The sequence below is a fragment of the Ambystoma mexicanum genome, chromosome 1q (genome assembly GCF_040938575.1).
Source record: "Ambystoma mexicanum isolate Mex_15411 chromosome 1q, UKY_AmexF1_1, whole genome shotgun sequence".
NCBI classification, from domain to species: Eukaryota; Metazoa; Chordata; class Amphibia; order Caudata; family Ambystomatidae; genus Ambystoma; species Ambystoma mexicanum.
The window spans coordinates 480,544,439-480,688,617 of NC_090922.1; the positions used below are offsets into that span (position 1 = coordinate 480,544,439).

At 45.0% G+C, this 144,179-nt stretch overlaps 1 protein-coding gene across 1 annotated transcript; it reads right to left on the reverse strand.

The window, feature by feature from the left end:
* Window positions 1-1,847: 1,847 nt before the first annotated feature.
* LOC138529189 (phospholipase A2 inhibitor and Ly6/PLAUR domain-containing protein-like) lies at window positions 1,848-68,004 on the reverse strand. Its single transcript, XM_069640819.1, has 5 exons — window positions 67,870-68,004; window positions 62,811-62,930; window positions 37,073-37,228; window positions 21,842-21,991; window positions 1,848-3,443 (listed from the first exon to the last, which is right to left on the reverse strand). The coding sequence occupies exons 1-5, from the start codon at window positions 67,919-67,921 to the stop codon at window positions 3,313-3,315; spliced, it is 609 nt and encodes a 202-aa protein (XP_069496920.1). The 5' UTR covers window positions 67,922-68,004; the 3' UTR covers window positions 1,848-3,312.
* Between the last annotated feature and the right edge of the window lie 76,175 nt (window positions 68,005-144,179).

Below are 144,179 nucleotides of genomic sequence, written 5' to 3' on the forward strand. Positions count from 1 at the left end.
TATGTTTTACGATTATTTTAAGATTCTGTTTTTTTCTTTGATTACCCTATATGCTTCCTTGAAAAAGATCCTAGAAGGATTATAAAACGTGAAACGTGTTGGCACAAAGGAATTAAAGTGAATAGAATCAGTTTTTTTTTTATTATTCAAACCGTTGTTTCTTAGTTCGATCAACAAACTTTTACAACTTTAGTGATGATAATAATTTCCTTGTTTTTACACTTAATATTTACAATACTTCCATCTATTATATTACAATTCTATTCTCTTTTCATTTTTTATACAAATTAATATAATTTAGAAATGTTAACAACTTAGAACTTTTCCATCAACTATGCATCATAAAGCAAGTTGTTAATAAGCATGACTACATGCTTCTCACCAAGGATAGACCATTGCTTCTTTTGTTAATGTTTCAATATCACATTAAGATAGAATCAGTTATTGAAAAATTAAATGACATCACGGGCTTAAAGTAAAAGGAATTACTGTAGATGAATAAGTGATTGTTTGAAAATATTGTGTTAAACCAAGTCATTTATTTGATTTCTCATAAAATTGGCTGTGAATCAGGTCTTTCAATGAATCTGAAAAGTGGGAAGTGTCTTTGCTCTGTGGTTGTTCTTAAAAAATGTATACCTTTCTGTTATCATGGAAACATAATAGAAAATTAGGAACCCCCACAATAGAGGTAAATCCAGTTAATGTTTGAAAGCGAAAATGCTTAGGTCGTTTAGCACTAGTCTGAGGTTAGGTTGCCCTCATGCAAAAATCCTCGTTACTAGGGAGTAGCCATTTGAAGTTCCTCCAAAAATACTAGCAGTTTTTGTTTTGGCCTTTTGCAACCGAATACCCAAAAATTATTTTGAGAAATTTGTAATAAATAATAATTGTTACACTGACCTGAAGGCTTTTTGGCTTATGTCTGGCCACAAAGGTTCTTCTAACACATTTTATTCTAAGAGTGTGAACCATTGTCCTTTTGAATTCAAAATATTTTTCATAGCTAGACTCAGTTCCTTCTCAGTGCACAGATGTACCTCATGCAGAATATCCTGAAAGCTTCTGACCTTTAATAGTAAATTGGTTTCTCGTATTGTCTTATTCAAAATCTGCATAGAGACCAACATATTTAAGCAATGAACCCCCATGGGTGGGGGGACTTTACTGGGCCATGTATTGCCCAGGCAATTACAAGCCTGAGTAAAGGAAGGGCTTAATTGGAGACCGGGCATCACCTACGCATGTAAGGTCCCCCCGCCCGTAGGGGTTTATTCTATTAGTATCTCAGAATGTTTTACCAGGGTGCTTATATGTTTTGAAACAGAGTGTTTGCCATTTCTCAACTTGGAAAAAACTACAAATCAAGATGTCCACCAGGTAGTCCCTTCTCCCTGTCCATGGTGGCCATTGCGACGTCAGGGAGGTGCCGGGAACACTGAGCCTTCCTGGCGCTGGCAAAGGACAAGGGAGCACCAGGTAAGTATGGCATTGGTAGGGGAGAGGGGGATGCAGAAACTCATGTTAGGGGTCCCAGAAAGGGGGAGAAGGGGACCACAGCATGCTTTTACCTGCTGTCCCGCTGGGGAAGCTCAGATTACTGGCTTTACAATGAGATGAAGACCCCGTTTTGAGCTTTCTGATTGGCTAAGAGACCGCCACACCCCCACCGGGTTGCCAATAGTCCTCATGGCGATGTTTTGCATTCTGTGACTGTTCTCTTGAACGTTTACCATGGGCTTTTATGTCTATCCAAAATCAGCAGGGACAAATTGCATTCAATGTTTTTATTGTAGTCCCTTCTGTAACCATTTCCTTTAATTCTGTATGAAAGACACATTCACATATTTGCAGTAGCTGAAAACAAAATATATCTATTTTTCAAACACAATGTCATGTAAGTTATTTGCTGTTTTAATTATGGAATTTGTCATAGTGTGGTATATCCTTTGTTGAATACTGGGACTCTGACAATTTTCTGTTAATGGACAAGTTGCCCCATATGCTTACATTTTCTCTTTTTCAACACAACTGTCGCAGAAAGCCTACATAATTTCATAGCAAGGAAGTTTTACCTCCAAAACAATACGAAAAGAGATTAGGGAGGTGGGTTGTTCCTGTGTACAGGTTAAAAGTACCTGGGTCCTGGGTACTTATCTAGTTCAGCAGATTTGAAAGAGACACTTGGGGATATATTACCCGAAGGGAAGAGGAACATTTCTAATAGGTTGAAGTGCTTTGAGTGTGGTGCACTCAATGCTGTGGGAGAGTTTAATATGACTAATGAGGAGGGCTTAGTAACAGTTCAATTAGAGTTGCTCTGCCAACTGCCAGGACTGTGGCGGCCGTCTGACGGGGATTTGTGTGTGTATAGTGTAAGGTAGTAGAGGGGGTGCTTCTTCCATGCTGGAGAAGTCTGAGCAATCAGAATCAACATTCTTCTGAGTCTTGCTAATGGCTTGACCATGACATAAGGCAGATAGGAGAAGAAGAGGAGGGCAACCCCAACGTGTGTTTATTTGGATCTTCTACTCATAGTCATATTTCAGAAGATGCAATGGATCTGTTCTACGTGGCCCTGGGAAAAGGAATTTCAAGTTGGAGCTGGCAAGGAGAGGGTATTATGGATTCCGGTGCAGAAATGAAACGGGAGAGGACCAAGCATAGTATGATATGGTTTTCACATGAAGGAGGGTGTTTCAGTAGTTCTGTATATCATAAGACCATACACCACCTTAAGATGCACTCTTATGTATGAAGCAGCTTTATTTTAATTTTTTAAATGTCCCCTGTGCCAATCCAAACCTCACTGATTAAAGAAATATTTATTGGACACAGCCCTGGAATGAAAGAATCGTTACATGCTGCTTGAATATCGCTTTGTTCACAAAAGTGGTCTCCTTCATGGCTCTTTGTGGATTCAGCAGTTGATGCTCATCAGAAGGGTTCAATAGAAACAATTTATTTTTCTCAAACATTCCAGTCAGCCTGGACATCAGGCCTCAAGCTCGTCGGCAGATGCTCGAAGTGGAGGAGACAAGTTTGGTTGCCCATGGAACTAAGATGGCCACTTGTGACTTCAGTGTCCCACAAATAACATGATTGCCTCTATGACAGACTTCCACAGTGTGACCAATACATGCAGAAAGGAGGTCAGGCAGGGTCACATATACAATGGTCCTCTTCATGAAAGCAGACTCTCCTCGTTCGTGATTCAGGTCCTGCAAGCTTCTTTCACACAAGCAGCAATACTACTCCTAATTACTATGCTAAGGATGGGAAATTGACTCTTTGTCGGTGGAAGCAACACATTTAAACTTTAATTGCATCTGAACACTTTAAGTCAAACTGGAACGCTTTGATCTTTTCCATGCTGAGAATTCCTACATCACAGGCATCTTTTGTAGCACACATTCTTAGGCTGTATGCTTTCACAATATCACCTGCAATGTAAGAACAACACACAGTGAGTTAGTGAGTGAGTGAAAGCTTTATCTATCGCACACTCTACAGTTTTAACTATCTCCAGACACAGTATAAACGCAAAAGCAAGTCACCAAACATAATGTTATACATTTGATTTATCCCTTGAGTGTGGAATTAAACTCCCATCCTCCTCCTGTGATTCCTGAAAGAGAAAGTCTTGCCACTGATGCACATGATAGAGTTGTTTCTGCAACAGAATCCGAATGAATTTGCTGTTTCAACCCATGGAGAAGGTTTTCTGTTCTTGTTATGGAGAAGAACTGCTTCCAGTTAATTAGACAAGTAGTTTAACTGATGGAATATAGCAGAGATATAATAAACAACAATATTGTAACCGATATATCCTGCTGACCTGTGTGCATAGGGGAAACACCTGGGGCCAGATTCCAGAAGCTTTGCACCAGAGCAATTGCAAAGTTGCACCATATTAGCAGTAGGTCGAAGTTTGCCCTAGTGCAAAAATATTGTGGACATATTAGAAATCATTTTCACCATGACAAGTGCACTTTTTTCATGGTATAAGCACTAGGGCAAAAACTGCCCTATTGCAAAAAACATGCACTTTGAATGTGCACCAAGTTATAACTGCCAATACAGTGACACTTTGCACTTTCAACAGTGCAAAGCTTCTGTAATATGGCCCCAGGGGTTTTTATAATCGTTACACAGGGGTATCATATTTGCCAGCATATGTTAGGGGTTGGGGGAATTATCCAGAGGGGAGAGGTAGTGTTGAGTGGCACAATCATTGATTGGCAAGATGTCCTTTAAAGAATAAGTTATTCAGGTCAATTGTAGGTGTAGGATTAAGGAGGCCTACCTGATCTACACAGGTAACCTATTCCAGAGACAATGCACAGATAAGGCCTTCCCTGTTGCACAGATAAGGTTTTTCCCTCTTGCAGTTCTTTGTTTCCAGTCAGAAAATGTTATGGCTTCTGGTGGCCTGTTGGTCTCCAAAGACAGTGAATTACATGGCAATAGAATCAAATGACACAATGGCAGATGCAATGTTTTCTTTCTAATAAGTGTTCAAGGAGTGGAGGGGCCTCATGACTTACTCAAGGTTCCACATCACATGATTTGACCACCTGATGTTCAAGAAAACTGCAGTCCATAAAGACCACAAAATGTGCGTACATTTCTTTCAAGTACATCAGTTTACACAATATATAGTGTAATGCAGTTTGTTTATTTTAAATTAAGTGTCCTTTGCATAGCCATGATTGGTTTTCAAGGTAATCACATGAGATACTTCAATGTATATTGTGACAGTGCCAGGCGGGATAGTAATCATAGGACCTGTCCAACTGGGAAGTTCCATCTCGACGTTCACCATCAGCAGCCCTTTCAGCTTCTCCTATTGTCTATTGTGATATCTAAGTTCTAGAGGATGATACATGTGCAAATTATTATGGTACCTACATGCATCATAAAAGTGAAAATGTGTTTGTTTGTGGCAGCATTTGTGGTGAAGCGTTGTTCCTTATACAATTCCACACCGTTTTAGCAATCTGAACCACATTTTACATAGTTACCCGTTAGGACCTTTCAAACATTACTAGCTACATGACATTTGGACACCCCACCTCTTTCCCTGGATTTCAGCACCTTCACACATGAGATGGATGCCTGAAATCGGCGAAACATCAATGTAGTCGTAGAAGTTCCAGTCCCGACACGGGGAACACAACTCGAGGTCCAGGCTTTAGGATGCATGTTTTCCAAGATATTTGCACCGCAATGCACCACTCCCGGATGAGGTGTGTGGAGAGAGAGCAAAGAAGGTCCCAGTATGCAGCAGCACACCAATTCTCGCCACTTCCTAACCTCTGCACCGGGGTATGGCAGCCAGTCACACATGTCCATTTTCATTGCAGTTTACTTCACGGTGCAAAGCACATCAAACAATAAGCGAATCGGAACAGGGACCTACAGGATCAGTGTTATCATGTCTGTCTACAGTACCCATTCGGAGAACGAGTACTTCTGCTAGTAGTCTAATAAAGTTACTTGAAAGATAGGTCCAATAGGGAAACACAGACAACGCCAGCCTCTACACTATGTACCTTTTATAGGAATGTTGGCTACTTTGCTGCCTTAGCCTACAGAATTAATATTATGTGATAATGACCCTCTGTCTATAGTCTATTTAATGCATTAAAGATAGCCAAGGAAGGATGTCAATATTGAATGCAATCAGTTATTTTAGAAGCTTGCTTGCCTTTAGAAACATCCAGTATGTCCTGGAAGGACATGATCACCACAGTGACATTTTTTGCATTTCCTGACATACTGATTATATAGTACAGGGGGTACTTACCAACAGGTCCCATGCTATGCCAATGCACACTAGTTTGCCAAGCCCAGCGATTTAAAGGGGTTAATAGGATTGAACCAAGTTTGATCCAAACCAAGTGTTTTCAGAGCATTCTATCTCATTCTTCATTTGTGTCCTCGCTCTATATATGCAAATTCTAGAGAAACAACCCCTGTTGGAGATACCACCTTAGAGCAAGCCACCCTCTATCTTCATGTCTCTTATATAACGTTAACTGAGATGAGGTTGTATGAAGACTGTATAGGTAGTAAGGTGAGAACAGGTGGAGATAGATGGAGAGTGAGACCGAGGGTCGAACATGAGCAAGAGTTAGAAGCATTGAAAAATGTAAAAAAGCAAATGAGGGAAGGGTGACAAAATGAAAAGTAATAAAAGAAGCAAGCAAATTATTTCAGATCAGTCAGATACTCTGTTAATTATCTTAGAGATTTCTTTCTAGCTGCCTGAAAGAACATCTCTGTAGGTTACCATAAATTGATTTAGCTGGGTCTGAAGTCTGCATGAAGCCACACCTGCAGCTCCCTATCATTTGACTCCCAGTGCTGAGGAGCCAGACATCTTGCAAGCACAGAAGCACTAACCCCATACTGCAACATGGTGACAGGGAAGCACAATGAACCCTTATATTGTGCCTGTAAGGTGAGTCCCTTCCAATGCAGCCACTGCTGCTTTACAACATTTGCACTGGCCTCCCTACCTCCCCCACCTCCCTTCTGCAAGTCTGCAGTCTTACCCGTAAGCCAGCAGCAATTTGGCAATGATTCAAAACATCAAACACGAAGCATTCTTGGTAAGTGAAGATACATACTGACCCTCTTAAGAGTCAATAGATTATTCACTGTGTACTGAAGTTTTTGATGGAAAAATATGTGTTGCTATTACTTGGCACGGAGTAAAGGGATTCAGATTGATAGGAATCTGTCAGGTTTTAATCGTTAAAATGTTGGTGGTGTGGAATGCTTTGTCTTTTACATCATTAGAAAATTGGAAACTTTTGACTGCAGAAGTTAACAAGAGTAATAATGAACATGGTTATTTTTATGGAGAAAATTGCATGACACCCTGGACTCTCACTTAAAAAAAGCATTGGCAAAGCCAAAAGACCTTGCATCTTAAATTTAGTATTCCTGGGTCCAGGGGTGCAGGGTAGCTTTTAGGAAAAGAACAACAGGAGTAACAACAACATGTAGTGTATAACAAAAGTGAAGAATACATCAATGTACCAAGCAGCTCGGACACAAACCATGCTTTTAAAGGTATCATTCACAAATCTATCCCCAACTTACAAAGTTCCACTTGTTCCAACAAAATGGCAGGGTAGGGAGGTTTCATCATAGGAGATTTGCTCGAAGCCAAATCCATCAAATTAATTCTGCCAAATTTGGCCGCAAATATATGTGGAGGTGTGTAACGGTAATAATTAAGGTGGGGGAGGCAACGCAGGGCTGCACAGTGGTCTCTCCCGCATACATTTGCATATAATCTCCTCGATGAAATCACATAGAACCAATATGGCCACTGCTGTAACAGAGCTTTCACTAAGATGTGCATGTTCTGCACCATGGAGTGGTTGACTGGCTCTGGGCCACGCTTTACTTTGTATCGTCGAAAGCTGAGGAAGAGAATTAAAACTCTCTTTAGCCTCTGATAAAGCTGAAAGAAAAAGTCATTGGCATATGCATGTAAAATAAGCGCGATACAGGCCTTCTGATTGAGAAGGGCACCAACGTTTGCATCTGCCTGCTCTATATGTACACAAATACCTGCCACAAATAAGAAAAAGTGCAAAAGGTGCACCCACCTCAACTCTTAACTCATAACATATAGGTAATCGATGGGAAAACTCATTGCTCATATTGATCCTTTGAGTTCCTATATGCCACCTAGCGCGAATTGCTCTAGACCGTCCAGGATTTGGAGACTGGGAGACACCAGCTATGTTGCCCGCTTTTGTTAACAAGTATTGGCAAAGCCAATAGGTCTGGCTTTGTTATAGTAGAGAGTAATACTTTCCCCCACCCCTGTGGGAGCTAATACAAAACATATTACCCTGTACATTTACAAATCCTGATCCTTGCACATTGTTGAAACATTTTTGTGAGAATTGTCTTAATTGAACGCAATAGTGTGACAGGGGCCTGGATACAAACCATACATACACAATAATCCCTCACTGGCAGATTCCTGATGAAGATAGGTGAAAATGGAGAACATGACGATTAAAAAGTAATTTTTGTGCCTCCAAAAAGATTTTGGGCGTGAGAAAATGTGCCCAGTGCATCTTGAATGAGTATAGCAGCACGAACATGGGCACAGTGCCCACAAGCGAGAGATCTGAAGTGATTTGGTATGTTTTTGTCCCACCTCCACACGTGAACAAAAGAAAAGGTATATTGAGTGCCTGTTGGACAAGCAGTAGAGGAGGATTCTAAGGGGTGATTGTTGGGATCTGCAATGGGATCATAACCCAGCCCACTCCAGAAACTTCTGTGGTCCATCAATGGGCACTGGAGCCGGCCCATAGAGCAGGGATGGGTCGTGCCTGGTCCTTTTATGATGCAGCCCATTGTAAGATACTAGTGTCATTGCATGTGAGCTGAATCTAGTGCTGCCACCAGTGCTGCTGATGTCAACAGACATTTAATCCCTAATCAGTCGAGGCTATTGGTGATGAATTATTATCATATTTCGGACACTACAAAATCATTGGTATCTTGGCTCTTAAATCGTAGGTGCTATCTAACATTGAATATGTTTAATATTGAAGATATTTAATATCAAAGCACTCCTCCTCGAGGCATGTCACTTTCAAAAGCAAGGGCGCATTAAGTAGCCCCAAATTCGGTGAACATTAGCGACTGCTGGCCATCTTTGTCACATTTAAATTGGCACACCTTTGGGATTCCGATGTCCTTAGATTGAGAAAGTATATATGCCCACAAAATTGCTGGACAAGTAGCGTCAGAGTGCAACGTCTAGATACCATTGCAAGACCAATGGTGAGCATTATGCTGTTTCTTTTTTTAATGACATTTTTATTGATTTGATAAGACAACAAAATACAAACAAAAGGGCATTTCATACATTACATGAAAGCAAGATGCCGGGACGTCATTTGGGGACACCAAGGCTTGCAGCTGTGACCCCCCATGGTTACAGACTCAGAGCTGCTCCCCCTGACATCTCCTCTGCTACTCCTCTACTGGAGATTGTATTTTCTTTAAATAGATTGTTGTTTTCAACCAGCCCATGCTCCATGATGCCTCCCTTTGAGTGGTGGGTGCAGCGCAACGTTATCTGGACTGTACTGAGTGCTTAAGCTCATGGTTGCTAATCAAGCAACTGATCCCCCGACATCATTGCAGACAGCCAAGCACCATCAATGAATCAATGTAACCTTCACTTCCTTTGTCATCCACAATCCTTCCCTGACTCCATAACTAAAGCGGCCTTCACTCTTTCCCATCTGAGTGGCATCGCCGCCGCCTGGGCCAACCCGTTATTGAAGGACAACATCCCTACATTGTACGATTTCGATCTGCTAGTGGCAGAAATGACCAGGGTGTTCGATACTCGTACAAAGCACAAACCAAAGACCTAGAGCTTTTAGATTTTGCCCAAGGAAAAAACAAATTGGTTGAGTACATCACCCGATTTAACCAGCTGTCACTAGAAACTGCCTGGCCCGAAAACAAAAAGGCAGTTGTATTCTACAGAGGGTTAAATGACACCATGAAGGATGCCCTGGCAGTGCTACCCACGTTGTTTGCCCAGTACCCTGAACTGGTGGATTTAACACTCCAAGTAGACGCTCGAATAGCCGAATGCAAGACCGAAACAGGAAGGACACCCTAGTATTTCAATCCTTCCAGCCCACTTCCAGTGATCCTTAGGGAGAACCTATGCAAATAGGGGGAATACGTAGTCCTATTTCCGCCACCGAAAGGGAACAATGTAGGAACTCCAATGCCTGTTTCTATTGCGGTCTGAACGGGCACTTTGTTAAAGAATGTCTGCGGCCTCCAAAACGTCCCATAGGTTTTCAGAAGGCTCGTCCCTACATCTGGGGGCACGGATAAGCCTATACTCAACCCCCTCCATACTAGTCCAGCCATACAGTCTCACATGACCCATGATGGTAAATGCTTTATTGTTCTCTACTGATGACACTAGACACCAGACCCAGTTATTAATAGACTCCCGGGCCACAGGCAACTATATAGATATATCACTTGCCGCGTCCTTGAATCTACCAATACAGAACAAACTCTGCCTGAACCTGTACAACCCGTAGATGGCTCTCTACTGGTTTCAGGTCCCATTAGGCAACAAACCGCTCTTCTGACACTAGCCATTCATGATACTCACCGAGAGGTTATAACCTTTGATTTGATCACCACTCCACAGTTCGGTATAATCCTCGGAATACCATGGTAACGGGTTCACAACCCAGTAATTGACTGGACCCAGGGCCAGGTGTTCTTCGAGTCACCTCATTGTCAGGAACACTGTTTATCTTCACCTACAAACATGGATTCCCCTTCCCAAGCTCTGGTGGCCATGCTCAGTTGTCCCTTGACGATTCCCTATCAATGGCTCCAGACCCTCCTAATCACGCCGTAGGTGCAATCATGCCTGGCATCCCCTGAGACTACCATGACTTCCTTGATGTGTTCAACAAAGGTTGCGCGGAGCATCTAACCCCACATCGCCCATACGACTGTCCCATCGACCTTGTCTCTAAGGCTGTCATACCATGCAGTCGTAATTATTCCCTATCCCCATCCGAAGACCAAGCCCTGAAGGAGTATATTCAGACCTCACTCCGGTTGGGACACATTAGATCTTCCCAATCCCCCATGGCCAGTCCCATTTTCTTTGTACTGAAGAGGGAAGGTGATCTTCGGCCCTGTGTAGATTACAGGCGACTCAATGACATTACCATAAAGAACCAGTATCCCATACCACTGATTAACCTTTTGCTTGACCAACTAACCCGTGCCACACTGTTTACCAAGCTTGATCTCAGGGGGGCCTTCAATCTGGTCTGGGCGAGACAGGGCGACAAAATGGAAAACTGCCTTCTTTACCCGGCACGGGCTGTATGAATATACCGTCACGCCCTGGTTTATGTAACGCCCCAGCTACGTTCCAAAGGTTCATGAATGAACTATTACCCGATATCATTGTCATCTATGTGATTATCTACTTAAATGATGTCTTGATCTTCACCCCATCCATGCAAGTACACATCGAACATGTCCGAGAGGTTCTTGCTCGTCTGAAGGCAAATTCATTATACGCTCTTACACCACTTATTGGGGGCTAGACAGCCCATCTCTGTTTATTCCAACCATCGTAATTTGCAGGACCTTGCTACACTGAATTCGTGTCAATAGCCGCCAGGTCCGTTGGCACATAATCTTTTCGGCCTTTGATTTCGTTATTCACCACCGCCAGGGTTTGTACATGGTAAGGTAGATGCCCTGTCATGCCTGCCTGGCGGTGATTCCCTTCTTAGTCTTTCCTGATACCCTGTTGGACAAAAAACATTTAATCTGCCTCTGTACCCACCCCCATGCTTACTGAAGTCTGTTTGTCAATGGGTGTCTGACAACCCGGATGGGGTACACAACTGGGACCCAGTGTTTCAGGATGGTCTACCCTTCGTAAAGAAGAGACTCTATCTACCCATGCAGGAAACGCATACCCAAGCTCTGGAGTGGTCCCATGATGCGATTATCAACCGTCATCCAGTCCAAAAACGCACCTTCGCCCTTCTCCAACGCTGGTGCTGATGGCCCACTATGAGTAGGGACACCTACGAATACGTCACCAATTGTTCCATTTGTGGCCAGTGCTAAAATCGTAGCGGACGTCCCCTGGGCCTGCTCCAATCTATTCCCCTTCCGCCTAAACCATGGCACACGGTAACCATGGATTATATCACGGACATGTCACGAATAAAGGGGTACGACACAATCTGGGTGGTTGTAGACTCCTTCTCCAAAATGGCACACTTTATTCCTTGTTCGGGTATCCATTCGGCTCCTGTCTTGGCTGGTCTCTTCTTTCGTTCAGTGTTCTGTCCCTTTGGCCTTCCCTCTATACTAGTCACAGATCGGGCCTCTCAGTTTACCTGACGCTTCTGGAGGGCACGCACAAACTTATTGGGTATTGACGCATGATTCCCTTCATCCTATCACCCCGAGACGGATGGGCAGACAAAACGGGTTAACCAAACTCTCGAGCAGTAGTTGCGCTGCTTGTCCCTCCAGTACCAACACTCATGGCATCAGGTTCTGCACATCGCTGAGTTTGCCTATAACAATGCTGCACACTCTTCCACTGGCTTCTCACCGTTTTACACTTTATATGATCAACATCCCCGTGTTCTGCCTATTCCTGACTTTCCTGTCTCACACACACCTGCGGTGGACATCTGCCTTAGGGACTTAAAAGCCCTACAGACTCAGGCCCTCGCTAATCTCAATGAAGCCCAGGTTGCTATGCGTCGTGCGGAAGACAGGAAACACGTAAGAGCACCCTCTTATGTGGCAGGCGACAGGCTGTGGCTGTTCACCAAGCACCTCTGTATTCCTGGTTGTCGGAAATTGCTACCTCAGTACGTAGGGCCCTACAGGATTACCAGAGTCATCATTCTGTTGCGTATCGCCTCTCCTTGCCGGCCGCCTGCCACCTGACGCATTCACCCTGTTTTTCATACCTCCCTTTTGAAGCTCTGTCCTGTCAACTCCTGGGTTGTTCTGCCTCCTTCACCTGTCCTGCAGGGTTCCTTGGGCGAGTATGAGGTCCATGAGATCCTCGATTCCAGATTCATTAGGGGACGTTTGTATTACCTAGTGGATTGGGTGGGGTTCGGCCCTGATGAAAGGTCCTGGGAACCCGGGGATGATGTCCATGCCCCTCTCCTGGTGTCTCAGTTCCACAAGTCTCACCCTTCTTGCCCACAGGGACGTGGGTCTTTGGGGGGGCTCTGTCACACATTCCATCATGCATCATGTACGCCCGATGCTACTATTTCACGTCATGAAACCTCCAATATTCACACACTATAATCACGTAGTACTCAGGTTGATCCTCCCAGGTTGCAACCTGGGGGCCGAGTTGCACGCTATCTCCCCGGTATTCTAAAACAGAAGCATACTTCATTGCGGCCACACTATGCCTGGTGGCTGCGGTCGCACTGTGATTGGAGGTTGCCTGGGAGACTGAACCACGTCCAGGAGACACGATTGCACGATCACGTGAAAAGGACATGGTCACATGATTGCTTTACCAAGGTTATGTTATAAAGTAATGCCGGAAGCACCGTACGGTGCTTCACAGCTGCGTTCTCACACCAGTTTACGGCATTTACTCAAGTTGCTACGAACTTCTATTAATTCTGGATTTTGACCACGGCTTTCGTTCTAAGGACCCGCTCTTGTTTCCTCCACTGCTACGACACTTCTGTTTTGGTTCGACTCTTAATTGCTATGGACTCAGCGAGGCTATACGGACTGCTCTGCTCTTACGTTTGGTTTTGGCACTTTGGATTTGCAGATGTTTCCCACGCTCCTGACCTCGGTCTGTGTAACTGGACCGCTTTGGAATTTCCCTGTTCTGTACTGCGCTCAACATACTCAGATTCCTACCTGAGCTTTCATCTGGTTCCACGTCAAGTGCCTTCCAGTCACAGGTGTTACAACAGCTGGTCAAACACCTTTTCCTTCACTTGCACCACTCTAGTGGGGATCTGTCAGGTATCCTGTACACCCTTTCCAATTACAAGTATTCCCCAGTATACCCATTGGTAGGTGGCATTGCCTTTATTTGTGATTGAATTTCTGTACATATTGTCCCGTGATTACTTCACTTAACCCTTGTTTCCATGGCAGCTACATGGGGACCCAGTGCATCGTTCCAGCCACCTGTGGCCTCAATGACTGGTCAGTGAGTTATTTATATCTCTCTGATCGGTACTTGGGGACGGAGGTATTCATAATCTTCGCAAGAACAAGTTTTGACAACCAGCTTGTCATGGCCCCCACTCATGGTAATAGCCTTCACATCACTGGGCTCATTGCTTCAGTTTGAAATGCCATTACCAGCCAGTACAAAAGAGCCAGCAAGTCATTAGCACCGTCAAAAAGTTAAAGTATGTGGAATTCTTGGATTGTCTGTGAGAAGTATGCCAACATCCAGCAATTAGGGATGAAGATGACATGTCAGAAGGATATGGAGCCAATGAAAGGGTTTGCGTAGCCATTTATGAGATCTATAGAAAGTACTAACTCATGTGGGACCATACCGGTCATATTGTTGTTCTGTGAGTTGGTTTCCTATGCGCACTTGAGAGAATATCTTTAAAAGTGAAGGAGCTACTTTTTTTGGTAGGTGCCATTGGTAGGTGCCAAACGTGCCAAAAGATGTCAAACATGCACATTAATTCAACGTCTAATATAATTAATTGAGTTGTGCATCTGCTACCACAGTATGTGTGCAACCTAAAGGTGACTGGTTCAAAAACCATTTGGTTGATTTGGTTTACTAATAGTATCACACAAGCTGTATTTGGCATTTCATTCTCACGCTCCCTCTCGCTCTTTCTCTCTCTCATTCCCTCTCTTTTTCTCTTCCTCTCTCTCTATGAATGTGTCTCGCTATGCCTCTGTCTCTTTCTATGTGCAGCCAGAGAATCAAAAGCATGTTGTTTTTTGCAAAAGCAGCTATTAAGAAAAACAAAAAAAGAAATAATGTAATTGTATTATCATTGTAAACTGCCTCTTTTAAAATTCTACAATGTTCCTTTCTATTAATCAGTTCCCATGTATATTTTAGTCATAATTAGAAGGTTACAGATGTCTTAATTTGGCAAACACATTTTCAAAACATAGAACAGCCATATATCCTAATTTCTGAGAGAGGAATCCAAGATCGACAGTCTGGTACACTCCTGTTGTAATATTCTGAAGCACACATATGAGAACGGACAGGGAGACAAATAGCTCCATTGACAGTGCCCATCTGCTTTGCATAAAATCAAAGAGCCTTTTGGAAATATAAGAATCACTACAGATCTTTATGTTTGACAAAAATGTATGTAGAAGAGCATTGTATGCTTCATTCACTAATTAAGTGTCTTCTACCTTCACCCACTCTACTCCACCTGTTGAGAAGTGCAGCGGAGTGAGGTTCCTTATAGGTAAGGGCCTCCTCCTCTTTTGAGTATGCCCCTACTCAACTTCTCTCTGCTACTCCTATCGCTGTTCTGATACTCTATCAAGCTGTGGCCCTCTCAACTCCTTCTTCGCTGACCTCAATGTTCTCCTTAAGTCACACCCCACTGACTCCCATTGTAAATATGAGTGACTGTCACCTTCCACACCCATCTTAAATGTATCTCCCCCCTATCTGGCTACTCTCTATTTCCTGAAGGACCAGCCTACATACTCTGGTGGACACTCTTGTTACCTTGTCTTTCTCTATAATTTGCATTCGCCCTCTGACCTCTCCATTGATCCATCCCCCTCTAATCATGTCATTGTTCACATCAACGTCTCAGTCCCATCACCCTGCACTCCTCCTCTCTCATCTTAAATGACCAAGAGGAAATTCAAGCAAGACTTTCTTGACCCTTAACATCATGTGAGGACATCTCTCCTGTCTTTCCCCCTATTCATGCCTTGTTCATTGACCGTGCCTTCACTCACTTTCACTACACACTTATGACTCCCTACAAACACCATCCTTCATGCAGATTCCCATCTTCCTGCCCCCATCCACGGCCCTGGACCACCTCTGAGATCCAGACCATAAAAACAAACATATGCCATCACTTGTGAAGCTGGTGCAAATTTTGAGGGGTCGGATATGTGAGGCGGACAACTTTGTCAAGGTTTTTCTACGAATGCCATTTTGTTAAATCAGAAGGTTGGATTAATGCCTCACTACCCCTACCCTGATGAGGATATACCTGCCTAAAATAAACTAAAGGAAACACTGTAACAAAAGATATTTGTCCCTCACACGTATGCATACAACAAATAAATTAAGTAATTGATGGCAGTTCAAAGAGAACATAATTATTATAAGAATTGAGTTTGTAATGTTGCAACAGTCTCTCCTTATAACCTGGGTTAATTCCCCTTCCCCAGGTTTTATCAGGATTATTCTCCACAGTTCCAAAAATAAATAATGAAATCCTGGGTTGCACCAATGTTCCAACACAGTTCTTTGCAACTTCAACTTGTCAACAGAATGTTCCAACACTGTTCTTTGCAATTTCAACTTGTCAACAGAAAGTCTTAACACTTCAATAAGTCAACAAAGAAATGAAGAAGGTTATTTTTCTCCCCATAGAACCAGAGATAGATGTATGATCTTCTGAAGAATGATAACTCCTTTACAGCAGTTTTAGCAAAGTTCCTTTTTCAGCACCTTAAACAACATAGAGTGTCTCCAACAGCACCACTGTATTCTACTTCGCCAAATTCTACCTGGTTTACTTCCATGTCAGGCCTACTACTACATTTCACACCTGGTCTACTCCCATGCCAGGCCTACTCCTCATAACATGTGCAATCCGGGTATACTCCCCTACCCGAACAGCGTTTCAAAATAATAAGAGGTTTAGATCAACTTACAAGAGGTTTGCAACCACTCTTGAATGAAGGATAGCACAAGGGCAATGTGCTGGTCTTGGAAGCAAGACCACAAAGAGCAACAGATGTTCAAATCCTGGATCTGTGCTTAGAAACCAAACTGTGCATTATAAAAAACCAATAAAATAAAATAAATAAAACTTCACAGTACTCATAATTTTGCAGCTTCAAAATTTTAACAACTCTTCGGGGAAAACAAGATTCTCATTGGTGCTCTTTAATATTCCTCTGCAAATCATGCTCCTCTCCTTCTGAATAACCTTTTCCAGAAGGGCACCCCTTTTGCCACTCTTGTTTCCCCACTGCACCAGTAACCAAATACTGGCAAGGATATGGTCTTATTCCGCTTCTCCCTTGGCATAGGCAATGTGAGTTTATACCAAAATTTGCTATAGTCACAAGCATTAGTTATTGCATTAATCTTTATTAATATTGCCCCCTTGGTTTGCTTGATACTCCACAAACTCACACACTTAAAGTTACAGTCATTTGGTTTTGTAAAATGCAACTTTCTCTGCTTTTTAATAGTTTGGTATCCAAATTTACTTCTAAGACCATTTTCACTCATACGCGGGTGCTGCTTTCTAATATTTCGGCATTCCGAATCACTTCTAGGATAGTTTCCACTCACGCATGAGTGCTGCTTATTTGATGAACTCCTGCCTTGAGCATGCAAGCGGGTCCAGAGCACTACAGGGTCACTACCAACTTGGGAACTCACCAGGTAAATCGTGCACCTCCAATCACCTCGCTGTTCGCAGGATGTATGCTTTTGTGGCTGCTTGCAACTCGGCAAACTGCTTCTCCTGGTCCGCCATTGCCCGCACCACCTGCAACGGGAGCTTCTCCAGCTCCCGTGGTCCTCTGGTGCATGCCAGCCATCGGAGATAGCCCCCTGGGAAGGAAAGTTTCCCTCGCTTTCGTTTTCAGCTGTGCATCCTCTGGAGAACAGGTCCTCAGAGGGAAAGCTTCCCTCCTGCACGCTTCCTGATGCGCAACCCCTGAACTTCAAGCTAGTGGAGACACAGACCCTCTTAGGACCGGCAACTGTCTTCTGCCGAACAGTGGTCCCGGCCTTTTCTTCCTCCACTAGCCTCTGCCTCGGCTGCACAACAGCTTCCTGCTCACTCTGCTTGTGCTTCTTGCTCTCCCTACTGCTCTTTCTCATGGCCTGCACCTGAGGGGGCCTTTTAAGCCTCGCAGTCTCTCGCAGGTGTGGGTAATCTGAATTAACAATCTACCCACTCCAGCAGCATTGTACCTTTTTAGCCCTCTTATTTGTCCCAGTACTTATGGTATTATGGGACTTCAAGTCCCTAAAGGCAAAATAAGTTTTTATTATTTCTTCTGTTTTGCAATATGCCATTAGGGGGTTGGTGTTTCAGGGAAAGTTGAATAAGGGGGTGTCCCATTCCTCCTGACCCACTTCTCCCGTCATGTGATCCCCCTGCAGAACACTCCCCCCAGAGTCGTGATCAGAAGTGTCTGCCTTTCCCTGGTCACCTGAGAAGGGTCCCATGACAGGTTTTCTGGGTAACTCATTACTGATTCATCAGAAAATTCAGGACATCCATCCCATTCCCAACCTACAAATATGTCCTGGCTGTTCTCTCTTCTGCAATTGACTCGGGACTATGACAAATCCTACTATTTCACAAACCTAATTTTCTCCATTTGAATTACCAATACAAACTTTCATCTACCCTTCAATCTTTGCTCACACTCCCAAGCCAATCTCCATTGCCTCCTCGCTTTCTGCTAATGACTTTGCTCTCTACTTTGTCAATAAAACCTCTAAAATGCTTGAAGCTGTCTTGCTCCCCCACCTTCCTTGTGTCCTCTATCTCCTCTGCTCCTCCTTCTATGCTAGAATCCCTCTTCACTACCTCTCCTACTGTATTAGCACACATCCGTTGCATCACCAAGACATCTTGCGCTCCTATTGACCCATTTGCTCATCAAACGGTCAAAGACTTAGCCGTAATGACATGCCTTTATCTCTCTGAGCTCTTTGACCTGTCTCCGCTGAACTCTTCCTTGCCTCCTTCAAATCTGCAACTGCCCAGCTCCTTTTTAAAAAAAACCCTCTGCAGAACGATTTTCCTGGCGCACCATCCCCCAGTTCACATCACACCCCATTATTCAAAGGTCCATAAAGGGGTGGTCTTTAATGAGAGCACCGAGTACCTTGAGGAAAAAGGCCTTGCAGATCTACTTCGATCTGCCTTCCATAGTAAACACTCCACCAGACTGCACTGATACATAATTCCAACTTTCTCTATGATGTTCACCACTCAAAACTCTCTTCCATGGTCATCCTTTCGGACTTCTCGAACACTATCAACAATGTTAACACTGTGGACGAGGCTATCTTCCTCACCCTCCAGAAGTGTGATTTCACAAATATGCTCTAGCCTGGGTTGCTTCCTACCTGCAATGTTGCTGCTTTTCAAATCTTCTAGAACTAGCAAACCTCTAACCCCACCACTGTCAGTGTCAGTATCCCCCAAGGATCAGCTCTGCACTCTCTGTTACCTCTGCTCTAGATACCCCTATATCATCCTATGAATTTCACTATCACCTCTTTGCTGACAACACACAAATCTTTTTCTCCTTTCCTTCCTTCACAATAGCCATCTCGGAAGAGGTTATTGTCTCACTGAAAACCGCCACATGATGGCTCTTTGTTCCCTCATGCTGAGTTGTTTCTGCCAGCCACCAAAGTCAGCCCCATCTCCTCCCCATCTAAGCACATTGCTCCCTCAACCAAAGCTCGCAACTTTAGGGTCCTCTTTGAAAGTTGCCTCCAACTACATTTATCACTACGAGCTTGTTTTAACCTTCTGAACATTTGTAACATTCATACATTTTTTACCCACCATTACGAAAAATCGAATTTTAACCCTTGTGCCCAGCATACTCAAATATTGCTCATGTCTACACTTTGGCCTTCCTCTCTACTCCTTTCTTCCTCTAGACAAAGTCCTCAACGTCGCTACCCCAACTCACTGCAATACACCCAGATCTTCCCCCACGGCTGCCTACGACACCATGCTTATTGGTGCTCAATGCATAACTGCTCCCTTTTCAAGTTCCTTCTCCTAGCCTGCAAAGCTATCAATGGTCTTGCTCCTCAGTAGCTAACTGTATCTCGGTCTACTCACCATCTCATTCCCTCTGCTCATCCTCTACACTGAACCTCACTGCCCCATGCCACCACGTGTCTTCTCTCCCTCTGCTTTTTCTCTCTACTTGCCTCTCTCCATTGGAACCCGCTGCCCGTTGCAATCAAAGCCGGGCCGGCATTGAATCTCTTCAAAGCTTGGCTCAAACTTCACCTATTGACTAAAGAGGGAGTTTTTCCACCACCCGCTCCTCCTCCCTACATGACCCCACCACTCTATACTTGTATAATCGTTCTGAAGCAGATTTTTAAGTGCACTATAAATGCCATTAAATAGAAATAAAAGAAATGTGACCAGAACTCCTATTAAGTTTGCAGAACTTGCTCCCTACATTAATGTTCTCTTCATAAATAACATGTTTCTTTGTCACGTGTCTATGGCCAACTTTCTTAACACCCTCCCAAACTTGCTTATTACTTGTTCTAATAATTGTGCTATTATAATGCACTCTTCTGGGGCATGCCTCCGCTATCTGAAATGTATTTTGCAAGTCATTTCTGATCGAAATTGACATTTTTCAAGCCACTCATCCTAAAATTAAACTTTTTGTTACATTGAAACATATTTATTGATTCAGACGGCCTCAAGATATGGATGTGAGGATAAAAGGGCTGTGACATCAGTCACTCCCCTGGGGTCCAGGGGTCTTCAGGAGATCATGTTTTCTTTCACTGTGTACTATTTTAGAAAGGTCTCAGGCTAAGGATGGCTTTTCGCATTCTCAGTGCCATATGCATAGACATCATAAGAGAAATATTTATATATGGAAGATGGTATTTTTACAGTACAGCAAAGCTGTAAGAATGCAGTAGTAAGCGTTATAAAATTGAATTCTAATTTGGGGCTCTAATGGCTCGCAGTCCAAATATATAAACCTAATTTCACTGAGGGTCTTTAATGTGAAGGGGGATGGTGGGTGTGAGAAAAAAGTCAAACTGCAGGAGAAGCAACTCAGCTAGCATGGAATGCGGCTTTCACTGAAAAATGAGGTCTGCATTCCTGGTGACCTGATGCAGATGGGTAGATTCACAAAGCTTTTTTCCAGATTTAAGCGCGATATACAATTGGAAAGGTTTGTATGTTTCAGTTGCACATACTTCACAAAGCAAGTCATACACGGCTCTCTGATCAAGTGGTGTCTGCAGAACCTGCTCATGTTTATGAGCAAGCAGCTTAAACCCTGAGCTTCTAACTCATGCACAACTTACCAACATATCTACCTCAGATGGCATTTAAACGAAACGGCCGTGATAGGGAACATGTTTGGGACGAAAATACTGTTTGTGAAAATCCACAAATCGTAAATAACCCGAGTAATGGTAAGGATTTGCAAATACATTTCCCACAACTATCTTCCTAACTTATAGCTAAGCGTATACACCTTTATGTAGCCGATAGTTGTGTGAAAAGCACAAAATGCTGTCAATATGGCACTTTGTGTGCAGGAAGTGACAACAGAGAAGTGAAACTTATTGTAAATCAAGCATATGTTGCCCATGTTTTTTGTGCTAATTTTATCCTGTTTTACTTTCCGGCCACACTGAGGTGTAATTTATGGATTGCATACATTACTCTCGTAACTGGCAATCTTCGTGAGTTGGCTAATCTGTTCTTTCAAATAGCTCTTTGACGTTCTGATGCCATTGTTTCTAATGGTCACATGACATGAAATGATCTAGGAAATCTGGCATGCACATTCAAAGTTGAGAGCATAAACTGGCCAATGTACATATGGAATTTGAATAATTCACAATCATTTTACAGTTTTACAGTCTCTCCGTCCAGTATTTTAAGATTGTAGACATTCGAAAAAATACCTGCCATGCCATTGTGAAGTGATAACATTCAAAACTGTGGATTTGGCCAATGGTCATATGTCGGCCACATTGGATGGCAGCTGGTGTCACATGGTCTACCAGACATTTCCAGGTCCTGAAGTAGCAGCTAAAGCCTTCTAGTCTACAATGAAAAATACTGTCTTCCACAAAGGGGCCTTCTTTTGTGTGTCCCATGTAGTCAGAAGAAGATATTGTAATTGTTTTCAAATACATGAAAGTCTTCGTCCACATGAATGAAATTCAAACAAGAAACATCACATTGACAAAGATCGCACAGATGGAGCCTCCATAAATCATGCAAGGAAAATCATCACACAGGTTCACCTGGTCTTTCTGCATTTCCTGTAAAGTCGGCACATTGGTTCTCATTCCCAACGCAGGTAATATTTCCGACAGCTGTGCAGCCACTGGCTGACTGGTCGGTGCTGCAGTCTGGACACTTGAATCCATTTGGGGTCTGGAGAATAGGAGGAACTAAAAGACATCAAGGAAAGCAAAAGGCAAGTCAGTGATTGTTCAAAACATATCTGAAAAATGTAAAATAACACACATTAGAGAACGGCTTTCCTTCAAAATAGTTTATTGATGCCGATTTTTTGTAATGTTAATTTGCTTATTATGCTAATATTAGCCACATGTGCTGCATAATATATTTAATTCTGTAAAAAATAGAGATGGTAATTTTCTAGGCTCCAGAGTGTAAAAGTCAGGTGTAAAAGCATTCATGCCTTATTTTTTTCACTCCCGGGACCTTTTCCACAATGTGGAGGCAGCGAAGGAACACAAAACAGAATTAACTTTTCCTCTGTGCATTCCTCCCCAGACTTTAAAGCACACAAATTTACGCTGCACGAGGTGCGAAGGGAATATAACTGTTTTTAATACCATAATGTAATATACAGCCAATATTTATATGCTTTTTCAAAACAGGGATTAAAATAAAAGAGTAAGGAGGATTGTGCTTGTTTTCTCAGCTTCTATTTTCCACTCGTTTTGTAAAAGTGAAAAAATGCAGGTAGGTTGCCTAACAATGCGTAACTGCTAACGTTGGTTCTCCCCTTCATGCAATTACCACTTTTAATAAAATTACCCTTTTTGACAAACTATTAACCATATGGGGTAAAAATTGAATTTGGATTAACACCCCGTAGGGGGTTTCAGATGGCCTCACTGCCAATCAGAGAGCACGGAATGCAGGCTTTACCTCAAATCGAATCCCATGTTCTGAGCCTGCATTCCATCCCATGTGAGAGGGGGAGGCAGCCATTTTTCTGCTGGGCAACAGGTAAGTGGGCATATGTTCCCTTCCCCCCTTCCCCAGTTCCACTTCCCTCACCCACTGTCCTCGCCCCATCCCGACCCCACTTATCTGCAGCCGCCTCATCACTCGTCCGCAGCTGGGACACTGTGTTTTGGCGCTTCCCCTCCATATCAATATCCGAAATGGAAAGGGAGAAGGGACTATGTGTAGTTCCCTTCTCCCTTGACCATGAGAGCCATCTTGTTTTGTCATTTTATTTAAAGTTGAGAAACAGAAATCATGCTCTTTCTCAACTTCAAAAAACGATCGGCATCCCGGTAAGCATGCTGGGATGCTCATAGCAATAAAACCCTGCATGTGGCAGCATTACCATGTCTGCCTTAGTAAAATATACTGTGAATTTCCTGGAGGCTTGTCGTAAAAGCACCTGGCTCTACTGTATTGAAACCCTCTTGCATTGATACATGTTGAGTTGAGAGAAGAAGACAAAAACATTTAGTACTCTCCTCAGCAGTGATTTTAGAGGCTGGACATTGAAGGTACCAATTAATTATCCCCTCATGTTCTGTGGTCTTGAAGTAATTTCAAATGGATTCCCGCCTATCCAAATCTGCACCAATACCATGCACCCCCCTGCCCTTTCAGCCCAACAGATTCAGCCAATGTGCCCCTTTATCTTGCCATCAACCTTTCCATGTTACCTGTAAAGATGGCTTAGTAAAATAAAAATACAACAAAGTAACCCAGAATGTGAAAATCAGTCATACCAAACAAAGCATGTTTCATAAAAGGTTTAAAAACAATATCAGTGGATGGAAGTGGGGCGTTCTCTGTCTTAACAAGTAACACAGTTGGTCATTTGTTTTAACCCTGGTAAACCGTCTTTATCGGTCAAGCAATGTCTCATTTTAGTTCAAAGAGGTAAACTATTACCAACAGTCGAGTAAAGCAGATTTTGGGGTTGTCCACCTTCTGCCCACATATGAACGTTAAGTGGCATATATAGCATTACACTGTCCCTTAAACCAGCAAGCAAGATAGGTATTAGGAATGGCAAATGTTTTCTGTAAATCACCCCACTTTCAAACCTCTTAGTCTTCACCAGGCAACGTTTTAGCATAGTTTTGTTTAGTACCTATCTAGTACTTCCTCCTTCTTCTAGGAGTGTTCTTTCGGAATAGGATCAAGCCTTTTGTTTGTTCATCCAATTGTCGCTCCTTCGTCTTGTCCTTGCAGTTTAGGTGGTTGTGTGCTTTCATTAGATGGGGCCTGTGCATCTGAAACAAGTGCAAGTCCCAGAAGGTCTTTCCCTTTGAAGGTTGTACAAGGGGTTATCTATTTTGTAAATTAGTATAAAAGGGAGGCCCCACTTGTACGGGACACCTTTTTTCCTATTGTTATCTCTTTAATTCCCCTTCTTTTTACATAGTAACACCATCAAGCCCTTGTACAAATGCAATAAATGGCATTTTAAAACCATTTCTTCTCATTGCCAGACTTTACCCATAGTATTGTTGTTTGCATAAATGAAAATGCACTCTTTCTCCAGCATGGGGTCTGGCATGGATTCACATGCTCATGAATATTCCCCGTCGTCAGGCTGGGAATCCTTGCTAAAGAAAAATCAGTATCAGTTTCGTTTCTAATCTGTCTTTCGTAGTAGTAACCAATCACTGATCTCTGCGTCATACTGACCACAGCCAATGACTGCCATCTCCCTAAGCCCCGCCTCTGGCAGCCAGCTTCAGATTTTTACCGCACATTCAAGTGTTGGGATCCTCGTGCTATTGTTCTCGAGCTCTAGTGCGTTTTCGCGCTTTTTCTTAGGAAAATTCTCTCTTTTTTCGGTCAAAGAGCCTCAAGCTCCACCGTTTCTTTATCCGATCAATGGGGACCCGTGTCGGATTATTCTACGCCCCTCAAGGGTGAAGATTTCGTCGAGCCACGCTTTTGGAGGACTCCAGAAGTTTCTCAGGCCCATCTCGGACATGGCCCAGGAGAAGGGAAGCTCGACGCCCGGAAAGCTGTTCAGGGACTGCCCTGGATGCCAGCTTCAGAATGTCTTTAAGAAGGATGAACACTCCCTTTGCCTCCGCTGCCTGCATGAGGACAAGGGGCACGTGGAGAAGGACTGTGCGTTTTGCAGCAATATGTCGGAGCGGACCATGAAGGACCGCCATCTGCGTCTCGCGAACTGGCTGGAAGGGAAGAGCCCGTCAGGCGAGAAAAAGAAGAAGAAGTCCGAGCGGTCTTCTAAGACCTCTGAGGGCGCCCCGGCGACGAGGGCCCAACAGAAGGCCAAGCACAGCGAGTCCGCTGGCACCGGGAGCGCTGAACGGTCGAGCTCTACGGGTGCCAGGCAGGGCGCATCCTCCCCGGCGCCATCAACCACGAGCCAATGCTCTGGCTCGGGTAAGAGAAAGGCCGAGTACCCGGCAAAGCTCCTGGAGAGACCCCGGTTGAGCTCGAAGGCCCCATCGGAGGGGGAGCGAGGCGGTGACCCTCCCCCCAAGGAGAAGGCGGTGAGCGCACTTAAGGTGGTGAAAGCCTTGATCCACCCGGCCAAGGTCTCTATCGAGACAGTCGCGGCGGCCCTGGATCAGCCTGTGGAGGCTACACCAGGGTTGGCGACCTCGGGACCCATAGTCTCCCTATCACCGCGGAGGGAGTCCTTTTTCATGCCCATCGACAGGACCCCCGTGAAACCTCCCACGGAGAAGAAAAAGGGGGGGCAGGAGGTCGTCGTGGATTTGGCCTCAACCTCTGAAGAGGAGCTGATCGAAGTCTTAAGCCATGGCGTTGGCGTGGAAGAAGACCAGCCCGTCGGGAGGGACCCCGACGTCGGAGACGATGATAACGTCGAGGGTGCCGACGGGGCTCCTGACCGCCCGTCGGAATCCCCTCAACCAGTGCCGCAAGACAACTCGGCAGCCGTTTTGTTGGCTATACAGTCCTTATGCTCGGAGATAAGGACAAGATTGCGGTTACCACCAACGGAGGAACCGCTCCTGTTGGGGGACCCTGAGCCAGGCCCTTCTGGGAGCCCTCCTCCTAAGAGAAGAAGGATTCATCCTCCACCTCCTTTTCAACCATCGCGCCCTGCTCAGCCCTCCTCCCCGTCCACGACCCGTGGGGATGATAAGGGGACGGACATGGACGCGACGGGTACAGACGAAGAGGCTTACGACGAGGATCTCCCGTCGTCACCTCCTCCCCGGGCTTCCCCACCCGACGAGATTGGATCGTTTCATGCCATGATCGCCAGGGCATCCGAGCTTTTCCAGCTCTGCCCGGAAGAGAAGAAGAAGGAAGCTTTCCTTTATCAACGGCGCGAGACCAAGAGGAAGACAGTCCTCGCTGTACCTCTACTGGACGATATCTTGGATGAGGGCCTCGCCCTCCTCAAGAACCCATCCACAACGCCTGCGAGAAGGGATCGGTACGAGAAGAAGTACGGGGTTCCGGACGCGGCCCCCTTGTGCCTTCGGGCACAGCCGACCCCGGACTCGGTCGTCTCCGCGGCGGCCAGGAAGAAAGCGGGGGGGCCTCGGCCTCTACGTCAACCTCCCCGCCGGACGGCGAGGGAAAGAAATTGGACACGATGGGACGCAGAGTCATCTCATCGGCAGCAACGACGATTAAGGCTGCCAACGCCTTGGCTATCGTAGCCCGCTACGACAGGGAGTTGTGGTACAAGATCGCCCCCCTGCTGGACTTCCTACCAGACGACAAGAGGGCGGAGGCCCTAGAGATCTTGCAGGAAGGAGAAGTGGCGTCGGACCACGCTATTACGATTGCGACGGACATCGCTGACACTGGATTTTGCCAGTTGGGCAACGGCATGTGCCTTAGACGGCGTGGATGGCTCAAGGCAACGGACTTCCGGCAGGACGTGCAGACCAGAGTCTTGGACATGCCGTTCGACGGGAGCAACCTGTTTGGGAAAACAGTGGACGATTCCCTAAAACCATCAAGACGGACACAGAGACGGCCCGGGCTCTTGGTTTTCTCCAGCAACGACGGCCGCCCTTTTGGAGCACCGGAGGCAAGCAGGGTGCCTCCAAAGGTTCCGGCGGCGGATATTCCACTTACCGTCAAGCGGCCCGTTCGTCTTCACAGGAAGCCTACAGGGGACGAGGCAAGTCAGGCGGACCCCGCCGTCGTCGCCAGGGAGGACAAGGCGGCAAAGCCTCGTCGAAGCAGGACTGAACCGGCCGTGGGGTCGGGCCCCCACCGAAGCATCCCGGTGGGAGGCCAGCTGGCGAACTTCGTCAGCATGTGGGAGTCCATCTCCACCGACCGTTGGGTGCTGGACGCCCTGGCCCAGGGTCACGTGCTCGAGTTTCTAAAGAAGTGCCCGCGCGTCCCCCCCGTGGCCAGGAAGGAACATCACGTCCCTCAACTTCTCTTGGAGGTAAAGGCGATGCTCAAGAAGGGCGCCATCAAGCTTGTCCCAAACAGGCTTCGGGGCTCCGGAGTTTACTCAAGATACTTCCTCGTGAAGAAGAAGACCTAGGACGACTGAACAAATTCATCAAGCCACAGATCCGGATGGTCACCCTCCAGCACGTCCTGGGTCAGCTGGAGGAGGGCGATTTCCTGTCGTCGTTGGATTTGGAGGATGCTTACTTCCATATCCCCATCCTAAAGGGACACCGAAGGTTTCTCAGGTTCGTGGTCCAAGGGCATCACTACCAGTTCAGAGCCCTTCCCTTCGGATTGAGGTCGGCACCCAGGGTGTTCACCAAGTGCCTTGCACCGGTGGCAGCATGGCTGCGCCTGGAGGGGATCCACGTCTACCCCTACCTGGACGACTGGCTCATCTGAGCAAAGACAAGGGAGCTCGCCGCGGAGCACACTGTGAGGACCGTCCAGCTACTCACGGACCTGGGATTCTCCATAAACTATGCCAAGTCCCATCTGGTGCCCGCGCAAGACGCACTGTTTCTGGGAGCGAAACTCGACACAGTGGTGCTTCTGGCCTCTCCGTTGGAGGAAAGGACGAGGGCCATCTTGGGCAAGGTGCAGCGGATGCTGGTTGTGGACGCGGCCAGGGTGAGGTCCATCAAATCCCTCCTCGGAATGATGTCTTCTTGCATTTATCTCATCCGCCTGTGCAGGCTTCGGATGCGCCCGTTACAGGAGTTGTTGGACGCTCGCTGGATCCAGACGACGGGCAGCTTCGAGGACAGGATCACACTCGACGAGAGCTTCCGAAGAGCGATCCGGTGGTGGGGCACCCACGCGCATCTGACGGCGGGCATGGACTTCCAGACCCCGGGCCACCAGAAGACAGTGACCATGGATGCCTCCCTGGAAGGGTGGGGAGCGCACACCGAAAATCTGCACGCGAGAGGCCTTTGGCTTCCTACAGAGAAGTCCCTCCATATCAACGTCCTGGAGCTCCGTGCAGTGTTTTGGGCCCTCAGGTCCTTTCTTCCGTCCCTCAAGGGCAAGGTGGTGAGGATCTTCACCGACAACACCACCACCATGTTCTACATCAGGAAGCAGGGTGGTACCAGATCCCCAGCCCTGTCCAAGGAGGCGCAGGATCTGTGGCATTGGGCCGTCGCCCAAGGGATGTTTCTGGTGCCGTTTCATCTGGCAGGAATAAAAAACACCATCGCCGACTCGCTTAGCAGGAGCTGCGCTCGTGCCACGAGTGTGAACTACGACAGGATCTAGTGGACCGCCTCTTCCGACGGTGGGGCACACCCAGATCGATCTGTTCGCGACGGCGACGAACTCCAAGTGCCGGAGGTTCGCCAGCCGGTTTCCCCAGCCGAGGAGCATGGGCGATGCTTTCTCGTTCCCCTGGGAGGGCCTGTTTCTATACGCGTTCCCTCCATTGCCGTTGCTGATCCGGCTCATCAACCAGCTCAAGAGGTCACGGTGCAGGATGATCCTCGTCGCACCTGCGTGGCCGAGGCAGATATGGTTCCCGGACCTTCTGGACTTGTCAGCGTCCCCGTCAATCAAGCTGCCAGTGGACGCGGATCTTCTCTCCAGGGAAGGAGGCACCATCCTCCATCACGACCCGAAGTCGCTGAACTTGCAGGCCTGGCTCCTGCAGCATTAGAGTTTGGAGGCTACGGCATACCGGCCGACTGCAGAGAGGTTCTTGCAAAGGCCAGGGCGTCCTCAACTCTTAAATGCTATGGACACAAATGGAAGAGGTTCTCTGTCTGGTGCCACGCACATAAGATTAACCCTCTATGGATTACGGCTCCCCAAGTACTGCCGTACCTACTGACGCTGGCCAAGGCTGGACTGGCGCACGCGTCCATCAAGATTCATCTTGCTCGATCTCCCGATACACCAGAACCACGGGACGGACGTCTTTGTGGTCTCATCATCTGGTGAAAGAATTCATGAAGGGACTGTTTAGATCGTTCCCGCCGGTGAAGGCTCCGGCCCCGGCGTGGGAGCTCAACGTGGTGCTGACCAAGCTCATGGGACCTCCGTTCGAGCCTCTGCACTTGGCTCCGTTGAAGTTCTTGTCGTGGAAAACAGCGTTTCTTGTGGCCATCACCTCCGCACGACGGGTGGGAGGGATCCAGGCCCCCGTACTTGACTTTTCACGACAAGAGGGTAGTGCTCAGGGTGCACCCCTCCTTCATGCCCAAGGTGCCGTTGGACTTCCACCTCAACGAACCCTTGGTGTTGCCTGTTTTCTTCCCGTCGCCTTTGTCGCCGGCTGAAAGGACTTTGCACTCGCTGGATGTGGCTAGAGCGCTGAAGTTCTATGTGGACCGCACGAAGAGTTTTCGGAAGACGTCACAACTTTTTGTGAACTTTGGACCTGTCAATCAGGGGAAGGCTCTCTCGAAGGCTTCCATTTCCAGATGGCTCTCCGGCTGTATCATGTACTGTCATCGGTTGGCAAACCGACCGCTGCCTGGCCATCCGAGAGCCCATTCCACCAGAGCGATCGCAGCTACCACGGCGTTCCTATCTGGTGTGCCCTTGCTGGACATCTGCAGGGCTGCTACGTGGAGGTCGACGCACACCTTCACGAAATTCTACTGCGTCGATCGGGATTCCAGGGAGGAGTCCAGGGTCGGCCAAGCAGTGCTGCGCAACCTGTTCGCCTAAGGTGAGCCTGGTGAGGAGGTAAGAGATGTTTAATGTTGAGTTTTGGATGTAATGCTTAATGTTGAGCCTTTGCCACCTCCCGTGGTTGTGCATGTGTGTACTGCTATGTATTCTTTTATTCATGAGCATGTGAATCCATGCCAGACCCCATGCTGGAGAAGGAACAAGTTACTTACCTGTAACTGTTGTTCTCCAGCATGGGTCTGGCATGGATTCACATGCAAACCCTCCCGCCTACCCCTCTGCGGCTCTTCACTTGGTCATACTGCCACTTCACGTGCTACCAAATCTGAAGATGGCTGCCAGAGGCGGGGCTTAGGGAGATGGCAGTCATTGGCTGTGGTCAGTATGACGCAGAGATCAGTGATTGGTTACTACTACGAAAGACAGATCAGAAACGAAACTGATACTGATTTTTCTTTACCGAGGATTCCCAGCCTGACGACGGGAATATTCATGAGCATGTGAATCCATGCCAGACCCATGCTGGAGAACAACAGTTACAGGTAAGTAACTTGTTCCTTCAATGACATCTGGGGACAACCTATTCTATGCTGATCTTGGGTAAATAATCTATGGGTATGTTCAAGGCAAATATTGTTAGTTTCCGTCCTTGCAGAATCTTTTGGAAGACTGAATGTAATCAGTCAGATGGTCATTCACGACTGATGCTGAGAATCCTCTAACATGACTGATACTGCACCTCTGTCAATTTTCCCTGCCTTCTTCTATGTTATGCATGGCATTGATGCTTCTGTTAACCTCCACAATATGCATTGGCAACTCTTGTAGATGATCAGTGTGCTCCTCTCATCCATTTTCCAATAAAGGACATCTTTTCATTGCTCTATGACCCTGACTTCTCTTTTGAGATCCACTATCTGGGTCTGTATGTCTTCCCTAAGTGCTGACATATCAGCCTTGATCTCCTCGGATGTCTCCTTCAGGAGATGTTTCATGCTATCTTTAGTGTTTGGCAGTTGATGGTCCAGGGAATGGGCTCACCTTGAAGCAGTTGCTTTTGTCATTTTCTCATATCGATTTCTGATTTTTGATATTTTCATCTGGGCACCTTGAGGTTCTTTTGAGATTAGTTGATGCCATCCTGAACAAAGCACAAATTGCAAAGGTACAGATTATCTCTGTGGCCTATTGCGGCCCTGTCACAGTGCCCCCCGCCTGACTTTCTGTGCCTCACCAGGAAAATAGTACACTGCTAGTCACAGCTTTGAGTGGCATCTTAGGGCACTGGTTTGCGCCCAATAACCTGGTCTGAGGTAGCCACATCTTTTCTTTTCTCCTGTGGCCCATTTACCTTGCTATTCATGCTTTATCAGTGTGAAAATGCAACTCTTTGGTTGCAGGAGAAGTTTGTGAGAAGAGGTTTTCCTCCCTCCACAAGTTGCTTCAGTTAAGCGCCATAGGTGCCATTTTGATGATGGTGGCCACACCCGGGTCAGAGGCTCAAATGAACTCTGACAGGCTCAGCAAAACTTCCCTCGTCCTATCTGTAGTAGTGGATGTCTTCTGATGGCCATCCTTCCGTTTTTGGCTACTTTGGGATAAATGCAGTGCCATTCTTTAAAGTATTTTGAGGGCTGGAGTTTAAGCTTACAGGAGCCATGACTCATGGTTGTCCTGCATCGCCACATCCCATACACTCAGTTATTCTTAACTCTGCTAAGCACTGGTCACATGTACTTTACAAAGCAGTTAACATTCCAATGACACTTTGTTTAATGGGAACCAAACTTCTGTTTTAACACAGAAATGTACCATCAGGATTGGCATAACTTTCATTGTCTACTAAGTGACCTAGCACTGACCTGAAATTGATCAATGTATCTCAAAAAAGCAAAACTTCCCTTTTATGTGAGACAGGAGGTGATAGGGAAGCCTGCACAATAGTTTCATGGCATTTACCTAGGCCTCTCCCAGAAGTAAGGCTTACTCAGGCATTGACATCAGGTACTCAGTTTGCCAACTATATCCAACATATACCGAATAAGTTCCATCATTTGTCAGCTATTGTTATGATATGCTTTAGCACTGACAACAAATGCCAGATATGACTATCATATGCCAAATATTGCCATCAAAATACAAACACTCACACCATTTCCAGGTTGTGTTGCCATAACCCAAGGTACTTTCACTTGTGCCATCAAATGACCAGGTGATCATGCCAATGTCAAGCACGTGACCAATTAGTATACAGTGTCATATTCCATTGGGTCCGATTAAGGTTCATGCCCTTGGTAACTTTTCTGAGCAGAAGGAATGCTGAAACTGACAGGCTAACAACAATGCCTTTTGAAAAGGGTGATTTCTAAGAAATATGACATTTTCGTCAGTTACCAAGTAGGTCTTTGTTGGGGAGAATTCTCATAAATGTGCAGATTTCCCTTACCTTTTGCGACCCCCAGCAACTTTGCTGGATTTCTAGGACTTTAATTTTTACCTGGAAAGAGTGTGAACCTTTTTTCCCACTCTTTCATGTATTTTGATGTGTGTTTTACTTTTGTGTTCTTTGGATATGGAGTTTTAGACAACTCCATATGCATCATCTTTTCTTGTGTGTCACTGACTACTGTCTCCCAGTGAATGTAAAGTTAAATTGACTTTGCTAGTCTTTTTAAATTGCTAGACCCAGCACACACTGCGTTACAGCAGAGTGCTGGAGGGAACACCTAGTATTCCCTAGGCCTACAAAACTCATGTAGCACTCAAATGCTACCCTTTCCTCTCAGAATGGCTGGTGGCAGTGGTAGTACCATGATTTTCCCAACCGCAACCCGTTTAAACGCTCCGGTAGCTAAAATCCACCAGAGCCATGTTTTTCAAGATGGCATCTGAGCCCCCTCTGTAAAAACTGAATTGTACGATCGGACTGAAAAAAAAGGTCTGACCGTACAAAAAGTCAGAAAAATGCGACCATCAAAGTTTGAACCTTTGATGGTAGCACTGTAGGTAAGTAACACAACCGAAAAAAAGAAAAAAAACGGGGGCTGCGTGGGTGTCCCATGCAACACCTCGCTCACTATATTGTGGTATACTGAGCGGGGTATTGCGGGCGACACCCCCACAGCATACCCGTAAAAAAAAAGGAAAAAAACAACAAAAAAATAAGAGGGATATAGTGTGGTATAGTGAGTGGGGGTTGCGGGGTAAACCCCTGAAGCTCCCGGAAAAAAAAAGAAGAAAAAAATAAGAAAAGGACCCTGCTATGCCGGTTCCCGATCACAGAAGTGAAAGGGAACTGGCGCCGCAGGGACTCAGCATGTAAAAAAGGTAAGTAGGGTTTGTTTATGTTGGGGGTGTGGGTGGGGGTGTGTTGAGGGTATGGGTGGGGGAGTGTTATGGGTGTGGTTGGGGGTGTGGGTTTGTAGGGGTTCTGAATACGTGTTTGCATGGGAAATGTGCAAACCTTTTGTGGGTCGCACAATTTTGCATGCAAACTTTTCCATCGCAGACTTTTCTGCAACGGAAAAATCACGCAAATCTGTAAAAACAGGTTCCAATCTACTTTTTTAACCATTTCTTTTTGGAAAGGTCCTTCTAATGTTTGTCTCTGCACACCAAACCATGTTTGGTCCCTTTGTTTGTTTGCCTTTGGCGGGCATCAGTACTGAAGACCGCCTCTGGCGCCTGAGTGTCTGGAGTGGATGGGAAGTGAGGGAGGTGCCCGAAACTCCCTGTGCTTAGTCCCCTAGGAGACCTGAATGCACTTTGGCATGATTGGCTGGCTGACTGTCCGGCAAGGACAGCCACCATGATGGGGGAGTGGCAGCTAGGCTGGAATGAATGGGAGAAAACTGTTTAAAAGGCAGGTCTCTGGGACTTGGAAGGCAGAGTCGACCACTGGAACGAAAGAACCGAAGACCAGCTGAAGGAAGACGACTGCTGCAACTCCTAGACCATTGGTTTGCCCGGTGAAGCCCTGCTGCAGGTCCAAATAGCATGAAACTCCCTCGACAGAGAAGCCCCTTCAAGGACTACTTCTTCCCTTGAGCTAGTGGGAACAACCAACTCGCAAGCCTCCTGGAAACCATCTCCATACTGGTTGAATTTTCTTCAGAGTGCTGTTGAAAACTGGATAGCCAGTGAGAAGGATACCAGTTTGTGGACTTTAAGGCACTCACACCTTAAACCGACGTTTTGCCAAACTTGTGGATCCTTCACCGTGCAGTGCAGGAACCTCCCGACGTCCTCCCTCTTGTCCCCACGGCTGAGGCCCAGGAACAGCAATATCTGCAGGAACTTCCAGGAACAATTGCCTCAGCCACAGCTTTTATTCATTACCAAGTTACTGTGCAAACGCGGTTGAGAAATCCTCTCTACCGCGGTGAAAGTTTGTGAAACTTTCCCAACTTTGGAGTCTTGTTCGCTCCTAATCCGACATATACGTCTTTTTCGTGCAAACTACTTCCAGGAACATTGGCAAAGACTTAACCGTTTACTACCAGAACTGTGCTATCCTATCCAAGACAATGATCCATTGACTTTGGCCTAGGCCTATTGAATTGAACTGCCTCTTGTAGTGAACTGAAAATATTTGCCCTGCCTAAGAAAAGTATTTGTGTTTAATTCTTATAACTTGTGTCTATTACCCCCTTTTTAAAGTTACTGAAGTGCCATTTTGCTCTCACTTCTGGGGAGCCTAACTTGTTCAGAAACATATTGGTTGGCTACTCGAGTGTATTGAGCTGCTTATTGCTAGTGGAATGTTTTCTAAATGACTGTGTAAATAAATTAATATTGTTTTACCAAGAAACCTTCAGTAAGTGTTTCTTTGAACCACTGTGATTGCAAGTCCTTTATGTACCACCTTGTACTGCTCACATCCCTTTTGAGATAAGCCTGGCTACTCAGCCCTGCTACCACAAAACTGTGTAGTACAGACTTATACCAAAGGTGAGATTGTGCGTACACCTGTAGTCTTAGCTGTGTGTAGTGTTACTAAAGGGTACTGCATGTAATTCTGCCTAACAGTCTTCTATGTATTAAGTGCAGGATTAACTTTCTGTGATAACCTCCTGCTTCCTGGTTGTGAAGTGTGGTCACACACACACACACACACACACAGTACTTTCAAGCCTTACCCCATTGCACTTCTGTTAGAGGTTTGTAAACAGGGCAGCCATGTTGACCCAGTAGCACAAAATGGGGACCAGTGCAGAGAATTTCTGACCTAGTTGTGAAATTCAGTTTTAGTTCTTTTCTTTTGAATTATATTTCAAAAGTATGTGGCAGCTCTGATTTGCTAGTGGGAAGTTATCAGGAAGTTTCATAGATATTTTGTTCATTTCATGACAAGAGGATTCCACTGCAGAGGAACATGCAAACATTGTTCAGCATACTACCGGTCACCAGCTGGGTTAGAGCATGGCAGAACCAAAACATGAAATACCAATACAGGAAAATATCTTCACAAAAATGAGGACCACAAAAAAGACACATTTGAAATGTGTACACACTCAATTAATGCCATAGTTCCCTCATTAACTTAAATGTGAAACCGAACCATGCCTTTAACAGTGTGTTTAAGGTTTCTATTGTGGCGTTAAGCTCTGTTCCAAGGGCTGGAATTGGGGGTAACGGCCAGGCAGCCTAACTTCACGGCCCATACTAATAGCCACCATGGAAAGGGGAACGGGGCTCCATATGGAGCCCCGCTCCTGTTTCCATGGCGGCCTGCAGGAGCTGAGAGGTAGAAGCGGCTGCGGCGAGGAGTGTTGCCGCCACAGAAATAAGGTAAATGGGGACTGGGAAGGACTGAAACAGAACGGGACGGAGGGTGGGGGAAGGGTAAGATGGCAGCAGGAGGAACAAGCCATCAGATGGGATAGAACGTGGGCTTTCACCAATGGTTCAAGCCTGCGTTCCTAACCACCTGATTGGCTGGCGCCCCCCACCAGGGTGCTAATGGTTCTTACATTGACTAGCAAAGGCACAGTCTGAGGGGAAATAGTGATTAGTGTTCATGTTTGTGTTTTATGTGAACTAGGAGGAGGATGGTGGAGTGTTTTACTTTAATATCTCCCCAATCTCCCCAGAGTCCTGCACATGCTGTGTTGCTGCATTGGTTGATTGAGTCTAGTAGATGCTGCAAGTGCAGGTGGAAGGGTGAGTAACTTAACACATGCAAGGGTCACTCATCTTTCTTTCTCCAATAGGCAGTGGTTCCATGGCATTTTAACAAGGGGCTGCGAGGGTCCACAAAGCATGGCATCTGCCAATGCAGTCAGATAAAAAGACAAAAGCCTGTGCCGTGTCAATGTTGGCAACAGTGATTTGAGAAGGTGCATGGCACCCACATGTGTAACTCCTCTAGTTTGGCTGAATGCACTACAGGGAGGAAAGAACAAGCTACGACTATGTGTGGGTATCTCAAATGCAAAAACACCACACAAAGCATTGCTTTTTCACCTCTCATAACAAACAAATACTTGGCAGACAATAAATAAAATACACGGTGTACTACTTTACTACGTATTCAAATTGTATTCAGAAATGTAATTGTTTTCTTTTGAGTTTGGAAGATAAAGAGGCAGTGCACCAAAGAAAATTGCCTTCTTACCGAAGAGGTTACCAGGCACTGACGTTAGGCATGCACATATTACCCTCCTTTTGGTTTTCAATAATTGACAAGTATATCCCTGCTATCCTCCCTTTTCCCCCTTCAGGAGAATGCTCATGATAATATTCTACCTGAGCAGGGATAAAAGAATGGTAACTATACAGAGGTTGAAGTGGGCACCCAAAAAGAGACACACAGCACCTTTCTTCTGACTAGTGCTATCAGATCATGCTGATGAAAGGGGAATTGGTCCATAGCACACAGATACTTTCTCCCAACTCTAGGCTGAGTTAGACAATAAGATATGGTGATTGTGCCTTCGTCTGAGAAGAGGTTTGGCCCAAGCTGCAACATCCAATGCTGATTGGTTGACAGCAGTGCAAGGCAGAAACCACCTGCCAACATCCTGCATCCTTACTCTAATGCACAAACACCCCCGATTATTTTATTTTGTCCACCATTCACCTGGAAATATAAATAGTGATGTTGTAATCCTATTTGCAGGATTTAAAGCATTTGCATATGTTAGAATGCATGAACATGAAAATCAAAAATAGTAGGTTGTATGGAGAAACGTATTGACTTCCCCACACACTCAAAGTCCGGTGATATGACATACCTTGTATATCCCCTGAGTTACATGAGTCGGAGTCACAGCACTCTCTCTTAATCCACAATGACATGTCTGTGCCCCGGAAGACTACTTCTTTACCACAGGCTGGCTGTTTGGAAGGATCGAGACAGCCCTTGAAGGCCAATTGGATGACATAGGGCCCTGTTGGAAAACACAGATTCTTAAAACGAAATCCCATCATCTGGACCACAAGGAATTTCACTCAAATAGACATAAGAGAGGCTTCTTTCTGAAAGCCTTTTCAGCCTGCTGTTAGATCCTCTTGCTCTTTAGTACAACATGTTCTAGAAGCCAAAAATGTTGCCATGTGCAGCTCAGTCGGATAATAAGCAACAAGGTTCTTTTCTTACACCTTTATTTATTAATGCTCAGTTGCACAAGTAAACAGAATACCACACAGCTCCTTGAGTATAATTAGGCAGAGTAGTTTACAAAGTAAGGCACAATAAATCCAATCCCCACTTTTCCCCTGTTATGGATCACTGGCATACATGCACAATGTTGTAACTTGCATACTCAATATGCTAAAATACAATAATTAGGCTAGTTATTCTTATGCAGACAGTGGATTATCATTAATCAGGTGCATCTTATACTTGGACCAAATATTCGTAGGTCGACGAGTCATTGGGAACATAGAAATACACACTTCCTCCAAGATATTAGCCCACTCAACGGGCCACTGTTCTTGAGTAGGAGCTCTCTGGTGTGTCTATCACAGGAGGATACATCTTTTGGCTGAGAGGAATTCAAGATGTAATAGTGTCCATGGGGAAGCGTCAGGGCTATCATATCAACTAAATAAACAGACAGCCGGCAGTGACAGTAAATGGCATCCTACAATCTTCCCAATGGTTTTACACACCTCCTGCCATAACTTCACTAAGCCTGGGCAGGACCACAACAGGTGTATGTATGTTGCCTCTTCTGATTTGCATCTGGGCATAAGCCCTCACAATCCTGCTTAAAATGCTGCATTCTGGAGGGGGTAGAGTGCAGTCTGTTAAGTATTTTGAATTCTATAAGTTGGAAGCGAGAGTTTAGGGTTACCTCCCATGATGAGTAACCCATTCTAGGCCAGACATTGTCTATTAGTTCCATTCGTACATCTGTGGCCCACTTCATGCGAACTCTGGCGGTGTCTATAGAACCTTCTGACATTATCAGCTTATACAGAAAGTAATTTGTGGGCGACGCACTATGGATATTGTATGATTTAAAAAAGGTAATTCAAATTTAAAAAAAAAACATTTCAGGTCCCTGGCTTTAGGGACAAAAAGATACGATGAACATATGGTTCTTCAAAAACCTATCAAAACATACCGAAAAACAACTCAAAATGTAATCCTAAATGTGTATTTGTCTTACTTGTTTTTAATACAGAAAAGTGTAATAAAGAAATGTAAAGTCAAGTATGTAACAACATGTTCTGCTCACATGTACTTTTATACATTTTCAAAAAGCAATAACATCTTGGATCATGCTAAAACATTTTACAACATGCGATTCCGCCAGCCTGATGTATGGAATAAGTTGCCCATGTGGCATCTTTTATGTTGGAATCATTCTACGCAAAACCAAGACATGTTGAAGAGAACACCATTAGGACTAAGTCAGAAAAGTCGGCAGGAGAACAACACTTTATTCAAGTACATTATTCAGCAGCTCAGATAGAGGTGACTATATTAGAACAGGTTCAGCAATCTAGGCGCGGTGGGGTTTTAAATATAAATCTCCTCCAAAAAGAAATATTCTGCATGGAACCCCTTCTTGTCACTGCGGAGAATTAATACAGAATGGGCCTTACATGTTATTTGTAATCTGTTTTCAACATATTATATCACCACCAACACAATACATCCTGGATCATGTCCAACATGTTGCTAACACCTTAATAGCACTGTAACTTGCAATGATTGCATTAGAGAATGCAGAGACTATAATGTTATCATGTGCTTTTTATATCTTCCACTGACTATTTATGAACATCTTTTGTCATGAATATATGTATTGTAACATTTGATTGCTCTACAACACGCAAAGGGATGAGAGAAGTAATGTAATGTGAGCATTTACTTCACACGACTAATAGTTTAGCAGCTATCCCAGTGAAGCCGTTTTTTCACAATTGGTTATCTTCATTTAAGTAAAGTACATGTGTTAATCATGGTATGATATGATAAGATATTTTATTTATATCGCGCTCATACACAAGTGTTTCAGAGTGCAACCAAGCAAAGGGAGGGGAACAAGGGAGAAAAAAAACCAACGATCTTACTAGGCGCAGTGACATTAAGAACGTGCAAGTGCATGGAAAAAGGGAAAAGGGGAAAGTGCATGGAAGGGGGAGCGGTGGAAAGTGTGGAACAGAGGAGAGAAGCAGAATAAACAATAAGTGCAATAAATAAATAAAAAAGGCAGTGAAAAGTGGTAGTGCAGTCAGCAAGTGACAAGTCCATGATTAGTCAGGTAGGGTATTATCTGATAAGTGCAGAGAAAAATGGGGGACTTTATGGGTACAGAATACAGATCCCAGTGCAAGGGGTGGCCCGAAGGCAGTGCAGGAGGGAGGCAGGGTGAGCAGGTAACTGGGCCCAAAGCACAGAGGGTGACTAGGTGCACGATGTCGAGAGAGAAAAATAGAATCAGCAGGGGAGAAGAGGGGGCAAAAGCAGAAGAAAGGAGCACGGTCTTGAGGTGCTTCCGGAACCTGAGATGGTTCTCCTCAAGTTTCAAGGTGGCCGGACGCTGTTCCAAAGGGAGGCTCCAGCCGAAGACAGAGATCTGCCCCCAGCTCATTTCTTTGAAAAACGACTGATCCTGAGAGAGTTAGAAGTAGAGGAGCGAAGGGCTCCAGAGTGGAGGTATTTATGGAGGGATAGTTGAAGGTATTTTGGATCCAGGCCCCAGAAAGCCTTGTGGACAATGGAGAGGGTTTTAAATGTAACCCTTGCATCCACTGTGAGCCAATGAATGGATTTCAGGGCTGTAGAGATATGATGCCAGGGCTTGTGGCAAAGGGCAAGTCTTGCAGTCTTGTTCTGGATTAGTTGTAAAGGGCAGAGAGGAGAGGCAGGTAGATTTAGAAAGAGGCTGTTACAGTAGTCCAACCTAGAGAGAATCAGAGCTTGGGAGACAGTGAGCTTCTGAGTGTAGGAGAGGAAAGGCAGAGTACCTCTAAGGAGTTTCAGTAAGAAGTTTGACTTTTTAGAGACATCAGAGATGTGTGCGGAGAAGGAAAGTGTGGAGTCAAAGATGACCCAGGTAGGGGTAGGAGGAGGGCCAAGGGAGGCCGGCCAGAGAGTGAGCGGAAAGGATGGTGAATGTGTACCAATGAGGAGGATCTCAGTCTTGTTGGCATTTAGGCAAAGATCGTTGGCGGCACATCAATTTTGAATGGCGATTAGGCAATTGGAGATGAGGGAAGGAGAGGAGGTGTCGGAGGGAAGCCTGAAAATGAGTTGGGTGTCATCAGAATAGCACTGGAAGTTTCAACAGAAAATGGAAATGCAGTAGGCGAGAGTTGCCAGTAGGTGAAAGAGATTATACATATACAAACATTTCACATATTATTAGATATATTGACACTGTTGTGTCCACATTCTGCACATGTGGGTGAAGATAATATGAGCACCAATTAAGTAGTATTAACAGTAGAGGCATACCACTTAAAAAAGAATATAGGGCCTCATTACACGGTAGGTGGTAGGGGTTTACCGGTACCGGATAGGGCACCGGTACTGGTAAACCCCTACCGCCTTACTACGAGTTCCCTTTGCGGGACCCGACTTTAACACCTGGTTTTTTCAGGCGTTAAGGACGGGACCCGCAAAGGGACCTCGGAGCTAATTACGGTACCACAATTTGCGGTACCGTAATTAGCACCTTCCCCATTCCCATTATGCCCTATGGGGGCAAAAATGGGAATGGGGAAGGGCCTTGGTGAATGGGGAATTACCGCCCCCGCTCACCTTGGAGTAGGGCGGTAATTCCGCCATCCACCAAGGCGGACTCGGTACGGTACCGGCGGCAACCATGGTGCTAATAGCGCCATGGTTACCGCCTACCGTGTAATGAGGCCCACAGACTCATTTGCTGGCAGACCAGAGGTACAGGTAACTAGTAGACGGCACATTACTGTCAGCCACTTACATCACTGTAATTAATACTTAAAATCCTGGAAGCGCTTGAATAAATAGTGACGCAACGTAATCCTCCACTGCGTGCAACCAAATGGTAATATATAAATGCTTAATGCTTAATGATTTGGAGGCGCAATGATGTAGAAAGTCGTAACATAATCCATTGGTTCAAATAGAAACATTGGCCCTCATTACAGGGTTGGCAGAAAACCTTCCAGTATGCGGCAGGTTACCAGCAACCCCATAACACTGTTTCCCCCGCCTGACTTCCTGGTGCCACCGGGATATTATGGCAGGCGGTGAAAATGGTAAATCCCCACTCCTGTGGAGTCCCATAGGACTCCATGGAAATGGGGACACTGAAGCAACAGCACGGTTGCTAATGGTGCCGGTGCTCCAGTGACTTCCGGGTTTTCATGCCGGTATAGGCAAGAAAACCCGGCAGGTCAGGCCTTCTGGGGAATCCATGGCCCCTGCCAGCATTGTTGTAGTACGGCCGTCCGGAAAGGTGCCGGTACGTTGCTACCAGCACCCTTACTTCTGGAATGCCATAGTCATAATGAGGGCCATCGTATCTTTAAAAATGTTTATTTAAGATCCAACATCGCGCGCGATCCACACCATAACGCACAATCACGTCTGACGGACCATGTGATTAAGCGTCTCAGTACAAAGCCAAACACTGGACAGGAGGCTGTTTTTGCCGCTCCTTGTCCTGCACTCAGTTCAGCGATCCAAAGGCAAGACAGCTTATATGGAGAGGATATTCCTTCCATATTCAACAGACTATTTATACATTCTAAGACTGCTTTTTCATCTTTTAACAGGATTACCGAGGCATACAATTAAGAAAATAACATTGCCCAGTTTTCCAGTACGTGCCTTTACTTAAAATGAATACTAAGAATAACAGCAAATGAGGGTGCCATGATTCACAACCTTATTAATGGTCTTTCTTCAGGACTGATAACAACAGGATTGTTGAGGCCCTAACAGACACTGTAGTATCACATTACTAAGCAAGTGATCTTTGTTATCAGCATACTATAGACATTGTGAATTGCATCGTGGATGGAAGGTTTGGAATACATCCTAACCTCTGGCATTGCTCTCGACAACCCTCCAGACCATCGCTCTTCGACTGCCAGGCCATAACAGAAGGGGAAAGACCATATGCAAATAAGGCTTGGATCAACCCCAAAAGGGGCAGTCCAGCCCGAACTGCTTGGTCACATCCTTTCTGCACAAGACCATAAGCATCCCCAAACTTGTTTCGCCCTTGTTGGGCCTCATTAGTGAGGATTAGCTTGGGTCTCTAGATCCAGCAGGCACGGGACCCACGTTTGGGCATACCCGTCCCAATTGTGGTGACTTACGCAAAACAGACAGCCACTTGTGTATGTTGGAACCATTACCAGGGATCAAATGCCATTATGGTTCACTATGTTCCTCTCCATTTGGCTGTGGGGGGTAGCTGTATCAAGTTTAAATCAAAAGTATGCAAAGGGCGTGTGTGCAGCTACCCAGTATAATTGGAAATCTGGAGCTGTGAACCCTCCCCTGTGATGTGGTTCAGTTATTGCATGACCATTTCAGGCAAACTTCTCCAGAATGCCACATGAACTTAGTAACTAATGCATATAGCACTTTAAAGAATATATGGCCGGCCAGATCAGTATATTCTGGAAGTAATACAAGAATTTGGGAAGCACCACTATCTTCAGGGGAGAGATCTTGCCCGCAAATGTAACCGGTAGCTGCAGTAATCTATTCATTTGTCCTGCTAATACTGCCATGTAGGCCTGATGATTCTTTATATAACGAGTCCCATGTGTCCCCGATCTTAACAACTAAATACCAAAAGCCTGTAGGGGTCCAGATAAAATCCTTAATGTCCACGGGCTTCCGAGTGCTGGCTTGTGAGGGGATAAAGTTCAGATTTAGACCTGTTCATTTGTAGGCCCGACAGGGCACCAGGCATAAGGCACATCTTGTAGGATGGGTTCTAGATTCATCTGCGGGTTACTTATTTACAATAAAACATCATCAGCATATAGTGAGATAATGTTGTAACTCCTCCTATGATGAGCCCTCTGTGTGAGTGATGTGGCCTCTTCATATCTGCAATTGGTTCGATGATTATGCCAAATACAAGTGGTGACAGCCTTGACGGGTACTTCATCCAATCAGTCTGGCTTCAGCATCCGGGTGGTGCAGAGGTTGGGCGTGCGATCCGTGTGTAAAAGACATAAATGCGCAATGAATTGTGGTCCGAACCCATAATGCACCAGTACTCTGTACATGTATTGCCAGGGCACCGAGTAAAAGGCCTTTTGGGCGTCCAGCATGGACAGTACCGCCTGCACACAGAGGTCTATATGAGCCATGACTGCAAATACTCTGTGCAGATTCAAGCTGGTGGAACTACCAGGTATGAAGCCAGAATGGTCTGGATGTTGCGAGGAAACAGGAATGAGAAAAGGACACAGAGGACACATGGTGTTGGTTAAAGACTTTTATTAAACAGTAAAGGGGTTGGAAAGTGCATCACTGTCTCTTATCTAGGAGGTATTACCCAATCTCAACCAAAACTAAGGGTCTGGCCTATGTCCAAAGCAAAAATTGCCTTTTCCCGAAATCCTATCCTAGCCCTCAAATTCTAAAACTAACTCTAAGGTATTGACTGTGACTTGAAAAGTACACACAAAAGTTCAACAAAAAGATACAATCCAACACAATTTCCAAATGGATACTGTTCACAATACCAGGGAATGGGTCCATTCCCCTGCTTTCTCTCCACCAAAAACAAAAGTTCCAAAGTATAAGTAAGTTCTTTAAGGTTCAAGAGGATGCCTCTCTCCTGTTGGTGTTACAATCCACACCAGGGGAAATAATTCCCTTCCCTAAGTCTTTTCTACAAACGTAATTCAAAACCCCAAGGGCATCCCTCTTCTTTTTGATTCTCTTTTCAAAGTGACACAATTTGAGTGCAGGTCCCAGATTTGCAAGGCACCTGGTATACTCCCCTGCCAGGCTCTCTCATGTAGCTCATTTACAAAATTTGGGTGCAGGCCCCAGACTCACCAGACACCTGTTATACTCTTGTACCATGTTCTCTATTTATTCCTGTATTTCTTGCATTCACACAGTTCCCATATTCTGTATTGTTTTCACCAAAACACTGGGTCTCAAACCCACTTTCGTTTACTTCCTTTGTTGAATGTCCAATCACCTGGTATACTCCCCTGCCATGTTTTCTCTTTATTCTGTTATTTCTCAAACTACACCATTCCAATATTCAGCATTACTTTTGACAAAGTGTCGGGTCTCAAACTCTCTTTCATTCACTTTCTTTGTTATATACCCCAGTGACTTACCCTCCTTGCTTGGGGTCACCCAATTTATGTACCTGGTGCTTGTCACTACTGGGTGGAGCTGCCGACTCTCCCCAGTGACCCAGCTTCCCATCACAGGGCTCATCGGCTTTCTCTGGCGTTCTTCAGGTCTCTCGTGGAAAACACATGGAAGAGCCTAGCGTCCCGCCTCCACTTCACAGGCTTACCGGCTTCGCCTGGTGGCTTCCATGTCCTTCATGGCTTCCGCCTTACTCCTGAGCCCTTCTTCGAGTTCGGGCAGAATAGGCACTGCTTCTTGGTTCCCGCGGTCACCAGAAAGGATCCTCTTCTCTTCCCGCTGGGATCCTAGCACGGCAAACCACATACTGCAGTCCTTCTTCTCTCGCCGTCTGCCCATTCGTCTGTGGGCTTCTCATGCCGGCATCCCCGGCAGTAACTAATCAGTTGAAACTCTCCTTTATCTTCAGCTTTTCCATCTTTAAACTCCTGCTTCCAGGAAGGGAGTTGCTTAGAGCCAATCGGCTTCCGCCAAACACTAGACGGCTCCTTCTTATTCTGCTGATTATTCGGCATTACTCTGCCCTTCTTTCTCATCTCAGTCTTTATTATTCTGTTGGTTGCAAAATAGTGAGGGATACTATCAGCAGGCTTTGAGGGTTGTTGAAGGGGGTGATCACAATAATCCATTAAGACATGAAGAATGGAAAGGGTATCCCTAAACGGGGAAAGTGGATTCCATGTCTCATCTGATGATGCCGGGGTCCCCCCGCCCCACTGAGGTTTGCCTCCCTTTATGTGATCCTTCCACAAATAGCCACCCCAGGATCAGGATCAGGTAGTGGTTGCCATATGAGGAGAGGCTACCCCTGGGAACAGAGTGATGACATCATCAGATTCATCAAAATGTATATTATGTGTTCCATAAGCGGCATAAGTCTATTTGGCATTGATTTGGCAAATAATTTTCACATCTAAATTTATTTGCAACATTGGCCTTTAGGACCCACAGTCCTCAACCAGTTTCCTGGAATTCAAGAGCACTATAATAATAGATTCTCTCATAGTTGCTGGTAGCCATTTACGCGACATAGCCTCTTCCCACACATCCAAAAGTATTTTATTTAGAAGAGTTTTGTGATGTTTTTCAAATTCTACAGTAAGTCCGTCTGACCCAGGCGCTTTGCCTGAGGGGAGGATATCAATAGCTGTACAATGTCTTCTAATGTAATTGGTTGTTCCTACTGTGTCCTGGCATCACCTGATAGCTGTACACTTAAAACAACAATTTCAGAGTGGTGCTTGGAGCATGCTGAAGGTTGCCCTGCTTATTTAATCACAGAGCCTGCCTGATGACATCCTCCGGGAGCAAATTCTGGGCATTTTGTGTGCCAGCTGGAGGTGACACTGATCCAGTGTTAATAGAAGGACCGCTAGAGGTTCAGTGAACTCCGGTAAAGGATTTGACTCTTTGGGAATGCAGGAGCTTATATGCGGTGCAACTACGTGTGATAATGGGGGAATTGGTGTAGCTTGGTCTAATTTATCAAGACTAAATTGTTCTAATCAACAACTGGAATACTAAAATCATAAGTGGCCTGTGAAACTGTAAACATATATTCGCCCAAAGCCCTCTCAAGGATACGGGGAGGCGGTCATTGGCTGGGTAGGGGGTGTGGCAAACGTGAGTGCGCCCAGTTCCTTCCTCTGAACAGACCCATTTTTATTTCCAGAGGTGCAGGACAGTTTGTTGGGGTTGGGTGGTAGGGTGGTAGGGTGTAGGGTGGCATTGAGTTGGGTGTGTGTTCGTGGCCCTCCAGTATATTGAATAAGTCGTGGCTGGAACAGTGACAAAGAGGGGGTTGTGTAGCACTGCCAACCTAACACATGCAGACATAGTGAACGCTTGCAGTTGTCTATGCAGTTGTCCATGCAAATTAAGGTTGATGATTTTATGATTGGCAAGTGACAGGCGGTTCTCCAGATATGGGATTCTTTTGTAGGGCCAACGTCTGAGGTGACTGCACTGGTTTTGGAAGCCAAAAAGCATGTACATACCTCCCTTGACGACCACTCTTTTAATCAAACTACAGGGATTGGTACACTCTTTGGGTTGCTGCTCCATTTACAGGGTAGTTCTGCATGAATGGTTGAGGGCAACAAACAGGCAAGGCTTTCCTTTCAGATCACCACCTGGTCCTCCCACTTCTTAGGACAGCCGACTGGCAGTGGAGGAGGGTGCGAATATAAGCGAGATGAGTCGAACTCTGGCACATTCCAATGTAGATATGTCAATTTTCCTATATCAAACGAAGATGGGTTTTGAATCGATCAATTGAAAACTGCACAGTCTTGTTTATAAAGTTGACCGTATGCAGCAGCGAATTGAAAAGGAGGGCGGAAGGATCTCCAAGGCAGAGCATCATATTGGGGCACTGGAAGACTCAAGTACAGAAGTGTGTCATGCTATGAGATCTTTGCAGCAGGAAGTAACTGGGTGTGAGCCAAAAATGATGATCTGGAGGCCAGATCTCGGCAGAATAACACCTGTATAATGGGGGTTCCCGAAACCACAAAGCCATAGAACATGAAAGTATTTATTGAAGCCGTATAATAGATGTATTGGCCCACCAACCCCTGTCTCAACAATTTCTGGATGAACAAGCCCATTGTGGGCCAGACCCTAGGCAGTGTTTGCCCATTAATTGAATTACAGGTACAGAGACATGATTATTCGGAAGGCAAGGGAACTCAGTGATCTTCAATTCCAGGTGTCCAAAATTTCTATCTACCCAGAATTCGCCGAAACAGTAAAGAAGGCCTGCATATCATTTTTCTCTGTGAAACGTCAGTTGCGAGAGCGTGGGCTACAATATGCCATGCTCTATTCATCCTAGTTTAGAATGATTCACAATAAGAAAATACACTTTTATACGGATCCGGTAGAGATGGTGTTCTTTTAGGAATCACTTCCCAAGTGTTGATGCTACTACAGGGCATGAGGACCATGGTTACGATACCGGTCGGACATATAAACCACCTATTGTATACGTTTACTGTGGCTATATGAAGTGAGAGTACTTGACCGTTCTCTTATGATGTCGAATATTTTGGTGAGTCTTCACCGCCGAGAAGGGCTGGGGCACTATGAAAAATAGACCTCAAGAATGTAATAAAATTGCCTATCCTTATTTAGTAGTTCGATTGAAGTGGGTTGGGCCTCCGTGTCCGTTTAGGAGTGAGGCAATATTGCTGTCATCCCTGGGATATCTCCCACTGTTTTTGGTTTGGGGAGGGTATGTGTTGATTAGTGGGGATTTCACTACAAGTTGGGGAATGGCAGTGGGACAGAGTTGGGGAGGTGTAGGGGCTCAAAGGAGAGGGGGTTTATCTGTTCAAATCGGTGTCAGGATAAATAAAGAGAGTGACGAATGGTAGAAGTAATGTTCCAGATATAATATTTTTGGAAGTTTTATGGCCACGAACGGGATGGGCTTAAGGTGGTGAAATGCACACACGTTACACAGTTGGAATGTTCAAGGTCTAAATAACCCTGCTAAAATGAGGGCATTTGTCACGTACTGTAAAAGACATCGAGCAAAGATCCTCATGCTCCAAGAAACGCATCTAGTGGGGGCAGCGAACATCAATTTTACAATATCCTGGGGAAATGCACGTTGCTACGCATCCTGCTCCAGATTCTCTAGAGGGGTCTTTACCCTTTTACACAGGTCCCTAGGGTTTAAGGTGTTGCAGAAGGAATGTGCTCAGGAGGGTCGTTATGTTATTAGCTCTGGGGTATTAGCATCTACACGTTTGACACTAATCAACATCTATGGACCAAACATTGATGATCCAGGAAACATAACGGGAAAGCGTCACTTTTATTCTCAAACTCATTTAATAATCGTTGGTTTAGATTTCACACTAGATACTATATATAAAACCCCACTTCTGAAATATATAGTGAATTCAGCAAAGGCAAGAGGTATAGTATCCACTCTGTGCTATCAGGGGCAAGATACAACCCCTAGGACAGATCTCCCTTGTCGAGGACGGTGGGAGGAGGAAAAAAGGCTGGGTCTAGACACTAAGGTGTGGTCCTATATGTGCATGTAAAAGTTGCCTTTGAATGCTAGGTTTAAATTGATTCAGAATAAAGTGTTGCATAGCGTGTATTTGACCACATCCCGATAGAGTAAGTTTGATAGCTTTGTTAATGGTAGGTGCCCTAGATGCAGAGAGCCAGAGGGGGGTTTCTGCATGTGATCTGGACATGTCCTAAATTGTCTGAGTCCTGGAATCAAGTGTTGGACATGATAGGATGGATATTACAAGTTGAAGTCCCAACAGAAACTTTATGCTGCATGTTTGGATGGCTTCCTGCACTGAGTAAGAGCGCTAGGAAGCTACTTTCTATTGGATTATTGTTGGCCAAACTATGTATCTGGATGTCATGGTCCAGTTCGGAACCACATGTGTTGGGTAAGTGGCTGAGAGACCGGATCTGGTGCAATTATACAGAATCTGAACTATGTAGAACAGCCCTGTTTAGTACCAGGCCCAATGATATATTGGTACAATTTAGAGACTTCCTCAGAATTATGCAGCTGCTTGAGGAGGATGTGAAAACGCATAGGCAGATCATTGGGATGTGTATACTGAATCAGTTCACACTATTTAATGACATGATGGGCTCACAGGTTTTATCATTACAAGTGGCTAGCTATTCTGGGCATGGCTGGCAGGAAGTTAAATCAGGCCCAGAATTTCTTTGTGGACAATACATAGACTGCATGTGGGGAAATAGATGCATCCATACACTTCTCTGCTCTATGTTGTACTATTCCCAAACGCATGTATGCTTTTGTTTCTTTACTGATGTACTTACTGTGCTTGTATCACTATTTTTTCTGCTGTGAACCGACTTAAATAAACGTTGTTAAAAATAAAACATGCTAAACTACAATTGCACCAGGGTCTGTGCTATGGGCCTTGTGGCACCTTTGTGCAGTGAGAATGCTTTTTACTTCATATTGAGACCCTCAATCTAAGGGCCTACATCTTAAAGACCAACCAGCAGCAGAGTATGCCGTATCAACCGGCAAAGAGAATTGTTTCTACGTTTAGGAACTGCTCTTCAGACCTTCATCAATTGAACCTGCAATTGAAAATGTGATCTCTGCTTGGTTGGCCATTCAACGGGGGTATTGATCACAAGGTGAAGCCTACAAAGGCAGATAATTGTGAATTTTTTGCTGAGGAAACCAAGGAGATCTACAAAACTGTAGTGGGGTTTTGGGGCAAGAACTGAAAAATATCTGTGAACCAATCAGAGTGCCAAGATCATGTCTTCAATATCAATATGTAGGTGGAGAATTGCTTTAATATAAAGATAGCAGAAGGAGGAGGGGGCTAGGGGAGATTGATGTAGAAGCATAGATAGCTAACCAGTCCTTCTTGGTCAGCTCTGACCACTTTATTTGTTAATGAGATATCTCATAGCATAAATGAGACTGCTTCATAAAGCTTAGCGTCATCTTCAGGTCACAGGCTTGATTCCAAATAAGATAGCTCCCAGGATTATTGCACCTGTTGCAAAGATCTGTGTGTAACCTAGCAGGTCCCAGATTCCCCTTCCAGTAACATCACTGAAAGGGTTACTGCTCCTGTGCAACTTAATTTTGGAGTAATGGGTTGTGTGTCATTTGTTAATTGGGGGAGGATTTCATCATGGGTAAGGATGCAGCTTGACTGACCAGACTTATGGGACATGTCAATGAATGTTAATCATTCATTTGTTTCACCACTGCACCCATATGCTTTTCATTAAAGGTTGACAGGGTGCGTTGTCCTTGTGCCTAGCATTAGTGATCAGAGAATTTGTCACATATGTTATGGCTTGACTGATGTTTACAACATGCATATTTTATATTAATTAGAGTAGATAGGCTGAAAGCAAAGGCACTAGCTCCTACTCCGTGTCTGGGGTTTCTTTGATGTTTCCCCCTTTACAAACCAGAGAAAATTACTTTCTTAAACATTGACTTGGTGTTCCCAATGTATCCCCAAATTATGCAGTGCCTAACGGGGTGGGATCGGGATTAACGGAAGATGATCTTGTAGTAGCACCAGCCTTGCATTGGATAAGAGTGTGGAGTAATAGCAAGGCAGCATTAACTCATATTATTACACTGGCCACACCCCCTAGCGTTGCCCGGGTCTGTAGCTGACATGCACGTGGGGGTCTGCTATACCCTTGTGCATGTTATATTGTGTCCTAACTGCCTATTTTTAAAAAGTCGCAAAATCAGCAATCTCCCGGGATCACCTATACTGATAGCACAGGGCTGAACCCCGCCCTATGCAGGGCGAATGGGTCGGGTTGGTCAAATTTCACTATCGCCAGTACACCCCAGACGGGTATGTCAACCGTAGGCCAAAATGTCAGCCCACCAACTGTTATGGGGCTAGAGCCAACCCCGAACATACAAACACCCTTTCACAAATATATAAATAGATTTATATAGACCAATTCGGCCTCATTGTGAATTCCAAGGTCCGGTCACAAAAAGTGATCCTTGTAGAGTATTAATGAACTTTCTCATTTTTTTAACCAAGGTTATATGGATTTAACATCTTGCCGACATTTAAAAACCTCTTGAGTGAATTATTATTATTCAGAAAGCGATAGTAAGGAATTAATTAAATAATGTTATCCTAACATGTACTTTTAATTTTGCATAATATTTTGGAATATTTGACATACAGTAATTCTAAATCTGAGTGATGCTTAAAACACGTGCCGGACTGAACTGTCTGTTAAGGCAAAATGTTCTTCTAATAGCTCAGCAGAGGATGAAAGTAGTTTGTAATATCATTCTCTTCAAGAAGACTTACAGAGCTATGTTTTTCTCTCTGGTTTATATCCATACTAAAGAGTTTAATTCAAGGCCCATCCTAAGGGATATGGGTTTTACGCAAGACGACCTGTATTATGCTTTCTATTGATACCAGAGCTAGTGTTATGGCCTTGTTATCATAATCATATTTGCAGCAGGCTATGAAGGTAGGAACATCTTTTAATGCTTTTCAATTCTGATTTCATTCATGTCTCGCTCCCATGAGTCTATTGTGTATGTTAATCTAAGTGCTATGAATCACGTGTGTAAGTTTATCATCATGTTTTAATGTGAAATGAAGTGAACATAGTTGCGAGTATTTGTGTTTCTTGGTTTTTATTCTATTCTATTCTATTTATTTAAATGTTTATTATTGGATGTATTTTTGCACACGTTTTATGAAATTGACTATTCTGAAATAAACTCAGATGATGATGAAATGAATTCCAACTCTCCGGTGTAATGTGAGGATGAGCTGCATTGATTTGTTTTGGCACAGGGTATTTCATTGAGGAGCGAGCTGGGAGCTTATAGAAAGATCATGCAATTGAGGTTCAGCTTCCTAGGCATTTGGACGAAACTAGTTACATGGTGATATTTGTTCTTTTTTCAACTCCATAAAAGGGAGGTTCATTAGTGTTAAGATGGATTTCTAAACTCTGACCTGGTGGGCAGAGGTTTAGGAGGCCCCCCTAGTTTAGTGGAACAGGGGAACCTTCTGGACAAACCAGGCCAATCTATGTTAGCTTGGCAGGCGGTCAAGACTAAGGGGGTCATTACGAGGTTGGAGGTAACCATACTGTAATTTGCACCATGGTTACCCCCTTTCCAGGTACCGGGTCCGGGTTCCTTAAATGTGGAATTACTGGGCCATTCCAACCTTGCAGGACCCGCTAATTCCTCATTCGAGGAACCCGGACCCGGTACATCCCCATTCCCATTCGAGCCCCCATAAGGCTCAATTGGAATGGGGAGGGAGCTAACAATGGGCCCCTTAATAACGGGCCCGTTGTTATCTCCCTGGTCTGCTAGCAGGACCCGCTAAGGGCCCCTGGTTTTACCAGGCACCCTTTGCGTGTCCTGCGAGCAGACTCGTAATAGGGCGGTAAGGGATTAACGCCCCCGGCACCTTTACTGGTGCCGTTAAGCCCTTACGGCCCACCTCGTAATGACCCCTAAGTCTCAGCAGGGGTGAGATTGATCGGAAGCCCATAATAAGCACACACAGTAAAACGCAACAGATTACCCTTAGACAGATTTATCATAGGCCTTATAATCAAAACACAAATAAACCACATTTATGAAGAAACAGTACCACACAATATCATACACTATCCAACACTGAGGTCCATAGCATTGAGACTTGCAGCCCACTGACTATCCATCATAATGGGCCGGCCCTCCAATCTACAGTATTGAGCACAAAGTACCTCACGCCTGCTCCACCCTGTTGGTCAATGCCCTGTTTTGGCACCACTGTCACTATGCCTGCCTCATCATGATTGCAATTGCACCTAATGTACACTACTTTTTATTTTCGAACTTAGGTCATTACATACCTGTGCTTTATTCCTTAAACTGCTATCATTGGTCGACAGCCTCTGTATGTAGAACTGACGCTATCTGCTAAATATCTATTCTAGGTTGCAGTACATTTGTGCTCTGCTCCCCACCAGTTATCATTGGTTGGCATCCTTCTGTATGTAGAATTGACCTTATCTGCTAAATAACAAATCCAGGTTGCACTATATTTGGGCTTTGTTCCCTAACCGACTCCTTCTTCACACTGTGCCACCCTAACACACTACAACACCACACTGTCGAACCTAACGTGCCCTTGTTGTACTTGCTCATTGTGCTCATACTGAACCCAATCGAATGTGCCTATGTTGAATGCTGCTTACTATGCTCAAGCTGAACCCAGTCTAATGTGCCCGTGCTAAACATTGCTTACTGTGCTCACATTGAATTCAGCCCACCAGACTTATGTTGAACCGAGCCCTGCCCATACCAATCCTAGGTCTATCTTGCCCATTCCGAATTTAGCCTACCTCTGTGGCTCTACTTGTAGACTTGTGTAGACTATAACGACCTACAACTGTCACTAGCATTGATTTCCTTCTGCTGCCAATGCTCTAAAGTGTTCCTAACTGAACTGTTTTATACCACCACTGCATTGCAGCGTCTTAACTAAACTACCTGTCTGTTGACACTCTAGTGCTAACAGTGCCTATATTTCACTGCCTCGACTATTACTGCACCAAGGCATCACAACTGAATTGCCTGTCTGACACAATATAGTGCTAGGCCTGTTGTCCAGATTTGACAGTATTACTCATATTTAACAGAATGTACCTACCAGGTATCTATTCAGCACCCACACTGCCCCACCTATCTATCCCCTGTTGTCCTTCCACCAGTAATGACAGACTAAGTGCCAGGCCACCCAAACTACACGAACCTCGTGCCAGGGACTCCCCCCATTCTAAACTGACTAACTGGACTCCACCTGTGTACATAGTCACTCCCACCATTCGACCCATGAACAGACCTAAGCACAACCCAACCAGCTCTGTGGCCAAGCACAAGCCTCACAACATACCCACTCCACCCATTCCTACCAAAACCATCACCCCTCCCATTAGGGGTGCCTTAATAAATGCACGCTCCTTAGTCGGCCATGCTACAGACATAGCAGACCTCATTCTAGAAGAAAAACTGGACTTTCTAGCCATCACCGAGTCCTGGCTCCACGCAGCTCCTGTCCCAGCCTTCATGCTAGCTATCCCAGATGACTACACTATCCTCAGAGCAGATAGAATAGAATCCAGAGGCGGAGGTCTCGCCATAATTGCCAAAACTCACCTCAATATGAGACTTGCCACCTCAGACAACTTCACATCTTGTGAATCGCTAATAGCTAAACTGCCCACTGCCAACTCTCAAACCCTCACCATTCAGTTATTCTACAGACCCCCTGGGCCTTTAGGCTCTTTCGAGGAGGATCTCACTACCATCCTTATTAACAACCAAAAGAATACGTCCCGGAGCCTCCTCCTAGGAGACTTTAACTTAGGCCTTAAAGACCCCAAAGACCCTCAGGCCACCTCATCGACAAAACCCTATCGGAATTAGGATTCACCCAAAGAGCGACCCTCCCCACCCACAACAAAGGGAGAACCCTTGACTGGGTCGCAGACTATAACTGTGGCTTCCATCACTGCCATCTCACCTCAGCCGTGGTCCGACCACCATCTCCTTACCTTCTCCCGCAAGGCCTCATGCCCCACAACTAATAACCCACTAGCTTCAGCCATCCCAACGAGAAATAAGAAAAACATTACAGCTGAAAAACGTATCCCTCTCATTCTCCCAACCCTGAACCTACTATCAGCAACTTCCAATCCTCACTCCCTCATAGATGGCTACAACAAAAGTAATGAGATCAGCTTTAGATTCCATTGCACCGTTAAAACTGAGAAAAAGCAAACCCAAAAAATACCTGAACACATGGTTCTCTCCCTATTTGAAAGCTCTCAGATTAGAGAAACGAAAAAAATGAACAGGTTTGGAGACAATCACCCTCGGATAATAATAAGCTGAACCTCAATAAAATAACTGCAATCTACAAAAAAGAAATCATAATCGCTAAACAAGAATCCTACAACTTGAGAATATCACAAGCCAACTCTAGTACAAAAGAATTGTTCACCATCATCAAAGAGCTGGAAACACCCATCCCTGTCCTTGACACATGTGTGAAAGACAAACAATGGTGCACCAGTGTCTAAAATGTCCTTGTTAATAAAGTTGCAGGACTACAAATCAAAATTAACAACAAGAAAGAATCCTTAACCCACTCAGCCCTCTTAGCCAACACCTCCTCCCTTATCCCACCCCATAACTCTACACCTAACCCCCTTTCCCGCTTCAGCTTCTCCAAAGTCTCCACGTTAGAGGTGGAAAAAATCATCCTCAGCCTCAAACCCTCGAACTGCCAGGGCAACCCCTGCCCCTCACAAATCATCAAAGATGCGGTAACAGACCTCTCAACCTTCATTACCAAGCTCATCAATGCCTCCTTCTCCTCAGGTAAAGAGTCTTGGGTTCTCCCCTTATTCAAAAACCTTCCTTAGACCCATCAATACCCACGAACTACAGGGTTCCACCGTCCCCTTCCTGCTAAAAATACTAGACGAAACAGCTTCTCTCTAAATACAACAATACTTAGAAATACATCATCTCCTGGGATTCCGGCAATCGGGCTTTAGACCCCAACATGGGACCGAGACTGCTCTCATTGATCTTAGAGCTCAAATTGACACCCTTAGAGACAACGGGAAAACTGCTCTACTACTTCTACTTGACCTCTCAGCAGCATTTGATTTAGTAGACCACAAAATTCTCTGCAACCACCTAGACTTGGCAGCCCACTTCTCGCAAGAAGCCATCGGCTGGATTGAATCTTTCCTTAACAACAGGTCTATGCATGTCTTCTCTACATCAGCCTCCGCCGACCCTATCCCCATCACATGCAGGGTTCCCCAGCGATCATGCATCTCCCCTACACTGTCCAACGTGTTCATGAAGCCCCTGTTTGATGATCTTGACGGTCTGGGTATCACCTATACCAATTACGCCATGCTACCCAGATCCTCATCCCGTTGACGGGAGATTACGACAAGGATTTGGCCTTGGTGAACAGGGTGTACCTCATCATGCAGGCATGGATGGCCTCTCACAGTCTATGCCTGAATAATGACAAGACCAAGCTCATCATCCTTGGTTCCACTCCTAACTTAAACAAACTGGATCAAAACTACACTAGCTTCAGCATAGATGGCAACTATTTTAAGGTAGCCAAGGAAGTTAAAACTTTAGGATTCTATCTAGACTCCACCCTATCCTTCCGTAAACAGGTTAGTTCCATGGCCTCATCTACAGCCCACACATGCAAACTAATAAGAGCAGCCAAACCCTTCCTTTCAACCCAGAGTGGTACCACCTTAGCCAGAGCCCTAATCCTATCAAAACTGGATTATTGCAATGTCCTATATGTAGGAGACAATAAATATGTTACAAACAAAATCCAGATTTTGCAAAACAATGCTCTCAGAGCAGCGCTGAGTATCGCCAAAAAAGAACATATCTCCAACATTAGGAGAGCCCACAACTGACTCACCACCACTGACAAAATTATGTTCAAGGTAGCCTCTTTGACACACAAATGCCTCAACAATGCAGCCCCTCGCTACCTAGTTGACAGAGTCAAGAGATGCACCCCCAACTGATCTACCAGAACTGCCATGCCAGCCTACTCACAGTCCCTAGGTTCAAACAAACCAGACCTGGGGGCAGCAGCTTCCAGGTGATAGCAGCCCAACACTGGAACTCCCTGCCACCAACCTTAAGGACACCTCAAACCTACCCCCACTTTAGGGGCAACTACATTCAGTGGATAAAGGAAAATGACCACTAACCTCACCCTTGCTTGCCCCGCTATGTACATTTGTAAATTGCCTGTTATTGTATCTGCCTTTGTAACTGCAACTGCACTGACCCATGTACACACCTGTAATTACTGTACAGCACTGTAACCAAGCTGAGAATGACCTTGCTGCTCTTGCGCCCTGATACCCGTGGCTCTGGCGCGCATTACAAATGAATAAACATAAACAATAATGCGATTAGCCTTAGGCTGATGATGGGGGAAGAAAATAACCACAACTGTAACAGTAAAAGGGTTAAATCAACACAAATATCAGTTTAGGCAGTCCTTCATCAACAATCCCTAACTTATGAAGTCCACCCCTAAGTAGAGAGGAGCCTCGTGCTGAAAGTACAATTGTGCGTTAACAACACGCGGTCATGCGTAAATGAAAAAGTGGGTTCTCTTCAGGGGGCTGTAGCTGCTCAGGAAGGGGCTTGAGGTGATGAAAAATAAGTTCCTATTCCTAGGAGAGGGTCTACCCTTGCAGATAGAGTGACATTCGGAGTTCGCGAATAGATGGGTAGCGCAGGCTAACCCAGCCCAGGTGAGTATCTTTTGAGGGACACTCATGTGCAAAAGTGAAAGGATGTGCCAGGGGGCCACCGGTAAGTTAGGAAAGTACTCACTGAGCCTCGACACAGACTGGACCAAACGTTGGCAGTCTAGCCCACTTTGCCTGTTGGTGTTAACCCTGCAGATTCAGGAGGCTGCGGCTCTCAGCGGTTGCGGTATGGGACGATCGTCTGTGACGGGAAGTTTGCTTTTTCTCAGCCTTTGAAGGAAGAAGAAGATTTGTTCCAGCTTCAACAGGGCGACACAGGGATGGCAAATGCTCATGGCGTGGTGCACTCTTGTAAATCACAGCCCAGAGGAACTAGGACAAGGAGATTTGGTGGTAGAGGGCCCAGGACCACAAGCTAGCAATTCCTCAAGTCTCGAGTCCCAACTCGGGACGGCAGCGTTCCTGTGGTGATACCCTGCGTTTGAGTTGGTTACTTCAATGGATGGCCCAGGAAGTCTTCCGAAGAGGCTCTTTGCGAGGGTAAGTAGGAGAAGCCAAGCATAGTTGTTCCCATGACTCCAAAGGGGTGAAGCGCCCTTGTGTGCCTTCTTGGTTCCATGAACAAACAGGTGTCTGCGGGGACAACAGCGGGGTCAGGGTGCCAAACCTTCAAAGCATGTCACTGGCGGTTCCTCGAGTTTGCTTTCTTATTAAGGATACTTGGCTCCTTATGAATTTCAGTGTGAGCCTCAGTAGATCGACCTGGAATGGATGCTGAGCCCCTTCTCTTATCCAAGATTCGATTCCTGCTCAAATCTCAGATAGCCAATGGAATATCTGCTCTCTTGCATGCACACCAGACGTGGGCCAATCGTAGCCCACGGTGGTTCCAGTCATTCATGGCTACCAGACATACTTGCACCAGTAGTGTGGATTGGGACCAGACAGTCCCAACCCTCTTCCTGGGCACTAGCACATGTGACAAGCAGGAGCACGCGAAAGTTGAGGTTTCCGCGGGAGGCTGCATGCCCAAATAAGGAATAACCAGGTCCCTCCACCTGGGGGAAGGCAAAGGGACAAAATGGCCAAAGGACAGAATAAAAGACGTTGTGGCATGACCATTTTCGGCTCTGGCCACAGTCTTTGGCCAAACACGCTAAATGCGGTTTGGTCCACAAAAAACAAAGTAAAAATACTTTAAATGTAAACTGCTGCCACCAGTTCCTCCTAGGCACACTTGTACAAACACCAAAATTCCTCGGAGGATGGCTAGGGTCATAAAGTAAGAGGACCCCTATGCGCGGTACTCTAAGGTACTTGGCACATAGATAAAAAAGTTACCAAGAAATGGCAACAAAGTGGAAAACTAAGGGAGACACAGTTTCCCAGTACTGACAGCCTGAAGGGCATGTCAGTTTCCCCATAACAAATGAGCGAAAGCCCAGAGGAGTGTAGCTGAAGGCTGTGCTCCACTGGAAAAAGTCAGGTTAGGTACTCCAAACAAAAGCAAAACGTTTGGGAGGTTCACAAACGGAGGGAAAATTGCACCTAAGGGGAATCTTTCCTAACAATTAGCACATGTAGTATGTACAGGGGAGGGCCTTCAGAGGGTGCAGCAGAAATCATGTGTACAGAAGTGACAGCAGGCATTCAGAAATCAGTCATGGTGGAGTGCAGCCTCTGGCAGAACAGAGTGCATTGAAGAACAGAGATATAAACGAAAAGTAAGAACAGGAGCATGGCATAATGAACTCATGTAGAACTGGGATATTAGGCAGGAGTTTCCTGTCCTCCCTATGAAAGCTGAAGAGTGTCCTGTTCAGAGATCTGAAATCTAGACCGTGCCTCTATACTCAGTAGCTGTCCTGTCTTCATATACCTGCATTATCAACTCCATGCACATCCTTGAAGCTCATATTGTACTTTCCAGAGAGACAAAGAGAGAGAGAGGCAGTGTTTATAGGGAGACTGTGAGCCTTTGGAGGTGAATTTACATCTTGTAGAACCAACTGTGAGTCTCGGTAACACCTGTATAAGAAACGACTGACTTCGTCAACTAGGACAACCAGTTGGACAATATGAAGTTTTACATGGGCTTGAGGCATGGCTTGATGTGGAATTGAATGTGTTGTTTTGTTGTTTACAGGTTGATTAATTCATTGATTTTTTATAGCACTCTATAGTCTCTAAGCACAGGATTGGGATTCAAACCTCGGTTTTGCTCTGCATTGTCTTTATTCCAAGACAAACGTGTTACCCCTGAACTATCATACTGGCCCAGGTTTCCAGACTTCAATATGGTTTTGGAGTGAGGTTTTAGATCTCAGTGCAACTGACACAGAGCCATAAATGGGCTATGGTTTGTCATTTTCTCAAATGGGTAGCATTGGAGAGACATTGATGCAGCCTTAGGTTAGCTTTCTTAAAGATGGAGTATGAGCTATTGTTCATAGTCCCAGGTGTGTACACTACAGAGGAAACAAAAGCTGAGAAGACGAGATTTGCCAAGACCAATTCTAATGCATGCCACAAGAAGATGATAAGGTAATGGCAAGGTAGGGAAAGATATTGTCAAGTGGGAAGATGGTACCAGTCCTTTTCCCCTAATAAGGGATTTCGGAAGTGTTATTTCTTAACTGGATCTACAGATTCTGACTTAACAGTCCATATTGCACCCACCACCAGGCTTGAATGTGGATTATTTTGTACTGGCTTTGGTTTACTGCACATGTGATAAGATCGGACCGAAGGGTCTCAAGCCCATCTCGGTTCTTCCATTAGATAGGGGTTGGAAAAAATGAATTAATCATGTTCCATGAGTGTTCTCTGTTAGAGTGTAGTGTAGTTCTGGACTGATTTGTTCACATGGGTGAGCAAGCACTTGGATCCACTGCTGTGAAGGCTCCAAGTCCTGTACAAGGTTGCAATGAGAGAGTTACACCAGATCAGGGAGAGGTAATGGTTTTGTTATTTTCAGTTTGCTGCTGCTATTCCCTTCATGTTTACAACCCAGCCTTGGCTCATAGGAAGCAGATACCCATGAGATGGCGGGTGGTATCATACCACTGGTGGTCTCCTCTGTGCAGGATAAGTGTGCTCCGCTGTGGTGTTAATGTTAATGTTAATGTTAATGTTAATGTTAATGTTAAAGGACATTTGTACTGCGCACTATCACCACCGGAGTGGTCCCCTGGCGCTCTGGCGCCTCTGAAAGAGGGGGGGAGGGCGGGTGAGTTAGTGGGTGGAGGTTGGAAAAGTGCAAGAGAGCAGTGATGTACTGTTGGCAGGCTCAGCCCGGTGAGTCCGTCGGCTGGGCCTGGGGTGTATGCTGCCGGTAGTCGTCGTGTACTGATGTGCGCGTCTATGTGCATTTATTGTTTTGTTGTTGCAGTGTGGTGAAGTTTGTGCAGTTTGTTGTGCTGGAGGTTTGTGGTTGTGTTTGGTTTGGAGTTTGAGAGATGTAAGCGGAGGAGGAAATTGTTAGTGGTCTTGGTTAGTTGGCATCTATATCCTGGTTGACCGGTTGTGCTCACGTAATCTCGCTCGATACGGTTCTTGGGCATCATGTGCCTCTGGAGGTTCGTGCTCGTTTTGTATACGAGACCCCTTGAGCATCTCACTGCCTCTTCCGCCCGTTCTGTCAACAGCGTTGCATGCGCCCCCTGCAAGTGTGTGAGAGGTTGGTGATGCTGGCCATGTTTAAGGATGGATTAGGGGGAGGGGCAGTCCAAATTTATGGGGAAACTCGTAAAACTCTGCAGAAATATTTGTCATAGTTATGTTGAGTTGGAAATTTCATTGTAACAGAGGGGAAATAGTCTGTAAATGTCCAAACATTTCAAAACCTGCATTTAATTTCTAAAATATCCAGAGAATTTTAGAAATCTGTGCTCAGAAGTAGTCTGTATAGTCTACAGTAAAATGTCCCACCCGCCCCTCCCAGATTTGGGCTGCCTCGGATTTAGGGTGAAGAATTAAATGGAAGGATGGCCTTGACCTGCTGCAGAGTTCTCTGGAAACCGTCACGTGAGAGGTTTGAATGTGGACAGTGTACAAATTATTTTCCATCATTCCAGGATACATATAATGTGTGCCATTGGGGTATGTAATAATAATAGCTAGAGCACTGTGCAAAAAACGTAACTTATGCAATATAATCCTCAGCGAGAGGGGCATAGGCCAATAAGGAGGCCAGCAATGCAGGCAGAATCTGCCAATAGAATTCTTTACCTGCTTTCTGTGCCTCTGTCTGTAAAGGATGGCCATCTGCAAGGGTGTGGGCTGCTCATCCATAATGGGTGACGGGCGTCATGTCACATAATGGATGAGCCAAGCAAGCAGCTGAGGGTACGCTCCTGTGCGGAATTTAACTGAACTGCCAAAGGGAACCGGAGTGCCCAATGAGATATGCCAGACGGGGACATTTTGCTTCCCCAGCCTTGCATGACCGAGTAAGGATGCAGGCTGCTAGATGGATGAATGTGAATGTGAGAGCCAGTGCTCCTGTGCCTTGGGCCAAGCAGCAGCATGATGGAGGTGCTCTGGCTCCACTGTGTATATGCAGGAGCCAGAAAGCACTCTCATGCCTCCCACTTCCTGCTCCACTATCCATTCACACGCCTTGTCCCCACTAATCTGTCCCTGTTGTCAGCTGCAACTATGACTGCCTTGGGAATAGTATTGATATTATAATTATTTATTAACTGTTTTTTTTATAACACGCTTAAATTAAATTATTTGCCAAATACAAATACAAAAAGAATAATGATTTCTAAGCCCGGACCTGCAATTCGAGCCTGTGTTGCTTTGCATCACCTTGCTTCCAAGGCAAGCGCGTTGCCACTGAAATGGAAATTACGCCCTCTACCTTTTTCAGCATCTTAGTTTGTAGTTTATTTTAAGGGAAATTGGATACAGGTATAAGTGGTAACCACAAATTCCTTTAAAAAATGCTATTAGCACACCATCCCATTTTAAAGCTTAAAGTCTAAACATTCGATGATCTCCCATGATCTTTTAACCAATGTTGCGTAGGTGAATGGTTTCGTTTTAGGTTACTAACTTAGCCCACTTTTGAGAGGCTTAAATTGCCTCTCTTTGCCGCTCCCACAATTGACACGTTATTGAAAACTGGGCTCCTGCTTTGTTTATGATGGCGTTTTGAGACATTCCATCCACAGCTACTACAGCAGAACGTTTCATGTAAACGTTCAAAATCTCGGAAAGTTTCAAAACAGGTGACGAATACGCTGAAAAAGTGATAAGAATTTTTGGCAGTGCCATGAATTATGTCTTGGTTGGCAATGGAGCCACAGTTTGCACAAAACACTCACCATTATTGCTTTTCTCCAGACCTTTGACGCAATGTGTGACGTTATCAGGACAAGCTGCAAACACGCCACTACAACTCTCAGCGTTCATGTTGGTGCAATGTTCACAAATAAGAGAATTCCCTGAAGAGAAAGAGAATGTTTATGCTCTAAGTTTCTCAAGATTCCACTTAAAAAGACACACAATGATGTCCAAAAGGAAAACTTAAACGACGTGTGTCCTAAAGAATCACCTGTTGCATCTTCTCATTGAAATATGGTAATGCATAGGGTGCAATTTATTTATTCAGCACTGACGAAGAATTCACATAAACACATGAGAAACTGATACTTTTTAAGGAAAATGTTCTATAGCATTAGCAGAAAACTAACCATTACATATCCTGTTTCACTAAAAATGGTTAACTTTGGAACAATGGATGTCCCGTGCTATGAGAAATGATGGTTGCCGGTGTCACCACATTAGCTATTCGAGCACAGAAACGTAACAGCATAAGAACGTACACCCTGGTTACAGTAACACGATATGTGCAAACCATATATACTCTGGAAATGGGCCGCAGCGAACCATCTAGGTAGAAAACTAAGGCTCAATGAGATTTTATTTTGCTTGAAAACTCTGTGCGAGATTGTGGTACGAGGGCGTGTGTATTCAGCAGAACCAGACTCATAGCTCACATACCATCCCCTCCAATGCAGTCCTCTGGCAGAATATGGGGGAAAACATTCTCCCTTTTGGATCTTATTGCAGAATAGGTCTCCAGGAAAGATGGTGTTCTGCAATTAAATCTCAGTGGTGGGGTGGAGTAGAGGGAGAGTGTGTGCAGAGGCACATGTATTTCACAGTAGGATCACAAGTCACAGACCTCCCCTTCCTCTGCAGCCCTCAGACAGAACCTGGGGAGGAGGAAAACATTGTTTCAGAAGTGGTGAGAAAACCAATTCTTTTCCCTCTCCCGAGATTCTAATTCAGAATTTAGTGTTCAGTGTAGAGAGTGTACAGCGGAACATGCATTTCAGAACACATACTGCAATAGTGTCTGAAAGTTGGGCCATAGAGCGCAATGCGGAGGGCAAGAAGTGCCAGGTGTTGGTTGAACAGCCAGGGAGAGAGATTAGAGCCTTGGGGAACACGACAGGTAGAGATAGAGATAGAGGAGAGGAAGGAGCCAAGTTGGAACCGGGAGGGTCGATCGAAGAGGAAGGAATTCAGACAAGCCAGGGCCTGATTGGTGATACCCAGGTAATCACAGAGACGGTTGAGCAGAATGGCATGGTTGACTGTGTCAAAGGCAGAAGAGAGTTCAAGTAAAATGAGGACACAGGGGCTGTTGGAATCAAGGTTGGAGAGGAGGTCTTCACGGATGTTCAGGAGAGCAGTTTCTGTACTCTGGCCGCTCTGCAGCCAGACTTATGGTCATGGAGACAACCAACAAATTCAGTGTGCAGATTAAACTGGGAGATGGCCAGCTTTTCAAGGAGTTTGCCTACGAAAGGAGTAATGGAGATTGGACGATAGTTAACCAGGGAAGAAGGGTCGGCAGAAGGTTTCTTAAGAAAAGGGTGCACAAGGGAGTGCATCAGGAGGGCGGGGAAGACTCCGGTGGTGAAGGAGTAGTTGCTGCCAGGTGGTCAATGTGGACCTTGATGGTTTTGGAGAAACAGTGGTAAACCTGTTTTGACAAGACTTTCATAGATCAGGCTTGTCTAGAAACCTCATCTGAGGTGAACAGGGGAAAGGCAGAGAAGGAGGGGGAAGAGGTGGCCGAAGAAGGGTAAGAGGAAGAGCAGGGAGTAGAGGGAGGAGGGGGGGGGAGAGAGAGGATAGGATGTCCTGAGTTTTAGAGATGAAATGAGAAGCCATGGCCGTGCAGAGGGTCTGGGAGGGGGCAGGAGAGGTAGAGACTGCAGCAGGATTGGTCAGCTCCTTGCAGATTTTAAAGAGTTTGACCTCGTTGTTAGATGCCGCGGAGACGCAGGCTCTCTTCTTGGTGCAGACAGAGAGCCGATATTGCCTTTGGAGCAGGCGGCAGGCCAATTTATCAGAGGATGTGCAGGAAGCACGCCATTTTCTCTCCGCCACCTTGCACTTGCGTTGAAGGGTGCCGAGGTCTGAGTAATATCAAGAGTTGCACTTGACTTTGGGCTTCAAGCAGATCCTCATGACAGGGGCAAGAACATTGAGAGTATCAGATATAGCAGAGTGGAGCATGTAGAGGGCTGTGTCAGGGTGTGAGTCAGCTGGGGGTAGATAGGGGGGAGTGAGAAAGTGGCGGTGAAAGCCAGTGCTGGAGTTGGATTGGCCTGGATTGGCCTGAGCGGTAGAGAGGGTAAGATCGGAGGAAAGGGGAAAGTGATCACTCCAGGAGAGAGGAGTGTTGAGAGGAATAGAAAGGGGAAGGTCCGAAGAGATCAGAACATCCAGAGTGTGCCCTGCAGAGTGAGTAGGGCCAGAGGGTAGAATAGAGAGTGACAGAGAGTCGCAGAGGTCACGAAAGAGTCCAGTGGAAGGACAGGAAGTATCCAGGTGGATGTTGAAGTCTCCAAGATGGAGAAGATGAGTGGTTGCGACCAGGAGGGAAGAGGAGAGGTCTGCCCACTCAGAGAGGAAGGTGGAGATCTGACCAGGAGGCCCATAGATGGTAGCCACAGTAAGGGAATGGCCAGAAGAGAGAGCCTGCAGATGAGGCATTCGAAAGAGGAGTAGGCCTGTGTAGCAAAAGCAGAGGCAGGTATCCACTAGGGGAAGATCAGAGTACACCACCTCCAAAATGGTTGGATCTGGGCGCAGAGAGGATCTTGTAGCCATCAGGGAAGAGAGTGTCAAAGTCTGTGACAGAGCTGGCCGTAAACCATGTCTCTGTGAGACCGAGGACATCAAGGTCAAGTTCCTGCAGGAGGCGGCAGATGTCAGAGGAGTGTTTGACAGCTGAGCAAGAGTTTAGAGTGGCAATATGGAGAAGGTTGCTATCCTTGAAAGACTTCTGGGGAGGGGTACAAATCAGAGGTATGCCCTGCGGAGGTGTAGAAGCAGCTCGAGGCAAGACAGAAGAGGAAGGAGGAGAGGGCAAGGTAGGCAGGGAGGAGGCCTGCCTACCCCCCTCGCTGTCCTATACAATCTACCCTATACATTTTGTACCCAGTTGGCAGATTATTATCAACAGCGACCTGAGCGGTATAATGTAGACAGGTTTCCGTAAGCGCAAACACATCAGGTTTATACATGGTAATGTAGTCAGCAACCTCCGCCCAGTATTTAACTAATGAGCGGGTGTTCAACAGGGGTACAATTAACAGTTTGTCCGAGAGTATTTTATCGTCGTCTGTTTTGATGCCTAAGGTAGAATTACCGTCCCTGAAGAATTCCTCTTGGATCAGTAGAATAATCTGATTACTCGGTGAGAGAAGGGTCTGTATTACTAAACCCTCATTAATATTAGTTTCCACCGCATTGGATTGATTATAAGTGATCCAGGAATGAGGTAGCTTGAAATAAAGTATCTTATATGGTAACCAAAAATGGAAGGGGAGGGGGACTTATGTGTATTATATCTGCCTCTGTAGTAATATCACTGCCAGGGTGCAGAGCTAACAATAGGTATTTTCCCAGGATTTTAGCCCATTTGATTTGAGCACGGGTTCTCACTGGAATTGACTTAATTAATACTGCAAAATAGGTAGAGGGGCACAATGGCAGGGAGTCTTACCTAGTATTTTAAGAAAGAACTGGAATAGAAGGCAACAAACCTCTCAATCGAATATGTGCGCCCTTCTGGAATATATGTTCTTAGAGCAATACATTAGAAATACTGCATTTAATACCAACTACATAGCTTTGGATGGAGATTTGGATGGTCCTACTTTTGTCTTAACCTCACGAAGTTGTGAGTGCACATTTGGACTTTTATAGAAAAAGCTATAATCAGAAACATCTCTTCTGTATCTTCCATTTGTAGTTCTCTGGCAGACTGCTCTTTTCTTTGCACAAAGGCAAGCCTCACTAGTTTCACCCTCCATTAACAAGTTACTTGCCATGGTGGCATTAACGTCTGGAAAAATGCCTATCATCTGCCATCTCAGGAGAACGGCTTGTTACGAGATGGTGCAGAGTTTGTTCAAAAATACTTGGTCATTTTACCTATAATTCCTGGAGCTATTAATCAGAGCTGTGTTTTTACTAATGTTGCCACATTCTGGGCCAAAATCCTTCGCATTCCTTAAGACTAATGACTCTGACATCATCATCTTTGAGTGCCTGGAGACCATGCAAATGGCAGTGGTGTGCGCCTAAATCAACATAACATAACATAACATCTCCAGAACAATCTCCTTTCCTTGATTGCTTTTTCCCACATCTACCGTTTGTTGATCCTCAGTGATTCCAGTAATTCTGAATTCACGTCAAGGCCTTCATTTACCATGGAGTCACTTAGTACATCTTTCATGTTACTCCATAGATTATAATATTTCAACTTTACTTTCAATACTCTCTAACATTGTGTAAATAACTCTGATGCAAGTTTAACTACGATAGACCTCTAGTTTCTGATGGAAGTGTTCCTCTTTGTGAAGTTTGCGCAATTTACATAGATTGTATAAAGACATTTATGACACTGCTTACACCAAAACAATAGATTCTACGTAATTTGACCCTATTTTGTTCTATACTCAAGACTGTTAATGTTCCAGAACATAAGTTCCTGCCTGATAAATTATTTTACTATCAACGTAATAGAAATGTGTTTACCAGTAACATAGTCTTATCAGCAATTCCCACCATTAACTTTCGGGATGAGGAGGCTGGCTTTCTGTGTTCTCTTCTGACTCCCAATTAGTAAAACTCATTTACGGGCAGCGGGTTCTCTGTGCATTTGGTAAGTGTTTGGTTAGCAGGTTCTCCGTGAATTAGGCCTTCCGCTTTTGCTGAGTTAGGGGCCTAATAGAAGGGCCTCCTATGACACCATTCCTTTCTCAGTCGACCTCGAACTTCTGAGCAACAAATTAAACAATTTAAAATATGCAGATTTAAGAAAATAATGCAAAGAAAGTAATCATATCTCACCTTCAGTGATCACAGCAAACAGGACGGCCACGGCTGTGAGGAACATCCTCATGGTTCTGGTTGTGGATGGAGCTGGGTGATGCAGAGGAACCTAAAGTGTGCAGCTTCTCTTATCCTCTGTACAGCTCCTCCACAGGACATGACTTTTATACTGTTGAAATGAGGAAGGGGGAGTCGTCCCTATTTGATGGGAGGAGGAGCAGAAGTGGCAGGTCTGCTGTTCCAACTGCTGTGTGATTGGGTGCACTGTTGATGCTTTGTGGCACGCCCCTAGCAAACCTCTAAAGAACCGTGTAGCATGATGTAATGCACTCAACAACATCAACTTGGTTAAATGGAGAGATGTTTCTTTTCCCCTCCTTCGTGATTAAAGTTTCAAAAATAGATGTAAACGCATACCAGAAAAAAAGTTCATCATTATGGTGATAAAGGTAAAACGTGTGGAACCACTTCACTATGATGTCCAGGTAGACTGATTTACTAGACAGCGCAGAACACTCTGTCCCACTAAGTGTGCTGGAAGTGCTCCTGTTTATCCCACTTAACGAAATGGTGCAGGAACGACACAAGAGGTGCAGTACTGTGCTTTTGAATGTTGAATGACCCAGGCTTAAAATCCGCACTGCTGGTTTTGCAGCTACTGTGAAAAGGGAACCCCACACCGTTCCAAGCGGAAGTGGAGTTAGTAGCAGAGAAGTCAGACATAACTTGAAGTGATACTTGTAAGTGGAAAGGAAAACACAATTTCAACAAGGGCTCAAGTCGAGAGTGCACGCTGGTGGATGGAGTCCCCCACGTTTTTTCAGGCGTCCCCACACTTTATTCAGACAGCACCTTGATATGTTAATTACTGCTGGGGACGCCATATTCCATTGGCATGTAAATGAGTCCCCACACTTTTTTCTTTATCCAGTGACACACGAAGCATTGCAGTGTTTGGATAGTGCACCAACTGCTGTGCACCTTTTAAGTGGCATACTTTCAAGTCCTGGTCGTATCTAGTGAAGGGACACGCAGTTTAAATGCTCTATCTATTCAGTGTTTTTTTTGTCTTTCTTTCTTTGTTTCTTTCTTTCTTTGTTTCTTTCTTTTTCTTGTTACATTTGTAAAGCACCTAAACACGCAGGCATCAGGGCACTTTTAAGGAAACCAGTTACACATAAAGACATAAAAGCAAAGGCATGTGCGGCGCCGGATGCTTACTTCACACGCAAAGACATTTCAGTGAATGTACTCAAACCATATAACGGTGTAGTTCAGCAACGAGACAAGTTTCTAAAGCCTTGCAGAAGGGTCACTAAGATTCCTCTCTCCCCTTTGAAGTGGAAGGGCGGTGAGCTTTGGTGAATCGTAGAGAGGTGTGGGATACGAGTTGGGATCAAGGCTTGTTTCTTTTCTATTTTCTGTTGTAGGGAGGTAAATTTGGATCGCATGGCCTTTTGCATATCTATGCACCATGGCTCGTCTTTGGAAATGGTGGTGGGGAGGGTGATGCTGTTTCTAACTCTCTCAGGATTCTAAAGAATTCCTGGGAGTTGGAACTGGCATTCGATATTCTTGTGTAATAGGCCGTCCCGTTGGCTGTGATGGTAGACTGTTTATATTCTTTGGCAATTCAGTTGAAGGAAGCCTTAGACTGACTGATCTGTAGGGCCTTTCCTCCAAGCTGCTTCAGGTTGTCTTTTTCTCTGGAGCAAGGCCTGGAGGTCGGGGGTAAACCAGGAGTTGATGTGACCAACTGGTTTCACTTTCTTGGGCACTAAGGGGGCCACCAAGTTTACAGTCTTGGTCATGGTGTTTAAGTTGATAGCTAGTCAAGGTTCTCCAGTGGCAGTGGTTTGTGATGAGGTGAGATCGACTCCTTGGAGATTTTGCAGGTGCTATGTGAAAGGGTAGGAGCCAAAGCTGGGAAGTATGAGACTGCTGTTTCAGCTGCGGGAAAGTGAATGTCACAATGTGGTGATCTGGCCAAGGGCAGGGTAAGTTGGAAGTAATCGAGATCTGGCTATTCAGATCTGCAACCCAGTCCAGGGTTCTGCCCTTATTGTGGCTTGGGGATGAGACCCGACGATTAAAGTTGAGGTTGGAAAGTGTGTTGGGGACCACTGAGGCGGTGGTGTCTGAAGGGTCATTGAGGCCTAAATTAAGGCCCCCGAGTACTATGGTCCTCAAGGTAAGTTTGAGATGTTTTCCTACCGTCTGAATGAGGTCTTCCTCGAGGGAGGTAGATTGGCCCGTTGGTCGGTAGATGATGTGGATGGTCACAGAGTCTACCGAGGAGGTGGTGAGTTTGACTATGAGAAGTTCATAGTTATCTTCCATAGTGTTGTTTGCCTGTCTAATGTTAAGAGAGTCTCTGTATATGAGTGTGATCCCTCCTTCCCTAGAGTCCCCGCTGTTATATCAGAGTATGGTGAAGCCCTCAAGGAGTGCTAGTGACAAAGCTAGGCCTGAGACTTCATGTAGCCAGGTTTCAGTTATAGCTAGCAGGTCTAGGTCTTGGGTTATGATCAGGTCATGTATGTCAAGGGCATAGGCCGGGAGTGATCTGGCATTAATAAGAGCTCCTTTTAGGATGGAAGGGGTTGAGCTTGTGTGCCAGGGGTTTGTATCTGGTAGTGCGACTGGAGGCTTGGTCTTCCTTCGTGTCAGCTAGGGGTCGCAATGTGTGTTGCATTCTGCGTGGATACGTTGTTGCGGCTTCTGATGTTGTTGTTTGGGGTCTGTCTGACGTTGGTTGTAGGTTTCAGCTGACCTTGTTTGTGTTTGCCAGTGGTGACCCTTGAGGATTGGAGGTGAGAGTGTTTGAGGGTCAATGGGCTGTTTTACTGGGTGTCTCGGAGGCTAGGAGAGAAGGGTTTGGGCCCCAAGCGTATTCTCCTGCCTAAATGTGCATTTCTAGTTAAGATGGACATAGGCAGGCAGTGGGGTTTAATCCTGGTGAATCTTGTGTCCAGTCTTCTATTCTTCACTGGGACTGTGGGTGGTTGTTGGGTGCACATTGGGTGAATCTGGCTGTAGTGTTTGAGGCTGAGGTGGGTCTGCTGCTGCTTGCAGTAGTTTCAGGATCCTAAGAAACTGCATGATGGCATTGGTGTGCGGCTAGGACTCTCCTATTGGGAAGCTGGGTGAGTTGTGCCTGGTTTGAGGTTGGGTCCTCTTGGCTTGGGACCGAAGGCGGTTGTAACACTATCTATTGCATGAGCCTTGGAGCTTGGTGACGGCTCACGGGACACACAATTGGGGTTGTTGGAGGGTGGCGTTGTGGTCCCTCCACCGTACTAGGTGTTATCATGGCACAGTGAGATTGCACATGGCCCCATGTACAGGTGCGGACAAGATCTCAGTAGTGCCTTGTGGCCATCAATGGGCAGGGTCAAGTCAGGTATTGGTGGGCGTCTTAGAAGCGGCTTGCTGAGCATACTGCTTGTCTTGGTTTACCCTCTTGACGGGTGAGTAGAGGCAGAGCAAGGCATAGCAGCCAGTAGGAAGGGGGTCGGGCAGGGAAGCACAGTGATTACTGGGCAATAAAGAGTAACACAATGGTACAGGCCAGATACATCGAAGCCATTTATGTGCAACAAGCCTATCTTCTGTCAGCTGCGACTCGGGTGTGATTGGAAGCTGCAATATTTGCAGCAAGCAGCAGAGAGCAGCAGAGAGCTCCGGCAGCCTTGAGACCCAACCTTTAGATGCGGCCGGTGTCTCCTCCCGGCTTGGGTGAATCACAGCCATTCTTTTGCTGGCAGACCAATCGGCATGCTGGATGCAGGTATGAGCAGCCCAGTGGATTTTGCTCTGCATCCAGGCAGCCATCTTGTCAGGTGCTTGTTCAATGTAGTACCACATATCTTCTCCATGCTTGGTGGGCAGTGAGGGGTCCCATAGTGGATGGTGGGTACAGCGGAGCAGCAGAGATCTCCTGCAGCCTTGTGACCCGGCCTTCAGATGTGTCCAGCATTGCTTCCGGGCTCGTGTGAGCCATGGCCATTTGTTTGCTGGCAGACCAATCGACATGCTGGATGGAGGCATGAAAATCCCAGTGGAGGTTGCTCTGCCTCCAGGCGGCTATCTTGTCAGGTGCTTGTTCTATGTAGTGCCCCGTGTCTTCTCCATGCTTGGGGCTGAGTGGGGGTCCCATAGTGGATGGTGAGCACAGCAGAGCAGCAGAGAGCTACTGTAGCCTTGAGATCCGGCCTTCAAATGCGGCCAGCGGAGTGGAGTCGAGTGATTGGAGCAGTCTGTGCAGTCGGTGCACGTCCGGGACGGCGGACTGCAGCGGTGTGCATGCAGAACTTCACCCACTCATCAATCTCCTCCGAGAAACAAAGGTAATTCTGCACCCGGCTCTTTAGCGCCGTAACCTCCATGCACTTGTAAATACTTGTTAACAGCTGGGAGCGACCATCTTTGAGCCAAATTAGCTTGCCGCCGCAGAACCGCTGCATGACTGAATTTCAAGGCAATATCTGAGGGACAGCATCCATATCTTATCTACTTGGCGCGAGAGAGCTCGACCCTCTAAGTCTATCTTGAGGTATTAAGGCGTCCGCTCTCATCTTCACCAAATATACTCAAATTGCTAAATGAGTGGGTAGTGTTTTATTAGCCCCTCGTTCCTATCTATAAAGGAAGAAGAAGGGGGGGGTTTAAAATACAGTCCCCTCTCCCGTCTCCATTTCCTTCCAGCGGCATTGGCGTGTTTTCGGAGCGAAGCAGAGGGGCCAGTCATCGCTCTGTCACGCCAACACAACAGTCTTCTGGGCAAGGAGTAGCAGTGCCCTCACGAGTTGTTGCGAGTTAAGGTTCATACGCCTTTGTGGTCAGTCCTTACGACCTATTATTGCTTTAGTGCTTACATTTGTGTACTAAGATTCGGGGACTGTTGGCCTCCTGCCTTTGACCCGAGATCTTTGCTTCTGACAGATAAGCAGCCTTACAGCAAGTCTTCCTCTACCAGGTTAATCTCCCCCAAACAGATCACCAATCTTGGGGACTGCGAGCCTGTGGCCTTTGACCCAAGTATTGGGGTGACTTTCTATGCTTCTCTCTAAAATGTATGATCTTCGAAGTGCCTCCCAGGGAGCGCAAACCAGCTGTAACAACCAGAACAATGCTAACGAGGTTGGCAGGATGACTCAGGGACAAGGGATGGGGGGACAAGTTCAAGTTTCTTTAAGCACTATAAGTTGGGGGGTGTATTTCACCATCCACCTAGCGTCTATCCATCAGATAACTTGGCTCCAGCTGGATCTGATATCTGGAAAATGCCGGTGGTGGCCAGGCAGGAACTGGGTGAATCGACTCTGCTGAATTATCCCATCCGTGCCCTATTTCAAGGAAAACTTGACTACACGCTAAGGACGACTACCATGAAGAATGTGATTTCAAATCATCTTATGTCAGCGACAGAGTCAGTGATTAACTGTACTACATATGATCTTCCCAATCAGGGGGCGGAATCTGCACAACTCGAGGACCCCCAAGCTCAATCCACTCCTAATCTCAGTGAAACAAAAGATGAAGAGCTTCCCGATTTGGAAATGGTTGTTCTGGGAAATTTATCGCATGATTCAAACAGGACACTAGGAGAAAAGGGTCTGGAACAGGGAAAGTTGCTTCCTCTCCAAAAGCCCACTAATTTGGCAACCAATCCTCAAATGATGTGCAACCAGCAACCAGCAAATGTATCTCAGGAACTCGTGCCTCCTACAGTAACGGCACTAAAGTTAAGTTCATTGGTCAAGGTTTTTGAAAATTTCAAAACAGAGGTTCAACAGCATACGGGCATACTGCTGGAGATCACAAAGGACCTGGAGATAAATAAAATGACTATGGTGGCCCTAAAATCTGCTATTAATGAATGTAATGGGTGAATCCTTGACTGAACTTTGCAAAGAAACCAGAGAGCAATCAGTAAAAATTGATAATTTGGCAGAACTATTCAGGGAATTAAAAGAGGATTTGGCGATTCTATTGGAGAAATCGGAACGCCCTGACCAAATGACAGAGGGATGAAGCAAAGTAAGCTCCCCAATGCCACTCTAGATCCGATCTTAAATGATGCTCCCTTATCAGCCTCTGTAATGGAGGAGTTTCTACGGTTGGCGCTTTTGGTAGACCTTGAGTCCCCTCAGGAAGATCTGGAGCAGGGGTCGTTAATAAATATATCATCCTCAAATTTGGATCCCTAATTTGGCCAATAATAATCAAGGCAAACCAAAGAGGAAGCATCAGACAACAGATTCCAATCGATTCTTCTGAAAATTAAAGGAAGGTCTGAGTAAGGAAGACAAAAAGCAGAAAGACAAGGAACCCATAATTGGCCAAGGAAAAAAGGGGTAGAAGATCTCTAAATCAAAGGACTTAATGATCATAATCCTACTGGAAATGGAGAAATAGTGAAACTAACAGTAGGAAGTCAAACAGAATCAGTTGAGCCATAAAGTAAATTGCTCAAATTTTCCTATTGGCCAAACGAAAAGGCAAACCTGTCAACCCCCTGGTAAAAATTGCCCCCATCTTTCTGAAAAAGACTAAAAGTGGAGACTCTGAAACTCTGGGGAAGGTCCCCATTGTTATCAATAAAGAGGATCAATGTAGCACAGGGGAATTGAATAACAGCGGTTGTGAATGTCTTCCCCGCCCAAGGAACAAAAGTAATCCCCAAGTGCAACAGGCTGTCGCTTGATTAGAAAATGGGAGTGGCTCAATAATACAACAGGAGTCCCTATGGGGAATAGCAACTTTGTAATGGATCAGCACAAAAAATCTAACCTTATAAACAAGTTTCGGACCTCAATATTTTTCTCTGAAGAAAATTGCCTGTTATGCAAAACGGTATACCACTAAATCGATCAACGATTTTGTCAGAAATGAAGACAATTCCGACTCTGAAGTACTTTACAACAGCAGACATTGAGGTTGTGAGCTTCCCTTTTGGATCTGACACGAACACTGCTGAAGTGGTGTTAAAATCAAGACTCGGCTTGGATTTAATCCTAGGAGAGGCTGAGGCATGGGACCAAAAGGGACTGAGGATTTCACAGGTCTGTCCTGCAGCAACAACTGGACAATCGATGAGTCTTCAGAATCAAGAACGAGCATCGGCTGCGCAGGAGGGAAATGTAGCGGTCCCACTGAATTTGTGGTAAATGGTACCTGAGATAATCTCACAAGACTTCCTGAAAATGGGCATGACTCAGCAGAAGCTCTAGTAAAGACACAGATTAATGTACTGTCATGGAATACCAGAGGATATGCCTCTTTCTCTCAAGAGCCTAGGAAAACACAAATATTTAAGACATTTGATTTAATTTTGTTTCAGGAGACTTGGTTAACCAGTTTGGTGGAGATTGATGGGTTTTCTTCTTTCCAACAGCTGGCACAGGGCTCGGCGGGTGGTAGACCAACAGGGGGTCTGTTTATGGCTTTTAACAATGATGTTTTTAATGCCTCTAGTATACTACCTAATGAAAGATAGGGCATTTTCATGGTGATGGTAATGAAAAGAGGCATTAAATTGGGTTCAAGTTTGATAGTTGTAAACTCGTATTGGAACCCCAGTTCTTACCCTCTAAATGGGTACCTGCAATCTCTCTCAGATTGTCTGGTTGAGTGTTCCTCCCAATATCCAGCAGATGAAATTATTATTGCCGGAGATCTAAATTCACTATGTATTTCCACAATTTTTCTATCTACAGGAAATTCCCGTCCTAAAAGCAGTAATGGCATAACCTGGGTAGATTTCATGCGGGACTGGGATCTTTGTTTGTTTAAAGGCAACATTTGGGGGGACATTCCGAATGTACCGGCCTGGCACAGGGGAACATCGTTCTCAACGATTGATTATTTTTTTGCCTCCACAAACATCTTTGATAGCTGGTTAAGATTTCAAATAGGGGAGGGAAAAATGGATGATCATGCAATGCTAACGGCAACCCCATGCTTTGAAGGCGATTTAGTGGCACCTGTCTTTGACCATAAGTTGTCTACCAACTGGGCAGGAAATTACATTAGGAAATTTGATAGAGGGGGGAAAGTGCTCAATCATGAATTGAGCGTTATGGTAGATCAATGTTCTGACAAACAATTGTCGGGATACTGTAACCCGTGGGGGTTTTCTCCACTTTATCTCTAAGTTGCCCTCATCAGACGCTCGGCTTCAGAATCCACATAAGATTCACAAACATACTTTTAATGTAGAAATTATAGAACAAAAGAAAAGTTGAGACAGCAAAGGGCGGTGTTAAGAAGGTCTCACCGGGATCTCACCGGGATGTAGAGTGTTACAGAGTAAGCATCAGAATTCTTAATAATAACTACAGAAATTGGTTTCGATCACATAGGCATTTTTTATTCCAGCAAGATGGAGAAAGAATGCTCCATGCGCTTTCTCTGAGAAACTCCAGAACCTTTTGGACAATGCTTGGATCGAATAACGACTCTCAGGATCAGAAACAGGATTCCATTATACAAGAACAGGTCTGGATTGATTCATTTGGTGGCTCATGTTTTACTCTTTTCTCTTTTAAATTTGAATGTTTTGATTGATTATTCACAAATGTGATTGGATTGTGCATATTGTCTTATTCTTATTTTTACTTTCATATGTATGTCTTTGTTGAATGTGCTCAAAGTCAAAAAATGTGGCTAATGCACAATAAATAAAAAAAAAATTATAAAAAAAGATGTGGCCAGCCTAGCCTCTGGGCTCGGGTGAACCAAGGCCATTTGTTTGCTGGATTTCCAATCAGCATGCTGGTTGGAGGTATGAGCAGCCCAGTGGATTTTGGCGGCCATCTTGTCAGGTGCTAGTTCAATGAAGTGCCCCATGTCTTCTCCATGCTTGGGGGGCAGTGGGGGTTCAACTGTGGATGGTGGGCACAGTGGAGTCACAGAGAGCTTCTGCAGGCTTGTCTCCCTGCCATTTATTTTAAAACTGCTTAATATGTATGCTACAGCGATCAAAGTGCGTCTTAGAAATTAACTCTGTTTTATAGCAATTCTAGAGCAATTCGCCATGAAAGTACTGCCAAGTAGTTTACATGCCGACAACATCTGCTACAGTTTGTAAAATTGAGGGTCAAGAAATATGCGCATATTTAAGTAATACTGTGGGTTATTTATCACTGCAAAACTTGGTTTGAAGAGGACCATCCAAAGTAGGGGTTCTTCTAGGTAATGCAGTTGGATTCAGAGCAAGGCCAAAGAGTACTAACAGAGAAGTTAGTAGCATCATTGGAAATGCAGCCCCTCAATCTTCAGCAGATCATAAAGCACCATTCTATAGAAGTAAAGTTATATGAGGACACCGCAGCTACAGTGATTTGGGGCACTTAGAGAACAGATACACAGAAGACATACATGTGCTTCATTTACTAAATCACCAAGTTTAAAACTCCTAGACCACGTCATGCACTTCCATTCACTTTACCTTCTCCACACACTCTACCCCAGCATCATGCATCTGCATCGTCCTACTTTACTCTATTCTGGCCTATCATTCTGACAGATGCAATACCCCCCCTCCAATACATCCTAACCTGAAACCCAGAAACACACACAGACAAACACATACATGGGCACACACATGGACACGCACACACACACACCCTTTAGAAGCTTAAACAACCACTATTCTATTTTTCTCGGTTCTCCAGATAAAATTGGTGCCTTTGTGATCTGGTGCTCTTCCATAGCAAAGTCCTTAGAGCATTCTCAGATTAATCACAATTTTCACTCCTCTGTTTACTCAGCAACATTTTTCTGACCACGCCTCTAAATGGTGACGTTCCAAAATGTTCTAACTGATAATGTACTCACTTCACACTGCTACGGATCATCATTGTTATACTGTCTATTGTCCCTTGCATTTGCTTTCTCATCTCCAACTACTCCACACCTGATTACATTTAAGCATCTTTTGTAACCCATAGAAAATATTCCTAAAAACCTCTAGTTTACTGCAACTCGCTAGGTCTTTTTGATACACACTGGTCACACTCCGGTGTTGAGGGTGATCAGTTTGCAGCTACTGAACACTACAAATGAAAGCAGGTCAGTAGTAGCCAGCGATGATAGCCGCTACGCAACCACTCTCCTTTCCTTTGCCTTTATCAAGTTTTCACCTGCTGCAACAGCTGATATAATGATTCTATGTATAGTGTTCTATTAAATCTTTTGCAAGACCATTTGTCTCAGGTTGATGTAAGGCTGTGGATCTGTATTCTATCCAAATACTCCGGTTTCCATCTCACTAGGTGTGAACTGGTCAGTATTGTTTATAGAGAACAGAGAAGTTCTAGGCAGTAGCTTCCTTTGCACACTGCAATTAGTAAAACATATAACATTTGAGGCGTTGACATCAGTTACTGTCGCCACATCTGGCCACGTATAATTTGGGACATCGGGAGGGTAGTGCCTGAGCAGGCAAAGCATGTCCAAAATGTTTCCATTCCTGCTCAGGAAGCGAGCGGCAGTGACTGCAGCAGATGAAGGCCCTATAGCTCCACCTTCCATTCCTGCTCAGGAAGCGAGCGGCAGTGACTGCAGCAGATGAAGGCCCTATAGCTCCACCTTCCATTCCTGCTCAGGAAGCGAGCGGCAGTGACCGTGCCGAGATGAAGGCCCTATAGCTCCACCGTGCATGTTAGGAACCAGGAATCACTCTTTCTGCTTCTATATTTTTGTCTGCGTGGAGTGCTGGAGCCGGAGACCTGGAGAGGAGCACTGAGTCTGAAGGTGATTGGGAAACAGGAAACAAAAAAATGCCATACTGATTTTATGTGTGCATGCAAGGGTGTTGGAAGTGGATGTATTAGAGTGCAGTGTGTATGATGTGTGTGTATGGGTGTTAGTATGCGTGTGAACGAGAACGCAGTGCAAATGTTGTGGGTGCTGCTGTGAGTGATTGATTAGGAAACTGTATGGGTGATTGACTGGTTGGTGAATGGGTATGAATGTGAGAGTGTGTACAAGGGTGCGGCCCATTGGTTACTTGGTTGAGGAGCAGTTAGGGTGCATGGGTTATGCTACAATGGGGCAGGCAGTCTGGACATTTTCTTACTGTGGCATGCCATTTTTTGCCCGCATTAAAGTCAAAGCCATCATGCAGTGGAAGGGGGGATTTTTGCATCCAGAAATTAAATGTTTATTATTGTATATTTGGCAAAATATTGTTTAATAATTTGTTTATGTATTTGTTAAATATCCTTATGACATATTGTGATGAAATGTATTTGTTGACATACCAATAATAATAATTTTTCTAGCAGTAAAGTAAAAGACAACATGATGAGTTTTCGTACATGTTAGGGGTGGAGGCATATATGCAGCCAAGGAGGAGATGATGTTTTCCTAATTTGTGATTGCTTTTTGTACTGGCGTTAAGGGCAAAGTGAACATATGTGTTTTTATATGGTAAAGGGAATAAGGAGATGATTCCTGACTGTTGTATGGCTTTTTTTTTTTTTTTTTACTGTTATGATATGGTAGATGATATGGCATTTATAACGCACCTGTGCACAAGTGATTCTAGGCGCAACAAGACAAAGAGGGGGACAAAACAACAATCTTACTAGGCCTTGTATCAATCAGATCGCGCAAGTGCAGGGAAGGGGAAGGGGAGAAGTGCCAGGAGGACGGGGGGATGAAGAAGTGCAGGTAATCAGAAGTGCAGACAGCGAGTGGCTCATAAGTATGGGGAGAAAGGGCTGTAGGGTTGCAGATACAGACCCCAAGTGCTGGGGGAGCCAAGGCAGTGCAAGGTGCAATGGGACAGGCAGGGACCTTGGTCCAAGTTCAGAGGGTGGCCAGGTGACCAGTGTGCGAAGCAGATGGGTAATCAGCAGGAGGGAGGAAGAGAGAAAGCGGAAACAAAGAGGAAAGTATTGAGTTGCTTCCTGAACTGGAGGTGGTTCTGCTAAGGTTTGAGAAAGGCAGGGAGGCTGTTCCAGAGGGAGGCCCCAGCTGAAGAAAGAGATCTGCCCCCCATTCTTTGCTTGGAAAAGCGACTGACCCTCAGAGAGTTAGAGGTGGATGAGCAGAGAGCTCGAGAAGGGGGATGTTTAGGAAGAGAGAGTTGGAGGTAGTGCGGGCACAGGCCCCAGAAAGCCTTGTGGACAATGCAGTGGGTCTTGAGCTTGTTCCTTGGTGCCACTGGGAGCCAGTAAAGAGATTTCAGAGCTGGAGAGATACGATCCCTGAGCTTGAGGCCATGGACAAGTCTTGCAGGCTTGTTCTGGATGAGTTGTGGAGGATGGAGAGTAGAGGCAGGATCATTTATAAAGAGGCTGGTGCAGTAGTCCAGCCTTGAGAGGACCAGAGATCTGGAGACAGTGAGCTCCTGGGGGAAAATAAGGAAAGGAAGAATACCTCTGAGGAGGTGCAGTTGATTGTTTGACTTCTTAGAGACGTTGGAGATGTGAGAAGAGAAGTAGAGGGTGGAGTCGAAGATGACCCCAAGGTTCTTAGCCTCACAGGTATGAGCAGGAAGAGGGCCCAGAGTGGGCAGCTAGAGCAAGAGAGGAAAGGAGGGAGCTGGTGTTTCGATGAGGAGGAAATCAGTCTTACTGGCATTTAGGCAGAGATCATTGGTGGCAAACCACTCCTGAATTGCGGACAGACAGTCTGGAATGAGAGAAGGAGTAAAGGTGGCCGAGGGGAGCCTGAAAGAGAGCTGGGTGTCATCCGCATAACACTGAAAGTTGGAGCAGAGAGAAGCGATGCAGTGTGCGAGAGGTACCAGGTATTGGTTGAACAGCCAGGAAGAAAGGTTAGAGAGAGAGATGGAGATAGAAGTGAGGAAAAACCCAAGCTGGACCTGAGAGGGTCGATTAGTGAGAAAGTTGGTCAGCCGGGCCAGGGCCTGATCAGTGATACCCAGGTTATCACAGAGGCGATTGGGCTTCAAGTGGATCCTCATGACAGGGGCAAGTACAACAAGAGTGTCAGAGATAGAATGATGAAAGTTAGAAAGGGCTGTGTCAGGATGTGACTCAGCCAAAGGTGCAGTTGGAGGAGAGAAAGTATTGGTGAAAGCCTCAACTGACACATGATTCATGGGCAGTGATGGAGTTGGCCTGGCCTGAGTGGTAGTGAGAGAGAGATGGGATGAAAGGGGAAAAGGATCACTCCAGGAGAGAGGAGTGGTGAGAGGGGTGGAGATGGGGCGGTCTGAGGAGATCAGAACATCCATGTTCTGGAGTTGGGCCAGAGGGAAGAATAGAGATAGAGTCACAGAGGTTGCAAAAGAGTCCAGCAGAAGGACAAGAAGCATCCTGTTCTTACAGGCAAGGTCAACATGATACATTTTCTTACATGTCCGTAGGGAAGAACATTTATGCAGCCAGCAAACAGATGTTTTCTTACTGTGGCATGACAAGTTTTGCTAGTGTTACGGGCAATGCCAACACAATAAATGTTCTTACAAGGTTGTGACTGTGGCATGATATTTCTACTGCCAAAAGGAGTATGTTCTTACAAGGGAATACTGGCATATATTTGCTGAGCAAGCATGAAGATGTGTTTTATGGTATTATTACAGACATTATGGGCAAGGCAACCATGAGTATGTTCGTTTGTGGGAATACTGGCATATATTGTCATTCTGTACATGCATGGGCGCACTCAGCATGAAAATGCGTTTCTATACTCGTTTATAAGGGGCAAAGGCATCATGAAAATGCTCCTGTGCAACATTGGTGACTTGGAATGTAATGAACACTACAAACTGTTCATAAACTGACTGGCTTTTAAACCAATTTTTCATGAAGTGTGCTGTAAAATGAACCAGTTTAACCCATTATTTAAAAGATTTTCTCAGGGGACAAACTCCCTAGTTTGGTTGGTTCAGGCTCCCTTACTACGATCGGTCGCTCACACATTTTCGGCCAAGAACAAATTCTCTTGCCTCCCCCTTGGGGTTGGCCCGACTAAGTTAGCTTCAGGCCCCACTTGTAAAAAATCCTGGCTACGACTCTACTTGGAATATTGATGCATTAACCGAAAAATAAAACGTGGCAGACAAATTAATTCATATATCAAAATCTCTCTTCACATTGGCAAACATTGAACACTGCCTGAATCGCAATGCTATCATTATGTTATCTATTCCTGTAGAGCACTCTTTCACTACAGTTTCTGGCATCCCAGAGCTAAAGTGATAGGGCAATTAAACACAGGTTAGGATACTAAAAACAACTGGGTTACAGTGTATTTTGGAATGTGGTCCTCTGTCAATGTTTACTTCTCTATTTTTCATATGTCAAAAGCCATTCAGATGGGAAGGACCCAGCGGCATTGAGTTTTTTAGATATGTTTTTATTTCATAAGTTTGGTCTTTGAGTGATGATCTGTCCGATATATCTTGTCTGTGAGCACTGTATGCATGGAAGATTGAATAGCTGTGAGTCTAGAGAAAAGACATTTCTCTTTTTCTCTTATCCCTTTTAGCTAGGCAGCGCACCACCTGCTCCTAGGGATATTTCACTCCCAGGGATAGTGTAGTCCTTCGTTGAGGGCTGGAGACAGTCTAGTTAGTCTGTTGATTCAATCTAAGCAGTAAAATAGCTTGTCTACTCAGGTCACCCTACAGTCAATCCTGGTCTACCATCAACAACTCCTATGTTATCTCCTTGTTGACAGGTCTCGGGTTCCGATTGGTCACACAGGCATTTTCAAACATTTTGTTGGTTTGTAAAAGTTTGACATATGTTATATACATACTACAAGAGTGAATTTGGAAGGATTTGGTGACCAGGAGTGGTTTTTTGGAAAATCATGCGAGAATTGGCATAACGCATTCTCAAAGGGAGAGGGTATAGAGGAAACGCATGGGCCTTGAAAATGACCGGTAGTCGAAACACGTGTCGGCTGTTCACAATTTCAAGAATTAAGATACTTTTGTGATTTATCACTGAAACTGATTTTTGGAGTAACATTGAATCTGTATGAACCAAATTTAAGTGACCTTGAACTTGTATTAGGAGATGTTATTGATTTCCTGTGGTTTGAGCGCGAGATAACTTCACGAACAATAATCTCTCTGTTAATTTATTTCAAACTTTGTGGGAAGTTTGAGGGAATGGTATTAGTCGCTGCCACCTCTTTGTTTAGCCATTTGTTTTGAAAATTTAATTCGAGAGTGGAAACTAGCGCACACGTAATAGAGAGATCCCACAACCTTATTCACCACCAAAACACCTTACACTTGCCTCAGCACTTGCTTGAGGCGCGCACACTCTGCAAGTGGGCGGAGTCAGATATCGTCCTGCAGGTAAGAGTTAGCACAAGCACAGGATAACTTCAACAGCCGTGGTCTGCCACCAAACCACCTTATACTTGTCTCAGCACTTGCTTCAGATGCGTGCGCTGAGGCGTGATGCAGTTTTTATAATTCTCTGCAAGTGGGCGGAGTCAGCTCTTGCTCCGCTCTTGCTCCGCAGGTAAGAGTTAGCACAAGATAACTTTAACAGATGTGGTCAGCCACCAAACCACCTTACACTTGTCTCAGCACTAGGTTGAGGCACACGCACGCCACAGGTGTTTTTATAAAACTCTGCAAGTGGACAGAATCAGCTCTTGTTTTGCAGGTAATACTTAGCAAAAGCACAGGATAACTTCAACAGACATGGACCGCCACCAAACCACCTTACACAGGCTTGAGGCATGTCGCAGGAGTTTTTATAATCCTTCGCAAGTGGGCCGTGTCAGCTCTCATTCCGGAGGTAAGAGTCAGCACAAGCACAGGCTAACTTCACCAGATGTGGTCTGCCACCAAACCACCTTACATTTGTCTCAGCACTTGCTTGAGGCGCATGCGCTCAGGTAACTTGCAGGAGTTGTTTTTAATCCTCTGCAAGGGGGCGGGGTCACTGTTTGTTCCGCAAGTGAGAGTTAGCACAAGCACAGGATAACTTCAACAAACATGGTCCACCAAACCACCTTACACTTCCCTCAGCACTTCCTTGACAGAATGGACCACTGCAGACTGCCTTAATGGGACTTTGTGGGATTTGTTGTTCCAGGCAATTTTGAATCCCTTCTGTCCTCTTCTCTAATCCTGTGGCTGCTGGATCCTAATATGCCACCCACCATCTACAAATGGTAAAGCACCCAGCAGAGTAGACTGCCAAACACTACCTTAGCTGGACATTGTGGGCTTTGCGGCTGCAGGTGGTTTTGAAGCCATTTACCTCTCTCCTCCCTTGGGTGCTGGATCCTAATGCTCCTGGACCTCCTCCAAATAATAAAGTGCTCAACTGACTAGACTATTGCAGGTTCCCTTAGAAGGACCAAAGACTGCCTTAATGGGCATATGCTGAATGAAGCAGACAATGAAGTTGAGTATTTGGAGATTGAATTGATAATTAAGAGGTATGCTGGCTTGCAGTGTATGTATATGTCATATTATGATCCTTACCAGCAGTTGGGAATCAACAAACTTAGAAGAGGTTCAAGTTACATAGGTCAGGATGCTTACTAGTCAGGCTATACAAAGCCCATCTCTTCAGCACTTCCTTTAAAACAGTGTATTAGACCTGCAAATACACAAGGCACTAATATAATGTTCACATAATAGCAAAAGGGAAAGGGGATACTTTAGCAATGCAATTATATATAAAATGCAAAAGATACAGGACATCAAATGTGGGATTATCGACCACATTACATGTGTGTACTTTGTGTAATTGCATTGCAGACATTAAGAGTTGGCTAACTCAGTGAACGTGTTGCCCTCATGTCCTGAACATTTCGTATTATACTGTCAAAACATAGAGTACAGTGTGTCTAATGAGACAGTTCTAAAGCAAATATGGCACTTAGCCAACAGGATCTGGTGATTGAAGCAGGCTGTAGCAGGACGGGTTATCGCTGTGAGATGGTGAATGCAGGAAAGCTGTGTGAATAGGGATGTCTGCCAGTGGATAGTTCTGGCCAAAGTTATTTGGATGAACTATCAAGGCTATTCTGAATTCAATAGTTTACTGTTTATGGAGGCCCATCTTTTAAGCACAACAGCAATAACCTGAGACAAGCTTACAAAGAGAGTCGGTTAGTTGCTGCTGAAGAAGTTTGCTTTGGAATTTTGGAGGGCTGCATCTAATATATTTTGCTCAGAAAATAATTTTTGCAAGGTTCCTAACATAACAATCTATTGGGAAACCATGCAAGGACAAAGGAAGACTTTCTGAACACAACTTAATGCAAATTTGAATTTGTAACTCAGAATTGTAAATTGACTTGCACATACTTCAAACGTATGGACCAAACCCAGATATGTAAAATGCACACTTTCTGAGCTTGGAATTTTTAGGTGGGTGGGTTGTTGTGTGACGCTGCAGAGCTGGTGAGAGGAATTAGCTACTAAGCACTGGATGTTGTCTTTAATACTGAGAGGTTTGAAACAATCTGATACAAATAAAATACACCTTTCTACTGTGGACGAGTGTGTCCATGTCGGAGGCCTAGTTTGCTGGGTAAAGCAAAATAGCTTGTGTCTGAGGCTTGTCACAAGGATTTGCAATGTACATTTTCACAAAGTTAGTGCTACACCCACAAGATGTATGCCACACCCATATTCTTAAAATCGATGTGATGTTATTTGGTGGATCATTTTAGCATTTTTAAAGATTTAGATTTTTGCTCCGGACTAATTTTGGGCTTCCCCACACAGAACCTAACATTTTGACTAGGTGGTGAAATAAAACATTAGACATCTCTACAAATCTTTTTCCAATGAGGTTCTGTTGTATGGTGGGAGTCTCTTCACAAATACATTTTGCAATAATAGTGAGTTATAGAACCAGATTTTCACCCAGGACATGTGCTTTTGTATAACTATGACGGAATGTCTAGTGACCTGCGTCAGTACAGAATGAGTAGCGGTTTCTAAACTCCTACACAGCCTCACAGTACTAGTAGAACAGCAGTGATCTCAGTCATGAAGGTGAAACAGGGACAAGATGAAAAATACACACCTTTTGCTTCCTTAAGATAGCATGGGCCAAGGGAATGCTATACTCTTCAAGAGGATATGAGCCATCATAAAAGCATCTAAATAGCAATGGTGCAGTATTTACCAAAATAAAAGAAATATCCAATCAAAAGTGATACTTTATTTAAGCTAAAAGGACAGATATTTTTGTTTTAAAGCTAGACACCCACCCCTGTAATGAAATAAACAGTGAATGCGTACTTTGGGTGAATGAGGCACTCGGATTATTGAAAAACAGCGGTCTGCGGTCAGCAGTCTTCTCATAAAAGTCAATCAAGAATAGCCCCCCCCAAGGAATTTAGTGTGGCCTTAAATTAGGGCCCATAGAACAAGGCTAGGGGCATGGGACCACTGTTAGTTTCCTGTACTGCGTTCAGCTGGTTTTCTGGGTGCTTTCCAGGATGTGAAATCGGGTTTGAGGTGGTTTCCGCTGGTTCGACAGGATTCAGCCATAAGGTGCAATTCAACAAGCAGCAACAGCTCGAACTTCAAAAAATTTAAAGAAAAGCTGTGGTGTTCAAATCCAGGCAGTTTTAAGTTTTGATTGGGTCTTGATGCATAAAACCGCTAATTTGACTCCAGCGCTGATCTGGCACATCCGTATCCAATGACACAAAGTAGTTCAGAGACTCAAGGATTGAAAAGGCTTGGGATAGGCAGACATTGTTCGGATTGGCATGAATCAAAGGCGCTCAAAGTAGTCTGAAGTGTAGAGTGTCAAAGGCAGCTCCATTTGGGGCTTTGCGAGCCCTGAAGGTGTTTGTAGCACTGTCAATGGCTCAAATCAGCTTTAAATGGCAGAGAGTGCCAAATGCAACTTCATTTTGCCTTTGGGTTGCTGTGAGACCCTCCTCTGCATCTCTGAGGCACGGCATGTCTCTCCTCTATCCTACCCAGCTAGCAAGGTTGCAAGGACACTTGCAGTGCTTGCCACTTCAGCAGGCAGACTCTTGGGTACCAGTGTCCAGCTGCATTCAGGCCTTTTCAAAATCAGGTCACTTCAAATGTTTCCCTGGAGCAGTTGTCAGAAGGTCTGCCCCATCCTTGGAACTCCTATCTTCACCCCACTGGCTGGGGACTTTGAGACGTATATTCCCCAAGAAGGTTCCAGGGAAATCTTGTTGAAAGCTTCAAGAAGATGGTTCCATGAAGAAAGACGATTCAATTAAGGTTGGCCTCACCCTCTTATGTGGTCATTTTACCACAACAGATTGGTAAATTTCAAGACTTCTGAAAGGCATCAATCCTTGCTGTTGTAACAACGGTTATTTTTGTGATGCCAGCTCACAAAGCACCTTATCTGCTGGACGGTAATGGGGTCTCAGGATAGAAGTGTGGCCTGGACATATTCCGGATGGCTGGACCCTTCTATTGGGTACTGTTTCTCTCCCTAGTTCCAATATTCGCCCCCACCCCATTTCTGCCTAAGTTCAAAAGTACTCCAGTAATTATCTCTCTGGTGTGATGCAGGGTTCCATTTGAAGCTCCAAGCCCTCATCCCACCTCTAGAGGAGGTCTGTCCTGCTCTCCCAGGAAGGTATCAAACCTTCCCATAAGAGAACAACAAGTTTCTGGGGCAGGTCCAACATCTGTTGCGGGTGGGTCTCCTAACACCAGACGCAGTACACAAATGGCTCCTCTGGTGCAATGGTCACATGGTCACAGGAAACCAGTTGCTAATCAAATAATATCAGATTGAGGTCTGGCAGTTTGAACTGCACCTCTTCATATGCCACTATATCAAACTAGTAATAGTATTAGATTTATATTTAACCAAATTTCTGCCACCAGGACAAGAAGCAATGCAGGTAAATATGCTTGAAGTTGCCCCTGCCAGTGATTCTGAATTATGCTGGGCTGGCTTATCCCATGTGAGAGGCGAGCTCTGGGCCAGTCATCTGTCCACCTGGTGGGTGTATTCTACTTAAACTACATTAGTGAATCATCATTTGCATTTGTGTGTTGCCACAAACCTAAATATTGCGCTATGAAAAAGTAAAAATGATGCTGCTGTAGCCAACATTTTCTTGCAAGCTAAAAGAATGTTGTATGTTATTGGCAATAGAAAAGGCAGAACATGCATTATATACATGCTTTATAAAGCACATGCTGGATCCAGTATATTTCCACAAAAGTCGGGGAAATGCTGATAATTATGCAGCTCAAATATGCATTTAATTCTCTGTGGAATCCCACACAAATTTGCTAATATATGGCTTAGGTCGGAAAACTCAAGTTTGTTCACACAAATTGTTCGTCTTGCGTAGCTCCTCTATTTGAATCATGAAGATAAGGGGCGTCATTACGAGTCTGGCGGTAGCCTTGCCGGTAAATTCAGCAGGCCGCCGCCAGACTCGTGCATTTTTCCGGAAACTCAGCAGGATTCCGACCCCGGTGTTCTTGGAAGTCAGGCGCTGGAAAAATGTAAATCCCCATTCCCATTTGAGTCCCATAGGACTCAATAGGGATGAGGGAGCACCAGCATCGTTAGTAGCAGTGCTGGTGCTTCCTGAAAAGTCTGCTAGCGGCCGCCGTTCCGGCCGCCAGGCCACGCCTAGTGGGCAGGGTGGCAGCCGCACGCAGACTCAGACGGTAAGCTTACCAGCACCATTGTTACCGGATCGGCATGCTCATAGCGAGGCCCAATATCTGCAAGTATATAAATGTATACTGTTTTATATGCCAAGGCATGATTTTGATTTGTTGTATCTTGAATCATAACTTGTTTATTTGGATTTTGTTGCAAGAATAACCTCCGAAAATGTCTACAATGTGTTATAAAAAATGTGGGATTAATTTGTAGAAAGATGAACTGAAGAATGCATTAATTTAAAAGTTTCACTTTTTTTCATTTTCGAATTTTGGGCCTCATTAAAGTTTTGTGGTAAATTTATCAAAATATCAACAAACTCAATTGCTGTTACCGCAGCATGGTACCATGGAGTTCATTACAAGTGGTGCAAATGCCCCATTTTTAGAGTCCATAAGAATCCATGGGGATTTTTGGCAGATTTACCACCGGCAGAATTACTACATGGTAAATCCGCTGATTTATGGAGCTAAAGTGGAGGATTTACTTCCAGCAGCAACTTGGAGGTGAATCCACTACTTTTCCTCTGAAGATCAGCAGATTTACCACATGGTAGTTCCGTCAGCTGTAAATTCATCAACAGTTATAATTGAGCAGTGCAGAAAAAATGGTGATAACGGAATTACTACCACTTTTTTCATGTACCACCAACATTATAATGAGGCCCAAATGGTCATGATAAAGTTGTTCCCTTGTATATGGATGGCTGTCAACAGAAAAGGCAGTAAATGCATTGTATACATGCTTCATAAAACACATAGGCCCTCATTAGGACCCTGGCGGAAAGGTGTTTACGCCAGCGTAATGCATGGCGTACCTTTCCGCCTGACTACGAGTTCCCGTAGCGCCATGGTGATTTCTACGCCTGCTTATTGCAGGCGGAAAAATCCATGGCGCTACGGGACTTGTTGTTAATTACGCCACCGTAATCTACGGTGGCGTAATTAACGCCTTCCCCACTCCCATTATACCCTATGGGGCAAAAATGGGAATGGGGAAGGGTAAATGGGGATTGGGGACTAACCGCCCCGCCAAGGTCGGAATGGGGCGGTAAGTCCGCCAACCCCCATGGCGGAGTTGGCAGCTTTGCGCCATGGACCATGGTGCAAATTGCACCATGGTCCTACGCCAGGGTCGTAATGAGGGCCATACTGATGTAGAGTGCCGGTAAAAGCTACTAACTATAGGTAGGCCAGTCAGTCTGACCACCAAGATAATTAGATTTTGAGGTAAGAAGTTTGAGAAGATGGACATATAGTCTGGCTTGTTACTTAACCAATAATCCCTAAACTCTGGAAGCATTACTGTTTGACCGTGGTGCTAAAAGCTTTGAGTGTTTTGCAAAGGAAGACATTATTTTTTCCTCTGTGGAAGGGAAAACAAATTCTGTTCTCCCTATCCATGGCAGCCATTAAAAAAATAGGAAAAAGGTAAAAACATAAAATGGCCACCATGCAAAGGAGAGAAGAGACTACCTGTAGTCTGTTCTCCTTTCCACATGGGAGTGTTGCAGATTGGGAGCAGACCTTCTGGGGACAGAAGTGATGCCAGCGCGTCTGCTCCTGAAAAGGAGCCAAAAGAAGGTACTTTGGGGCTGGGGAATCTATTGGATGCGGGTTGGGAGCACTTACCTTGATTACCGTCTGATAATCAACACATTCCAAGCCTCCTCATTGGCTAGAAGGCTGGCCCCACCCCTGCCAGGTACTAAAACAAATTATTCATAGATGTGGAAGCCCTCAAGGGACTCTGCATCTCTGAGGAAGAAGATGCTATAGAAGAGCAAACATGAAAAAGAGAAAGGGTATTTGCCGAATGAATGTAAAGAAAAGGCAGGAAAGATAAGTGAGATTATGTGGATCACTTATTAGGGAAAAGACTATGGGATATGATGGAAACATTACATAAAATCCACATATGCTTGGTTTCAATAGGTCATTGTGTGCTGAACAAATCTACTGGAATTATGACTGACAAAGGATTCAGGTGAAGAGAGGTGTGAAGACTGATGTCAACTTGTGTTTCAGTTATGCCTTTGATTTATGTGACATGGCCCCCTGGTGGGATTCAGTTGTGCTTAGCAGGGTGCCCCTAACTCCATCCAGGTCACCTCTGCACCATCGCCGGCCCATAGCAGGTAACAGTCAACTGTCTCACTAGCCCAAGCAAGGTCACCCAGGGTGCTTCCAGAGGGCAGGAAAGGAAGGACAAAGAAATAATTATTGGTGCACTCCTAGTATTCGGAACAAATCTTTATTAAACAATTCAATTAAATTATGAAAAAGTTTTAAGGTGCGGGGAGGAAAAATTGGCCTGGCACAGAACCACCGTTATGCAAAAAAAGAGAAAAGAGGATCCAAGATTGGAACCCTCCCATCCCCTGCACACTATTATATACCGTCAACAGACAGTTAAGGATTCAATTCAGAATATAGAAATGTTAATACACAATTGTATGAAGTATTTACATATACAATGCTCTTTAAACCAGTTTTTGATTAAAAAAAAGTAATATTTAATCATTGTACAATTTCATCAACAAGATTATTCAGGTGTCCAATATCTATGGCTCACTTGTTTCGAGACTGTTTTCTCTTCTTCTTAAGCCTAATTAGACTGTGAATATAATACAAAAGCAGACACTATGAGTATGCTTGCCAGTGTCGGTGTTCATAACACATCTTTCAAGTCGTCTAACAATCACATATAACATTGTTTAGAAAAGGAATATTCAACAGGTTGATTTTCACCATGTAAGAGAAAATATGCAAGTCAGTAAATGACCCCTGGGATGTGGATCCACTCTTCCCAAAATCTGGTTTAACAGGTATCACCTGAGGATACATGGCTCACTGGAGTGAAATATTTGTAACGAGTCTGGAGAACCATCACCCCAAAGGTATAACCTTCATCTAGGTCATTTTACGTAATCCCATTCAATACTGGAGAGTCTATGTCATATAGGTCCCCTCAGGAAACCCCATGGTCTGTACATATGTACCTCTCCTGTAGTATAGGATGCTGCTTAATCTGTGGAAAATTGTTAAATTATTCCAAAGTACGCCAGAAGGTGTAACACGCCACCTAAACAATTAAAGCAAAAACCAAGCCATCCTGTCATATTTTCGCCTATCTATTGTGGGTAAACGTCATAACATGCGAACGGAAATTAATAACTATACTCACTGCATCAGCGGTTCTTTGAATCACATCTGTGTATTTAGCAGATGTATCTTACAGTCTCCTGCTAAAGGTGCTGAGGATAATAGCAGTCTCAACATGTGGAACTCAGCGCTGATATATGTGGTTAACTGCCTCTGGTCACTGTAAGGTAACCATGTTCGATCAAAATTGGGTCTTCAATCTCAGAGGCATATCAATGAACACATCACTAATAATGTTCAAATACATGCATCACTCACCATTATTGGTAATGCAATCCGTTATGGGTATTATTTCTTAATCAAACCGAGGTACGTGGAAAAACCTCTGTTTTTGTAGCGGTTGACAGAATGCGCAGAGAGGCACGTGCTTTCGGGCTGAAATAAATGTAGCATTTCATCACCGTCAGATACACATCGATTCGGATGTATGAACCGCTTAGTGAATACCCACTCCGTAGATCGAATCCTACCTTAGAGCCGGTGGACTACAGAATCCCCTCACTAGTGTTCGGATGCCGGCCTTGGTTGCCACAGTGATGGCTCCAAACTGTTAGAATCGAGAGCACACCCTTTTAGCTAGACTTATAGACTAACTGCTGTAAACTGTAAGCGACAAAGGACTCTATTATTAACTGTGTTTGCTGAGCGGCCATCTTAGAGTAGACCCAGTAAAACACGTGGTCAATGTCTCAAGATGGTCTAATCTTGCATTCATTCGAAATTGAAAGTCCCCAATAGGGTAAAAATGAATGAGATTCAATAAGGTTGTACAACAGTTCATTTTTTTTAAAAAAGGGGGGAAAACAAGTTATTCACCAGTGAATTGCGAAAGACAACGATCCACATCCCAGTTGGTACACCCCATTAACATGAATGATGGGATACATTTATAAATTGTTTTTGAATGCCATGTAAACATGTACATTTCCTTGGTAGCCGATACCCAGCGTGCTGATAGCTTAAAAAATTGATAAACCTACTGTACGTCTTGATAGCAACAGTGAAGATGGTATTGCGGGTAACATCAGTTCATTCTACTCACAGACATTATACTCCTTATTGTAAATGTGATATACACACAATTTGCACCCATTACAGGTATCATCAATTAATTACATCCACAGATATTATAATATTGATTGTAGATGTGGTTACGTAATCCACATTGCATCATGGCAAAGCATTTAGTCACAGTCACATAACTTTGACACCCAATTCCATCCTGGGTGAACATAGTCAATCATATTTCAACCCAGGCATCAGATGAAACACTTGAGCAAAAACTCATCATTGAGATCCCTAGGGTACAATGTATCAATGAAGTGGATCCAGTACTTTTCTCTTCGTGACAGCAGAGATTGGTAATCTCCCCCTCTGTGTGGACGTTTCGCAACCTCTATAACTTGAAACTTCAGTTGGGCTATTGTGTGGTGATATTCCACAAAATGTCTTGCTAGCAGTGATTTCACACTCTTGCACCTGATATTAGATTTATGCTCCGTCCATATGTCTTTGGCGGGTCTTGTGGTTTGTCCCACATATATTTTCCCACAGGGGCATTTGATGGAATAGATGACCCCCGAGGGGAGGCAGGTTGCAAAATTTCTCCGTTTTGTTTTTTTGCCCGTATGGGGATGAGAGATTGTCTCTCCTTTAACCACATTATTACAATGTGTGCAGCTTAAACACAGGAAAGTTCCCTTCTTTCTAGTTTACAAAACACGTTGCTTATCTTTAGTGGGCCTCTCAGCCCTTAACAATGTATCTCTAAGATTGTGTCCGCGTTTGAAAGCCATCATCGGTGCCTTTGGAAACAGTTTATGTAAAATAGGATCATTCTGTAATATTCCCCAGTGCTTACTCATGGTCTTGCTTATTTGGAAGCTTTGATAGGAAAACTTTTATATATAAAGGAGTGGAGTAGCCTTGCTTTCATCTCTGGTTGTCAGCAGATGATCCTTGCTGATTAAGCTGGATCTTTGTTTAGCCTCATTCAATACTTCCTCTGAGTATCTCCTTGACTAAACTCTTTCCACCAATCGGGAGCATTCTGTGTCTAGCCTTGCTGGGTCCAAAATAATTCTCTTCAATCTTAAAATCTGGCTGTACGGTAAGCTTCTGAGCATGGACTTCGGGTGAAAACTTGTGTAGTGTAAAAGATTGTTGACATCAGTGGGCTTATAATAGACAGTGGTTACAATTCTGCCCTCTTTAATTTCTAGACGAACATCCAGAAAATGTAATGTTGGTGTTCCAATTTCCATAGTGAATTTGATGCTGTGATGTACTGAATTAAGGTAGTCCAAGAAAGATGTCAATTCTTCTGCAGTGCCACACCAAATGCCAAAGATATTGTCTATAAAACGTTTCCACATCAATTCTTTAGAGGACCATACAGGGTGGTCAAGGACATACTGTTGTTCGAATCTATACATGAATGTGTTGGCATAAACAGGGGCCATTGCTGACCCCGTAGACGTGCCTGTTGCTTGTAGACAGTATTTGCCTTGAAATCTGTACAATATCAGATTAAGTAGTTCTAAGATGAATTGTGGATTGCCCTTAGGTTCTGGTGAATTGAGCAAGAGCCATTCCACTGACTCAATCCCTTCATTGCGTGGGCTGAACGTGTAAAGACTACACCCATCCATACTGAATAAAATGCACTCTGGGCTTAGAGCTATGATGTCTTTGAGGCAATTCAAAAAATCTGTGGTGTCTCTAAGGTACGTGGGGATCTTCTGAATCAGAGGTTGTAGTAATCAATCAACGTATATGGCAAGGGGATCAAATACACTATCTGATCCTGCCCCTATTGGTCTCAATGGTGGATTGGTGTGGTTCTTATGAATCTTGGGGAGACCATAGAATACAGGTGTTGTGTTATTGAATATTGGTTAATCAGACATTCACTTATCTTTTCACTGATCCATTCATTGTCACATGCTTCACTAGCTGTGCTTTCTATGAGAGCCTTAATCCTGTGTAGGGGGTCGCTGTCCAGTTTGATGTAGGTGGTTTCACCATTCAAAGGTTCCAGACATTTATTGGTGTAATCTGAGGTGTCCATTACTATGATTGCCCCTCCCTTGTATCCTGGCTGGATTGTCAGATCCTCAACCTTGGCAAGTGTCTCAATGTGATCTAATGGACAGTTCTTCACATTCAAGGGTGTTGTTCTTTGGTAATTGATCCTATTCTAGTCTGACAATATATTCTTCCCAAATAGGTTCAGAATAGAGTTTTGTATGTGGGGGCCAAAATCACTCTTCGGATAGAGTTCTAATCTTTCATCTCCATATTGTGTACACTCCATGTTTCACTTGGTCTCAAAATAGATTTTTAATTGCAATTTCCTTAACAGTCTGTGGAGACAGACTTTCTCCTCAAACAATGATGTACTGCAAATTGGGACAAAAGATAGTCCCCAGTTCAAAATATTGAGTTGGCCACTCACCAGATTTTTACTGGAGATATTAACTACCAGATTCTCACCTACTTGTTCTTTCTTTTCTGTTTCTTTCCCTCGGCTTGTTTTTTCTCTTGGTTTTTCTCGCAATCCAAAAAAAACGCCAGTGTTACCTGGTCCTGGTGATGTTTGCGGTCCAAATAGGCTCCCAGAACTTCTTTCGACAGTTTCACTCTGGTTGTTACTTGCCTCTATGGGTTGCTGTATTCCCTCTGATTGGATTGGGTCCCCTATGCTACTATTACTACTACTGCTACCAGTATTGGATGAATTGGGGTGTTGGGGTTTCCTTTTGTTCTGATTGCGATGATGGTAGTACTCCTGCCAGCGGTACACAATATTATTTAGATAATCGAAAGTATCCCTCTTAAACTTTGTGAGTTTCCTCTGTTCAATGTCTGATTTATATCCTGCGAGTTTGGAGTTCACTTCCACCAACAGTTCTGACAATTCCTGTGCTGATTTAAATTCAGAGAATTGGATCTTCAATGCGACAATCTCTGTGTCAATCGAGGTAAGGGATTTTGAGAGTTCTTCAATTGTAAGAAGGATAAGGTCCAATGAACACTTATTTAAGATCTGGTCCCACATAGCCGTGAACGACTTACTTTCACTACAGAAAGTGGGTCTCAAGTACACCCTCAGGAAAGGAAGGACACCAACTCAAACAATCATTGATGCTTTCCCGAAAGAACACCTGGACCTGACATGGAAATAGAACTCATTTATTTTATTTTATTTTTATAGCAGGAGCCTAGCTCGAGAGCCGCAGATCGCTTTACAACATGAAGGTGCTATTACTTGGTTTAGTATTTTATGAAGTAGCATAGTACGGTTGGTGGAGGGAGGGTTCATTATTTGTCTGGTTAGTATTGTTGAACTAGAAGCTTTATAGCGTTTTGCAGAACTTGAGGCTGGTGGGGCATGGATTGAGTTCCGGATGGTTAGGACATGGCAAGAGAAGGACTGCTTGTGAGTCTTTTCTTTATGAGCTAGTTTGTACACCAACCTTTTGATAGTTTTCCCATGTGAGGTGGGAGAGACCCGAGAGGTATCGAGTCTAGCCAACAAGTCCGACGGTGTTCTGTTTGAGATTGCTTTGTGAACGATATGTGCAGTTTTGAAAATGATCATGATGTGGAGGGGAGCCAGTGAAGCTTGGGCAGTATTGGAGAGATATAGTCGAATTTGGGGCCGCTTGTAATGAGGTGAGCTGCAGAGTGTTGGTCTGCCTTGAAGGAGGCCAGGCAGTATTAGAAGTATACCAGAAAAAGTAGTGGAACTGTGACACAAGGTGGAGGGGGACATAATTAGCAGGAAGGCAGCAGCGTGCAACACAATTCTCAAGGGTTGCAGCCATGCTGATTGAGAGCCAATTAAGTTGAAACAGCTGTCCCTTTAGCTGTAATTGCCATTGGGTAGTAAAGTGGAGAAGTGTGCTCTAACTTCATAAAGAACTGTTCCGGAATGGTGAAAATGGTTTCAAAAAGTAGTTGAACTGTGAACAGTAAAAAATAAAAGTAGTGGTACACCACTCTGGACCATTGCTGCTTACTTCGACCACTGAGGCCAGGTGCTCAGCTGCAAGCCCAACAAGGAGGATATTTCCCGCATCAACGTGTGACATCACAAGGGCTTGGATCACTATGCAGAAGCCATGCAGGGGGCCCAATGGTTTTATTTTGTGGAGATTTGCAGGTACAAAGTTTGCACCTTTTTGTCTTTGCGCTTTTGGCTGTCAACAATGAAGACCAGGGATTACGTTGAATCATTCTATTCCATCCATTGTTTCATCAGTCAGTGTTTGGTGAAGGGACCAATGGGGATGAATTATGCCTTATTAGTACCCGGCGAGGGCGCAATCAGAATGCAAGAGCCATTCTGATTGGCCCTCTCCGAGTCATTACCAGGCCAGGAATCCCTCTGTCGGGATTCCACGGCCTTTGTCCCTGGCGGGGGGTGTGGCAGCCCCTCAGCCAATGAGGAGGCTCGAAGCTAGGCCATCCCCGCTCCGTGCCTCCCCGCGGCTGAGAGGCTGCCTTCGCCCCCCACCGGGGACTCGGGTAAGTCTTTATTTTTTTTTAAATTCCCTTCCCTCCCTTAACTTACCTTCTTGTTCCTGCGTCCCCGCTCTACGCCTCCACACGTTAGGGGGCTTCCCTCATTCCCCGCCGGAGACGCAGGTCAGTTTTATTTTTTTCCCATTTTCCCTTTCCATGGTTGCCATTTTCTTGGTCGTTTATTATTTTTTTTCTGTCCCGAAACTCTGCAGCGTTTCTGGACAGAAAAAAATGCTTTTAGTGCCCCGGTCACGCACATAATGCGGGCCAGGGTACTAATAGGAATATGAACCTATTATTGCTATTAGTACCGGGGCTTTGCTCAGGGCCTATACCTTTGGGCCCCGGGGCATTACCTGAGTCGGTAATGTCCCCGCCGCTCGGGTCATATTGCTTAAGTGGTGTTCAGCTTGAGGTAGGCATTTGACATAAATGTTTGGACGGAAGCCAGTCATTTAGGGGGGCCAGTGAGGTCCAGGGCGCCATTGACCATAAGGTCCAGCTGAGGATCTATAGCGGAATGATAGATGGCTATGTTCAGCCAATTTAAGAGAGTTCCCAACTGTACCATGTATAGATTGGAGTTGATTGGGGAGAAGGACATGGGCGGACCCATGCATGACTGGGAATCAGTTGGATTTCAATGAGCTCATCTGTATGGCATGGTGTCTGCCAGATCGGTAGGCTGCAAACCATTTTAGGGCATTATCAGATATTCAAACCTGTTGCAGAGGAGGGAGAGGAGGAAGAGCAGTGTTATCTGGACAACTGTGTTGAATGCAGCCGAGAGGCTTAAAAGAATTAAGAGGCACAAGTTCCCTGTCTCAGTGTTTTTCAACACATCATTTACCAGTTGTATGGTTGCAGTCTCTGTTCTGCATTTGGGGTGGGAGCCACACTGGTAATTGAAGAGGATAACTTGCTGGTCGATTTTGGCAAGCAGTTAGGTTGCAACTAATTTCTCTATAACTTCATGATGAACAGGAAGCTTGTGATGGGTCTGTAGTTGGTTTGATATACTGGGTCACGGAAGGTTTTTTTCAGAATGGGTAATTTGAGACCTGTTTTCAATATGTCTGGGAATGCAACTGTGCTGAGGGAGGTGTTTACAATACAGAGGAATGTGATGGGGCTGGCCCGGTGATTTTTTTAACAGGGAGACCGGAAGCAAGACGTCTTTGTAGGGTTGCTAGGTTTTAGGGAAGACAGACTGTCTGAGAGATTCATAGGAGAGAGAGGGATGGAATCGTTTCGGGAACTAAGTGCCTGTGGGGGCTTTGTCTGGATTTGAGACATCAATGAGTACATGGATAAGGGTACCCTGGTCTATCCTCAAAGATTTGTGGACTCCCTCCACCGTGTCCAGACATCCCTATTCCCCACAGCAAATTCTGAGGCATAAATCTAAAGCACCCTAACCCTTACTGTCTAAGTCTAATCTGGAAAAAGGAAGGGTCTAAAGGCTTGGGTCTACTTCATCGATCCCCCTCACAGGATTTTCTAATGGGACCCTTACTGTGGTGTGCAGTTATATTTTAGAATTCAATCATTTCGAAAGTCATAATGTCGAAAATATGAATTCGAAAATATAAATGTCGAAAACACAAAAACTCAAATGATTTTTGATTTTTTTTCGAATAATGTTCCATGCAAGTTAAGTGTTTATATTATATTTTATAATTCATCAACATGTTAATAATAATAATATCAACATTACAAATATATATATTAGTAAAATGGCAAAATAGTTTCCATAGTAACTATATAACTATATATTTTAAATATAATAATATACAATATCATAAATAACTGTAATAAATAATGTTCTAATTATTCTGTAGTCTTTTTTTAACTTTGAATTAACAGTTTACATTTTCTCCGCTAGATGGTGCAATAGGATTACAATTGGGAATGTTGATTATGTTGTTGTTTGTTATTGTTATTTACGTAAGGTAGCGTAAGTCCACGTTTGCGTGGGCGCCATTTTTAAAGTCCATTTCGGAAGTGTTGCCATGGCGTTCGGGTCTCCGTGCTCTCTGTTCCTGGATTTTTTTGTATTTGGATGTTTTTTTTCCTTGGATTTCATGGATTTAATGGATTTTTTTCAACATATGGACTGTTCCTGTTGGATTGTGGATGTTTTCTTGGGCTTTTTGGATTTTTACACTTTTTTTCGTTTACTGGATATAACTTTTTTGACTGTGGATGAGGATATTTTTATTGGTTGGATTTTTTTTTTCTCCTTTGGATTGGGTTCTTCACTTTGGAATCGTTGGATTTGTTGGGTTGGTGTTTTTGGCTACTTTTGGAATTGACATGCCGAATCGTGGAATCTTCAAAATATTTTCAACATTTTAAATTGTATACAATAGAATCTAGGTAGTTTTCTTTGTCATCTTGGTTACATTTTTGTACTATTTGCTCAATTTTTTGGTCATAGGCCCTCATTACAACTCAGGTGTTAAGGGTTTAACGGCGCCGTCGGCGCTGTTAACCCTTAACGCCTGATTACAAGTGTCCCTTTGCGGCTTGGTGTTTAACGCCACCTTTAGCAGGCGTTAAAAATCCAACCCGCAAAGGGACTTTGGAGCTAATTACGGCACCGTAATTTACGGTGCCGTAATTAGCGCCTTCCCCATTCCCATTATGCCCTATGGGGCAAAAATGGGAATGGGGAAGGGCAAATGGTGAATTGGGAATTACCGCCCCACTCACCTTGGAATGGGGCGGTAATTCCGCCATCCACCATGGCGGAATCGTAACCTTAGCGGCATGGACCATGATGCTAATAGCACCATGGTCCTCCGCCAATGTTGTAATGAGGGCCATAGTCTCTGTATTTTTTCCTTTTTAATTGGGCGTTTGCTAGTGAAATGCTTTGTGATAGACGAAATTCTTGATGGGATTGTTCATATTGTAATTCTTTTAAAAAGTACCATAAATTTGGGTTTTTCGTGTTGAAATTTTTATTAATTCTGTTATGCCATCCCTCCAATGCATTATTAGTTTTCGGTCTCCCTTCCAATACAGCTTGGTAGCAATTCCATAATTGTATACTATATTTAGGCCTTCATCTTGTGCCACTTCTTGTTAACTGTCCTAACCAAGTGTTTTCCATGTAGTCTAACAAGTCTGAATTTTCCTCTTCATGAGTTTTGAAATAGTCACTGTCTATTAAATGTTCCTAAACAGTTATAACGTGATCCTCCTTAACAAATGCCAATCCGAAAAGTTTTTTCATGTTCTCCTGATATGTACTGTCCTCTGTGTATTTTGTGTGCAGTCCCAGTTTTTGCAGTTTTTTCCAAATGGCTTGCGTGAAATGAAAAAAACATCCTTGTATGTTGGTGTCTGTATTTATTGCCGAAAATGCTTTAATTTGTGCCATTTTTTCAAAATCCATGATTATATTTGTCGGTTTTGTTTCTGGTACTGAGTCCTTAATTTTTTAAACAGGATTTTGTAAGTCTCTTCACTTTTTTTGGGCATCAATATGTATACTAGGGGTATGAGTCGTTTATTTATTGATCCATGTATTGTAAAAAATTGTTGAAATGGCTGGGGGCATGACTTGAATGTTGCAACTTTGCCACATTTCGCATTGACTAAGTTGTTGGAAATTGCTTGCTGTTGAAAATATCAATATTTTGTCATATTTCATTTCTATTGTGGCATGATGAAAATGTTCTCCCTTTTCCGTTGTTTTAAACACATCTGGGATGGTTATATCGTTGTACATCCTGGGTGCTGGTGGAAGATTTTCTTTCTGTTGTTTTTTTTTCTGTTCACTGTTCACTGTTCGCTGCATTTGCTTTTCTCCAGGCATTTGTGCAGAGATGTGTAATGGCAATTTGTCACATACTGTCGCAAATACAGAGCCGCTGGCTTGATTTCGGTTTTCGACTGCCTTTCTCTTTAGTTCATTCAGAGTTTTTTTATTATTATATTTGTTTTATCTGGAAGACGGTTGTGTTCTCCTTTTATTTTTATATTTGAGGCTTCAATTATCACCCGTGCTGTACATTTTGTTTTCCCATATTCAGTGCATTTCCAATATGTGCGTTCATTTTTTTGTGATTCCTTATTGTAAATGTATCCGTTGTGAACTAGTTGTTCTCCTCCCTTTTGTGAAGTTATATATTCCACGTTTGCTGTCATTGTCAATCTAAAACAATAGAAAAAATAATTTCACTATTTCTCTCACACATTACTGGAAGTAAACCGTTCAAATTGAATATCTATATACATATTTGTTATGGTAATATTACCTGTATTTGCCTGAAGTAGCTGTATTGAATGTCCTTTAGTCCGATCTGACGTTAGGTTCAGTCAGGTAATGATGGTTTTTCACAACCGTCATCTGTTCCTTGGTATCTAGACAAGGTTCTTTACTCTTGAGTTTCATCTATTCGTTTTAACCCTTACTAGTCTTCATTGTGTGGGGTTTTCGTTATTCATAATGTATGTAATGTATTTTATTTACGGGTTTCGGGGGAGGAGGGGTTGGGGGGAACCCCCTCCCATAAAAACGTTACTATTTTTGACATTTTCCATTGGTATGTTATCATTGCTTTGTCGACTTTTTTTTAAACATTTTTTTTCGAATAAGTGTCTTTTTCTATGTTATGTATACGTTTTCGATATATTTTTATTCAACTTTTGTTTCCGACATATTTGCATTTCAGCATTATGTTTTCGATATTATCACTATAAACCCCTTACTGTAGGTTGTTCATGCTCTTTCTCTCTCTCTCTCTCCCTCTCTCTCTCTCTCTCTCTCTCTTCCTCTCTCTCTCTCTTTCTCTCTCTCTATAATTCTCTCTCTGTGTTTCTCATTTTCTTTCTCTTGCATCAGACTTACTCATGCTCTGTCATTCTCTCTCCATTCCACTGCCTCATTAATGCCATTTCTCCTCGCCTTTGACTTCTAAACTATCCCTCTTACTCTCTCTCTACTCTCCTCCCACCTTTAATAATCCTTGACTCCCTCTCTCTCTCTCTCTCCCAGCTTTCCTCTCCAGAGCCTCTCTCCCTCTGCTTTCTCTTCTCCCACACTGCATTACTCCCTGGGTTCTGCTCCTGTCTCTCACTCTCTCTCATTCTCCTCTCCATCTACCATCTTCCTCTGCCTATACTCTGCCCCACCCTACTGCTCCTACCTATTCTATACTATCACTCTTGTATCTCTTTCTCTCTCTTTCTCTCACTCTACTCTGCTCACTTCCACTTTCACGCCCATATCTAACTTCTTCCTTCCTTCTACTCTCACACTAATTTCTCTATGTTTTGCTCTCTCACAGACTGTACTAGTCAGTCTCTATAATCCCCCATACTCTACTACTTTAGTTGGTAACACTCTTTCTCACACAATACCTTACCTGATCTTGCTCACACCATCACCACAGTCTTCAGAATACTTCTCTCCACCACCTGCTCCACTCTTGACTTCACCCAAACACCTTTCATCCTTGTTCTGTCTGGCTGGGCTTGTAAAGCCCTGGTTACCCCAGGTTAGCCATCCCCATGTTCCCACTAGTCTTTTTGGTCATCTGTTTTCTGTGGCCAATCTAAACCTAGACTTTCCCCATGAGGTTGGGTTTGTACAGTATAGCTTTTAAAAATGCCTTTTAAGCCCTAGCCTCTTTTGGTCACTACCATACTCTCCAGGTTAAAAGGGAATAGTCCACTCTTGCTGTAGGGATGTTCCTCACCAGGCAAGTTTGCGAAAGTTTTTTTTCCCTTTCCATCTGGTGCAACAATGGATGGAAGCCTCTGCATGACTGGTGCTTGGAGATAATGAACACTGTGCAATGTTCTGTTCTTTCATGTGGATCCAGTCCGGATTCTTCCTGCAGCTACTTGCAGTCTTGTGGGATGGGTAGTTCTGAAAGGGAAAGAGAAGAGACCTGTACAGACAAGAAGCTGCAAGGCTTGCATTCAAGACAATGGTGCAAATGCTGTTACACCATAATCCACATTCAGGGGTGTCAGGGATTGGCTCACTCCAACTTCCTCACCTGGTTTCTCTGATAGGATCATCTCTAGGAACTGCCATGATAGGCCTCCTGCCTAGGAGGGGTCCCTGCTCTCTTTTGGCAGGGTCAATGTTCTCCCCTCTGGCCTGACTCACACTGCAGGGCCACTCTGGATTTCTGATCTCCTCAGACATTCCCCTCTCTGTCCCTCTCACAACTCCTCTCTCCTGGAGTGATCACTTTCTCCTTTCTTCCCATCTCACCCTCTCTACCCCACTGGCCAAGCCAACTCCATCACTGCCACCCTCCTTCTTGGTCATCCGACCCATGAAGCGCGTATCAGTTGAGGCTTTTGCCACTACTTTCTCACCCCCGCCCATTCCCCTATGGCTGATTCTCACCCTGACACAGCCCTCTCCACGCTCCACTCTGCTATATCTGATACTCTTGATATCCTTGCCCTTGTCATGAGGAGCCGCCTGAAACCCAAAGCCAAGTGCAACTCCTGGTACGACTCAGACCTCATCACCCTTAAACGCAAGTGCACGGTTGCTGAGAGAAAATTGCATGCTTCTTGTACATCCTCTGACCAACTGGCCTGCCGCCTGCTCCAAAGGCAATACCAGCTCTCTGTCCTCACCAAGAAGAGAGCTCATATCCAAGCCTGCATCTTGGTGGCATCTAATAACTCGGTTGAACTCTTTAAAATCTGCAAGGAACTGGCCAATCCTACTGCAGTCTCAACCTCTCCTGTCCCTTCCCAGGCCATCTGCACGGCACTGGCTTCTCACTTCATCTCTAAAACTCAAGACATCCTGTCCTCACTCTCCTACTCTCCCATCCCTCCCCTTATTCCCAGCTCTTCCTCTAGCCCTTCTGCAGCCACCCCTCCTCCCTCCTTCTCTGCCTTTCCCCTGTTCTCCGCAGACAAGGTTTCTAGAGAAGTCCGACCTATGAAAGTATCGTCAAAACAGGTTCACCCCTGTTCCTCCAAAACCATCAAGGACCACATCGACTCCCTGGCTCCTGCCCTGGCTGACTTCTGCAATCACTCCTCCGCCTCTGGAGTCTTCCCTTCTCCCCTTAAGCACTCCCTTGTGCACCCTCTTCTTAAGAAACCCTCTTCCGACCCCTCCGGCAAACTACCACCCAATCTCCATCACTCCCTTCCTGGGCAAGCTCCTGGAGAAACTGGCCATCTCCCAGCTTAATCTCCATGCTGATTCTTTTAGTAGTCTTCATGACCATCAATCTGGCTTCAGAGCTGCCAGAAGTACGAAACTGCTCTCCTGAACATCCATGAAGACCTGCTCTCCAACCTTGACTCTAACACTCTGTGTGTTCTCATTTTGCTCAATCTCTCTTCTGCCGTTGACACTGTCAACCATTTCATCCTGCTCAACCGCCTCCATGATAACCTGGGTATCACTGGTCAGGCTCTGGCATGGCTGACGTCTTTCCTCTACAAACGACCCTCCCAGGTCCAACTGGGGTCCTTCCTCTCTGACATCTTTTTCTCCACCTGTGGTGTCCCCCAGGGATCTAACCTCTCTCCCTGGCTGTTCAACCAGTATCTGGCACTCCTTGCCCATCGCATCACCACTCTATGCCCCAACTTTCAGTGCTATGCGGATGATACCCAGCTCATTTTCAGGCTACCCTCGGCCTCCTCCTCTCCTTCCCTTATCTCAGGCTGTCTGTCTGCTATCCAGGAATGGTGTGCCGCCATTGACCTCTGCCTTAATGCCAGTAAGACTGAGATTCTACTCATCGGCACACCCACTCCCTCCATCCCTGCAGCTCTCTGCCCGGCCTCTCCTGGCCCTCTTCCTGCTCCCACCTGCAAGGCTAAAAACCTGGAGGCCATCTTCGAATCCACACTCTCCTTCTCACATCACATCTCTGACGTTTCTAAGAAGTCACACTAGTAGCTGCACCTCCTCAGAGGTATTCTTCCTTTCCTCTCCTTCCTCCAGAAGCTCACTGTCTCCAGAGCTCTGGTTCTCTCCAGGCTAGACTATTGCAACTGCCTCTTTCTAAACCTGCCTGCTTCTACTCTACACCCTCTGCAACTCATCCAGAACAGGACTGCGAGACTTGTCCTTGGCCTGAAGCCCAGGGATCGTATCTCTCTAGGACTGAAATCTCTGCACTGGCTCCCAGTGGCTGCAAGGATTAAGTTCAAAACCCTCTGCATCGTCCACAAGGCCTTCTGGGGCATGGGGTCTCCATACCTTCAACTCTCTCTTCCTAAATATCTTCCCGCTCGAGCTCTTAACTCATCCGCCTCCAACTTCATCAAAGTTAGTCGCTTCTCCAAGCAACGAGTTGGTGGTAGATCTCTCTCTTCGGCTGAGACCTCCCTCTGGAACAGCCTCCCCGCCTCCCTGAAACTTGAGGAGAACCATCTTCGGTTCAGGAAGCACCTTAAAACCTTCTTATATGCTTCTGCTTTCTCTCCCCCTCTCCCCTGCTGAAGTCCTAGCTGATATTGAGACTGCACGGGTTACCTGGCCAGCCATCTGATCTTGGGCCCAAGCCCTGCCAGTTGCACGCTTGTGCTGCCTCTCTGGCAACCCCTGGACCTGGGGGCTGTTTTCTGTATCCCTACAGTCCCCAAACCAGCACTTATGTCTGCACTCACCCTGCACTTGCCACCAGCTGGCCGTTCTTTATTTATGTTATTATTTATTATCCCATGTACTGCACTTTCACCTCCCCCGCCCCGATTTTTTGTTTCACCCCCTTCCCTTGGACTTGCGCGGTCTGAATGACACCCGGCCTAGTAAGATTGTTGTCTGTCTTCCCTCTGTTCCCCCTCCCTTCCCTTGTTGCGCCTTGAATCACTTGTGTATAGGCGCATTATAAACGTCATACCATATCATATCATAATGAAGAAGGTATTTATTTCATGCATTTCCTCTTGAGAAGCCAGCACCTCATGGCAGGTGTGGGGTTAGCGGAATACTTGACTACTCTGAAAAAAGGCTTTGGTCCTGTTAGTGGGTGCCCCAATGGTGTAGGTGTAGTAAACTGACTTACTCTCAGAGATCATGTGTCTGCTCTGGGCACGCAGGGATTTGAGGGATGTGAGAACCTTTATGCTGTGGTCCTTGCACCCCTGTTTTTCAAGCATCTGATTGAGCGTTTTTGGCGTGAGGTTGGATGTTTACCAGGATACATACAGTTTGACCTTGGCATGACTTTGGGGGGCGAGAGTGTGCACTAGTTCTTTGTTGAAGTGGTTAAAGGTATTGAGAAGGGCCTGAGGCACTCACTGTGGTGGAAATGTTGGGAAGGTTGCCTCTTGTTGCCTAGTGGGACCTTCTTGAAGATGTGCACAATCACAGGGTGTTCAGCATGGCCCCTGTGAGGCAGCTTTGTGTTTGATTTGAGAAGGCTGATTTGCAGGGTGGTCTGTCCAGTTGAGGGGGATCCAGAATGAAAGGAGCAGGTTGGAGGTGAAGCTGAGGTTCAGCATGTGGACTTTGTGGTGCATGGAGGAGGGTGTGATCTTTTTAAGATCCATGAGAGAGAATGGGGAGTCATGTAGGTGTTTTGCTGTTTGGGACTCAGTGTTGTTGAAGTCTCTGATGAGGATGTTATTAGAGCAGGAGATCAATCAAGAGAAATATAATCTATGAAATTACCACCCCCTTTGGGTGGGTTATAAATAAAATGGAAAGCAATTGAGTTGTTGTTTGAGATGCAGAATCAACATGAAAGGGATTGGAAGGTGCAGTGTCTAGTTGTCGGTATTTCTGTGCATGGCCAGAAAAAAGGGGTGGGGCCAGATTGGGCCATTACTTTCCAAACCTCAGGGAAGACACCACAGGGGAACCCACACCCTCTATACATAAGAGAGCAGAACATGTGCCCCTTTCCCGCCTTAATAACAAAGGAAAAAAACATGCCCCCTATAACTGCTTTCAGAGGAGCTGGTAATATTAACACTAACCTGAAGGAAGCAGGAGAATGTCAAAAGATGCTTCAGGGGAACAGAACCTTCCAGAAACAGACATGATCTGAGAGCTGCATGGAGCAGACAGGCAGGAACAAACAGAGCAGGCTAGTGCGCATGAAGAAGGCTGCCCCACCTTCTAAACCCTCTGTCACATTCTTCCCACCCTCAGGGGACCTACAGGAAGGAATCAGGAATGACTGATCAACAGTTCACCCACCTATGCTTACCCAGCTGCTTGTCTGAGTACCAACCCAAGGGAGAGGCTAAGGGAAAAGACAGATCAGCACTGAACACAGTCACTCCCTCAGCATTTGGAGCAACAGGAGGATGGTGTCGGTGGAAAGCAGTAGAGCCTGGAGAGGATCACATAGCAGTTCAGTTCAGAGAGGCTTTTTTTTGGTACTTGGCCATAAAAGCATGTGTAAATATAAAGAATAACATAGCACCACTAAAATAAGAACAAGATTATTTAACTTACATTAAAAATAGTAAGACATGCATTATTAAAAATATCAAAGGTCTTGGAGACAAGATGGCTGCTGGCAGACAGTAGACACAGTCTATGAAGCTCTGCTCGTTCCCCCTTCAGCAACCTCTTTTTTATGAGGCATTGAGAATGTGAGGTATCACCCTCTTAATAGAGACCCTCTAGAACGCAATCCAGGACCACAATGCTGCAAATTCGGACACCGTAACGGCAGGTAGAATGGGGGTGCCGGTGCCACATCCAGGGCGGATCGGACACTGGAAACGCGGTCGCAGCGAGATCTGCAGAAACAAATTTGTTGGAGACGATTCACCTCTGAAGGTAAACTGAAGGTCCCGTGTTGTGGTGGTCCCCAGACAGAAGTGGAGTGGCAGATGGAACGTTGTGGTCATGAACGGAAGTGCTCCATGGGAACTAAAGGCGCGCATGGGTGATGCGATAAAGGTGCTCACTATATCCAGTCCGCTGAGTGTGTAGCTAAGCCAGGGCTGGAAGGAAGGAGACTCTCGCTGGCCTGGTTCGTGGGATGGACTGAGAGTTTAGTCAAGGTAAGGAGAGTGAAAGAGGATCCCGAGAGGGAAGGAGTGTGCACAAGGAAGGAGAGATGACGTCTGGGGGTGCCTCCCCATCTCATTACCAGTGATTTCACAGGATTAATATACATGGCAAGTCAAGGTTTGCCGAGGGCCCCTTCACCCCCCTTTGGTCTCTTACTCACGGAGTAAATCTCAGGGATGAGTGTGACTGTGTGCGAGGCAGGGTTGTGCACATACAAGGGAGGTGCCGACCATGGCGGCATGAAGAAAGTGATCTGTGCATAATGATAATGCCCGCCTCATGAAGTGACCGATCAGAGGACTTTGGGCCCTGCAATATATCAGTGATCCTGCAGTTACCTCAGCAGGGAAAGTAGAGGATTTCAATGCCAAGAAGGAAATCCAAAGCTTTAGAGGTGCGAAAGAAGAGCAAAGCTGGCCCTTGGAATGGGACAAATTCAGTGGCATTGAGGGCCTCATTACACGGATGGCGGAGAACCATGGCGCTATTAGCGCCATGGTTCATGCCGGTAAAATACCGGCACCGCCTTGGCGGAAAGGGGAATTACTGCCCCATTCCAAGGTTGGCGGGGCGGTAATTCCCCCTTCCACCATTGCCCTTCCCCATTCCCATTTTTGCCCCATAGGGCATAATGGGAATGGGGAAGGCGCTAATTACGGTACGGCAAATTGCGGTACCGCAATTAGCTCCCTGGGTCCCTTTGCGGGTTGGTTTTTAACGCCTGCAAAAAGCAGGCGTTAAATTCCCCAACCCGCAAAGGGACCTCGTAGTAAGGCGGTAAGGATTTACTGGTACCGGTAAAATACTGGTACCGGTAAATCCTTACCGCCATCCGTGTAATGAGGCCCTGAGTCCCGAGATCAAATCAGGAATAGTGATCCCCAGAAAAATATGGCCACATAGAGTCCCTAGAAGAATATGGCCACATAGAGTGACATTGTGATGGTTGCTGCCAGCGCCACAATGACAAAGGAAGATCTGCAACAGGGTCCAAAGACTTTCATATGTAACCACATCTATTGCGGAACTCAAGGGGAAATCTAGCAGTTAGGTGAAAGAACGAATACTGTTGAAAGAGCGTTGAAGGACATGGTTAAAGAGGTGCGGGTGACCACTGTACTGCTGGAAGACTTCAGCAGAGTATCCCACAATGAGGAGCTTCAAACGGAGGACTTAGAAAATAGATTCAGACTATTAAACATACACATTCAGAATCTATCTAAGGAGGTTAGGGACAAATGGCTCAAATCGCAAGTCCAAATAATATTTGGCGAGCTCTTGGAAACCATGCAGGCAGAATCCATCAGAATAGACAGAGTGCACTGAACAGGTTGAAAGGGCAGAGGGGATAGGCCATTCCGAAGAGACGTCCTGGTGGCTCTGACATCGTATTTAAAGGAGGAGATTTTTCAGGCTGCAAGGAAAAAACCTCTTCTGTAATATAACGGCTTCCAGATCCATCAAGATCGAGTACCTTACAAATAAGAAGAGATGTTCCTACTGGTGAGGGAATTGTCTAGAAGAGACAAAGGATACAAATGGACTTTTCCATTTGGCCTGGTATTTACTTGGTAAGAGTCCCAATATCGAATAACTTATGCGCAGGAGGGTTGCCTTTTGCTACCGCTGAAAACGGGGGTCTAGGAGTGTGCTAAGGGTGGTGGGGAAGGACAGCAAAGGAGGAAAAAGCCATGTGAATGGTGCACAGAGGCTGAAAATACATGTAGGAAAGCATCAAAGGGGCCTCAGTCATGGTAGGAACTATATGGCAAGTTGCTTTGCAAGGGCAGATCGCACTCTAGACATGTATTGGAATGATGAGGAGGATGATGAGTGAATTTGTGGCAAGGAACAGTAAGACCTCACTTAGAGACAGTTTGGGCGAGAGGACAGAGCAGAGGCTGCTGATCTGCTTCTATCTTGTCTCCACCTGGGGGCAAAGGAACCCTGACAGAGGGGGAGGCGATGGGTTCCACACATGGACAGAGGGGACCGCATGGTCCCAGGGGCTGAGTGATGGTTCAGAAGTTTGTGGGACAGGAAGACTTGGTAGAGGAGCGAGCGGGGGAGGGAGGAGGGGTCAGCACAGATTGTGATTGGGTCTATATGCATGATTGAGGTAAGAAGAGGAGGTCCTGGCTTGAACAGAGGTACGCAGCAGGTGGCACCCCAATATACAATCCATTCAGGTGGTTAACACTAAATGTGAGGGGCATGAACTCCCCACTTAAAAGAAAACAGGTGGAGCAAGTTATAAGGGACCACAGACCGGAAGTAGTAGCACTTCAGGAGATGCGTCTGCTGCAGTGTGACAGAGGTAGAACACTGCAGACAACTTTCACTCCCACTTTATGCTCTGCTTTCCTCAGATGCAGTGGGTATATGTGTCCTTGCTTTGAAGTCCTCCCAGCAGCGCTCTGCCTCCAACAAAGAAAAAAGTAGGCAGACTTGTTAGGCAGAATTATATGCAGTACCCTTTGGGAACACTACACACAATTAGAACTACAAGTGGCAGTACAAATTCACCTTTGGTACAAGCCTGTACTACATAGTAAACTGGTAGCAATGGCTGAGAAGCCAGACGTATCTCAAGAGGAAGTGAGCAGTATCAAATAGTTACACAAAGGGCAGTAGTTACTATGATTCAAACAAACACTGATTCAAGGTTTCCATGTAAAAACAAATGCATTTATTTACTCTTCAGTTGTATAACATTTCACCAAACTGAAGCAGTTTAAAAATCACACTCTTAATACACCACACCACTCCCAATATGTTCCAGACAAGTTAAGCTCACAAAATGAAGTGGGAGCAAAATGGCACTCCAGAAATTTAAAAGGAGGGTAAAGACAAAGTTAGGCAGAAATTGAATAGCACCAACAGGTAAGTAAGCAGGGCAGTCTAGAAAGAGGAACTACAGTGATAGAGTCAAATCAAAAAGGCTTAGGGCCAAAGTCAATAGGACAAAAGTTTTTTGCTCAAGATCACACAACTCAGGGTAGTTCGCGGTTAAGTCTTTGCCAAGACTTCCGGAACGAAGTTGATCAGTAGAAAAGTTAGGTTAAAGAGTAGAGAAGGACGAGCCCTCGGATTGGAGAAAGATTTCACACACTTTCACCACGGCTGAACGAAACAAACAACCGGATTTGAACAGTACCTTTCAATGGAGAAGAAACTGTAGCTGAGGCTGACATTCCTGGTAGTTCTCGCAGGCTCACGGTTCCTGAAGCGACTGTCGGACTGACATGAAGTAGGAAGACTGGAGGATCTTGCACTACCCAGGGAAGAAACCAGCAGCAGAGCAAGCAACAAATAAAATGTGCGCTCCTTAAAACCCAAGCAGGGGTCTGACCTTCCTGGCTCTCCGGCCCACTGTAGCTCTGTACAGCGAATTCGACTAGAGAAGGGAGTCCTGTCTTGCAGTTTGGGCGAACTGGTTGGTCCCACCAGTTCAGGGGAAGAAGATTCCTGAAGGATCTTCTCTGTCGTTGGAGTTCGAGGATTCAGACCTGCAGCAGGGCTTCACTGGGCGGTTCAGTCATGGTAGGGGTCCTCTTCCATCAGCTCCTCATCGGTTCTTGCGTTCCAGTGGCGACTCTGCTCTTCCAGACCCAGAGACCTGCTTTTTATGCAGTTTTCCCCCATTCACACAGCCTGGCTGTCAATCACGCAGCAGGGTGTCTGTCCTGGCGGGGACAGTCACCCAGCCAATCAAACAGGAGTGTGACTTGGGTTACCAAGGAAAACCATGGCAAGGGTCCTAAAACCCCTCCCTCACATCCTGCCTACCCAGACTTTCAGGCACCTAAAGGACGGCTTCTGTGCAGAAGCCTGCGAAAAGACGGTGAACAAAGGAACCAAACCTGGTTTGGTGCGTAGAGACGAACACGAGAAAGACTTTTCCAAAATTAAATGGTGACTAAACCCAACCGGAACAATATTAAAAACAATATGGTCAAGCGAGTTTAAGTTCGAGGCTACCAAGATAGCCTAAAACAATACCAGGGTTATTTAAGATACCCGCGGTAGAAAACATAGGGTAGTTACCACTGCCACCAGCCAAGTCTTAATGGAAAGGGAGCAACCAAGGCTCCAAGAGAAACAGACAAAAAGGGATAAGTATTAACCCTTTCCAGTACTCCATGTTTGATGGTTTGTACTGGGTCTGTGGATTTAAAAGACTACATAAAGTTAATGGCAACTTTACATGTTTCTGGGAGACAGTAGTCAGTCCCAGAAAAATTGAGTCAGTGGGAAGTCTGAAAAATAACCCTGTGTCACTGCACTGAAGGTGGAGTAGGTGAGGCTCCACAGTCTATGAACACAAAAATGTAAAACACACACAGCAAAACACATGTAAGAGTGGGAAACAGGGCTCACACTCTTACCAGGTAAAAAAATAAATCCTAGAAATCCAGCAAAGCTGCTGAGGGACTCCCTAGGTAAGGGAAATTAGCCATCCTGGAGAATTCTCCCTAACAAGACTCAGACACTGCACACCACTTTCACTCCCACTTTCCGCTCAAGTATGCTATGCTTGAGAATAAGTAAACATGGAATTCAAGTTGTCTTAAATTTCCCCTTCTATACCCAAAAATAATCCTTATCAAATGGAATCATGCCCCTTCATGTATTGTCCTCCATCCCTTCTTCCATGCTTCCCCTACCAAAGTGTTGCATAGACCACAGAGCATTAGAAAATGTGTCACCATCTGTTAATACAAAAGAAAGAAGATGTAGATGAGCTGGGGCTCTCCGTTCTTACACCAAAATGGAAACCACTCAATTTCCAGTTGTATGGGTATGTTATTGAGTTTGGCGTAATGAATGCCACATAATAGAGTTCCCAAACATGTGAGAGCCATTCTCTCTTCCAACTTGTAATAAGTGTGCACTATTTGGGAAAGCTTACATATGCAATCCTCCATCGATGGGAGGCTGAATATAATGAAAAGAGGGCCTAAAGGTCTTTGGATCCCATCTAGTTCCCTTATCCACACCAGCAAGTCTGCCCGGTATGTTTTAATACATTCCCACCACCATTCTCCAATGCAAATAAGGCTCCTATTTCCCACAACCTCCCCAGCACTTATTACCAGACCCTGGAAACGTCTTGGCCATCTTCTGTGGGGTAGTTGCCATCTGAGCAAATGTTTAATTTCATGGCGTTTAAACATGTAGGAGACAAAGACTTTGGGGATTTCTCACATAAAGACCCACAGAAATGATCAATTATGGAAAAGATCTAGATACTTTTGGCATTGCATGCGGGCCCAGGGATGTGATGGATACAACACTGTGATTAAAAAGTGATGCAACATGGATATCAGACCCTTACTCTCAACTTGTTTCAGCAGGACCATCTCAAAGTCAGTTAACAACCCAGAACATTTTCCATTTGTCCTGTGAAAGTACTTCATTCTAGAGCTACAAGAACAGCGGTTGTTTTTCTTATATGTAGTTGTCATTCTAACAATTCAATGCTAAGAAATCCATTCTTTACCTAGAGCTGGACGCTCTCTCAAGCCCTTCCTCGAACCAAAACTGAAAGCAAGATGCTCTACCTATTTCATAAACAAGGTAGCCCAAATGCAGCTTAATGGTGATGGCCATGAAGTGAGTGTATTAATATGCATTTTAGATCTCTATACCCCCTAGCATGTGACCATGATTGGTTCCTGAAAAAGATATATTGGGGTCTTTGTATTAGGACCCCACAGTCATGGCAGGCTGTAAAGTTAGATTTTCAAAAAGGCCCACTGCTTTCAACTAGTGTTGCAAAGTTATTTTGGGATGGCTCTTAATTAGGCCATCTTATATTAGGAGTCAGCATTTGGCAATCCGACTTCCAATTTATATGCAGACAAAATCACTGTCCTGTAGGCTTTCCTTGGGTGAGCTTCATTCCATGGAAACTTGAGAAAAGCCTTTAGTATCTCTTCCCTAAGCACTTTAGACACTGAGAATAGTAGTATGGAAAACAGGAAGAGAGGCCTGGAAGGGTCTCTAATTTTGTCACAGAGTCTATTCGTCCAAGAAAGGTCCAAAGTCATCCATTGCTTGATATCCAAGAGAGCTTGGCTTCAAAACAAAACTTAATTGACTTCAAAGGTTATTGAAAAACATTTAGTTAGCATTGGTCTTATTTAATGGGTGTCACACTAAATACACCTGGTTCTGTTCATCTCTGGGGTATAGTGACATGATCATGCAGTTATCAAGATTAATGTTGTACATGGACATTCTCCAAATATATTCAGGATCTCTATCAAGTTGGGTGGGGAACAATGAGGCGGTGTTAAATATAGAAGTACATCATCCTAAAAAAGGCTAATCTTGAACTCTTTCTTGAACTTTGCTAGTAGGGGTTAAGGACTTACCTCCAGCTAAGTGCTGTAGGTAAATCTGACCCCTATCAGCAAAAAGAATGCCTTGATTACTGCCATGGCCGCTAATAGAGGCAAAATCCCCTCAGGGTCCTATGGGACACCATGAAATAGGGATTTTTCACCCTTACCGACACTTGAAATCTCTCGTTAATGCCAGCAGACCAAATGCAGGTAACGGCATTTCTGTTTTCCAGTATTCCGGTGGATTTACTGCCAGAATACCAGCAAACCTGTAATGAGGCTGAGTAACTTCAGGGGAATACTTTATCAATTTCACCAGGTGTTCAATAACTAACGCAAACAATAAAGAAGAGAGGGATCAATCTTGGCATGTATCTCTCTTCAAGGGAAAAGAGTAAGATGAAAACCCATGAACTCATACAGTAGCCGCAGGAGCAGAGTACATTTGCCTCAACAATCTCAGCTAGTGAGGGCCGAATCTGAAAACCCTGCTGACTCAACGGCAAGAATCTTCAAATGACCCGTACAAAGGACTGTATCTGTGTCAAAGCAGGACAATGTCAGAGGGTCTTGGTGGGGCTCGATAGATCAAGTATATAATTTACCTTATGTTATCTACTTCTTTATGGCCCCTTGTGAACCCCACATTGTCCAAATGGATTAGGTCAGGAAGAAATGGGCCTAGTCTAGATGATGGTACCCTTGTCAACATTTTAGCATCCACATTTAAAAGGGATATTGGCCTTTAGGATCAACATTGAGACAAGTCTGTCGTCTCCTTTGGCATCACTGAAGTGGACGCCTGCAGGAAAGATTGGGGAATGCCATGACCATCTAAGTTCCAATTGGCATTGTACAGCATTTGGAATCCCATCAAACCGGCCTACCATTACTACCCTCCTCGAACAGAGCTTTTTTACATGCACATCTTTCCTCCTGAGTCGTCCACCCTTGCTCTTAGAGAGGTGGCTGTTCCCCAAGGCGAGAATTCAATAACAGGGGTTATCATTTCCCTCTCATTCTCATCTCCCCTCTTATAATGTTTTTTATGGAGGAGCATAACATCAACAGAGTTTCTTCTGAACTCTTGGATCACCAATGTTCTTTTCTGGGGAGAGTTTAAGACTTTAACTTTAAGTGAGGCCACCATCCAGTCCCCAAACCCCCCACAGAGTCTAGGCATGAACCCTTCATAACATGGGATGTGGTCCCACTTTCCAATCTGTTCCATTTCCAAGTGTGAGAAACATTATTCCCTTCCTCTCCTTCCCCCAGAAGCTCACTGTCTCTAGAGCTCTGGTTCTCTCCAGGCTGGACTATCGCAACAGCCTCTTTCTAAATCTGCCTGCTTCTACTCTCCACCATCTGTAACTCATCCAGAACAGAACTGCAAGACCCTCTGCATTATCCACAAGGCCTTCTGGGGTCTTGGTCCACAATACCTTCAACTCTCCCTTCGGAAATACCTTCCTACTCGACCTCTTCACTCCTCCACCACCTCAAGATCAGTCGCTTCTCCAAGCAACGAGTTGGCGGTAGGTCTCTTTCTTTGTCTGGGGCCTCGCTCTGGAACAACCTCCCTGCCTCTCTGGAACTTGAGGAGAACCATCTTCGGTTCTGGAAGCACCTCAAAACCTTTCTCTTTGCTTCTGCCTTCCCTCTTCCTCTCCCTTGGTGATCTCTGTCTTTACTGTGCTGGGCACCTGGATACCCTCTGAATTCTGGCCCAGATCCCTGCCCACCCAGCTGCATACCCGCACTGCCTCCTGGCAAACCTTGCACTTGGGTCTGTATCTGCAACTCTACTGTCCCCTTATCTGCACTTATTGACACTCATTGTCTGCGCCTAACTCTTGCACTTTCCACCTGCTGGCCGCACTACCTGCTTTTTTTTTCTTGTCTGATCCTGTGTTCATCACTTTACACTCCTCCCCTGCCGCTTGCACTTTCACCCCCTTCCGTCTCCACTGCACTAGCGTGTTCTAAATGTCAATGGGCCTAGTGAGATCGTTGTCTTGTCCTCCCTTGTACCCCTCCCTTGCTTTGTCGCGCCCTGAAACACTTGTGTATGGGCGCGCTATAAATAAAATATCATCTCATATCATATCATATTCCAAGTGCAAATTGCAATGAAGGAGTGAAAATCATTAAAACTATTTTTCCATGCAAGACATCCTCCCTGCTAAATTCCCAAGTAAAGGTTGCCATTGGTCTCAAACGGGTCTCAACCACTTTCCTCCTATCGAGTCACATGCCCCACAAAGTACCCAGTAGACAAGAAATCCAATGACATGGGCATTGCTAGTGGAAGAGAACCCCTGCCAAAGCAAGCTCGCTTGTGTGTGAGAAAACCATTGGATAAACACTGTAAAGACGCCATGGACAGATACGTTCTCCAGCACCTCTTCCGATCCATATAAATCATGTATTCCCTCCGCCCAGCTACACCCATTAAGTAACTTGCTGTGTCAGTGCCTCTAGAAAGGGGAATTTAAGTACACCCTGTGATTGTAGTTCCACAATGTGTTCATTCTCCCTCGTGTGTCCAAAACAAACAGTGAAAGGTGCTCCTCAACAAGAGTAAACATCCAAGGCGAATTCAGCTGCTATAACAGCCACTCTAAGGCTGTGGACCGGAATCTCCCCCAAAAATGTGGCACACGGGTTGAGATGCAGTAGCTCACCTTATCACTTGCGCCAAAAAAAGGAGCAGGCCCATTCTGAAAGGGCACGCTCTTTCAGGTGCCCCTTTGCCCTCCGTTGTGCATTTCTGCATATCAAGAGGCGTTTCTGGGCATTTAAATTCTCAAATGCGCTTTCAAATGTCCAGAAATGGGAGTCATCCCATTGCATATTTCGAAGCAAATGTGGAGGAGTGGGGGCGAGGGGGGCAAATCATGACATGGTCATTTCTGAACCTGCTTTTGCACTTGTATTTCCATCACCCAACATGGATGGAAATGCTTTTTATTTCTCGAGCATTTCACCGAGATGGACCCTTTTAACAGCCAGTCGAGGTGATATGCACCATCCAACACTAATGTTGCAAGGGGGCTGGACAGAGCATCTTTGCGCTACTGTCCAGCCCCTTCTCAAATGCTTAGGTCACCTTTGGGAATACGGTGACGTGCATTTTAGTAATGAGCGCAAATGAAAATAGTGCATCATCTCCCCCTTTTTCATTTTCGCTCATTTGTGAGCATCTGTCCCTCTATGTCTGTGCATCATACATGTGAATATATTTGGGCCAGAGGTTCCAATGTGTCAGAGTAAAGTTCCCATTTCACGTGTGAAGGATTTCAGGTCTTAAGCACCATAAAGGTTGGGGGTAAGTTCAGTTTCTTAAATGTCCTTGAGAAACCTTGTTTCATCCTTGTATTCGATCAGTAGATAGAGGGGGCATTCAATCCTGACTCATCACTCTCTCCATGCAGATTTCCATAGTGTGCTGAATTTCCTCATGTTGGCTGGGGAGAAAGGCATATTTCAAAACTTAAAGGTAAGTGCAAATGGGAACCCCCGCTTATTTCTCACATACTTCACCCTTAGTCCAGATTTTAGGGGGTCTACAAAATCTCCGCCTGGCAGGGTGAACAAAGAGGGATGCTGAAAAATGTGTAGGGCGCTCTCATTATTTTGAAATTAGTCTTTGTCCCTGAGCATGTTCAGAACTTGGATTTTGCCAATATAATAGTGGCATCTAACAACGATCACTCTAGGGCCAATTGCAACTTTGGCCCCATGACGCTCTCAGTCCAGCTGGGTGGTAACTCCCCCTTCTTCCTAATAAAGCATGTTCACCATGTCTGTCTGTGACGAGTTGCTCGACTTGCTGAGTTAATTCACCTATAAAGCGAAGCTTGCATCTGCACTCTCTGGTCTCAATATCATCTAGCTTCATTTCAAGGTTTTTATTCTGAGTATGTAATTCAATTATGCAAGATAAGCACTTAATTTACTATTCTCCATTGCCGTGATGCTTGCCTCCACCTTGGACACCCTTCATTTCAGTTCTCTGATCAGAGCCTGTACTTTGCAGGGCAGGGCTCTGATCTCAACCAGGATATCTTTGATATCTTCTTTTGTTGTCCATTCTAGAGCGAATAGCTGTGGTGCCTGTGATTAGTATTGTGCCTCGATGCCTGATCGGAGCTGATCATAATGATTAAGCCAATCAGGGATGTCATTTAGGGTTTGCCAGGGGTCACACCTGCGACCCCTGAGGTCTCCCTTGCTATACCCCTGTGGTCTCTGTTGCTATCGCCAAAAACATATATATATATATATATATATATATATATATATATATATATATATATATATATATCTTTTTTAAATTGAGGCTCCTAGGCTGTGGCCAGCAGCATGTGGGTCTTTCGGGAGTGGCTGGTTTACTGATAGCTATAGCTGGTAAGATAGCTCATTGGGTTCAGTGCTCGCTGCTGCAATGTGTGATAAATCTGCAGGTTGTAGGTTCCACTCCAGGCAAGGTGAACTCAGCCTTTCACCCTGCTGAGGTTGATAAATGAGCACCAACACAGGTTGGGAGATATTGCATGTATATTTGTTCTATACAAAGCGTTTAAGCGTAAGTACTACATAATAACACATCATTATGGTTTAGCCATGAACGTCTGCTTGCATTCACAGTAATTTGGTAATATGGGCCTATACGCACTGATATTAAAGATACATATGGTAATCCATTCTAGTATGAAATGTATATCACTTTACAGTGATATCGTAACCATATTTGTCATAGTGTACTTAGAAACAATCCTATGTGATGCCACTGTTTTGTCAAGAAGTGAAAGGTCGTGTTCCATCGCTTCCTGTGATGTCACTTTGGGGTGGTGTCAAATGACATCACTTCCTGTGATTTCATCAGAGTTCAAGGGTCGTGTGATGTCACTTCGGCTACCCCTGGCATTTTGGTGAAATTAAGTTCCTGAAGCCAATTTTATTTATTTATTTTATTTATTTAAATTTTTGTAACGCGCCACATGCCCATGGGCATCAGGGCGCACACGAAGACAAGACAAGAACAGATGAACACAGAAAGGCAGAAGAGGAAAGAAGAATCATAAGCGGGTGATTCCAGGTTAAAGAGATGAGTTTTTATGGCCCGTTTGAACACAGTGTGGCTTTGGATCTGCCTGATCCGAGCTGGTAGTGTATTCCAAAGAAAGGAACCCTGTGCATCAAGGGTGGTACCTCCAAATTTAGCTGTCCTGAATCTGGGGGGTTTGAGGATGACCGCAGTAGATGAGCGAAGATTCCTCTGTTTTGACTTGATACTGATGCGTGCAGACAGATATATAGGACTGCTGAGGCTCAGGCATTTGTGCGTCGTAGTTAACACCTTGTGTGTTATATGATGTTTAACCGGGAGCCAAAGAAGTTTTTTTCTGAAGGTGGAGATGTGGGTGCGACGAGATTGGTTGAAAATAGTTCTGGGCCACCTGCAGAGATTGAATGTTGGTAACTGTAGTACCAGATAGAAGACTATTACAGTAGTCTAATCTAGAATTAATCAGTGCCGTGGACAGAAGAGCACAGTTTTTTTCAGTGATAAATGGGCGAATATATCCTATTCGCTTGTTGATCAGTCCGCAGCTAGACTTGATGTTAGAGACGTGGGACTTCATGGATAGCTCTTCATCAAGGACAACTCCCAGGGTCTTAACTTTCTTTTGGACGCCGATGATATTATCCGCAATAGGGAAGCTGGCATAGTTAGGATCAAGTTTAGTCTGGGTACTTTTAGATGACACTATTAGGAGCTCAGTCTTTTTATCATTCAAAGCCAGGGAGTTACAGGTCATCTAGTCCTGTATGGCTTTATATATGTTATTGATGATTCCGACACCATTACTATATGAGCCACTCAGTTGTTTGACTACCTGAGTGTCATCAGCGTAGTTTGTGTATTGCACTCCTAATTTACTTAAGAGGTCGAGAAGAGGGTGGATGTACAGATTAAAAAGCAGAGCTGACAGACAGGAACCCTGTGTAACTCCACATGGCTGAAAGATAGGGGAGGATTGATTGTTGCCTACACATACCCTTACCATTCTAGGACCTAGAAAGGAGGCTATCCATCTAGATGCTGTCGTGGAACAGTTGGCGACCTCTCTGAGCCTTGACACCAGTAAGCTGTGATAAACCAGGTCAAAGGCTCCGGAGAGGTCCAGTAGCATAAGCAGTGCAGCTTGGTTTTTATCTGCTATGCCAGCCAGGGTGGATTTAAGATCGAGCATGGCCGTCTCAGTCCCATGACGAGCTCTATAATCCGACTGTCGGGTGCCGAGAATTTTATGTTTCTCGAAATGAGCCTGTAATTGCAGGTATGCAAGTTTTTCTAGTATCTTGAGGATAAAAGGTACATTTGTTATAATAATAAATAATAAATAATAATATATTTATATATAATTGTAACGCTCACCTGATTCCCACAGAGGTGCCGACCTTTTCTGGACTGCTATGACCTCTTCTAAGGTGATGCGCAGGACTCGGAAGAACGACTGGACCGGACCCCCAAACCTCGCCTGTCTGGCCCGTAGAAGAATCCTTCTGTAGATGGAAAAGGGGATTAACTGTCTGCTGGATAATGTGTCGGATTCCCCCCCCTTCCTCCTCTCACACTCCTCGAACCCCCTCCGCGATTCCCCATAGAGTCTCACCTTAGAGTCTGAAAGGACAAGCTCTCCATCCTGCTTCCGATGCAGGGGCGCGTTGATTTCCAGTTACTTCACTGGATCTCGGGTTTGGTGAGTATTCAACTCCGCTTGACTTTTCTGATATGAGGCCGTAAGTATTCAGTTGCAAAAGTTCAAGCCTTAATTGTCCGTTGTCCTTTTCTCTATTTCAGATGCAGGATGAAGAATCCCCGTAGAGGAATGGATTCGCCAAAGGTAAACTCTGGTGAGTCTTTTTGATGGATGGTTCCCTTAGTGATCTTGCTTTCACCCACTAATGCCTGTGTCTTTTTCCCCTTAGGGGCCGGGGTACGGAAGTGCCAAAGAAGCGGCGCCGACCCGAGGAAAGATTGTCCCAACAATAATCAGGTAAGTTTTAAGGTGGAAGAATCAGGCCTTCCTCAATCTTTTCCTTCGCTCTCCTTTGTTTTGTCTCTTTTTCTCCTTAGGCTCTGAAAGGCGACGGATGGTGCCAATGGTCGCTGAAGAGCCCGAGGGCACCTCGTGAAGGTGAGTGGAACGCGGCGCTGCAGCAAGCGATGCGATGCGCTTCTAAAAATAATGTCTTTTCTCAGGATCGTCGGAGTGATGGTTCCGGACTCCGGATGGAGGTTGGTAAAGTTCAATTATTCACCTTTCTCTACTTTCCTTCCTTTTCAGGTGTTCCAGGTTGCAGGCGGGCGTGGCTGGAGCCAGGATGCAAGAGCAGACACGGTGAGCGTCCAGCTGCTAGATGCAGAACAACGCGAAGCATGAGCTGCTGTCTGGGTGTGGTTTAAAGAGCCCCCAAAGTAGTTCCAGGAAAGTATTCTTCCTCAGCCATGCCCGAGTGGTAAAATGGTCCCATAGGTAAAATAGTCCCTTTCAGACCTCAAGGAGGTCTGGATCCGGCAGCATGGTCTGCATCAGGTAAGTCCATCCAAGCACTCCCATAATGAGTCTGGCGCCTATGGTGCCAGGACTGATGCCTTCTATGAGCCTGGCGCCAAAGGCGCCAGGACAATGTCCAAAGAGCCCCAATAAGGGGTCCCTGGGGACATGATGTCTGCTTTCGGGGACACTGGGCCTGAACTGGATTCCCGGGAGTAGGCATCATGACAATAATAAAGGTTATGGGCCTGTAGTTATCATTGCAATTTTAAGGGCCACAAGACCATGAACAGGGCTACTCCACTCATTTACTGTGACCCTAATTAAGGCCGAACTGACAACCTAGTCTGTTGCGCTCGCAAAGATGACCCAGCTGCTCGCTCTGTACTTACTCTAAGCCTAACACTTCAGCAGCACTTCCCCCTTGCAAGATTACTGCTCCAATATGACACCTCTGTTCTCTGTGGTGGTGCTGTGATTTCTGCTGAATATTCTACTTCAAGTGAGCTCAATAGGGGCCTCCTAATGCTTCTCCTGGGACAGCATTGGGTCACCTCACCCGAGGCTGCTCCTGGTGTGCCACTCAGCCCCCACATCTGCTGCACTTAATTCTGTGACTTTGTAATCTTCTTAGCGCCCAGTGCTCGTCCTTGAGCCCTCCTTCTCTAATCACTCCTTCCTTCCTAGTGGTGGCATTGAGGTACACCCTGATCTCAAGACCCAGTTGAATCACATTATAACCAGTTGGGACCCTGCAGCCGCAAGAACTAAGGGATGGGGCGACACCACTCATGGCTAAAATATTGAGTGGACGGACATTGTCCAAGCACAGCCCAATTAATCTTCCCTGCTAGCCCCTAGTGCACCAGTTTGGCCCCACACAGTACCACGTCATTGGCACCCCTCCTACATCGAGGGGTGGGACTGCATCCTCTCATCGTCCGGGCCGTTTCACTTACGGGGCTGCCCATGGGAAGCGTGAAGCTCCTCTGATGACTAATAGGGTACAGCTTGGCCCCCAGATCTCCTGGGTACGTTCTGAAGCCAAAATATTAGAAACTGCAGCAGGGGTGTTCATTTCTTCCAGGTGGGGACCGTGGAGCCCTCATCTGAGCTGACATCTTGTCTGCATGCCCTAACGTTTTCCATGGCTTATGATATTTTAATTGCTTTATTGTAAAATAAAAAGTTGAAAAACATTGCATATTGTTAGGGCCTCATTACAAGTATGGCGGCAAGTACTAAAATTGGCAGCAACTCAGTTACCACCAATTTTACCTCTATGCCAAACTATGAGCTCGGGCCTGGAGTGGAGGATTTACTTCCAGGATAATCCTGGAGATACATTTTGCCACTCACTGCTGTTAAATCAGCAGAATTACTGATGCAGAAATTCTGCAGTGGTCATTCAGCCATAAAAGCCCCATTGAGTCCAATGGACTGAAAATAAATGGGGAATTACACCAGCACCGCCACACGCAATCTGGCGGTAATTCCACCGCACAAAATGGCGGTAACAGTAATTCAGTTGGGCGGTATTGCGGTAGATTTTCCGACCGGGATAGCGTCAAACTCGTAATGAGGCCCAAATACTGTTTAAAACATTTTGACCATTTCATAACCTACTTCTGAATCACCTGGTAGTCACTGGTGTGATGGGACACGGAGCAGCTGAGAGCCTACTAGATATTTCCATATCCAACCATTTTTCTCTGAACTACATTCTAGGTGTGTACCTGGCACTGAGGTGCTCTAAGCACTATATTGTATTGGGGAACCTGTAAGAAATGGGTAAAGTGGGGAGAATGTGTGTCAGCAATCTGTAAGATGGAAGAAAGTGGCAGGAGATGGGTTACACCGATGACCGAGTGTTTCTGAGTACTTTGAGAATAAGGGCCCAGCGGGCACAGTATCTGTGTTTGTGCCTTATGTCCAAAATACCCCAAAACAAAGAAGTGGATTTCGAAACAAGCTGCAGGATCCTCTCATTTAAGTGCATTGTTAAATGCACAGAAAATGCAGCCCAAAACACTGCAGTCTGCGGCAGTCTCTCTACGCTGTTGTTTTTGTGGGAGGACCCACTTATACCCTGTATACACCGCGGAGCGGTGAGCGGAGCCATGTGCTGAGGCTTGTGCAGTCTGCGGCAGTCTCTCTATGCTGTTGTTTTTGTGGGAGGACCCACTTATACCCTGTATACACCGCGGAGCGGTGAGCGGAGCCGTGTGCTGAGGCTTGTGCAGTCTGTGGCAGTCCGCGGCTGATTCTCGGCTGCCTGCGTGCCCGTCCTTATGGAGCCCATTGAAACTATAAACCTAATTCCCGAACTCTCCTATCTGACGACTCCTGCTGAGTCAGTTTTGGAAGTGCGAAGACTCAGGAGCAACCGTAAAGGCTCGGAATCCCATGTACTCCTTGCACAGAAGTCTTTAACCAGAAAGGTGAAGGAGGTAAGGACTGGTATCAACCCGTCTTCCACTATAACTATTTCACCAAACAAAGTTATGGAAATGGTAAGACCACAGTTTGATTTTGAAAATCCTTTTGATATTCCTCAGCGCTCCCCATTTCTGTCCCCCATTAATCCCTCCATCGCTAATCCATCGGAGACCATGGAGACTGTGGAGATTATGACTCATACAAGCCACTTCAACTTTCCTGTCGCCGTTGCTAACAAAACGGCATTAATACTTTGTAATACCTCATCTGCTGTTTCACCTCAAGCAGAAGACCCGCCAATGCCCCCGATTTTTCCCATGTCACCTGTGTTGCGGGCCGCGGCGTTGGAGGCGTGCCCCTCCCCTGGGGGAACACGCGAGCCGCGTTCACCGCGACTCAATCCCGCGGCGACGATTTTTTCTTCCTCCCCCTGTGCGACTTCTTCCGCCCAGCCTTACCGCCAGCCCTCCGGGGTGGCGAGTGGAGCGGAGGCCGTGACTGTCGGAGGACGGCCGGCCGCCGCTCCTGAGCTGGTTGCCCCGCCGGGGGAGCGACGTGATATCACGTCTACAGAAGTCGGCCTGCCTGCTGGAGGACAAGTTCCGGGCCGGGAACCAACGAAGGCCAGCGATTGGAGGGCTCCACCAAGGGAGGTGGATTTTCCCTCCCCCGCTGCAACTAAGCCCAACCACCTCCACCAGCTACAAACTGTGGAGGACTTGACTGAAGGTTTGCAGGGCCATCGCCAAAATGTCTCTCCTACTAGCAGTACCAACGTGGGATTAGTAAGCACGACGGTACTAGCACAAATCCATGTACCAAGGAGTCCCAGCACGGACTGGCAGAAGCAGAACAACGAAGGCCTGCAGATTGAAATCGAAAACATGGGTAACAATACATCACCGGGGAAGGCTTTGATTTCACTCTCGGAACCACATAGAAACAAAGAAAAAACTGTTCAAAATGTGCCAATACTCAAAGAGGCTCCTACTGTCATTTTAAAAAAACCTTCTGCCAGACAACTATCGACAGAAAAGGACTTAAGCGATAATATAGAAGTAGATTGTTCTGTGATACAAAACATCAAAACTCCTAAAAAACAAAAGTCAAAAAAACAACCTTCTCTTGACAAAGCCGACAAAGCAGCAAAAACATTGCGTCAAAAATCGTCAAAAGAACCCAGTTTGTGCCCACAGAATATACAATCTTCAAAACTCAAAAAAAAATCATTAACAAAAAAAACCCTTCCACACCCGCTTCTATCAGTTGCACTCAAAGATTTTTTTAAAAAACAATGTAAAAGAAAACTGGACCAAGCACATGAACTTTCGGACGCCGAGATCCTCGAAGCTATCCAAGATCTTCCCCCAGTGTCCAAAGTAAGGAAAGTGATAGAAACAATAAAAGAAAAGTCATTTGGTTCATTCACAAACGACAAACCTACATTGGAAAAAAAACTGGATACTAAAGGAGTTTCAAGACCTATGGACGCTCAAAATTCGTCCATAGTTAACCTTTCTGGAGAGATGATGGAAATTGGTACACCAACAAAAACGATTCCAGGAGGATCGCCCAAAACAAACCTAACACAACCAGAATCGCAAATACAAACACTCAGTAGTACTAAAGCCACGACAGACCAAGTCCTGAACGATTCTGTACAACCCCGAGCCGTGGAGAGCTCATCAAAAGAAACATCACCCCCAAGAGCAATTTCGGTACTGTCGCCACCCGCTATTCACCATCGACCACCTGGCTGTCTATCAGCCGATCATTTGGAACCTGGCAAACTTCTGCCACAACCAACACACTTGAAAAAAGCAGTTCAGACAGATGAATGTTTTGCATTATCCATGCCATCATCGCCGCTTAGATCAAGGGATCGGTCACCACCTAAAAACAGGAGGCTTAGCGAAATATCTACGCCTTGTACTAAGGAAGCAACTCCGAAAAAACCTGACCTTACAACTATCATGTCTGCTATAACAATAGCATTAGCACCTTTCGGGAAACTGTACGAGAACATCAGTGATTCCCTAAAAGATCATATTACAGTTACAGCAATGATGCACACTAAATTGAGCTTTGTCGAAGGTTTCATAACTGCCCTGGACCAAAGGAACAAGATACACAGCGACACCTGGGACTTAAAACTGGCCTCGCTAGACGAACAGATCAATTTTTTAAAATCTACTACCAGAGCTAAAAAAAGCTCGATCAACAAAGAAACCCAGACAACGCTGCTCCCTACACCCATAGAACTTGCACCAGTGTTTGTAAAACAAATTGACAAGCTCCCTCGCATACCAAATAAAGCACCTAAACTTGCTCCACCCAGTGAAGGGCCCCAAAAAGTGACATCCGTAGGGGAACATTATCCTGTGCTGAAACTGGGTGTCCAACAAGATTATTCCCATTTGAAAACAGTGTCTGCTCTCGACTTAGTGTTAGCACCAAAAAAATCGCCAAAAAACAAACAAAAAACGCCTGATGGAAACCTGGCGACACTACATCGGTGCGAAAATAACGTCAGCACAGAGCCAGATCCACTGCCGTCCCCTAGGACCTGTGAGGAATTTGTGTCTCGAAGTCCTCTGATCGATCTAACGCAACATTGGGATACAATAGAAAATATAGAATTACAAGCAGAAAGTGTACCGATTTCCAAGAACGAAACACCAAACGTACTCCCTGGTTCTAAGAATGACAAACTTACGATGACATCTACCAACCTTAATCCGGAGAGTAGGGCCAAAATCACACCAACATTGCCTCTACATTCTCCGAATGTACACCAAAAGGAGATTTCAAAACACGTGGCAACTTTCTCTGAGCAAAGACATGCTAAAAAACGAAAACTGTCAACTACAAAACCTGAGATGCCCCAAAGTTCTCAGGCTTCCATAACAAGAGCCACCCGCTTATTCAAAATTGAACAAAAAACCATGGACGATCGCTATATGATTTTGAACAGAAGAACAGTACTTAAGATCCTAAATCAAGTTGCTACTCTTCGGTCCTTAAATTCAGACGACTTCATCTTAATTGAGCCGTACCACAGGTCCAAGCAAGCAAAAGCATACCTTCACATTAAGTCATCGGCAATTCGTGAAATTTCAGATGGTGTTTATACAGAGCTAGAACAGTCGGGCTTTATACTTACTGAGATCCTGGTCCAGAACATAAGTAATAAGAGTGAAGAAAACTCCAAGATTTCACCCAGCAAAAAAATCAGATTTAAATCTCGTACAGAGGACTTATATGGCTCAGCGGGACGGAGAAAAATCTCACCCCATCGGAGAGAATCCAACTATAACCCTACTAGACCAAACAGGGACCGCCCTAGTACTTGGGGCAAGCCTAGATATGACCAATCGGAAAACGAAAGAATACAAACAAGAAGAGAGCCTAGAAGCCATAACGACTATGGGAGATCCCAAACTCGCCGATACTCCCCTAGAGTACGACACCAAGATAATCGACTTTCCCCACTCCAAGAAAACGAAAGCAGGAAAAACCCATCGCACTCTTTGACAACCGACCTGGACAGTGTGCCAAAAAAGGGTCGCTGGTCTTGGATACGAGATGTCTTAACACCAGGACTCAAAAGATAGCAGCGAACAGGGGGCCCAACTTCATCTTTTCAGCCCCCCCATCTGAGCCAAAATGACCTTCAAAACTCACTCCTGTCCATAGCATCATGGAACACCAGAGGCCACATGCACTTAACTGAACACGACAGCTACAACTTGGGAAGCCACGATATCGTTTGTCTTCAGGAAACGTGGCTACTGGACAAACCGGTCCTGGATGGTTACAACATAGAGATTTCTCCGGCCCATAAAGGCCCGCTCGGACGTCCATCATCCGGCCTACTTATTATAGCCGTCCGTACAGGCTCAGGGATACACATCTCTAAGAAAATAGAAGCATCCTACGGACTGCTGGCAATTCTGGCTACATGGCCGGAGAAATCCTCGCCAAGAGGCAAAATCTCCTTCGAACCGTTTGCCATTATCAACACATATTGGAACCCCCAAAAAACATCACCAGAAACCTTTTGTGATGCCGCCTCTAACATCATCGATGAAATCAGAATCAAGCATCACATTTCGAATATTGTTATCTGTGGGGACTTAAATGCAAACTGCGTGGCTTCAAACGCGTCAAAAACAAATGCACTATCCAGCACTCTGGCAGAGAGAAGAGGTAAAACATGGCTAACACTAATGAGCTCTAGAAACTTCCATAACGCTGCCAATGCAACAAAGAGCCAAAAATTGATCCCTACATGGGAACGCGACAACTCATCGGCTACCCTTGATTATATTTTTGTTTCTGAACAAATTTATCACCGCATAACCACCTTTGAAATAATTAGAACCAAGGCGAGTGACCATAACCTTTTGAACCTTATTTGCAAAACCGCTGCTCATGATCAGCAATTCTACAAACAATTGATTGAGATAAATTCCCAGGCAACCCGCCTTTGTATGTCTACTAACGATATCAAATCATTGACTGCTAACTATAAAATGTTAACCTCCGTTATTGATACTGAAGATGCAACTTTCAGAGACAGCTATATTCCACTACTCCTTCCGTTCAAAAAACCACGGAAATTTCCTAACTATTCTGCGTCACAACATAATCACGTCTACAACACCACTTTGGTAACTAAACGTAGGACGCTAAGGAAAGCAAAGAAAAAAGCTGCTGCTTTAAACACAACCACCTCATGGGAAATTTACCTCACAGAAAAGAGGAATTACAAACAATGGCTGAGACATGTACGGAGTACCCTCTACCAGTCCGACGCAGAAAACATGCTCAAGGTGTTAGCCTCGAAAAAATCGCGGGATTTTTGGACTATGATAAATCAAACAAACCATCACCCGAAAGCTGCTATGACCAACTCAGTCGCTGAAAAAAATTGGGTCAAACATTTCTCTGATCTTTTTGAGGCACCCTCAATAACCACCACCCCTACAAAGCAACTGCCAGTGAGAAACTGGGTGGACCTTTCTGACGAAGACGTGATAAAAAAAAACATCACAAGATTAAAATCATCCCGAGCCCCAGGTCCGGACGGGCTAGCAAACTCGGACCTTAAGCAAAACCCTGACGACTGGGCTGCAGTAATGAGCCTAATCTTCAAAGATTGCAGAGATCAAAAGATAATACCAGACTCCTGGACCCAGGCGGTCATTGTACCGATTTTCAAAAAGGGCGTTAGGGAGGACCCTTCGAATTATCGTCCTATAGCCTTGTTGGACGTTATAGGCAAGGTCTTCGCCACTATGCTTTTGAATCACTTCCAGAGCTGGGCAAGGCTATCCCCCTCGGCAGACCCACTGCAAACTGGTTTTCAAAAAAACGCAAGCACAGCAGCTAACATAATGATCTTGAGCATCATCAAAGACAAAGTATTGTCGGGAGCACCAAGAGTCTTTCTAGCATTCGTTGACCTTTCCCAGGCGTTCGACCGAGTGGACAGGTCGAAATTGTGGAAGAAATTGAAAGCGTGGAGGTGTCCTGAAGACATCGTGGACCCTATAATCGCCCTTCATTCGAACACCAGGGTGGCCGTTCGCCTGAACAATCAAGGACTCCTATCAGATCAAATTCCCTCTCATCGTGGAGTGAAGCAGGGTTGTCCGCTGGCCCCCGCACTCTTTATATCCTTCCTAGGCGACTTTAAAGATTCCCAGGATTCGATCAGGTCATTTCCACCCAAAGTGGGCAACGTAGGGGTCAGCCGTCTTCTATACGCCGACGACCTGATAATTTTGGACCATACGCAGGTTGGTCTTCAGCGACAACTTGACAATCTTGCCCAATACACAAAGGATAACAACTTGGAGATAAATAAAGCAAAAACTAAAGTCCTGATCTTCCAAAAACAGGGGAATAAAAAGAAAGAAAATCTACAGTGGTTCCTTCATCAGGCAAAAATTGAAGTTGTTACAACATTCAAATATTTGGGAGTGGAAATTGACAGTTCTAAGAACGCCAACACGATGCAACAAACTCTATGGACAAAGGCGAAACATCTAGCATCCCAGCTTCGAGCAGTCCATAGAAAATACAGCAAATTCAGTCTCCTACCCGCAATCCATTTCTATAAAGCTAAAGTAATCCCATCTCTAACGTACGGCATGGATGCAACACCAACAATTCCATCGACGCTCTGGACCAAACTAGAAGGCCATATCTGGCGAACAGTACTTGGACTTCCTAAATCTACATCCTCTGCAGCAATAAGACGCGAACTAGGTCTGCTCTCTATAGCTGCAGTGGTGGCACAAAGTGGGATTCAGTTATTTAGAAAAATAAGAAATCCAGAGAGTCTTCAAATATACCGTATGATCAACGACGAAATCAGCAAGGGAAACAATAAGCTACTCAAAAACTGGGTTGAAACCCAACAACAATTCCTGCAGGCGATAGCCTGTTCAGAAGACGAACTAATCAAGAATCCGTTAAGAATAAAATCTAAAATGGAGTGGTTAGACTGGATAAATACGAATGAAAAAGCAACATCAAACAAGCTGTTAATCCATCTACCACCCGTCTTTAACAAACTTAAAGAGCCTATGGAATACTGTAAAAAATACCCCAGTAAGCTGTCTATGAAAACTCTACTGAAAGCCCGTCTTAATCTGCTTCCTACAAAAGAAATTCTAGCCATCCGAGCTGCTATTAAGGAGAAATCATGTCGTCTCTGTAAAAATTCTGAAACTACAGAATCCATAAGACATCTCCTGATGGTTTGCCCAGCGCTCGCTCAGGAAAGGGACGCCTTTTTTGGTCCCTTGTTTACAAACTCCTTCATCAACGACGAAGATATGTGGTGGAATCGCCTAATTACAGGAGCCCAAACTAGATGGCTAATCCCGACGGCAAAACTACTAAACATCACCATGGAAAAGATTAGCCATCTCTCTGATATCTCTGACATCTAACGAGAAAAGCCACCGAACTTTGATAAATTTTGGATGGTGTAAACACTAATATTGTTTTAAACATTTATTGGTGTGCAACTTTCAACATTTCAATATTTCTTCTTCTTTGGTCAGGTATACGCAACCATGAGAACTCCTTTTGTAAAAATCTAATATAGATTATATACAAAAAAAAAAAAAAATAAAATAAAATGGCATGGAGTATTTTCTAAGATTTTTGGAACCACTAGGTAGCACATAAGGAGCACACCCTACTCTCTTGGGTGGTAAATGCACAACAGTATTAGAATAAGGATCCTGGCATTAGCAGAACACTTTCCTACAGCAAACCGAAATTAAACAATAAGGACCCCAAAAGGAAAATTAAAAACAGATCAAGGCTAATGTGTGTTGCAATGGTCAGTATTGGTTTCAATGTAGAAAAAAAGGTTTACATTGCGCACGCCATATTGATGACTGTGATAGACGCAAAGTTTGTTGCAATGTTGCAATCTGGTATGTATGTAGTATGGTTAGTTGGAATGGGGTAAGTGTTACTATTAGTGTTATTTTGTGTGTAGTTTGATACATTTTAGATTTGCATACACATAGCAACATAATGATAATTATGCAGGCACAGTGTGAATACAATGTAGTTGTGTTGACATGCAACATAGTGCCTAAACATGGGAAGTGAGGAGCTTTATATGGACACGCGAGAGGCAAAATTCCCAGATAAGGAAACCACTGTGAGAGGATGTGGTAGTCCTGACCTCACGTATACAAATACATATATACAGAGTTTTATTTTTAAGAGAGATGGGTTTGGAGCATTTGTGGAACAGGGTGTGCATGATGAATACATGGACAGGCAGCAAAATGCATTTGATCAGTTTTGATAGTATCAAATGGTAATTGGAAGCCAGGACAAAATGAAGTGCTAGAGGGTTATAGGTTTATGGCTTGGTGCTGTTGTGGGTAAGGGACATCATCTTCCTGAGAACATGGGAGCTTGTTATTCAGTGACCAGGGAAGTTCAGCCACATGGAAGGGCGACTTGGGGCCAGTTAATAAAGCAGTTGCAGAGGTGGTAAATGGTTTAATGGTTTCAATTAGGTTCTCAGGAAAATGACTAGGATGTGGTCCTGAGGCCATGCAGACTGAAATGGCAGTCACAACAAATTAGCGTGAAAAAGGAAATGCCATGGACGCCAGCAAGTCTGGGAAGATAAGATGTTTATTACCGGTTCAAAAGAAACTTTTCTATTTCTCTGCCGCCTCATATTGATGAAGTGTTATTGTAAAAGCCATGTGCAGCACACCCAGGGTAGAGGGCCCTGACCAGCTGGAACTTCTAGTAAATGAGGATTGTTGTAGGTGAATAAGTAATCATGGGATGATGGATCAACTATGGAAAGAGCTCAAAAGGGGTTGTACTTGTAAATATGATCTACTGTAAATGTATGTTGCAGTGGATGGGGTTCATGTGAATGTATCCAAATAGGATGTGGGAACTTTAGGGGATTAGATTTCTTTGTATAGGGTTAGCCAATCACATTTGGGGGGATGACTTTGTAACGAAATATGTGGGAGTGTGTTAAATGTCGCAAACATGTATATAAAGTCTAACTTTTGTGTGGTTCGGAGAGAATCGTTTAGTTCTGTTTTTAAGGAGTTATCTAGCCCATCCACCCCCCAGTTGTTTGTATACTATAAACTTGCTATACTGAAAAACATACACTCACTTCTTGAGAGGTGGGCTTATTTTGGATAGCGATATCTAAGGTCTTCCTGACATGTGTGATCACAATACCGGTCACAGTGAGTTGCACTGCACAGGGGCCTGCTTCGTAATGCTTCTTTTCTGCTGGTTATTTCTCTTTGGCTCAGCTAGGGGAAAACCTAGAAGAAGAAGTTGCTAGCACTGGGCCTGGGAGACACAAAATAATGGTCCAGATTCTCAAAAAATGTTTGGCTCAACAGATGAGATGTACTAGTGCATCTCCTCACTTGCACCAAAAACAGGTGCAGCCCAATTCACAAAGGGCATGTGCTTAGATTTGCTCATTACAATGTCCTTCCCTCCCCTCTGCCCCTCTGCACATTTGCACAAATTATCAGGCATTTAAAAGTGCATCCTGAATTTACAAATGGAATGCATTTTGAAATGCCCTGTAATGAGCTCACCCCCCTGCGCCGTTTGAAACCAAACTAATATGCAAAGGATTTTTTTCTGGCCATTTCATCAACACTGGACCGTTACAGACCCATTTTGGTCCCAGAGACCACATGGTTTCTGGTAGCCACACACACTCCCAACACTATGGCCCTCATTACGACTTCAGCGGTAGCCATGCCGCTATTGGTGGCATGGCTGCCGTCGAAATCGGGTCCGGGTTCCCAGAATGTGGAATTACAGAGCCATTCCGAATTTGGAGGGCCCGGTAATTCCTCCCTCCAGGAACCCAGGCCCAGGCCTTCCCCATTCAGATCTGATCCCCAAGAGGGCTCAATTGGAATAGGAGAGGGTGCAAACAACGGGCCGATTACGAGCCCGTTGTTTGCTCCCTCTTCCCCTCGCGGGACCTGGTAAGCACGCCTAGTTTGACCAGGTGTTACTTACCGGGTCCCGCGAGGGGAGGTTGTAATGAGGCGGAACAGGTTTAACGGGTCCGCCTCCTTTAGTGGAGCCTGTTAACCCATTCCGCCTCACTCGTAATGAGGCCCTATGTAAGGGGTTGCTGGAAGTGCATCTTTGTGCTACAGTCCAGTCCCTCCTGAATGCTCAGATCACCTTGGTGAGAAAGGTGACCTGATCATTTCTGAAAGCAGCAGAAATTATAAGAGTGCATTCTTTGCACTCTTTTCATTTGCGCTACTTTTTGAGAATCCGGCCCTTTGTATATTCCTCACTCAGAATGGATGTGACGGCGGGCTCCAGTCTTTTTTTTCTTAAAATCATTGGGTGCACAGGGTTCAAAGAAAAATAGGGACTATGGCAGTGGGACCCTTACTCTACAATGGTTGCAGTTAGAGGACAGCCAAGGACTCTAAGGAACTCTTTTCTTTTTTTAAACTCTTCACACTGCACAGGGGGCACACACATAGAAGACAGAGAGCTCTACTCTTCTGTGAGTGCTAGAGAGCTTTAATCTCTGATGCAAGTAGGGAAAGCATTCTGGGCAAAGCACGGAATGTGGCAGAAGGGACCCTAGGCTTTCTTGCAGAGACCCTGAATAGTATTTGAATAGTAAGAGCACTACGCATCCAGATGGGTGATCTCTCTCTCTCTCTCTCTCTCTCTCTCTCTCTCTCTCTATATATATATATACATATATATATATATATTACCTGGACGTGGTAGCATCCATGTAGTTATGGTTAAGCTGGTGTTTCCATAGGAAGAGCATTTTTTGGGCGGCTCATAACTTCGCTCCCTCTGGACGAATCCTCACGAAACTTTGCAATAAAAAGTATATGCCCAGTCTGAATTGTTCTGCAATGTTTGGAGAGGTTTGGTCCAGGGGGGGCAAAGTTATAGGGGGGGTCCCAAAACTTTTGTTTTTTCCCATAGACATAATGGAAAAAAACTTTGCTCACGCATACAGCCCAAACCGCTGGACGGATTTACACCAAATTTGCGGCAGGAGCGGGCGCTTGGTCCCGAAAGCGTGCTTTTGCAAATTTGGTGTAAATCCGTCCAGTAGTTTTTTAAAATGACCAAAATGTAAGGCAAAAAAATTAGTGATATCTCAGTTCGCTTCGCGGACGGACTTCCCGGTTCGCTCCGCGGACAGTGTCCTGATTGGCCGGGCGGCTTGCGCGATGTCCACGGACATCCGACGTGTTCGCTGATTGGACAGCGTGGGGCGTGGAGCGTGTCAGATTTTTGGTGGCGCCCGACATCTTGCATTCGCGGACGACCGCGGACAGCGAGGTGATACTTGGTTTAAAAATTGTATTTAGTGGAGTGTGTTGGTGTGTAAGAGTGTTTGGGGAGGGTGGGGGAGTATGAGATAGGTGCAATGTTGTATTTTTTTTATGTGCTAGATGCTTTTGTCGTGTTCGATTTGTCTGCGGACAACACGGCTGTTCTGAAATGTTCATAAATAAGCAGAATGGATTCGGTGTCAAGTTGAAAATGTTCTAAGAAGACTTGTGGGGTCCTGGAATGTTCGCCGGGGGTGTCCTGAAGACGTTGTCTGTATTGTTCATTGTCAAGCTGAAAGTGTTCTAAGAACACTCGCGGTGTCCTGAAATGTTCGTACATAAAGAAAATGGGGGTGTTCTGAGGACGCTGTCCATATTGTTTGCTGGCAAGTTGAATGTGTTCTAAGAACACTCGCGGTGTCCTGAAATGTTTGAAAATAAACAAAATGGGGGTGTTCTGAGGAAGTTCTCCATATTGTGTGCCTGCTTAGCTGTATCCAATGAGGGAATGGCACAGAGAATGAAGTGGAAATGGTGGAAGGGCTGTCTAAGAGTTATGCGGTCTGCGGACAGGGTGTGCTACATCCAGGGTTTTCCAGCAAATCCAGCATGGAAAGAAGACTATAGGGATCAGCCAATCAGATGTTGAGGTTGTGGATTTGTGTTCAAAGAGACTGTGTGTAGTGAAGATGGCAGAAGTGGAGAAAGTCAGGGTGTTGGTGCTCGGAGATATGTCTGTGCATGGTTTACAACAGTATGCTCAAAGCAGGCATGTTGCAAAGAATTTCGATGTTAAAGGAGTGGAGGTGGTGTGGAGCACTGTGCCTGATTGAAATGTACAGGGAATTGTACAAGTTTGTGAAGATATGGGCAGGATCAACAGTCCCCATGTGGTAGTTTTGCACTATGGTGCTTTCCATTTGGGCTTTGTCAGTGCCCCTACTTTGTTGGCAGATTTGGAACACTTGGTTCAAGCAGTAATGAACATCCTTCCAAATGCCAAAGTAATTTTTTCTGGATTAGTACCTAGGGCAATATGGGACAATAGTTCAGTTTTTTGTCCTCAGCAAAACAATGCTAGGTGTGTCATCAACCGAGGCATGTGTGCCTTCATGCTTAGAGCTGGTATGTTCTTCTGTAATAATGAGAATATTGGTTCCAGTAATGCTGTTTATTTTAAAGAAGATGGCATCTCCTTATCTTTTATGGGAAATGCCACTCTGTTTTGGAATGTAAGGGTTGCTTTGAAGAAGGTTATGAGAAGATTTCAGGAGTAAAGTAAGAAAAATAAAAAAAGAAAAATACAAAATAACAGGTGTCTGTCAAGCATCAGCAAAAAAAAAAAAAAAAAAAAAAAAAGGGCTCTTTTCAGAGCCAACCTCAAAGGGGAAAAGGGGCACAATATTTAAATTTACATTCACTAAGCTCAGATTTTCATTATGTTCGCGGACATGGCGGTAGTCCGCGGACATCGGAAACACTAGCTAGGGGTTCAGTATGTTCTATGTTACATGTATATAAAGTCAGGGATATTATGGTTAAGTTGTGCTACTAAAAACATATGAAATTCAGTAAAAAAACTTTGTTAAAGGGACGTGTTGTGATTAACTTTGCATTCATCTGGTGCAAGTGACTAGAATCTTGAGATGGAATGCAGGGCTTAGAATGTTTATCTATGAGTGAGTTCCAGGTTGGTTAGTTGCAAGGATGTAAGCCCTGAGAGAGGATGCCGGTGGGTGTCCTATGTCCCCTTTTACTGTCAGAGTCATTTGTGGCCAAACCCTGAACTCAACACTGGCGAGGAGGATGGGATCTGGCTGTGCTGGGGGGACAGCACCAAAGGGAGACACCCACCGCCCCCCCCCCCTCTGAGAAATGATCCTCTCTCAGGTAAGAGCGCTGGATGGCTGTGAGGCACTGCAAGTGCAGTGAGGGCAATTGAGGTCCAGACAGAGGTGCTACAGAGGCAGAGGGGGCAAGAAAGGCCCAGACAGAGGCGCTACGAAGGCACTGGAATAACAGAGCAGCTATGGATGTAAAGGTGCTGCATGAGGCAGTGGAGAGGTTCTGCCAGGGCAGTGAGGCGCTACAATGGGCAATGAGATGTTGCAGAGGCAGTGAGGCGCTGCATGAAGAGGTGCTGCGAGGGCAGTTAGGCGCTGCAACAGGCAGTGAAGAGGTGCTGCAGAGACAGTGAAGCGCTGCTAGGGGCAGTGAGATGCTACAGAGGCAGTGAGGCGCTGCATGAAGAAGTGCTGCAAGGGCAGTGAGGTGCTGCGACAGGCAGTGAAGACGCGCTGCAGGGGCAGTGAGGTGCTGCGTTAGGCAGTGAAGAGGTGCTGCGTGAGGCAGTGAAGAGGTGCTGCATGAGGCAGTGAAGAGATTCTGCAAGGGCAGTGAGGCACTGCAAGATGCAGTTAAGAGGTGCTGCAAGAGGCAGTCAAGAGGCGCTGCAAGAGGCAGTGAGTGGTCGCTGCAGAGGCTGTGAAGTGCTGCATGGTGCAGTGAAGAGGTGAGGCGCTGCGAGGGCAGTGAAGTGCTGCACGGGGCAGTGAAGAGGCACTGCATAGGGAGTGAAGAGGCACTTCAGTGACAAGGGTGTGCTGCAAAGGGCAGTGGGGACAAGAAGCTAGTGTTGAAAGGTACAACGGTCTGCTGTAAAGTGCAGTGGGCTCTGTGAGACTTATGGTTATTAGAAGGAGCTGTGAAGTTCATTGGAGCAGCAAGGTTCATTCATTCATTGGCATGGTGAAGTTCAAGGTGGCAGTCTCTCATAAAGCATTTAAGAGAATTGAGACTGTACAAACATTCAGAAGAGTTGGAAGTTGTTAATGGATCTAGGAGGGGCCTGGGGCCCATGGACTGTGCAAACATCTGTTGCGCCAAGGCTACAAGCTATTGGTCATAGTGAAGGCAGCTGAGATCACTGACAAAGTTATCCGATGTCAGCGCTTACCTTTGACTGGAACCGAAGGTTGCTGCAGTTGGCTTGAGTGGAGTCCTGGAGTTCGGCATGAGTGCTGCAGCGGGAGGCCTGACTCAGTTATGAAGTTTGATGGGGATGGGAGCTCTGTGTTCCTCCGTTACTCTCTATGCAATGGTGAAGTAGGAGAGAATGCAGAGGTGCTGGCGATTAGAGTTGAGATACTAGAGCGGATATATATTAGTTTATTAGAGTGATGTTGTAGGTACATGTCTCTCTCTTTAATTGAGTTATGTAGTTTAACATATTTCTCTCCACAGGCGGACTACTGTCCATTACATGTGTTGCATGTGTAAAAAGGTGCAATGGTTGAGGTGAACCGTTGAGCGGACTACTGTCCATTACATGTGTTGCATGTGTAAAAAGGTGCAATGGTTGAGGTGAACCGTTGAGCGGACTACTGTCCATTACATGTGTTGCATGTGTGAAAAGGTGCAATGGTTGAGGTGAACCGTTGAGCGGACTACTGTCCATTACATGTGCTGCATGTGTAAAAAGGTGCAATGGTTGAGGTGAACCGTTGAGCGGACTACTGTCCATTTCATGTGTTGCATGTGTAAAAAGGTGCAATGGTTGAGGTGAACCGTTGAGCGGACTACTGTCCATTACATGTGTTACATGTGTAAAAAGGTGCAATGGTTGTGGTGAACCATTGAGCGGACTAGTGTCCATTACACTGTCTGTATAAAAAGGGAAATGTTGTTCCTAGACTTTGGTGCCATTGTTTTGGCATATGTTGGTAGACATGTATGCGGTGATGTGTGAGTGAAATAAGATATTAAGGTTTTGAGTGTTTATTAAATCTTCATTAGAGTTATTAAGTTGATAACAGTGTTCATCATTAGCTGTTCTATGTAGGCATATTAATATGTTCTCTCCACAGGTGGACTTTTAATTTTAATCCACAGATGGACATTGATGTTAATGTTAATAGATTTTGAAGTGGTGACAGGGTCTAAACCTTTTGGAGTTGGTTGTGGTTATATATGAAATGCTTTGAATAATCTTTTGTTTTTCAGGTGGGACTTTACTGGACAAATCTTTTGATGAAATATTGATCTTGCCACCGATACTTTACTGTTCTTGTTGTTGTCCCTATAGGGGAAAGATGTGTTGTGATTAACTTTGCATTCATCTGGTGCAAGTGACTAGAATCTTGAGATGGAATGCAGGGCTTAGAATGTTTATCTATGAGTGAGTTCCAGGTTTGTTAGTTGCAAGGATGTAAGCACTGAGAGAGGATGCCGGTGGGTGTCCTATGTCCCCTTTTACTTACCTGACTCTAAGAACTGTATTTGGTGTACCTAAAGTTAAGTAAATAAGTTAACAGTTCACTGGAGTGTCAGAGTCATTTGTGGCCAAACCCTGAACACAACAGGACGTTATGGTTAAGTTGTCCTACTAAAAACCTATGAAATTCAGTAAAAAAACTTTGTTAAAGGGACGTTATGGTTAAGTTGTCCTACTAAAAACCTATGAAATTCAGTGAAAAAACTTTGTTAAAAGGGACGTTATGGTTAAGTTGCACTACTAAAAACCTATCAAATTCAGTAAAAAAACTTTGTTAAAGGGACGTTATGGTTCAAAGTAAAACGAAAAACCCCTGAAATTCGGCAGTTATGGTAAAATAAGCAAACATAAGTCGTGCCACTGTGCACTGCTAACACTAACACCCAGGACATCAAAGATGACATCACAAATGTCATTGATGACATCACTAATGACATCACATGGCTGGCTCTCCCTTTTTTTCCTTTACTGACATATCTAAGCCACTTAGTTTTCTTCAGTAACAGTCAGGAAGTAAACATTGAAAAGGTACTATATTTGTAGACTTAGGGTCAAGTCATATCATATGAAACATATATATTGCGGAAGACACAGGCTTCAAAGAGAGCAATCCTTTCTGTGCATGAAGATAATCATTACAGTTATCAGCACTTTCTCATAGTTTTATTTTTATTACTATACCTTCCCTGTATATGCTCATATTTGTATACATTGTACTCACACTCCTTTCCTTAGGGTTCACTGACATCATTTGATACACATACATACAGTAAGTAGCACCTTTGAAACAGAGCAATCATTTCTCTGCATAAAGATAATGGCCCTCATTACGACCCTGGCGGAGAACCATGGTGCAATTTGCACCATGGTCCATGGCGCTAAGCTGCCAACTCCGCCATGGTGGTTGGCGGACTTACCGCCCCATTCCGACCTTGGCGGGGCGGTAAGTCCCCAATCCCCATTTACCCTTCCCCATTCCCATTTTTGCCCCATAGGGTATAATGGGAGTGGGGAAGGCGTTAATTACGCCACCGTAAATTACGGTGGCGTAATTAACAACAAGTCCCGTAGCGCCATGGATTTTTCCGCCTGCAAAAAGCAGGCGTAAAAATCACCATGGCGCTACGGGAACTCGTAGTCAGGCGGAAAGGTATGCCATGCTTTACGCCGGCGTAAACCCCTTTCCGCCAGGGTCGTAATGAGGGCCAATGTGTTAGGTTATGAACTCTTTCTGCTACTACTTCTGTTTTTTTGCTTACTTATCTGTCCCTGTATATACTCATATTTGTATGTGTTGTTGTCTCTTTGTGTTTTGTCAGTATTAAGTGTAATTATGTATTAAGTGGGTTTTGTTAGCTACTTATTACATGTTAGATTATGAATATTGCACCTTTATCATGTATACTGCACACACTGTCTAAGTTTCTGCATGAGTTGCTTAGTATACTGGATAGAACTTCATAATAGAATGCTATTTATAGGAATGCCTTGCTTAATGCACTAATTAGCTCATGATATTTATTCAAATGATCCTTCACACTTTTTGGTCAACATTATAAGAATCCTTCCTACAGAGTTTTCATGAAAAGTAAATGCACATGTGATGTCATCTTTGATGACCTGAGTGTTAGTGTTAGTGTTAGCAGTGCACGGTGGCGCGAGTTATGGTTGCTTATTTTACCATAACTGCCTGAATATATATATCAGTGAAAAAACGTTGTTAAAGGGACAATATGCTTAAGTTGCGCTACTAAAAACCTATGAAATTCAGTGAAAAAACTTTGTGAAAGGGCCGTTATGGTTACAAGTAAAACTGAAAAACCCCTGAAATTCGCCAGTTATGGTAAGCTAAGCAACCATAACTCGCGCCACCACTGTGCACTGCTAAGACTAACACCCAAGACATCAAAGATGATATCACAAATGTGTGTCATACTTTTAATTAGTTCGGGGACCCAAACACTGTCCGTACAACATCCGTGCGCATGCGTACAACTAACCCTGTGCATTTGGTGTCCTATGGACAGCCGTCCCATTCGCAAACGTGTCCGCGATGTCATCATGTGACCGTACCCACTGTAAGCGTAGGTCCTTGTCCGCAGACACAGTCCGTGCCCCCGGACACTAAAAAAGTGTTTTTTTGATGAGCAATCCAAGGTATTTTACTGTGAAACTTCAGCCTTGCACCCTTGCACATGTCCCAGACCATGTCCCTACCGATCTGGATACTTTTCAGAACTTTTTGAGCCCTTTTTCATGTTTGAATTGTGCGCGGATGGCGCGGCTGTCCACAGAGCGCTCCCCAGCACCCCTATAAAAGGGCACACCCCAGATCTGCTTCTCATTCTGCTTTTGGATTTCCAAGACAGAGCACTGCTTCTCTTTGGCATTCACTGGCATTGGCTGTCATTCCTGTCTTCACAGCTATTCCTAATAGCTCAACAGGACAATTGGTGCAGGTTGCTGTTGTGTTCCTGCTGTTCCTGGTTCCTGCTTCCTGGTTCTTGATAACCTTCCTGATGGCATCCTAGGCTGCTCCTAATGCTACTGCCTTGGCTTCAGCACCACCCCCAACCCCTCCACCACCTTCCCAAGGGCGTGAAGGTGCAGAGAGTGACACAGAGAATGACGAGGTTGAGGTAGTGGAAGTCCCTATTACTAGCAGCCCCTGTGGATCTTGGGTGTGGACGCTGTTTACCACCATTGGAGGGGTACCCCAAGCTTGTGCAGAGTGGAGTTCAGTCGTGGCAAACCGGGTTTGTACAGTTATGGGACTACCTTCATGCAGCAACACCTAAGATCGTTCCACACAGGGGTGATTGGGAGGGTCTTCCCCTGCGATAAAAGTAGTAGGTTGAGTTCCTCTACAGCAAGCTCCGGTTCTGCTCATGTCACCACAAGAAAAACTGCTGCGGGGCAGTGCAACCCTGAACCAGCCTCCCAGGCCATATGTGATGCAGTGGACCATTACCTTTCGAGGGTCACACTATTGTGTATGTACTGCAACACAGTACTCTGCAGGGGGAGATACTTCAAAGTGCTTTCGAGGATACGGTCCGGGAGCATGAGAAAGTCTGCCACCTACCTGATCAAGGCCCACCCATTATCTTCCTCTCTCCACCTGCCCTTTCTTATCCCCATGGTTGGTGCCCCTTGCTTACCCTCCCTTCCCTTCCTTTCCTTGTGTGTCTTGTTAAAAAAAAGCAAACAGAATACATAACAAAAAAAAAACTGTTTTCAGAGCTGCCTTTCACAGTTTAAAAATAGAAGTCCCAATGAAATGCTGCAAGGCCGGTGCATTTTTAAAAGTCTGCGGACAGTCTGCAGCCATTCACATTTTTGGGGTACTGCGTGTTAGGGAGAATTATCATAAATGTGCCAATTCCCTTCAGTTTAGAGACCCCCAGAAACTTTGCTGGATTTTGAGGACTTGCTTTTTTTCCCCGGGAAAGAGTGTGAGCCTTTTCACCCACTCTTTCATGTATTTTGATGTGTGTTTTACATTTGTGTTCTTTGATTGTGGAGTTTTCGATAACTCCATAGGCATCATCATTTCATGTGTGTTATACAGCACCTTCAGTGTGGTGACACGGGGATGTCTTTTTAGACTTCCCAAAAGTTTATATACTTTCTCTGGGATAAACTACTGTTTCCCAGAGAATGTAAAGTGAAATTGACTTCACTAGTCTTTCCAAATTCATAGACCCAGCACACACCATCTTACAATGGAGTGCTGGAGGGGTAACATAGTATCCCCTGTGTCTAACTACTCATGTAGCAGTCAAATGGTACCCTTTCCTATTGAAAAGGCTGGTGGCAGTGGTTTTACAATGAACTACCATGATTTTTCCCGACCGCGCACACCGGTAGCTAAAAATCGCGGAAGTCATGTTTTTCAAGATGGCGCCTTAAGCCCCTTTGTTTAAATAGGTCACGATATTCCTTTTTTGCCATTTCTTTTTAGAAAGGTCCTTCTAGTGTTTGCCTCTGCGCACCAAACCAGGTTTCGTCCCTTCGTTCATGTGCCTTTGGCAGGCTTCAGGACAGAAGACCGCCTCTGGTGTCTGAGTGTATGGGGTGGGCAGGAAGTGAGGAGGTGCCCAAAACTCCCTGTGCTTAGTCTTCTAGGAGGCCCAAATGCACTCTGGCATGATTGGCTGGCTGACTGTCTGGCAAGGACAGCCACCCTGCTGGGCTGGGTGAGTGACAACTAGGCTGGAATGAAAGGGAGAAAACTGTTTAAAAGGCGAGTCTCCAGGACTGGAAGGCAGAGTCAACCACTGGAACGAAAGAACTGAAGACAAGCTGGAAGAGGACGGCTGCCGCAACTCCTGGACCGTTGGTTGGCCCGGTGAAGCCCTGCTGCAGGTCCGAATTGCCAAACTCCATTCGACAGAGAAGCTCCTTCAAGGACGGCTTCTTCCTTTGAGTTGGTGGGACCAATCAACTCATAAGACACCTGGATACCATTCTCAAGGCTGGTTGGGATTAACCAGGGAGAGGGACACCAGTGGGACACCAGTTTGTGTTCTTGAATCTAC

Excerpts from the sequence above, each read along its gene's own strand:
- LOC138529189 (XM_069640819.1), bottom strand. The coding sequence starts at position 67,921 with ATGAGGATGTTCCTCACAGCCGTGGCCGTCCTGTTTGCTGTGATCACT. Across the intron at positions 37,229-62,810 it reads TCTGGAGAAAAGCAATAATG|GGCCCTATGTCATCCAATTG; the intron begins GTGAGTGTTTTG and ends GTTTTCCAACAG. Across the intron at positions 21,992-37,072 it reads TAACTCAGGGGATATACAAG|TTCCTCCTATTCTCCAGACC; the intron begins GTATGTCATATC and ends GATGTCTTTTAG.